General features: G+C 43.7%; 1 protein-coding gene across 1 annotated transcript; it reads left to right on the top strand.

Moving 5' to 3' along the window:
- Positions 1 to 120,678: 120,678 nt before the first annotated feature.
- LOC144783126 (uncharacterized) lies at positions 120,679 to 122,668 on the top strand. Its single transcript, XM_078662268.1, has 2 exons — positions 120,679 to 121,284; positions 121,559 to 122,668. The coding sequence occupies exons 1-2, from the start codon at positions 120,864 to 120,866 to the stop codon at positions 122,539 to 122,541; spliced, it is 1,404 nt and encodes a 467-aa protein (XP_078518394.1). The 5' UTR covers positions 120,679 to 120,863; the 3' UTR covers positions 122,542 to 122,668.
- The last annotated feature ends 21,511 nt before the right edge of the window (positions 122,669 to 144,179 follow it).

Here is a 144,179-nt window from a genome sequence, read left to right as displayed (position 1 = left end):
CCTAAAAATGACAACATAAAGAAGTAATACTATCACAAAATGTGCCAAATTGTGCTGCATAATTTGCCTTTTTCCTGCCACAAAATGTGGTCAACTTTCCCCCATAATTTAGTCCTCCAGTGCTGCATAATTACAGTGGCTGTGGTGATGAGCAATGTTGACATAATCAAAAACAGATCATCAGACTGGTTGGTGGTGCCATATTTTAATAGTATGCAAGAAGATAATCCTACAAAATTTGAAAAACTATACTTAAATTGGGTAAAATGAGCTCGATTCCTGAAATGTTTAAATTAACTTTTCAATAGATGCATTTTTAAAGCAATGAGTTACACTCCATGAGGAGAACTTTGTATGTAAGGACATAAGGACTTGGATGAGCAGATAATGGGGAATGCTTTCATTTTTACTAGATGCGCAGTATTGTCTTCTGCTGGTAGTTATAGTGTGCGGTTAGAGGAGCCTACACGTATACATTCTGACTTCGCATGTTGCTCTCATAAAGTATAGACCCATTGCCGGTTATTCCTAGCTCTCTAATGTTTTGGAGGAAGTGGTGGTCCAGAAACTGCTGATCTTTCCAGGAGCTAAAAAACTTCTTGATCCTCATTATTAAAGATTTTGGTCAAGGCATGGAAGTGAGAATATACTGGTGGCAGTAATGGATGTCATATTGGTCATGCAAAGGAGAAGTCCCTAAATGTACAGCTGATGCTAACACTGTCAGAGAACTTTGATATGCTGGACAATGCAGTTGTGCTGCATTCCTTGTCACAGGCTCAACACCATCTCACCACATGCAAGATGGCGCTGAGATATTGGTTTTCTGCCAATGGGGTTTGCGGAAACGTCCATAGTATGAACTCACTTGTCTGGAAGTATTTTGTGCCTGACATACAGCTGGATTACTTCTGAAAGATCCATTGAGGATGATTACATATGCCAAATCTTTTAGCCTTGAAGAAGTTCTAGAACAGGAACAAACTGCATTGGCTGATTCAATGTATAAGATGTTTTTATTCCGAAGAGTTTCAACCAAAATCTAATTTATAAAGTACCTGCTCAGATTGGACATTGTAGTGAATGACAACTCCATTTGACACTCTACTCATCCACATTCGAAAGACATACTTGCAATTGAATACCTCTTCTAATCTGGAACTGTTTATATTAGGTTTTCATTTGAATGATAACGTGTTGAGTGCATTGCCAGTGAATTACCTATTGGAATACTAAGGGAATATGATGTTCTGTTCATTGCTGTCTATCTATAAATAGGCTTAGTTTCTTTGAATGGTTTAGGTTTCATTGAAAACCAAGAGAAGCAAGTTAAAATAGCTGGCTTTATCCCCTTCCCTGAGAATATAGATAGTTGGATGTCTCCATGTTCCATGATCTCTCCCCTTTGCTAAAAATGTATTCATAAACCTTGTATGGATTTCCTTTGTGCTAAAGTATTGTTACTTCACTTGATAAGAGTTACATTTATTTTTCTCAGCTGTGCTCAGGACGTTTATCTCAAACACTCAGTTTGGTCACCAAGTGTATGAAGGACAATGGCTTGAAACTTAATGGAGTAAACACAGAAGTTAAGATGTTGCTTCCACTTTGTTGTACTGGAAAAATATCAAGAAGGGCCACACCTACCGGTAGCCCAATAACATTATCAAATAACCAGTCAGTTGGCAGTGAAGAAATTGCAATTGTTTATTATCAAGAAACTCTGTGCAGAGGAGCCCCCTCGTCCACACCAAAACCAGTGCGCCGAGAAGACTGACGATTTACACATGAGACAAGTCATTTATACCTCATTACATTACATGAAATAACCATATTTGGCAACCTCCCAATAGGTACAGGATCTTAAGGAAAAACCATATATGGCACACAAAGCCTGCTCAGAAGTCTGTTTCTGCTATTATGGGGAAGGTCTGAAAGAGTAACTCCCTTTCGTCTTGGTACATGGGAGTAACGGCCTGGTGCCGGCAAGAATGTGCTTATCACCTCTGAAGCCAGATGCGACCTTGAGTCTTAGAGCAAAGAAAAGCATCGTGAATTCAGCTGTCCTGTAACTCAACTAATTAGAACTCGCGTAACATGAAAAACAACACGTGATCACTACCCAGGCCCGAGTCGACAAATACAAAATGGCGTTAGTGTGGTTTCTCTAAATGAGGTGTAACTTTAACTATAATAAGAACCAAAGGCTACTCTTCGTTGTTAACACTAAATGGTACATAACTATGAATACATGTGCATGCAGCTACATCAGGCTAACAATGTCATATTAGTAATGACAGAAACGGAATTTCAGTACCACTGGACCGCCCTTTTAACGTGATGTAGCTAAATTAATCTTCAAAGATACCCTCATCTATCTGCATCAAATCTCGAATTTCTTGTTGCATCATCTGAGACTTTTCCTTCTTCGAGGGGGGCGGTACCAAGGCAGAGGACACTTTCCTGGCACAATAGGAACAACAGGCAGGCCCACAGTGTATGCATAAGCAACATGTGAACAGAACACTCACTATACCTACTAATACCATTAATATCTTCCATCCCCAGGCTAACAGTAGGCCACAAAACCAGCCAGAGAGGGACCAATTTCCTGTATCAGTATGTATTTCTGCTGCTAAACGGTGTAATTTCTGAATGGCTAAATGGACAGAAGGGGTGGAGTCAGGAATGTATACACAACAAGAGCTGCCGATGACCCGACAAGCTCCTCCTCGATCTGCTAAGATAACGTCTAGCCCCATCCTATTCTGAAGAGAAACGAGCCTCGTAGCCTGAAGCTCTAGAGTCAAATTTGTTAATATACCAGCTGTGGTATTAATGACTCTTTCCAATACTCTGGATAACCGCCTCACCTCCTTGCTTGTCATTATGGGTCCCCAAATGGGAAACACTCCCTTTACTATATCCACAAAATGCTGTTCTGGGGTATCAGTTTGATCTACTTCTGACATATCCAATTCTCTCTTATCGAGTCTTATTAGTGACCCTTGTCCATTTAACCGATGATCCTTATGATAATTCGAGGGAGCTATATATACGGGAGGATACAGAAAGGACAGATAACAACGGCCCATCCAACCCCGGGGAAGCCACGTATAAGCGTTCTCTCCACAAACAAAATAAACATTTGGGGGTGTTATCAATGGTGGACTACTAAAAGTACGCAATCGATAGGTGTGATTGCACCGACTATCTCCTACCAGGATATATCCTGTTCCTTGTACACAAAAGGCTGAGGTGCTATTTAATATGGGCACGGGGATTAGCTTGTCATTTGTAACATTTCGATCCTGGAAGTATTGAAAATACTGTGTAAAATTAAATTCGGCAAAGTCCAATATCTCTGTTTTCAACCATGTAACATTTTCATATTCGGTATACTTATTCATGCAAGCCTTGGGGTCTAGAGACCCCTCCCCGTCATTTCCTTGTGGGTTACAACCTTGGTGTACTTCTATATAAGTCAAAATCATTTCATAATCCCATTCGGTATACCGAGAGGTATCTACAGGGTAATGCAAGTACATCATACTTAACAATTTAAACCAGGCTTCACAACTTCCTAGGTAGGATAATGGCAATGAGATAAAGAGATTGTGTCGATGCATTACAGAGGGTAGCAGACCGCAAACCCAACAATTGGTCGTAGTGGTAGCACTGTGAGTCTGATGCAACATTTCTACGAATACATTCTTAGCATAGGTCTGACAATGTCTTTCTTTATGAGGAGCTAAGGTGAAGAAATGGTGCTCTATTGGCGGGGTGGGAGTCCCTATCACTGTATGCATGGGGTGATGAAATTCTAAATATAAAAACACACTCATTAATATAATAAACAATATTGCAATGGTTATTACGAAAGCAACCTTCACTCTGGTTGTCCATGATCGAACATAGGTACGTAAATGGGCATATATCGGGAAGCAAGGGGACGCTCCTCCTCAGGGATAAATCGACCAAAAGGGTACATTCTAAAAATGCAGTCCGTCCTGCCAGAGGGTGCTTCTTTCCTGTGTCCGTCTAGAGCAGAGGTCTTCAAACTTTTTCAGGTTGAGCCCCCCCCAGCTCAATCTTTTTAGATGTTGGGCCCCCCCCACCACCTGACATAAATTACTGGAATCTGGTACACTACATAAATGACCGCCATCCACATATCCCAGACCATATCTGGGAATTTCTGTCACCCTGCCTGTTACAGCACAAGCACTGTCCCAAGCCGTAATGCTGCCAATGCCTCTGAGATGTGAGTATGGCTGTTGCGACTACTGAGCTCATGCACACTCAGCAATTAGCATGCTGGGAGGCAGTGCACTGATACTGCAGGTGGCTCCATAGCGTACAAAACATTGCGGTGGCTCCAGCTGCAATGAGCACATTGAGGATAGTAGCATTGCACGCCTGCAGGCTATACTACTCTGGCTATGTAGCACGTGAAAAGTTCACCCTTACTTTTGTTTCTTCTTCCTCACGAGCCCGCACTCCCAAGTTCGAAATGCACTCTTGCAGCTTCCTTGCCTTAACTCGGTCATAAGCCAGCCCCCTGCTACAATTATCCAATGGGAGGCTTAGGCTCAGGCAGTGGCAGGGTGCATCAGACACGAAGAATAGAATGCAAGCCATTCATTGATGATGACTTCTTGGATTCATGACAGGCGTGATGACATCGTCACTAATGTGGTGATACACAATCATGCCTGCCTGGACAGACCCACACCTGCGTATGAAAACCACCAGCCCGTCACCATGCAAGGTATGCTGTTCTTTTTAATTTGAAGTTTGGCAATTACTATTGAGACCACCACCTGCAGGGTCAGAAATCGTAGCCACGGCCCTGTGAAATAAGTGCTGGTGCTGAGTACCGGAAACCACCGGCAAAAATTAAGCACTGCTTGAACCATATCCGCCCACCATCTTGCCAAACACAGAACTGCTAATGTACTATTAAACGTCCGTGAGTGTCCCCAGAGTATTTAAATCATCCTACATGACATGAAACTAAACAAAATACGATACTGCATTACATGCCCCTTCTCAAACCCATAAAAAATTTAAACATGCAAACATTTCTCCTCACCAAATGTTTTGTTTAAAAAACTTAAACATAGACACAGAAACAAAATTGCTTTAAAACTCAAACTGATGATACATTTGTCAGTGTACAATGTGTCTAAATGTTGTCAACTCAGTAAATGTCCACACTATCTTAATGAAATCGTTGCATAATTGAAACTGCAGGGAAAGCCAGCTGAAAGTTATTAACACAGTCAATTAGGTGCACGCTCTACAATTTATGAAGAATTGACATGCCCATACTAATGTAATTTAAAGAGAAACTTCTTTGCCTCCTACTTGTGAAGAACTAACCTTCCCGGGACGATTCATTCCGAGAGCTGAAAAGCTTCATCTGTGGTGGGAGGAGGGAGTCTCCTGTGCTGTTAAACCGAAAGCGACTGCTTTCACGGTTTGCTTTCAAAATGACAAAATTATGGGCAGGTCGTGCCCCATTGATAAGGAAAGTGGGGAACAATGAGATGCTAGGGTGGAGTGCGTGCCCCCCCTGAGATGGTGTCACGCCCCCCGGGGGGCCCGCCCAACAGTTTGAAGAACTCACAGGCAGGCTCCTATCGTTCATCAAAAGAAACAAACTCCTTTGTCGATTATTTTCTCCAACTACAACCTGGGCCCCTTTTGCTTTTGTTTCTCAGTCTTTCTTTCTGAACAGAGCAATACAAAGTTCCAGCTCTCAACGGGTTCAGTCCAGTGTCTCGCTCAGTACCCCCAAGATTCTCCAGCAAGTCCTTACCACTAAAGTCTTTCTGTATCTCCTACAATTATTGGGGGTACCGTGTCGGTTTCTGGGCCGCAGGTTGTATCGAGCCTGACCTGGCAACTCTTGATCACTAAACAAAACAGATGAAGAAGCATCCAAGGTGCCAGATTTTCCATGAACCTTTCGTGCAACAACTGGAGCAACAGATTCAGATGCCAATTCAGCATTTGTTGACGTGGTCTCTCTCATGCCCTCGGCTCCCCTTTCTTGCCCTTCAATTTCTTGGGCGTCAGAAATAGTAACCACGCAAGGAACACTTTCACCTCCCTGGGTCAATATTCCTTCTGGATTCGGACGATCAAAAGGAAGGGGAAGTGGCACCTTTTTAACATGAGCAACATGGATCCAGTGCTTCCGTCCAGTCACCTTCACCGCTGTTCGGGTGGCCAGCAAAACTTGCACCGGTTCCGTCCACCTAGGCTCAAGGCTCGATTTCCGCTGATAGTTTTTCACCATTACCCACTGGCCGGGCTCCAAACGATGTCCCGAACCCTCCGGCAGGGACTGCAATACATCAGATACCTGTTGATGAATAGAACGGAGGTCTTTAGTCAAAGCATACAAATAATCTGTCATCATTGGATAATCTATTTCTCTAAAACGTCTCGGACAAGGAACACCCCATACATTAGCTGGCCATCCAAAAATAACCTCGTACGGGGACAGACCGCAATGAGGGGTCATGCGCAAAGACATCAAAGCCAAGGGCAACGTGTCTGGCCACCGCAACCAGGTACTTTCCTGAATTTTAGCCATTTTCAACTTCAAAATCCCATTGTATTTCTCAACTAACCCAGCGGACTGAGGATGTCGAGCAGCATTACATTTCTGTTTTATGTGTAATCCGTTACAGATATGTCTGATAAGATCAGCACAAAAATGGGTCCCGTTGTTTGACCATATGACCCGAGGGACCCCATATCTTGGGAAATATTCCTTTATTAGGGCTTTAGCAGTTGCTAGTGCAGTATTTTCCTTGGTAGGGTAAGCCTCTACCCACTTACTAAATGCACACACCACTACCAGGACATACTTCAGATTATTCACTCTCTCCAATTGGATATAATCCATTTGGAGCACCTCAAAAGGTAAAGAGGGTGGTGCAAAATTCCCACTAAGGACAGGTTCTCCTCCTCCAGGATTGTATCGAAAGCAAACCATACAATGTTGGACCAGATTTGCTACTTTCCGGGGCAGGGTCAACGCGGTTAACAGTCTTAATATCAAAGGGCCATGTTGTATCCATTGGCCATGGGAAGTAAAGAATCCCCTTTCCGCCCACAGCTTCCCAAAACTATGAGCTACACCAAAGGCATACTGGCTATCTGTATAAATGTTTACCTCTAGTCCCTCACTTAACTCGCATGCCTGTAACAGGGCTATTAGCTCAGCTGCCTGTGCAGAATGATAGGGAACTCGAGACGTTTCAACTACAGTACGCAGGGTGGTGATTGCGTATGCAGCTGTCGTTGTGCCATCTGGTAGTTTAAAACATGAACCATCCACACACAACTCCCCTTGGGGGTCAGATAGGGGCGTGTCTGTGAGGTCCACCCATCCCTTCATTTTTTCTTCTGTCCGAAATATACAATCATGTATGTCATTGTTTGGTTCATCCGAAGGGAGGGGTAGTAACATGGCTGGATTCAGAGTGGCACACCTTTTTATAGTAATATGAGGAGCAAACAAAGTCAATTTGTATCCAGTAAGATGTGCACTCGTAAGGTGCTGTGTCTTCGTTTTATTCAAAAGTGTGTCCACAGCGTGCGGTACCATCACTGTGACGTCAGAATTTAACACGAGTCCTTCCGACTGCCTAATTGCCACCGCCACCGCGGCAGTAGCCCTCAAACAGCTAGGAAGTGCTCTAGCGACATGATCCAATACGGCTGAAAAATAAGCACAAGGTCTTTGCTTACCACCAAATTATTGCGTTAACACTGAAAGCGAACAACCGTCTACCTCGTGCACGTAGAGTACAAAAGGTTTTCGGTAGTCAGGAGTTCCTAAAACAGGTGCAGAACAAAGAGCAGTTTTTAAAGAATCAAAAGCTTTCTGACACTCATCCGTCCAGGGTAAGGGTTCATGCACTTCTTTCGTAATCAGATATAACAGTGGTTTAGTAAGAAGAGAAAAATTAGGAATCCACTTGCGACAGTAAGAGGTTATGCCAAGAAATGCACAAACGTCTCGTTGAGTACGAGGAACAGGCATGTTAAAAATAGTAGACACATGTTCAGGAGTCAACTTCCTTCCCTCTTTTGACAGTAGATGACCAAGGTAGGTCACCTCCTGTCAACAATATTGAAATTTAGAAAGAGATAATTTATTTCCATGGGCTGCGAGATGGGACAAGAGTTTAAACGTAGCTTCTTTGCAACCCTCCTCCGTATCAGACGCCAACAACAGGTCGTCTACATACTGGAGAAGGACGTTTCCTGGGGGTAAAATCAATTCATCCAAAATTACCGTTAAAGCCTGGCTATAAATACTAGGGCTTTCTGTATAGCCTTGAGGAGCACGACAAAATCTAAAGCTACGGCCTGATAACGAGAAGCCGAAAACATGTCTACTCTCAGGGTGTATAGGAATGCTGAAGAAAGCATTCTTTAAATGAATAACTGAGAAACATTTAGCAATAGGGGGAATCATAGTAAGTATCGTTGTGATATCGGAAACTACTGGATATTGTGGTAGCACCACTTTATTAACCTCCCGGAGGTCAATTACAAAGCGGTACGTATCAGCATAATCAAGACTGCTCCCTATAGGAGCCCTCTTTAAAATCAGTAATATGGGGCTATTACATGTGTTAGAAGCTGTCTCTTCCACCACGCCCTTGTCAATCAAATCCTGAATTATCGACATTAACGCTTTCTCTCCTGCTTGGGATATTTTATACCGTGGAATACAAGGCAACCGAGCATTGGGTTTTAACGTGATGGAAACTGGTGGAATATTCAATAAGCCTACATCAGTATCATCAGTTGCCCACAACGTAGGAGGAATGGCCGCCATTTCCGGAGGGAGCTGGTCGTTTTTCATGACATTCTGTTTGGTATATTGTTCTGGTGACTGTACTGTCAAATATACTGCGTCCGGAGAACAATAAATCTTAGCGCGCATCTTTTTTAACAGATCCAATCCCAATAAATTTTCCCCACATTGCGATGTCAACAGAAATGGAGAATCTACTGTAACTGGGCCTATCATAAGTGAGAGTGGCTTCGAAATGGGGCTTATTACTGGAATACCAGAAAATCCAACTGAAACGTTATTATGCCCGGACAGAGCAGCCCCTGGGACCAATGAATGGGCAATCAAACTGTTCATTGCACCCGTGTCCACTTAAAAATTTCTGACACTCCCATTATTTCTCCTTCAACGTAAGGCCCCTTTTGGTCCACAGGTACTGACACTTGGCCCCTTCTCTGTCCGTGGCTGTCCTATGCATAAAAATATCCATTTGATTCATCCATTCCATAATTTTCATTGTGATGCTGCTTCCCATTGGTATTATCAAAATAATTCCCTCTGGACTCACCTCATATCACTTCCCCTCCTTTCAGGTCACCTCGATCAACACCACCCCGTCCTCTTCCTCTACCTCTGCCTCTCACAGCTCCATTCTGCGCTTAAAGGAAAGGACCTGAGCTTGCAAGTACCCGAGCTTGCAAGTACCCTTCCTGTTAACAATAAGCACACTGATTGTGGCCCAAAGCAACAGCTGGACCTCCTCATCGTCCTGTCCCTGCCCCTCTTGGAACAAACCCCCTTCCTCCTCCTTCATTTCTGCCACGTCCCGAGCCACCTGTTGTAAAAATACACGAGTTTTAAGATCTTTAGTCTTTTTATCCGACTTGTCTTTACTCTCATTTTCCCTATGCTCATAATATTGGGCCATACTCAATATAACTGAGGGAGTAGAGGTGGTTACTTTCGGCAGCCTGGAGCCGTGCCAATATTTCCGGTAATAAATTAGTCATGAATCGATTAACAAACAGTCTTACCCCCCTTCTACCGATAAATCCTGTCCACTGAAATCGATAAACACGCCTTCAAATCGAGTAAAGAAATCTGATACACTTTCATCCTTTTTCTGTCTACATGCAGTCAGTTTATCCCAGTCCACTTTTCGGGGTGGAATTAGAGTGTGCATATATGTAATAATTCGACCTGGCAAAGCCAAAATTTCGGCTCTAGGTTTATCCCCGGGTTTCCGTTCCCCATCCCAAGCCTTAAATTGCTCCCACGTCCCCCCTAACTCATTAGCGTGAGGTTGGTTGTGTACCTGTCGCCAGACATCAACTGGAACCAACAATCCAAAGGATAACTCTATATCAGCCAAAGTCATTACAGCTCAAGAAGTTGCTTCAGTAAGCTCCTTATAATAGGCAGTGGGATTTTTACGTGGATCGGGTAAATGGGATTTCAGGGATAAGACTTTGCTTCTTTTCCAAGGAGTATATACCCACTGTTCTTGAAATCGTGCTTGAACTCAAACATGAATAACCTGATTGGCGTTATCCTTAAGTTCCGGAATTTCAGGATGATAAATTGGATGGACTTCTCGCATGGGATGCTGGGAATCCCATATGGGACATTTTTTTAATAATCTTTGCCGATATCGCATAATGGTAACTAAATTTCCATATACATGCTCTGGTCCTAGTTCAAACTTATGGGCCCGGTCCACAATATCGTATAGACCTGCGGTGCTCTCCCATCCTCAAAACATTGCTCCCATAAAGAAATCAACGGATTAGCCATGGTTTCTAAGGTATATTGCTGCATAACCAGTTCATAATCCTTCACGGTTCCCCAAATATCCTCAATATTGTAGATAGCATTGCGCACCCACTGGGACGCCTGATCTATCACCATCTGTTTTTCCTGGCATCCTACAACAGCCCGTGTATATAATCGTCGAACGCCCCCCACTCCGGGAGCATGGGATGGGGTCGAATCCAACCTAGCAGGAGTTGAAGTGGCTGACTGGGAAGGCCAAGCCACCGAGGACGAAGGGGAGATCAATGTCATTGGGGACATGACAGGGGTCAATGAATCACCGGTCAATAGCCATTGCAGGGGTCGAAGGGGGAGGAATAGAAATAGTTCCCATTAACATAGTCGTGGCAGAAGTCAAAGGGGCCGTAGCTAACACAACGGGCGCTCCGGAGGCACTTCTTTGCACAATATAAAAAAAAGGTACATCCTTAGCATCTTACATTTACTAAGTCTTATACAGTACATAATACTCAGTCTAATGACTCTGGTCGAAGTTTTACCCCATCATTTACTCCAACAGATTTGACCCTTGCTCACATCTGTTACCGTCCATTACCACATATCAGCATCCAGTGAGCATGCACATCCACCATCCACAAATCATGATATCTTGCCTATTTGTGTTTTTTGTGTCCTTATGGGGTTCTCTCTTGCTCTCCCGGACTTTAAACTATGTCTACTTCCAGCAGTGGGATCACGGTGGGTGCATTAACAAATACACTTTCAAGGGATTCCATATATCCTTAGGTCTAGAGGCACGAGGGAGGAGCTTTGCATAAGTCATAGTTTGCTCCTGCCAAAATATTAGGTCTTGAACCAAATCTTACATTTAGGTTCTCTGCATCTTTCCCTTTGACAGGCAACCCTTCTTTTAGCTAATTAGAGCCCCAATGCTAGGAATTTCTTATATGCCACCTCAGTTTCCACAGTGTAGCCTAGCAGAGCTGTAACCGGTGATGCCGGAATAGGAGCTCCTATCATGGCTCCTAACGGCCTCAGAACCTACTGCCAGTGTGCCTTTACATAATCACAGTCCCGGGCCAGGTGTAAGAAATCTGCATCTGTCTGTCTGCATCTATCACATTTACGATCTTCCCGTATGTGGAATCTATGCAGCTTAGCCGGTGTATAATATATGCGGTGTAAACATTTATAGTGTATAATGCACAGGCGGGTATTAACCAATATGTTCCCTGTCTGGTCACAGCAATACCTATATTGATGATCTGTGAGAGGTACACCCAGGTCTGTCTTCCATCTTTGTTGTGAGTCAGTGGGAGCCTCTGTCAAGGAGGTCTGTGTCAGGTGATATAGAAGAGATACCCCATGTGCCGGGGTGGGGGTGCTCCGCAATTGTGCTAGCAGCGGGGCAAGAGTGGGCGTTTCCTGGGGGAATGTGGGCATAATTTTTTTTTCTTTTTTCTTTAGAAAGTGTTGTTTAGCGCGAACGTGACCCTTAGGTATCAGAGCGCTTCACAGATACAAATAACATGAGGTAGGTTAGAGATACATCTTACATAGCATAACCATTCGGAGAATGAGGTAGGTAGGTATAGAGCTATGTAGTAAACGTTTCACACTGCTAAGAGGTAGGTTAGGTGTACGTCTATAAGGTAGTATAGCATAAAAGTGTACAATGGCGTGGTATATTTAGGCTAGTAGTTGACATCATCATGTGTATATGTCTATATAATTTCAGTCTCTGTCTGTCTTCCATTTGAACATAAAAGTTATTCTATTTGTCCACTGTACTGTAAATAGTACTACCATAACCATAGATCCAAGTTGTCTTTCTCTGTGCATTTTTCCTCCAGATTTCCGGGTAAGTATAACACTCTGCCGAAGCCTCACATATAGGAAGAGTTCCATTGACATGGGTTCGTCCTCATGGAAAAATTGCTCCCTGCTTTAAAAAAAATCCCATTAGCATAAATATCTCCCCAGGTTTGTACTTTAACCCTCCACAACATTCTGCGGCATCCTTGCTCTTGTGTCAGTTTGCGGTGTGGATATTGTGAGAGATGTAACCTAGGTGAGTAGAGCATGGGCGCCTCTATTCTACGAGCGATTCCCTTACAGGCCGCCGCGGTGCAGTCCACTGTAACATAAAACATAAACATAAACTGCTCAATGGCTAGATGCGGTATGTAGGGAGGAGGGTCGAACCAATAAATTGCATAGTGTGCCTGTGCACACAAATAATACAGTTTCATGTCAGGGGCTTCGAAACCTCCCTGTGAGAAGGCCTGCATCAGGGTTTCCCATTTAAGTCTGGGTTGTTTCTGTCCCCATGCCAGTCTAATCAGTTTGTTTGAAGTGTTTTAAAGAAGTGCCGGCCCGGATTATAGGGTATGTTAAGGAATAAATATAATAATTTAGGAAGGATCACCATTTTCATTAAGGAGATCCTTCCTGCCATCGAGAGGGGCATGGCAATCCATCTTGTTATCATGTCCGTGAGTCAAGTTAAGGCCTGCCCATAGTTGGCCCATCGTAGCTCTGACCTATCCCTGGAGACCATTAACCCCAAATATTTGACCGCCTCTTGACACCAAACAAGGGGGTAATCTAGGGTGTATTACTGGGTCACCTCCATTAGAGGGAATATCTGCATTTTTCCCCAGTTAATGTTGATTCCCAAGATCCCTCCATACGCAGTGATCTCTTGCAGTATGGGGTTTAATCTGATTTGTGGGTCACACACATGGAGTGTTATATCGTCCCTATAAAGGGAGACTAGAATATGTCTACAGGGATATCGCACTGTGTGGTCCGGATGGAGCTTGCGCAGCTTAGCTGCCAGTGGTTCCACTACTAACATAAAGAGCAGGGGTGAAAGTGGACACCCCTGTCTTGTTCCTCGCGACACTTCGAAGGGTACCCCATTAATCAGAACCTTTGCCTGCGGCTGTTGATACAGTAGCCTTACCCATGAGAGAAAGCCAGGCAGCATCCCTATGCATTCCAATACCCTCAAGAGGTACACCATTCCACCGAGTCAAATGCCTTGGTAGCATTTACAAAAAAACACCACCACCTCTAATTCAGGGTCCGCATCCTGCATAAGTGGGAAGAGAGTTCTCAGGTTGTGTGAAGTTGATCTCCCGGGAATGAACCCCACGTGGCCGGGTAGCACTAGGTCCTTCATTAAGGTTCAACCTGTTAGCAAGCACCTTAGCTAATATTTTAACAAAACATTTAATAAAGTAGAGTGGTCTGTATGACTCGCACTTACTCCCGGGCTTCAATAACAAAACTATTGTTGCCCCTCTCATTGTAAGGGTGAGGATACCCTCTTCCTGAGTCAAATTGTCTATGTAAGTCTTATAGAAGTCGACCAGGAGGCCGTCTGACCCGGGGGCTTTGCCAGAACGTAACTGCATCACCGCAGCTTTGATTTCATCCTCTTTGATGTCGGCAGAGAGGAACTCCCTCTTTGCGTCCCCAAGCCATCCCAGCGCTACCTCGTCTAAATATGTTTCTAGTGGGACGGGTTGTGTGTCTATAGTAAAGATGGGTATAATATCTAGTAAATGCACATAGGATATTTTGGGTGTCTTTATGAATGGTATCCCTTCCCTCCTGTACCTCTAATACATAGTTGTAGATGCGGGAGGTGTCGAATTTGCTGTGCAAGTGCATTCCCAGGCCTCGTTCCTTCTCCATATCTGCGAGCCCTAAAGTATTTCCCACAAAAAAGGGATTCCCTCTCTGTCGCATCTCCATATTCAGTCAGTTTATCCCTGATATTCCTTTTTGTTTCTCCAGACGGGGACTCTGAGAGTTTTGCCTCCAGTAGTTTTGATTCTGTTTCCAGGCGGGTAAGGGTGTTCAGTATGTCCGTCAACACACCTCCCCCTTTGCAATACATATGCCATGTATGGTGACCTTAAAGACCTCCCATATTGTGGACATGCGGGGGACCGACTGGGCCTGTCTATGGAAAAAATCCTGTATTTCCTGCCCCAGCTCCTCTCTAAAGGGAGCTTCCAGTAGCGCCATTGGGTGAAGCTGCCAAGTGGCCTGTGGCATGCAGGCTACAGGTGGAACGAGCGTTATACACACAAGGGAGTAGTCTGAAAAGGTGTGCGCTACATGCTGGGCTGGTGCCACCGATGGGCCCATCCCCTTAGAGACAAACCAATAATCCAACCGGGCCCATGAGGAGTGTGCTGCGGGGTAGTGAGTGCCTTCCTCTAACTGGGGATGAATATGCCTCCATGCGTCTATCAGACTATAATCCATGCCTATGTTATGTAATTGCTGCTGCGGAGCTGTGTGGGAGTGAGGTTGAGGGTTTGGTCTGTCCTTATGAGGATCCAGTGTGGTATTGAAACCTCCCTCCAAAATAACATATGTGGAGCCTATATCAAGCATTTTACCCCAAAGGGTATTGTTAAAAGAGGGCTAATTCACGTTTGGGCCATAGCAGCACACTAGAGTGACAGAGTACGTGACTAGCCTCCCCCCACATAATTCTGTATTGTCCCTGTGTGTCTTGCCACGACCCCATAGCTACATTCGGATTGTCTTTTTTAATAAGTATTGCTGTGCCCCAGGCATACATGGAGTAAGTGAAAAGGCATCTATGTCTTGCCCAGCGAGACGCAAACCTCATTCCAGCCCCATCTCCAAAATGGGTCTCTTGTAGCATGGCGATGTGGGTCTCATGCCTCTCTAATCAAGCTAGTATTTGTCTGCATTTTTGCGGGTTCACCAGCCCCCTGATGTTGAATGTAATAGGGTGGAATCCCCTTTATTCCCTGCTGGCTTGCCATAAGTAGGGTGTTTAACTTGCTCCATAGCCTGGAGGTGGGTGTCTTCCCCAGGGGCCATAGCTGAGCCACTCTGTGTATGTCTCTATCCAATACATCCGTACAAGTTAAAGGAGGCACCGTCCCCTTCTCCCTCCACCCTCTCTGACCTACCCAACTCGACGGACAGCAAGTTCCCTTCCCCCACAAACTAGCATCTCTAAAAGGCAGAAGAGAGAATGTACGCCCCCTTACTCCCCCGCCCACAACAACCTCCCCAACTTGTCAGAGAAGAAATACCCTCCCTCCCCATGAACTAGTTTTTCTAATGCCAATATACTTGTGTCTGTCCTAATACCTCACATTATTTACAGTTCAGGATTAGTACACAGATCGAGCGATGGTAACGGTAACCTTAGTAGGTCCTGGATAAAAAATGAGAATAAAAAGTGAAACAGAAAAAAAAGGAAAAAGGTCCTAACCTTTCGATGTAGCTATCTCCAGGGGACACCACAGCCAACCCCCTTCCACATAACTGGATGTGGGGTGCTCGAGTAATGTTACAGTTCTGTCCCATTTAAACCCTAGAGTTTGAGGAAAGAAATATAGGGAGCGATAATGAGAAAAATAGTGCCGTTGCCTATGGTGTGAACTGGCTATGCTTGTTCTGCCTTCATGCCATGGGACACCGTCTGTCGCAGAATAGGTTATAGGATGCTTATGTCACATTTGCTCCATATACCCCACCGGTATTCTGGGACCTTCTCCAAAGTTCTGCCGCAGGGAGGGGTCCTAGTCCTGCTCTCACATCGGCGATCTGGAACTCTGCGAAGAGAGTCGAGTATCGTTGTCTTTTGCAGCTTGGCATGTGCGTTTCAGAAAGACCGCCACTTGCTGGGGATTAGTGCAGAAATTTTGCTTTCCCTGGTGATTGATCCGGAGGCGCGCGGGATATAGCATTGCATAGTCCATTTGAGCCTGTCTCAGCTTTTTTTATGACGGGCAAGAACTGTTTTCCGGCCTCTTGCACCGCAATTGTAAAGTCAGGATAGAGGGCGATGTTGTTCCCCTTGAAGTTGAGTTGTTGTTTCTCCCTGGATAGTCAAAGGGCCACATCTCGGTCCTAGTAATTCAGACTGCGGGCAAAGATTATTCTCGGGTGGGGGGGCAGGGGGGCGCCCTTTCGGTCAACAACTGCATGGAGAAAGTTGTGGCGCCAAAAATGATTGTCAGCATTCACTCTATATCATCCTCCATTCATCCAGTTTTTGTCCTTTCCGGCACTCCCATAATTCACACGTTATTGCGCCGAGAGCCCGCCTCCAAATTCTCATTCTTGGCTGCAATGACCTTTAGGAGGCACTCCATTTGCGATAACTGTTCTTTCCTCCCATCAGATGTGACCTCCAGTTCTGAGATTCTATGATTTGCCTCCTGTATCCTATGATCATGTTTCTCAAGCGTTTGAGCATGGAAATCTACACACGTGCATACAGAGTCCATCTTGGTTTCCATGGACGTCAGGCTCTGCTTCATCGTCAGTAAAAGGGCCGTCACATCTCACTCTGTGAGGTTTGATACAACTAATGGTCGCTCCAACAGCTCCCCCTTTGTATCCCTGGAGTGGAATCTTGCCATTGTACGGGACTCAGTGGATAGCTTAGACTGCATGCCGTCTGTTCAGCCCATCTCCCCACCCACTCGGGCAGTTGTGTCCTCTGCCCACATGCCCTCCGAGTCGTGGGCAACGACTCCTCCGCTGCATGAAGCAGCAATGTAGCTAAGACGGCCTCACATAGAGCGATGGCCAGGTGTGGAACTGTCTGCACGCTCCCCGCCAAAGTATCTGTGGGGCACCTCGCCCCTCTAAGTCTCCCTCTGTCTCCTGTTTCAGTCTTCTTCTGCAAAGTTGGTTTCTGCGTTAACTGCAGGCTGCTCTTGAGTCCTAGGTCGGGTCCTCAATATCTCCTATTATCTCATGCTAGAGACTTTAGGAAGCTGTTCTAGGTTATAGAGTCTCCTCTTTACAGAGGGAGAACTTCACATAATGTCGTTGCCTGTGTTGTCTCATTACGCTCCCTGGTTCTGCTCTTGTGAGGGGAGGAGAGGCGGCCAGTCACTCTTCCAAGCCTGTCCACCCTTTGTCAATGTTCCTGCTGATCGGGGCTTTTAATGTCTTCCCTCGCTGCGTAGTTCCTGACTTTTTAGCCTGTGACTGCTGCTTTCCCTTGTCTCTATCTAGGTGCAGCGGTGTGGCTCTTTTTATGAGGGTTTGCCCCTCAGGGTGCAGCACCCAGTGCTAGGGACGCCCTCCACCGCTATCGGGTTGCGGGAGCTCTCAGTTCTCCCCCAGGATGTCTCACTCCGTCAGGCAAAGACTCTGACTATGAGAAGTGTGATTCTTAGCAGGCTTGACTATTGTAATGCACTGCTACTCAGAGTACCAGAATCTCTACTAAAGAGGTTGCAGTGGGTTCAAGTTTTCAGCAGCAAAGTTAGCTTTGGATAGCTAAGGAGATCATTTGCTCCCAGTGCCCTGAGAGAATTGCAATGGCTTCCAATTAGGCAGAGAATAGTCTTTAAATCCCTGTGCATAGTTTTTAAAGCACTCCATGGAAAGGGTCCACTACTTTTACAAAAAAGACTTGAAAGGTGTCTGCAGTCCACAATGGCAAACATAGGGGCTCATTAGGTTGACGGGCGGACTTTGTCCACCCGCCATCCTGTCGGAATTCGGGACCGCCCGCCATAAGGGCGGGGGTCCCGTGGGCGGTATTAGGATGTGCCCGCCACAGTGGCGGGCACATCCTGCATTTTTAGCATTGTGGCGGGCGGTGCTCTTTGCACCGCCCGCCACAATGCCAAAAATGCATTGATGCATTTGCATAAACAAAGCGGCAGGCACCGCGCGGTGCCTGCCGCTTTGTTAATGCACCCCCCACCTCTCCTTCACTCTGGGGGCCCGCAGGGGGCCCCCAGAGTGAAGACCGCATGCCTTTACGTGGCGGCATCACCACCGCGGAAAGGCACCTAAAGACGCCCATCATAATATGGCTGGCGTTGTCTGATAGACACCGCCACCATATTATTCCTTTTACACCCGGCCGCAAGGCGACCGGGGCGGCAAAGCGGCGGACGGTCTTTCCATCCGCCGAGGTCCCCCCCGCCATGCTAATATGGCGGGGGGAAACGAGTGTGGATGTCGGTGGATTTCCCCCGCCAGGCTGGCGGTGGCTACCGCCAGCCTGGCGTGGGCAATCCGCCCGACATCATAATGGGCCCCCTGATTTATGTTGCAAAATTCTGCCACAAAAGTTAGGGTGGCCGAGCTATCATGATCAGAGCAGCACAACTCCGGAATAAGCTCCCTGCCACTTTAAGCCGCTCTACAAAGTTACTTCAATTTAGAAAGGGCCTGAAAACATGCCTTTTACCGGTCTACAGCTGCCCGCCATGAAAACAGTACGAAAACAGTATGCACTTTGTCGATATATGAGCTTTTCAGCACCAGGATACCTATTAGGTGGCAGTGCGCTTTCTAAATGTTATAAATAACTACATAAATAGATAACTAAGCTGTGGAACAAACTGCCACTCAAAATCTGATCCCTACCTACATTGGCCCAGTTTGTAAATCTTTGAAAAGTTTCTATTTATCCGGGTATAGATATTCTTTGAAATATAGTAGTCTCATTGGGTTTGATTTACAAACTGCATTTTGTAGTATGTAAAGTAGTGCTACAGTAGTACTACTTACTTACTACAAAATTAAGTCCACTAACATACAGGCGGAAAAATCTACCGACACCTTGTCTATATTTTCTATGGGAGATCCTCACATATGCAAATGTACTACTTATTAGTAAATGTGGGAAGGACCAGGGGAGTGGCTGGAAAATGGGTAATATCTACTATTAAATTGGAGGACTTTAGGGAGGATTAAGGAGGGATTTAGGGGGTGTTCAGAAGGGGTTTAAGGAGTGACAGACACTAACCCACAAAATATTAAGGCCATTCCTAATCAAAAGCTTTTCTTCTAAAGTTACTACAGGCAAAACAATACTTGAAACAGTAATAAATGTACTCCAGCCTGGAGTAAGTCCTTCACTGCACATGGCGAACCACTGGTAATCCAACACCTTTCCACAGAAAATAAAGGAGGCAGAGACATCAAATAGAAAACATAGGAGACAATACCAAAAGAAAATATTGTAATACATTTTTTAAACAAATATGCATTCAATTTAATGTAAAATTAAATATAAATAAAGATTACATCTTATTTTATGATTAAGTATTTTATGACCCTTTTTTATGTAATATATGTCCTTTTTAAAAACAAAATTACCTTAATTTGACATAAATAAATATAAACATTTTATTTTAAATTGATTTTTTAAATAAATGATATTCTAACTTAATTTAATAGATTTAAATTCATTAACTATTTTATGCAAAATTAAGGTATAGTGTTCTAGCATTTTTATTAACTTTTTCTGCTGTTAAAATAAATATAAATAATTTATTTACAATAACATTTAACATATTTTTTTATTTTTTTAAGTTTAACACACTTTTTAAATTCTCCCTATACTTTCCCATATGGAAATCCCAGTCCCAGGGGTGGAGAACTCCGCTACTAGAGGTAACTCTACATTTATTAATTGGCGCCACCCTCTTTTTCAGGAATTGGAGACAATAAAATCGTGTAAATTTAGACTACTTGATTTACGTAAATGTACTCCCATGTAAATGTAACTTTGTGAATAGGCTCCATAATTTTTGTTTTAAGTTCCTGCACTTAGAACTGATTTAGTTTGTGACATGTGCTATATAAATGAAAAAAAAAATGCATATCCATGCAAGTGTGTATCTTTTTGTACATATTTGCATCTTACTTTTTCAATACATATTTACAATATTGTATTAAGGATTACATAGCCATTATTTCTGTGCATCATTTGATTCATTGGGTGTTGGGATAAGCAGAGCCATGGCTTGTTAAGTAACTAGGCCTGGAGTATAAGATTAGAAAATGTAAATGGCAGCAGAAAGTGTGCATAGAGGCAACGGAATGGATTATGCAAAACACCCTACAAGATTAGAGATGTTGTCATCTCCCAAGTGCTATTTCAAGTTTATTAAAAGTACATCACTCCGACCCAAATGCCTCCTGACCAAGAAGTGGGTGCAGGTCATGTCAATGAGCCTAGACTATAACGCCTATTGCACATGATCTTGCTTTTCTTGTGTTTTAGTGCACAACATTGAACCCTTAAACAGGCTTGTCCTTTAGTAGGAGTTAGGGCTAGCAATTGATGCTCTTTTATTGCATCTTGCCCCTCAAACAAACTATTTTGCAGCCCTTGTAATACAGCCAAGAATACAACTGATGTACTGGCTAACTATAATTATTTTAAACACTCAACCTTGAGTGGGCCATGGCACACGTTCAAGTTATCTTGAAACATTTTGGCTTTCAAAGCTTTTGTTAAGATTGCCAGAGACTTGGACTTATGTGTTGGCTTCCTAAACTGAGGACCCTCCATGGTGAAGACATTGCCCTCTTTTTGAATCAAGTTTTGGGTTAGGTTTGGAGACCAACGTTCAAGAGTTAGGGAGAGGAGTAGATTCTTGTTGTGATGTGAATTGCTAGTTTGCTGAGATATCTGTAAGTACGGCAACCAAGCATTACATTATGATATTTCCTGCATGGGTAGCCAGAGCAATGACCTTCTGGCAGTGGTTATGTGGTTTCTTCTAACAAGTCCCAGAACTAGTGGAACAGCAGCATTCTGCTCCCACCGGTGTCTATGGATTTGGTATAAAAGGAGGCTGTTATGTCAGGGATTGTCTTTGGAGTGCTTACACCACCATGTTGTTGTGGGTGCTAGTAGAGAAAGATGTCATACTTGATAAGGTAGTGGAAACAGCCACCCACAACCCCTTCAGTCTGGGCATTCAGTTGTGGTCGATCTGAATCAAAGAGTCAGCACAAATTATTTACACTGGAGGTGATTGAGAAATGATGACCGAACATCTCTGGTGTTTAAAGGACAGATTGCCTTTTGTCACCAAAAATAATGAGCTCTGACTTTTTATTGTTTAGATGTAATCTTTTGCCAATTTCAGGTTAGGGTTTTAAGAAGGATATTGTTATGAGCCAGTACACTCAAACTGACCTGAGAAAATGTATAGACTTGCTGGTCATCAGGGAATTACTTTGTCATGACTAGCTGATCTGAAAAGATGCTTACAAAGGTGGCCAGATAATCGTTAAATGGAATACTAGTTAGAAAGGAATTATGTTGGTCTCCTTATAAGGGAAAACAAACTTTCAAAAAGTAAAAACAAATATGGTCACTCTCTTGAAACAATGACCCAGAAATTACAAGAACCAACGAAAGACCTTGGAATCAGCATGGAGGAATGAGGCCCACCTATCTAGTAATATAGATTCATCCACCCTGTCAATTAGTCAACACATTGCAAAGACAATAAAATTAATTCTTGCTTTTGTGCATTGATATCCTTAACATGGAACTATCAATGTAAGTTAATCTTTCTATGGATTGAACAATAGTAGTAGATCTTGAGTATCCATCAATTGCTTATTTTTTGCCATTGAGTTTGTGGGCACCGGCACTCTTTTTATGCGACTGGGGCTTAGTGACAAAGGGAGAAAGCAGGGATAAAAAGAAAGTGCAAGAATGAGATAAAGGGGGGTGGAGTGGAAAGTGCTGGATGAAAGAAGCATGAAGTAGAATCAAGACTAGGTAGCATTGGTACTCATTTACCTTTGAATAAGGCAGTCCAATAGCAGAAAACCTTGGCCTTTGTGTTTTTTGCATAAATTAAGCACTACACCAATCATTACCATAATGACAAGAAGTAGACATGTTCATTATTTCAGAAAGGCATGCCAAACTTTCAGTTATAATTTATTGCACAATGTTAGACTGGCCTTCTTTGCAGGGTCTACCACAAACCTTTTGCTTTTACCTTAAGAGGTTCTGAACTCATTTTTGTTGGCTTTTAGGGCTCTGCGTACTTTACCAATTCTAACTAGTGCTAAAGAACTTTTGCTTTCTCCTCTAAACATGGTAGAATTGGCTTATAATCAATTGGCATATTTCATTAAGTCCTGTAAATTAAAAGCTACCAGTGGGTTGAAGCACTGATTGAGCCACCCACTTAAGTAGTCCTTTAAACATTTCTCTAGTCTGGCATTGAAGCCTGTGTGTGCAGTTTTAAACTGCCATTTAAATCTGGAAAAAGCTAACTTTTGCTAGGCACAACCCTTCATTTTTAATATATAAGTCGCACCTAGGGTGTGACTTGCCCTCTGTCTGTCCAGGGTGCGATGTATTTAAAAAGTGGGACAAGTACTCTTAAGTGTTACATGTCCAGGCAGTGAAAAACTCTTAAATTTGTTTTTCAGTACTTAAGGCCTACCTCTTCCATAGGATAACATTGAAGTTACCTTATTAGATGTAATAAACTGTAACTTCTAAATGGGAACAGGTGACTAGTTCATGTTTGTTGTCTTTGGAATTGCAATGAAAAATCCTCTCTTGTGGTGAAGTTGGATTTTAAAGTACAATTTTGAAAGTACAACTTTTGAAAGTTGCCATTTTTCTGCCTTAGCAATTTAGTGCCTGCAGCCTATATCTGGGTCACATGACTGTGTATAGCTGGCAGTTGGACTTTGTGTGTTCCTCCTAAACAGCCACAGACAGCTAAGAAAGTTCAGGCGGGCCTGGATGGACCATCACTGGCAGGATAGAAGTGTGGACACAGCCCTACTTAAATTTGAATAGCCCGCAAGGAAAGTATCAGTGAATTAGTATGTACCACTAGTAAATCCTTAATCATTACAAGTGGGTGAGCCACTGAACACTTGAGCCAGGCTCCTGTTGGAACCTTGACCCCATAATAAGCCGAGCTTTCATGTGACTTCTGCCTGCTGCCCTCTCACTGCCCAGATGTGGCGTTAAGGCCAGAGCTGCTTTCTTTTTAACTAGGGAACCAGCTTTGAATGTGGGTGTCTGCTCAACATGCTGTCATTCTGGGCAAATCACTTAATCTCCCTGTGCCTATAAAACTGATGTGACTTTATGTAATGTAGCTGGTGTAAAGCCTTAACATTGAAAAGGTAAGACAGAAGATATCCAATAATGGCTCATTTGTACAAAGTGAAACCAGAAAACACTGATAAACCACTGCTTTTCTGCTTAAACTGTGTTATTGAGGGCAAATATTGGATTTCACCTAAACTCCTTTTTCTTCATTATAGCATATGAAAGAACTTTCAAATATGTGAGCTCAGAATACTAGTTCCACAAAAACCTATTGTATTTGACTTAATACACTATAATGTTGCTCTACAATAATCTGGGTGATGCACATGGTTCACCTGACAACTCTCTAGCCTCTTAGTTCACTAATGGTTCCTGTTTAAAAACAATCCCTTTTAAATAATAAGTACTTCTCAGTGCAGTGTTACAATGTGACATATTAATGTCAAAGCTTCCAAATGTTAAAGAAATACACTTTTTGGAATTTTGAACAGACGTTATCACATTTCATGTGATGTTTGCTGTATGATTTACATTGCATATATTTTCAGGGCATATGTTCGAAGAACCAAGCAAAACTCTAGGATTGGATCTGGCTCAGCTGTCCCTGTTAATTTGTTGGTTCGCTCGCCACTCTTCATCATAGGTAAGTTGCCAAGTTACACTCATTGCGGGATATGTTGGACAGAAAAGCCCAAAATACATTATGAATTTAACACCTCTTTTACATTAGGGCTACAGAGCAGAATCTTTCATACCACCATTATATTTCAAACTTTAGATAAAAACAGTTAATGGCAAAATACCTTGCTTAAACTTTTGATAAAAATCTCCAGTGGGGCATATTTATGCACAGATAGCCTTCACATCCACAGAATACCTTAGCTTAACCATATGGGATGACCATCAGCCTTCTGGTAGTTGCTTCTATGGTCTTGTCATTGACCCTTCCTACCATGCTGCAAGTCTGCTACTCATAATGTTGCCATGCTCTGACCATTGAATCATTCATATTCCCAGTGATGGGCACCTTTAGTTGGTACAGTGTTCATCTCATGTTTTAGCCAATGGATCATCCTAAACTTTCCCCCTCAAAGCACTTCCCTCAAATGTCTCTGTAAATTGCTTCACACCCAAAACCACATTAGAGAATTCAGGCCCGCAAGGTCACTAATTGCTCTGAATACCAGTTCACAAATGTGACTTTCCTCACTAGAATGATAACCAAGGACTGCAGAAAATTAACAAAGGCAAATCCCTATAAATCTAATCCAAACAGATTTGTGTCAAATACTGCTGAGAGTTCAAGTATCACCAGCACTGTGCCAATTATCTCATCCACCATGTGGATGTGTTGAAAGGTTCTTTGAAGTTTTTTTTGTAGTTTTAGTACCTGGCTGTTGAAACTATTGGCGCCGAAAACTATCCCATAATCCAACTCATGGAACATGGCAACGACTTGGACTGGAAGCAGTGTATTCCTGATATGGACTTTGGTACCGCCTGGTTAGAGCCCTCAATTTCTGTATATTGATTAAGTTAAGTAACAGGTGATGAGCATTCTTATGAGAATGACAGACAAGGGTTGTATTTTCAAACCTTTATATAATGAATTAATAAGCAGATTGCAGAAACCATGCTAAAGGTACTTTTAGAAGCATGCAAAACCTAGTAGTACAAAGAACTTAATGCATTTGGGGGAAAAGGGTCGCCTACTCATAGAAAGCTCAATGTCCTTTTATAGGACTTTAGACAAAGACATCATACAGTCTACGTGAGTGCACGGTTCCCAAGATATGCACCAATAGGGAACGAGCAAGAAGAAACATTTTACTACCGAATACATTTGAAGTTTCTCTCAGGGTACTCAGGGACATGTTGCGAATTATGGGGGCCTGGGGACAAATATATTTGGGGGCCCCTGTTCGGAACAGTTATACATTTATCTGGTTTCAGCTCTTTAATGCCCTCCCTGGACAGGTCATTGACAGTGCTCAGGCACACTCGTCTAAAATACTAAATGTGTTTACATCTTATATTCAGCAATAGTGACATGCGTATTTAATACTGTAACACTGCAACAGCTCACTAATATTACTGCAAATAATCTCTGTGACAGCCTTCAATTTATTTCTCATATGGGAGGTCCTGTTTTGATCTAAGATAAACTTTGTTTATGGATGTTGCATGAAACATAAACACCACATTTATCTGCAAAAAGTCTGTAACAGACTCTCACACATCACTCACATTAAAAATAAATGAAAGGAAACGTTTTTTTTAAATAATCTGTTTTAGAATTATTCAAGGGCAAGACTCTCTGTGGAATAGAGCTGGCTCTATCAGGGTTCCCCCTGAAAGGGTGGGAGCCTGGTCCAGAGCACACTTTACCCTTGCCTTAAAGGAAAAGGGTATTTATAACAATCTGTTTTAGAATTATTCGAGGGAAAAACTCTCTGTAAAATAGAGCTGGCTCTATCAGTTCCCACCCTGAAAGTATGGGACCCTGGGCCAGAGCCCACTATGCCCTTGTCTTAAAACATCTCTGCGGGTAGTGCTACATTGGATCTGCAGATGTTCTCAAAGTTTATTGAACCAATTAAAGTGATACATTGTATTGCAATAGCCTTGGACAGTAGAAATGTCCTTGGTTAGGTACAGAGGGAGATAACGTCTCTGGGAACATTTCTCAGTTTATTAGTGTGAGTCTCATAATTCTTTATTCAGAACGAGAACAACAACAAAACAACAGTTTGCACATGATGTTTTGCGACGTTTGTGAAAGATGGAGGACATTGAAAACACAACGTAGGATAGCATAACCTCTTATTATGATGTGTTTAATATGCAGGACAAACAGCTCTCACAGAACAAATCGCGGTTTATTTATATGATCCATACTCAAAATTACATTAAAGATTATTTTTTTTAATATGCAATTGTCCTTCATCGGGTCATAGTTTATGTGAGGTCGTTTTCTGTGCTGGTATTGGGGATAGTAGTGAACAAAGGGCTTGTGATTTCATAAGTACTGCACTTATATTTTTTGTACAATGACACAGCTGCCCCCTTCACCACCTGATACCAGAAGATGAAAGGTTGTTCTGTGTCCCTTCACAGTGCTCAATCATGGGTCAAGCATAAGGCAGCTCTGGCTGAAAACTTCTCTGTTCAAATAACATATCACATTTTTCAATGGACTTACCTTCTTTTCCGTCCAAGGTCAATAAAATAGGGATCAGTGAGTTTGGTAACAAGATCCCATATCATTCGCACATTCAAATAGGGAATTCAGTAGTGGAATGATAAAGATGATGAAAGCAATCATAAACTTTCTTTTGTTCTGTCCACAGCATTTTGGCATAACTGACAGCCCATCTTAATATGGCTTGCGGTGTCTATGAGACACCGCCACCATATTAAACATTTTCCACCCCGGCCGCAAGGCGACCGGGGCGGAAAAGCGGCGGACGGTCTTTCCGTCCGCCCCGGTCCCCTCCCGCCATTCCAATATGGCGGGGGAGAATTCTGGTGAGGATGTCGGGCGGATTGCAATTTATAGTGGAATTGCGATCTGACATCAAAAGCTAGAAAACAGATTTTTTTAAATCTATTTTGCGCTCCCAGATGGTCATCTGTGCAAGTTATTTTGGTACATGCACAGAAAACATATTTCATTTGTAAACCAGTGCTTAATTTGAGCCAGTGGTTTCTAGTGCTCGGCACCAGCACTTAATTGTCAATACGGGTACCTATAACAGTATGCCATGTGGTGGCGATGTTTATCTAATTTAGAGATTAGCACAACAACAGTTGTTTATCAATTCAATATGTATCAAAAATGACTAATACTTGTTGCCCAAGTCTTCCATATAGCTTTAGGGCCTGGAATTGTCTAAATAATTGTGTTAGTGACGTCTTTGGCAGTGCCTGCAGGGACAATGGGTGGTGAAAGTGTCAGTGGTCTCCTGACCAGGGTCCTGGCACCTATATTTTTACAAATTAAGCAATGAATGAGCCCAAAAACTGTCTTGCTATTTGTAACGTGACGTTAAAGTCCGTTCCTTTTCTTTTTAATATTTATTTCGACAATGAAAATTCAAGAATACATTTAACAGTTGCTATAGTAAGTATATGAGCCATATAATATGCATATGTATCTGAATTAACACACGTGGATTCGCCATAAGTACTGCAAAATAACGTCAACAAAAGATTATAAAGCAGTTTGAAAAATCCAACTGAGATTTTTTCATCATTTGTGCTGTGTTACAGATCATGGTGTGTATTTTAATTACACAGAGTTCAGCCAGATCTCGCAGTAGTTACCCCATTCTTGCTGATATCACATCTGCAACATGTTGCCTCTGTCCACTAGTCCTTTTCAACCACATAAAATGGAAAGAATGTTGAGAGGCTGAGTCACCAATAGAATAATCAATAGTGGTTCTGTGTCAACATTTCTCATCCATTGGTAGTGAGAGTCAAAGTATATCCTGCTCACTTAGGTTATACAAAGTATGTCCTTTGGAAAGCAACTCTGGTTTACAGGTTGTACAGAAACACCCACTAGTGCCAAGAATGAAGAGAGTGCCCTGTGAATTGCTCACTTTTTAGCACCTGTGCATTCACTGATTGTAAGAAACAGAAAGCTGTGGCCTTTTTTTTAAAATACGTAAGCTCAGGGCATCATAAGTAGCAATAAAGTGGATACCTCTGGTGGTTAATGCACTTGCTAGAAAGGGGTGTGTGCATTAAAATCAAAGGTTCAACTCACCATCAAATTGCACAAAGGATCATTGTGCGTGATGGAAAGCACAGCATGCAACATCTAGTTCACAGATTTGTTTTTGTTTATGGGGATAGCTCAGTTGGCTACTGTTTGTGTTGCATAGATCCTTGTGTCACCTGCAGGTCACAAATTGGCATCCTTGTCATATAGCTTACTGAGTTAAGATCCTGCATCAAGGACCTTCATGCAAACTCAAGGCATACATTTGGAACCTCACTGTTTTTTCCTCAATCTTTTCTTTTCTGAGCTTGGTTTAAAGGCTTAATTTGGTTAGGAATAAACACTTATTAGTAAGCGCTGTATAAACGATTATTAGTGTAATAACTAATGGACAGAAATCGCCGATATTCTAACAATGCATGCAGCATTCTTGCATACAAACTTGCCAAGGTCAAAAATCTAGCCCTGCATCTTATTCTACCTTTAGCACCGGCCCAAACTCTACTCCGAGTCAACTGTTCCTTTTGGTGAGTACCTGCACTTATGTTTTTTTCAGACTTTGCCCAGGGCAAGACAGAAAAAGGCCCCTGCAGGAGTGAGATAAAGAGTCAGAAAGTGCATCGTGGTGAAAGAGGCATGAAATGGAGTTAAGACTGCGCAGCTATGATATTGGGAAACACAGGCGTTTGGATGCGCCAGGTGTGGGCTTGCATGAAGAAACGTGGGCCTTTGGAGCTATATTTTTGTTTACAAATCAAGCACTTGTGGATGGAGGCTTTTCAGATGTGACTGTCTCCCTTTGAAACTTTCATCCGCCCACCAGCCAAGAAATGGATGACCAATTTCGACTTCACAGACAGGTAAGGCCTTGGCACAATTCCCAGGCCTATTTTTCCCTTTACATGCCTGTTACTGTAGCTGTTAATTCTTTCATAAAGGTTTGCTTTGTTACGGCTAACGAAAAAAAATCCTACCATGCTGGTAAAAGAGCGCTTTCAAAACACTGAACACAACAAGCAGGTCTGTGGGTTCGTGATAAGCTCTCGCGTGCTCTAACGGTAGCACCTGTCTCTTGGTGAAATACAAGCATTAACCTTCAGAGAGCGCGCAATATCGGCAGATACGACGCCGCGAGGGGTCAACCACAGACCGTAGCGAGAGGTCCACCGATAATGTTACCCTGCCTGAAGCTGCACCGGGCGTATAATGAAGACGGATCGCCACGCGGGCCCTCCTGGCTGCTGCGTGATGAATGTACTGGACGTGATGAATGTACTGGTCGGTTGGTGTTTACGCCCCAGTGTATGACACAGTGTACTTGTCGCCTCCATAAATCTCACTTTTGCCGAGACATATTCAATGGGACCTCGGCCTCTTCACTACAGACGGGCTAGTCTGTAGTAACTCCTCGCCTTCTGGAGCTCGTGGGCTGAGCCAAGACTGCCTCTCTCTCTTCCCGCCATTTCCGAGTTGCACCTGCGTCTCCTCAGGCTGAAGGGCAGGAGGCGTCCGTGCACTGCGCGCAAGCAAGGAGTAATATCCAGGGTTAAACGCTCGCTCTTTTTTCTGTCTGCCCTTGTGCGTTTTCCATCCTTTGCTTTGAGTCAAAATCAGATAACCGCAGGTACCCAAATATGAGCACAGGTGGGCCACACCTGTAACCACCAGTTCAAATTGAGGACTGGAAGTAGACCATTTTAATTTTCCAAACAATGGACGCCTGTCTCCACTTTCTATTGTATTACTCCTCCTCATTTGTCAATAAAGAAATTCCTGCGACCTTTCTGTCAATACTCTATCGTTCGTGAGCAGGGAAAGGGTCGGAGAGATGTTTGAGGATGGCCACAACGTCTGGAGTGTGTGGGTGCTGCCAAACTTTCCAGGAGAAGCCTCTCACTGAAGGCCCATCCTGATCCTCCTGACACCTTGAGTGGGATTTACTGATACTTGATATCAGGCTATCTTGATACATTATTAGGTGCTTGAGTTAAAGGACTTACGAGTGCACAGTTTTTTGTGAATACATTGTTTATGCGTATCCAGCCATTTACACCAATTGCAGTCTCACACAGCAGGAGGCTCCCATCACGATAACAAAGCCAGGAACGAAAGTGGGGTTGATACCAACGATAGCCAGTATGACCAGGCTACCACCTCCTTATGCAGCATGCTGGGATTGTGTTCATGACATTTATGGCTGGCATGCCTCAAGTGGAGAACACGCACGGGTCTTGCTGCAGAAAAGCAATTTGTTCTGTACAACGCAGTCCACTCCAGTGGATTTGGATGCGAAATATCCACACAAGCCACATAGACACTGTCAGAGCATGCGCATAATGTAAAAGTACCCACTGAACCTTCAACCCCCAAAGTATAGAGGCACCCGACGATCGTCAATCCAGAACAACTAACGCATAAGTAAAGTAAAGTCGCCTTGACAGTGTAATTCTGTGGGCCCGATCTCGGGCAGAACAAATCAAGCTAGTCCTCGGGAGGCCTGCGGCGATACGCCATGCAGATGGTGCCGACAAACATAAGAACCCATAATACATGCGTTCTGCATCTGTGAAGCTCTAAACCCCCTGAGGTGCCGCTGACTGCGGCCAATATTTCGAACTCTGAATGCGAGGTCATGCCGGGCAGCTGGCTTAACTCGCTTAGAAGGAGAATCATGTCAGCTATCGGGCCGTGTTCTTACATTTCTGAAAGCAGCAATTGGTAATGTAAAATTATCATGATTGCTTTTACTTTGGTAGCCTTTTCGCACAGAGCATTTTCACCTCTGGGGTCGCACCCTATTCGCCTATTCGATAAATGAGAATAAGGATAACGTCCTGGTCACTGACAGTCCATTACCTGTTTAAAAGGAGAATAGTGCCACCTACATTGGCGTATTTTATTTTGTAAAAACAATTAAAGCTGCAATTGATAATTTTAAAACGTTTATGATTATGTTTATATTACTCGTCATTTATTTCCACAGAGCACTTCAATTCCTGGGCTGGTACTCAACTAACATGGAGCATTTTTTTTTGTTTTGTCTTTCCCGGAGTTTTATATAGTGCAAACTTGACCCGAAGGTATCAGAGCGCTTTACATGAGCACCAGTTATGTTACACAAGGACACATGTGGAGAAGTGTGGCTCACTGGTTAGAGGAGGCAGACCTGGAAGCAGAGGTCAGCCTGGGACCAGGGTTCAATTCCCGGCTCGGCGGGGTCATGAGTCCTAAAATGTCCATGGGCTCGACAATTCTCGCTCCGGTGCCTACTCAATTCACGGGTTCACACTCTGCGACTCTGGGCAATAGCTTGCTTAATCTCCACAACGGCCCCTCGCGGTGGGATGCCTGGCTTTCACCTTGCGGATACCCTGCCGGGGTTATCTCACAGGGGAATACCAGGAGGGGTTCCCTAAGCAAGCGCTTAGAGACCGCTTGGTGATTTGCGCTATATAAATTCCTGTACATTTACATTTACATTCATTTTTGTTAGACTCGTGGAGAATAAGGGCTAGATGTAGGTAAATAGGATTTACCGATTCTAAAATAACGAATTTTACAGATTCGGTATTTTAGAATCAATAAATCCTAAGTAGCTAATATTTCGGTAAAAATTACCGAATTGTTAAGATTCGGTATTTACCGAATCGGTTCGGTAATTGCCATTCATTCCTATGGACCTGAAGGCCCATTCGGTAAAATAGGGAAAGAGTCAAGGGTGGCAGGGTGTCAATTTTGACACCCTGTTGCACCCCTGAATAGTGCTTGTGTACACATGTGGCACACGTATATGCCCTAAGGGCATGTAAGTCTTTCACATGGCACAGGTGTAAATGCACAGATTTGCATTTACAGAGGTATTCGTTATTTACCACCAACTAATAGTTGGTGGTAAATAATGAATCCTTAAAGCACAGAAGCACTCTTCAAAGTGCTTCCTACATGTCATTTACCGATTCGGTAAATACCGAATCGGTAAATGATGATCCGGTAAATACCGAATCGGTAAATACCGATTCGTTATTTACCGAATCCTCCCCTACATCCCAAATGCCCAATACCGGTCGGTAACGGCCGAAATTCGGTAATTTCGGCCGTTACAGACCGGTTTTGGGCCACCTAGATCTGACCCTAAGTGATTTGCCCAGAATCAGAATTGAGTGACATTGCCAAGACTCAAACCCGGTTCCCCAGATTTGAGATCAACCACCCTAGCCCAATAGTCCACATCCTCTCCCCAACTTTTAATTAGTGATCTCCATGACTAATGTTCTTTGGGAGAAGAAGATGAAAGGGCCATGTCAGACTATAGGGAATGGACCATTTGCAGCTCCAAAAGTGGACTATAAACGTGATACCTTTGTCTTTCCTTCTCAAAACAGGGTTTTACTCATGTTTTATAATTGTTATATGTGTCGAAATGTAATGATTTTAATTAATCCAATTCAGATATAATGATTTTAATTAATCGATCATCAATAAACTTGAAACTTTAACTTCTGGTGGCCTGCACAACTCATGGGTTGTTAGACAAGCCTAGCAAATTTTGCCACAGACCCTGGGCATACAGAAACCAGATACAACTGCAAAGTCCAAGAAATGCCAATTACCTCCTTATTGACATTGACTTCCAGGGGATTGTGGAAGTAAACAGTCAAGGTTTTCTCTTGGAGAATTTAGTGGGGTGGAACATCTAGGTGAGGCTGCATTTATGTTAATTGCAATTAGAAGATTCATCCAGCACTTTAAGACCACTTATGTTTCTTGCGGGTTTGATGTGTGGTTCTGAAAATCTGGACCCTATTGTTATCCCAATATCGAGGTCCAATACCCGTGTCACAAAATATCAACGTACCATGACGAATTTAGTGTCCGTGAACCGATAATGATTAGGACATCATTCCTATGTATTTGCGTGACAATCGAGGGTTGCCAACACCCCTAAATCGTAGTTTCCGTCCCAATCCCTTAGACTCCATTTTGTGAACGGCATCCATCTTACGTCTTGCCCTCATGTTAAGTCAATTAAAGGTCGAGCTTGATCCAAAAGGACACGTCCACCTTCCCTGACTTCCCCCTGACCTGTCCAAACTGACTCCATTGCCTTAAGCCAAACCTGTTTGGGCGGCTCCCCGCCCAGTGGCCGAATACGATACTATCGACACATAACATTCCACAAACCATTCACCCCATACAGAACATGCTTTCTACAAACATGCACCTGCCCATACTTCTTCTTTATGGCCAGTTTTATGGGTGGTACCTGCCTTTATAGGTGTTTCATCGATATCTGATGGGAGTCCCGGATCTTGCTGGGTAATCTGTCACGAACTGGACATCTAAAATGTGGGTTTGCTTACGTGACGCCGCACTTTGTATTATTGCAGAAATATGTTTACAGCCATATCATAAACTCAAGAATTCTTGCTTGAAGCCATTATTTCTGTATAAAAGGAGAAGACTGGTTCTGTAAAAACGAACACGTACAGTCTCCTGAGAATACATGACCCGTGTTTGTCGTGCTTCTAGGACACGTGTTACTTGGTAGCTACCAATAAAAACTTGATCTCTGACTGCGACTAGAAGACTCATTGTTTCTGTGGTCCGGAACAAGGGAGAACTCAGAGGTCTTCGGGTGTTGTCCCCTGGCACCACCGGGTTCCTAAAAACCCGGCACCTCAGTTGGCGCCCAACGTGGGGCGATATCAAGCGGCGACGGTCCAAGCCATATGTTCGTGAGGAGCTTCGTGTGAAAATTCCGGAGGACGGCCAGCCACTTCAGCGACCCCTGTATGTCGACGTGGTTCCGAAGGTCTTTGCTGCGAGGTTCCCCGCGTCCCGACGGCTACGAAGGACTGCTGCCCTGACTATCGCCTTGTTTTGGACCCAGTGATCCTTGGTAGAGCGAAACGATAGACGAGTCTTCTAGCGACGTCACCGATCTTCAAATACTTCAGTTAAGTATAAGTGGAGCGTCTCCCAGTCCTTAGTTTGTCCTTAGTTTTTGGTATCCTGGAGATACGACTTGATTTGGCACTTGCAAGCCCCAAAGCCGAAGGACTCGTGTTTTCACGAGAAATATCATAATAGATAAACCTTTGAAGTTTGAAGCTAGACTAGTGAGCGAAGATGCCTGGTTTTAGCAGACTTGGAAACTTGTTTTGTCTTGGTTATAATAGGGACTCCCGATTAGAGGATTAGTGTCCGGTTCCTCCAATTGGAACTCCAACGTATGAGCTCTATGTAAAACATGGCGTAGGTCCTATCACATATAATGAAGTGTGGATAAAATACACCCGTAAGGATGGTGTTTTAAAATGGCCCCAATATGGTAGTTTCGACTCAGAAATTCTAGATAACCTAGAGGTCAAACTGTTCAAAAAGAAAGCCCGACCGGCGATGTTTGACTCTTTCCGCTTATGGCGTAAAGTGGCCAAACAAAAGGCAATTAAACTAGAAAAGAAGAATAAGAGGGAAAGGGGTATTTCAGTAATACAAGCCGCGATAAAATTTAAAGACAACGAAGAGGATCGAATAAGTGAACAGTTGCACAGGCAACGTAAAATGGCAATAGATAAATGCTATCCTGTTTTACCATCTCTTCAGCAAGAAGCAGTAAAAGAGCGTGAGAAAGATCCATTAATGGCGCATTTGCTGAGTTCGCCACCACCCTATGCGCAAAATGCCACAGCACCTCCGCAACCTTTAGTTGCACCTCTGGTAGCTGTTATACCAGCTCCTCTATAGCACTCACCAGCTACTCTTCAGCTGGCTTCTATTTCTCTAGTGCAGCCTCCTCAAGGCTCACCAGTCACATCTACTTCTCCTACTGTTCCCTCTACAACTTCGCCTAGCGCACCTTCTATTTCTTCCGATACTAGTTCTGCGAACGCTTCTGTTTCTGCTTTGCGTAACTCTGTTCTGACACCAGTTATTCCTCCACTTTCACCTTCCGTCTGGCATAAAACGGCCAGCATTATTACTAACATTCCTTCACCACTTTTTCGGTCGCCTAAAACGACCCCTAATACGGGACTAAGACAGTTACGAAGCCAAATGCCTGATTATCGAGAGAGGGAATGCCTGAATAAGTTAGCACGGAATTGGGCTCTGGATACAGCCAGATATGATGTAGAGTCCGTCATGAACGTTTTCCGTCAATGGGATGAACCGACGCAAAGATATGTTTTTGAACAGATGTGTGTTTTTCTGTGTGAGGATTTGGAAGATAATGGTCAAGAGAGCAACTCTCGAGAGTTGTGTAGTATACGATTTAAATTCGGGGAAGGCATGATTGTAGGTCCCGATGTCGACAAAGCAGTTGAGGTATTATTATCATATCGAAGCACAGGTGGTAACTCTGGGTCATCGTCTGAATGTGGTACGTCTAGTAGGGAAAGAGCGAGACAGTACCCCATGAGAGAGGTTCCTCCTGTTTGGAGGGAAGGTGATGCGAATGCTAATCCACCAATTCTGCCCCATTTCCAGCGTGTATGGGTACATGTCCCATGGTAAAGATCGGAAGTATTAGCACTCAAACAGTCACTACCTGACCCTCGTAAGAACCCAACTGGGTATTATAAGGAGTTATCGCAAACTGCAAGCTCATGTATAATGAATTTAGCAGATGTAGACATGTTATTTGGGAACGTTGTTCCACATCCTTTATGGAGCAAGATACATCATACGGATCACGATCAGGAACTAGGTGACTCATGGGCGAACATTGCGACTACAGATGCTAGACAAGTCGGTGGTTTTAAACCTGAGCCGTTAATAGCTGTACTTCCCGGTAGAATTATAGCGTACATGAAGACAATAATGCCTGAAGTACGCGTAAATTGGGACAAGCTATCAGCATGTAAACAAAAGAAAGATGAGAATGTGTCTGACTTTTTCACGAGATTTGAGGAAACATTCACCGACCACAGTGGCCAAGATATGGCTACAGAGGGTGGCCAAAGATTGTTTGTGGACAAGTTCGTACATAATTTGCTCCCTGAACTATGTAATAAACTAAAAGACTCTGAGAGTGCTTGGGCTGTCTCTACGTCAGCACAGATTTTAGCTACAGCCCAGTACTATGAGAATAGGCGTAAAGACGAGCTAGACAAGGCAGATAAAAGGACGAAAGATTTGAAAACTAAGGTTCTCCTCCAGCAGGCCTATCCGCCTCGCACGGCTAGTCAGCCCGACTATCAACCACGACAGCAGTATTCGAGGAACGCGCAAGGTAATGAGTTTTCCCACCAGCGTCCTACATATGGCCCGAATCAATGTGCGTATTGCAAGGAAGAGGGTCATTTTAAGGATAATTGTCCGGCTCTTGCGCGACGTTTAAACGGTGGTCAAGGTATAAGGGGGAGAGGTGTTCAACATGCCCCTAGAGGTAGAGGCCGTGGAAATTTCACTCAGAATAGAACTTCTTTTCCGCCTCAGAAGTCCATGAATAGCTTTGACCAACAGAATAATTCATCGTCTAAATCAGCTCAGTACTATGCTGACGACTATTACGCTGAACACGAAAATGAGGGTAACGATTGCTAGGACAGCCATGGACAAAGAGAGGGAGTTGTCTCAGTTCCGGTAGATCAGAATGGACCTTATGTCGAGGTAATAGCCTCAGGAGTGTCAGAGCCATTTCTGCTGGATACTGGTGCCACAAAAAGTTCTATCATGCACTCGAAACTTCCTGGCGCACCTTTGTCTGGCGAAATGAATGTCTCAGTAGGTTTCTCTGGCGCCCCTGTAAGAAACCCGATCTCTAGTCCTATGTCTCTTTCTGTTGGCCCATGCGAATTAGAAGCACCCCTCATTTTGACAACAGGTTGTGGTGAAAATTTGCTAGGTTTGGACTTACTAAAAAGGTTATATGCGACCTTGTACTGTTCTCCCTTGGGAGTACAACTTACTTTAGGCAAGAAGGTCATTTCTTCGATGTATTTATCAAAGGAAAATATTCCAACTGAATTATTGTCACTTCCTGATATACTCTGGGCTAATGGTTCTAATGATGTAGGTCGTTTGGAGATAACACCATATGTCATAACGTTGAAAGCCGACGTTAGGTTGCCACGTATTCCCCAATACAAAATATCTAGCGAATGCGAAAAAGCGTTGTTGAAAATTGTTCATGATTTGATTGATAAAGACGTCATCGAAGAAACGACAGGAAATGTCTGTAACAGTCCAGTTTTGCCCGTCTTAAAACGTACTGATCCTTCACAACCCCCTGTGTATAGGTTCGTGATCGACCTCAGAGAAGTAAACAAGATAGTTATCCCACAGTTTCCAGTCGTCCCCGACATTACTGCTTTATTGACAATGGTTCCAGCTTCAGCAAATTGGTTCTCGGTGATTGACCTGAAGAACGCTTTCTTCAGTATCCCGATTGCTGAGGAGAGTAGAGATATTTTCGGATTTAATTTAGGAGGACGAAGCTTCCGCTTCAAGTGCGCTCCTCAAGGCTACTGCGAAAGCCCATCCATATTCAGTCAGGCCCTGAAAACACAACTAGACACGATTGTTCTACAAAGTGGTTCGACTCTGATTCAGTACGTAGACGATCTGCTGATCGCTGCGGACACTGAAGAAATTTGCAAGAAAGCTACGTTATCATTATTGCATCACTTATGTGACATGAAGCACAAAGTCTCCCTTTCCAAACTACAATTTTGCCGACAATAAGTAACCTACTTAGGTCACGTCTTGTCGAAGGAGGGAAGGAGACTGACACCAGAAAGAATACAGGCAATTGCAGAACTAAGTGCCCCAAGGACACAGAGAGAAGTTCGAGCTTTTTTGGGCATTACATCGTACTGTAGACAATGGATACCGAATTTCTCACTGCTAGCTAAACCCTTGCTGGCACTACTCCGTAAAGATACACCCAATCCTATGCCCTGGTCTGAAGATTGTCAGACGAGTTTTCACAAGTTGCGTGATGCATTGTGTTCAGCCCCTGTGTTGGGAAACCCCAACTACAGTAAGCCTTTCACATTATATGTCCATGAGAAGGAAGGCTGTGCATTATCAGTCTTAACACAACATTTTGGGAACAGAAGCGCCCATGCGCATATTTTTCTGCAACTCTGGATCCTGTGGCTAAGGCACTACCAAGTTGTCTGAGGGCTACCGCCGCAGCAGCTGTCTGCATTCGACAATCCGCTGGATTAGTCATGAATAATACTCTGATCGTTATGGTTCCGCAGTAGACATTTTACTAAATAGGACGAAGACACAACACCTTACTAGCGCTCGACTATCCAGTTACGAACTGACGTTGCTAGCAAGCCACATCCACATAAAGAGGTGTGATACACTGAATCCCGCAACGTTATTACCCATTCCGACAGGAACAGACAAGAGTGATAAACATGACTGCTGCTTTAGGACAGAAGAAGAGACAAAAGGGAGAGTAGACTTACAGGACACTCCCCTTCCTGAATGCAATGATACTTTATGGGTTGACGGTTCATGTTTCAAGTTACCGAATGGTGATACGACTGCCGCATATGCTGTAACAACATTACACACCATTATAGAGACCGCACGTATTTCCCACAACTCTGCACAAGCTGCGGAAATTATTGCACTTACCAGAGCATGCGTGTTAGCAAAAGGAAAGCGAGTGAATGTGTACACGGACAGCCAATACGCCTTTGGCGTGGCTCACAGTTTTGGGAGATTATGGCGTGAACGTGGTTTCCTTACCTCACATGGTGCAAAGATACAACATGGTCAGCTAGTTAATGAGCTCCTTGAGTCACTGACCATGCCACTACAAGTTGCCATTATGAAATGCAGTGCACACAAGAAAATTCAAGACAATATTGGCCGCGGGAATGCATTTGCAGACGAGGTTGCGAAAGAGACCGCAAGGGACACGATGAGTCGAATGTATGTTGCGGGTCCCGCTAGATGTACTGCTGATGTGGGAATGTGTGAGGACACCATTGAAAGCGTAAAATGCATACAAGCTGAGGCAACTGAGAATGAGTTGAATGAATGGAGAGAAAGTAAGGGTAGATTGGATGCGAATGGTTGTTGGGTCGAATTATCGGAACACCAGCGATGGCTACTACCTAATGCATACGTACTTGCAGTAGTAACAATGGCTCACGGCATGGCACACATCAGTTCGAAAGGAATATGTAAGCTATTGGCCCCAGTATGGCAGAATAGCAATATCCCAACTTATGCAGAAAATGTGGTCAGAAACTGTATGATATGCCTAAAAAACAATCCCGGTAAAGGAACTCCAACTCCAGCTGGTCATTTTGCGCCTCCTACGTACCCGTTCGAGGTTTTGCAGCTCGATTTCATTCACATGGAAAGGTGCAACAATCCAAAGTATGTGCTCGTTGTTGTTTGCGCTTTTTCAAGGTGGGTGGAAGCGTACCCCCTTAAAGACAATACTGCTATGACAACTGCCAAAGCCCTTGTCAAAGAGTTCTTCCCGAGATTCGGTATGCCTAGAATTGTCTGGAGTGATAATGGAAGTGAATTCATAGGACGAGTGATGAAGAGAGTGTGTGAGTGTCTAGGCATACACCAGAAATTCCACGCTGCAAATCACCCCCAATCAGCTGGATTAGTAGAGTGCTACAATGGCACTTTGAAACTCAAGCTAGCCAAGATCCAAGCCAGTACAGGTCTTAAATGGCCTGACGCCTTGCCCCTAGCACTCTTGTCAACTAGGATGACCGTCCATTCCAGATTAGGTCTTAGCCCCCACGAGATCGTGTTTGGCCGCCCAGCCAACGTCTGGGGCGTGCCAAGACCAAAGAAACTCCGTGAAATAGAGCACCCCGTACTTCTTGACTATTTGTGCGAATTGACAGCTAAATTGCGTGTTTTACACCAACAGGTTCACAGTTCCTCTCCACCAGCCTCTGACGATCCAGGTCACTCCATCACACCCGGAACGTGGGTGTTGGTGCGGAACTTCCAGCACACCAACAACGGACAGCCGAGGTGGACCGGACCTTACCTGGTACTTCTTTCCACGAGATCAGCGGTTCGGGTGGACGGCAAAAAGAACTGGGTGCATGGGACCCATTGCAAACGGGTCCCTCTGCCCCTTCCATAAGACCGGTGGGTCGATAAAGGACTTGCCGACTCTAAGACTGAATCCGTACCTCGTTTCATCCCTTTCAGCGATGCTCGTTTAAAAGAGACTGGTACCGAAAAGGAGAGTGATCGTATTTTGCAAGGACGTGTGTCACCATCTATGCAATTGGACACTACCGAACCTGAGACATTGTTTAAAGACCACACCGTACCTGAGAAGCGACGATACAACCTGAGATCCAGCCCCAGGGACTAATAAAACCTTGATCTAATGTGATTTCCCTTTTCCCCCAAGAACAATTTTTTATCTTCCAGCTCTCTCGTCCCAGGGAACTAGCTCATTTTTTGATTTTCTAACCGCCATCCGGTTCCGCTGCTAGGGTCGCGGTTGAAGTGTAGGGAGTGCAACCAAGGAAGTTTTAGGTCCACGGTTCTGGTTGGTCCGAGGGAGTCACCCCGGACCGAACGGAGCGCGCTCCCTGGCAGAATCAACCTACCACCGCGGGCAGCAAGTAGAGGATGGAGTTTCCAAGGGTAGAGAGACCTGTCAAGCTTACGAACTTTGAAAAACAATTGTGTACTATACTGTCCAAGAAAAGATTTTTAATGACATGTGTTCTAATGCTGTGTAGCACTGTGATGCTTTTGATTGGTTATGCTCTATTCGTATTTCAGGTTTCCCTATTCTCAAATGACACTCTGCCGACGCCTTCTCCCACTCTCTCCCCACATTCTTTTCACCCTCTACCTGAACACGAGTCTGCCAGAAGGCTCGAATTTGTAAATAACTCTTTCATCCAACTCCTACACCAACACCAGTCTATAATGAACACATCAAACTGTTGGATATGCGGACTCATGCCGCACACGACGGATAAGGGTATCCCATACTTCATCCTGCCATTTAGTTATTATGGTTCTCTGTGGGCTTTTCAGACCATGTTCCTATTCGCCCTAGAACCATACCCGACCCGTTCCACTGAAAGCGATTCCAGTAACAAGGCACTAATAGCAGGGATAAGAAATATGAGTAGAGAGTTCGACACATATCTGACTATCCCCAAAGATGAACTGACTCCATACACTCGTTGGAACGTAACCAAACATGGCGTTTACCTGATCAAGAGCCAGGCAGCAAAGAAATCCCGCCCAGTTTGGATAGTGCCCCACCGAGGTCACCTATGTTTACAAGGTATTGGTAGAGATCCCGCTGCACAGTTAGGAAAGAGCATTTGCACAGAAACATATGTGCTCGCCTCCCGAACTTCCCCTATACTCTTAGCAGCCAAAGGCACGTATTTCGTCTGCCACGACCAAGCCTATACATGGTTACCCCCTGACTTCTCAGGCACGTGCTTCATCTCATTTCTGCTGCCTCCTACCTACACGGCCCGAGCAGATTACCATCGGACAAGGACAGCTAGAGGTGTCGTGAGTAAAGACGACACCGCGGGTCAGGAATTCGCTGACTTCGCAAAAGGTTTTCTGCCATTTTGGGGGCCTATGGTAAACAGCAGGAATATTCGCCAGTTAGCAAGGATAGTTGAATCCGCCGTGACTACAACGGCCGGAGCACTTGGCAATTTGACAACCGAGCTTCAGTCGGATCGACTTATGACCCTTCAGAACCGAATTGCCCTTGATATCATACTCGCTGATCGTGGTGGTGTGTGTAGAGTCATCCAATCCAGTTGTTGCATATTCATCCCTGATAATGCACTGACAGTATACCAGGCCATCTCTAAACTACATGAAATATCTGGTTCCCTTCACGTTGAGAAAGGGGATTGGTCCTTGCTAGGGTGGTTCTGGGGACTGCTCGCTGCCTGGGGATGGAAAACGCTAATCTTCATTGGGATGATCTTAACACTTCTGTTTATGTTCTGCCTATGTGTCCAGTGCGCTCCTGCACTCTGTGGCCTCTGTGCTACTTCATGTGTACGGAAGCCTGCGTCAAGGGACGAACTAAGCAACAGGATGATGTTACAGCAGCATCTCCACGAATTCCTTCATACAGATTTGGACTCGGATTAACATGAGTTATTGCCTTACATAAGGGCAAAAGGAGGGTCTGTGGTTCTGAAAATCTGGACCCTATTGTTATCCCAATATCGAGGTCCAATACCCGTGTCACAAAATATCAACGTACCATGACGAATTTAGTGTCCGTGAACCGATAATGATTAGGACATCATTCCTATGTATTTGCGTGACAATCGAGGGTTGCCAACACCCCTAAATCGTAGTTTCCGTCCCAATCCCTTAGACTCCATTTTGTGAACGGCATTCATCTTACGTCTTGCCCTCATGTTAAGTCAATTAAAGGTCGAGCTTGATCCAAAAGGACACGTCCACCTTCCCTGACTTCCCCCTGACCTGTCCAAACTGACTCCATTGCCTTAAGCCAAACCTGTTTGGGCGGCTCCCCGCCCAGTGGCCGAATACGATACTATCGACACATAACATTCCACAAACCATTCACCCCATACAGAACATGCTTTCTACAAACATGCACCTACCCATACTTCTTCTTTATGGCCAGTTTTATGACTGGGTGGTACCTGCCTTTATTGGTGTTTCATCGATATCTGATGGGAGTCCCGGATCTTGCTGGGTAATCTGTCACGAACTGGACATCTAAAATGTGGGTTTGCTTACGTGACGCCGCACTTTGTATTATTGCAGAAATATGTTTACAGCCATATCATAAACTCAAGAATTCTTGCTTGAAGCCATTATTTCTGTATAAAAGGAGAAGACTGGTTCTGTAAAAACGAACACGTACAGTCTCCTGAGAATACATGACCCGTGTTTGTCGTGCTTCTAGGACACGTGTTACTTGGTAGCTACCAATAAAAACTTGATCTCTGACTGCGACTAGAAGACTCATTTTTTCTGTGGTCCGGAACAAGGGAGAACTCAGAGGTCTTCGGGTGTTGTCCCCTGGCACCACCGGGTTCCTAAAAACCCGGCACCTCAGATGGAATACACAACTGTGGGAGGTTTTTCCGGTTTCAGTAAAGTGCTTCTTTTTTGCCTCAGCAATAGTGTGTATCAGTCAACATTCTTCCCTGATGTAGTATCAGTTTGGGACTAAAGATATATGAACTGATGCTTCTGTATTCCGATTAAATATATGTTACATATAATTCTTTATAAGTCATGCACAAACTAAACACCCACTGTTAATAAAATGGAATACAGCTCTCCCTCCTAGGTCACCTGAAGTTACTGCTAGGTCTACACTAGGGCAGGGACATCTTAAGGATTGTGGGGGCCCTGGGCCAAGCATCATTTGGGGGGCCCTGTTAGTAACAGATTTGAATTTATGATCCAATTTCAGCTCTTTAATGCACTCTTTGGCCAAGTCACTGACAGTGCACAGTCACACTCGTCCAAATTCTAAATGTATTTACATCTGATATTCAGGGATAGTAATGTGTGTTTTCAATATTGTAATACAGCACCCGCCCACTAATATTATTGCAAATAATCTCTGTGACACCCTCCCATTTCTTATATGTGAGGTCCTGATTTGATGTAGAAGAAACTTTTTTATAGACATTGCATGAAACATTAAAAGTTAGGGGCATATATTCACAAGCCCCTTGCAACAATTTTGCTCCGCCGTTGCTTCAATTTTTGTGATGCAGCGGTGGCATAAACTATGCGCCACGTTGCTGTCCATTTACAGCGTGACTCATCTAGGGAGATGCGTCACGTTGTAAAGCCCTGCATCACATTACACATGTGTCAGGTATAATGTATGCAGGGTGAGTTTTCCCACGCAAAAAGCCATGTAGAACTGACACAGTAAAATCTACAACATTTCACTGCGTCACACTACGCCTTCATTGCATCAAAATCCCTACACCTGCTAAGATCAAGCGTAAGGAAGGACGCAGGGCTTTTTGAATGGGACTCACCTATCTGTTTGGGCGCAGTGCTGGAGTTGCATAATTTCATGAGAAAATCCAGCAATGCGTAATTTTTGTGCCAAAAGGTAAATCTGAATTTCTGATGCACCTGTGAATCCTTGTGCAGTAATAATGTTCCACTGTCGTGGTATGCTCAGATGGCGGTACACAGCAGCCACTTACTTCTGGTATTAATAAAATGGACCATACGTAAAAATGCTCAGGGTATAATATGCAATTTATTACCATTGTTGGGGGCATCATGGCTGTTCCATTTCAGAGAGCACAATTCTGCAAAGGCTTAATTTAGTAGGTCATTCTGTCAAAACCTTGTGCATCAGATATACCCCCAATTTATCACATTCATTATAATGCATGACAATTATATAGCAACTGCTACGTCATAATATCACAACATTCAAAGGTAAGTATAACAGGTGAATATGGTAATCCATTAGGGTTAAATAGACGATGTTGAAAGTACGTGATGTACTGTTTCTGATATAATTGAAGGTCAATATCATTACCTCAAAAACATTTCTCACAACCATCTTTCATCTTTGGATCTTTGTTGTTGTACTTCTAGTCAGAATTTTAGCAAATAAAAAATATCCAACCTATTCCAGCAGTTATTGATTATTTCCAGTATTAGATGGTAGAGTGCAGAATGTCACCAGATTGGAGCAAAATGACCTTAAAAACTTTGATGTGTATTTCACTGTTTCTTGGAAAATTAAATCCTCTATGCTAGGTGCAAAATTACGGCTGGAACCTAGAGCAACCCGAATACCATGAATTAGCACAGGTCTCTCAATGAACCCCTAGACATTAAAGCCTTCAGTCACATTAATCCTGCCGCTGTCGGTAGTAGGAGTTTCTGCAGGGCGGTGACGTGGGGAGGTGGAGGGGCCGAGTGGGGGGTAGTAATGTCTGGATTATGGAGTTTAACAGGTAAGTAAACATATAAATTAATAAAACGAATTTCGTTGCGTGCACTGCATCACCAAATGCGATGCAGTGCGCACAACAAAATTAGTTTTATTTATTTATATGTTTACTTACCTGTTAAACTCCATAATCCATACATTACTACCCCCACCCTGCCCCTCCCCCTCCCATGTCACCGCCCTGCAGAAACTCCTACTACCGACCGAGGCTGCATTAATCACTACTGCCTCATATGAGACTAAGGGGCACATTTATCATTTTTGATGCAAAAGCTGCATTGCATAGTTTTGCGTCAGAATGAATTGCGCTGTGTTGCATCAGATTCCTGCACAATGGATATATCATATTTGTCATATTGTGCACCATGGTGCAGGGCCCCAAATTGCATCATGCATTGTGACGCAAAGTAGTTTGATATGGCGCAAAGTGCTGTAGTGCAACTACTACCCACATGATTGCAAAGTCAAATTGCGTGTCGTAAAACACCTTTATGTGCCGCTAAGTAGCATTGCCGCTAAGTAGCATTGCATTAGCATAGAAGGATGTCATATGGCAATCTATAGTGGACAAGATCAACAGCGCTGCACAAATAAGGACTGTAGTGGAGTTTAGGAAGATGTGGCACGACTACAAACATAGGACAAAACAAAAGCTGGCTAGGAACCTGAAGGCAGCCAGAAGGACTGGAGGAGGACTTGATGTCCAGGAGGATTTTGACCCCTTATAGGAGCAGGTGGCATCCCTCATTCCAACAGATTTGGTAACCTGAGTGGAAGAACAGGACAGTGCTGACATAGAGGACCAGCACGGAGAACAGGGTGAGTGAAACAAGGTGCCTAGTGTCATAGAGAAGTGTGCAAGGACAGTATGATCAACTTGCAAATAAGGGACAGATACATGGCAATTCCATCTGATTGCAGGGACAACAACCTAGGGGCACATTTATCAATCTTTAGTGTTGCTCTTGTGCCATGCAAGTGTGAGGCAAAACATAAATCTGTGTCATCAAGCCAGACAGGGCCACCTTGTGTGGCCTTGGGTAAAGAACCTTTACAACGAAACTTTTACAACGCACTACCATTACAACGCGGTCATTACAACGCAAACCATTACAACGCATTGCGCTGGGGAGCGCTCTAGGATAGGGAATAGGTTAATTTACAATCCAATAACCTTCCCTAGTGTCCACGGGGACTGGAGTTGGAATAGTAAATTAAACTATTCACTATCCAACACCCAAAAGCACTATGCGTTGTAATGGATTGCGATGTAAAAACCGCGTTGTAAAGGCAGGCGTTTTAATAGCCTGCGTTGTAACGTCATACATCCGTGGCCTTGAGTAGCTTGATGAACTTAGAGTAACACAAGGCAGCGAAAATTATTCCCTTGCATTACTGTGCAGCAGGGAGGTGTGCCATGGGTGGAGTGTGGGTGTTCTTCTCACACACCCACCCATAGGTTATGTCAATTCTCAGATTTTCAAACATTGGTAGACCTAGGAATGAGTCAAAATGCTACGCTTTCCCAGATGAGAGAAATATCTTTAATTCTCCTTGTTGTTTCCTCTTTCTACCTGTGCTGCATTCAGCAACACACAAAGAAAGAGGGAAATGCCTCTCAAGATTGTTTCTGTGATGGAAGGTGTGCCTTCCTGCACAAAAACAATTCTGTCTACAACGCAGGCCCCCTTGCACCATGATGCAAGGCTGCCTGTGTTGGTGCTAGACAGCCAAAAGTGTGCCAGCAATAGGAAAGGATAGGAATGTGCTTTATAATGGAAAATATGGTGCATTCCTGCCCTTTCACGCAGCACAACGCAGCAAGGTGGCTTGCTGAGTTGCGCTGCGTGAAAGATTGAGATATATGCCCCATAGTTAAGAAACTGCCAATGAAGCTGGCATTGACTTGTCAAATAATGTCAATTTGTGTGCTATGACCTGTTAGCCAAACTTAATTCAGTGCAATTGTATCCATGCTGTGAGGCCTACTGGAGCGGTATTGGTTCCTCCTAAATGATTCAGGTGCAAATACATACTATCTGAGATATGCAGACTGCTATCCATGGGACATCTGCTAGGCCACAATACAAGTTCCCTGCCATGAGGACATATAAACTCACAATGCGTGTAAGACTCGCTGAGAGCTTTGTTTCATAGCAATCTTTGTTTCAAATCATTAGCTGCCCTACATCCACCCACCCTCCAGGGCACAAGACATATGGGGCCACTGTCACTCCTTTCTACATCGGTCTGGTATGGACACCTCTGATGGAGAGTCAGACACCCACCCCTGAGACAGAATATCAATACCTATACCACTGGCAAGTGGTAATTGTAAATGAATGACTGGACGTTAGAGAAATGTCCCACACCACTGCACCACCGCATGGTGAAATTTTAATTGTTTTGTTGGGTTGTAATAAACATACGCCCTCAATCAAAGGCGGATGAGTGCTACTAATCTGAAAGGATCTGGATATGGTCACTGGTTACCCGAAACCTGCAACCGATCTCTGCAATTGGTGGTGTATGTAATCACCACTGTGGTATGTCGTTGGGTGGCATCATCATTGGGTTTGGCACCTAGGTACTTGCTTTCCTAGGTGAGTACTGCCTCCTCTTGAGGAAAAGTACTGGTGGGATCCATCTGGTAGTATCTAAAATTACCTCCTCTATTCCAAAGGATTTTTTTTAATGTGGGTGGAGTATACTGGGGTAATGTTAAAAAGAAAAGGTGATATTTTCGAATTTGTTAATTGTCCATAACATCATACATAGGTGGTCAATATGTTTCGGCCTTTAATGCCCCAATACAGCACAGGATCTGGGACTACATCAGCACCTTTTTCAAGTACAACAGGTCCCTTACTGTTTGTTAAACCTTGTTCGATCTTCTTTAGACTCGTAAGTCATTAACTTATGTGTCTTCAAACCAAATTGTTTTTTTCTGAAAGGAATTCTTGGCTTCTTTGAGCCTGAAACTTTTGAGGGATAAAAGGTTTAGTGGACATAGTGGCGCCAGTGTGGTGCACCCAATTCATTTTATCTTATTATTGCAAGAAACGCAATAATGATCTCTAGTAGTTTGTAACCCTTACTATCATGAATTCTTAAAAAGAGAAATATGCTAATTATGTTTGTCTTGGTACAATGCAACTCAATAACCATGTGAGTGGGGAAGTACATTTATAGTGCTCTATATCTAAATCAAAAAAATACTCTGAAGAAGGTGGGGAACAAGGGATATTAAGTTAAGTCCTTTCCTTTTTCAACTTTTTTTCTGGCCGTTTTTAATGTATGTCGTGCGATAATAACTTTTAAGGTTTTTTGATATCAGTTAGAAAAACTGCCACTTTTCCATAAACAATATCCCACACGGAAGATAAACTCAATAGTCTTAAAAAGACATGTACATAGTTTGTATAAATCCTGGTTTATTACCTGATGAAAACGACACAACCTACCGCATGGAATGACACACAAAGAATGATCAACCAACATAAAGGCACAGAACCAACAAGTTGGCACACAAAACATTGTCTGTAAAACAGTTTCCTAGAATGCTTGTCACCCTATGAATTTTAGGTTGCCAAAAGATTTTCCCACCTTGTCTGATACCTATGAGGCAAATTATAAAGGATTTTAGGGTAAACATCACCTCTCCCTTTACCCTTTCCTCAACTTAATATCTCCTGTTCCCCAACCCTTCACAGTATTTGTTCTGAATTAGATACAGGGTACTATAAATGTACTTCCCCACTCACATGGGTATTAAGTTGCATTGTACCAAGGCGAATATAATTTGCATATTTTGTTTCAAGAATTCATGATAATACTGGTTAAAAACGACTTGATCATTATTGGGTTAGTCACAATAATAGGATGAAAAGAATTGGGTGCACCACATGGTACCACTATGTCCACTAAGACTTTTTTCCCTCCAAAGTTTCAGGCTCAAAGAAGCAAAAGAATTCCTTTCATAAAAAACAATTCGGTTTGAAGACACGTAAGTAAATGACTTATGAGTCTAAAGGTGATCTAACAAGGATCAACAAACAGTAAGGGACCTGTTGTTCTTAAACAAGGTACTGTTGAAGGCCCATACTCTGTCCTGTATTGGGGCACTAAAGGCCGAAACATGTTGACCACCTATGTATGATGTTATGGACAATTAATACACCCCAAAACATCACCTTTTCTTTTTAAACTTACCCCTTTATACTCCACTCATATTCAAGATATACTTTGGAATACAGGAGGAAATTTTCGATACTCCTAGATGGATCCTACCAGTACTTTCCTTCAAGAGGAGGCAGTACTCGCCTAGGGAAGCGAGTACGTAAGTCAGCCCTTCCAAGTACCATGCATCAATGGTTAGACTAACATATTTTCATGTGGTGATCTGCATCACCGCACAAAAATGCAAAGTCACTCAATCATAGAGCCTATTGAAGTTGCTAATAACTTTAGCAGGAGATGTGAGTGCCACTATTAGCCCTTATCTGGCAGCTGCAGTGTATGCGACAGAGTGCAATGCTCCGCAGTGGCAGTCCCATGACATGGCATCATGGGACTACAACATTGTGTCCATCAATTGCCGAGAGACAGGAGAACTGAAGTCACTAGTAGTGAGTGGATGGGCCACCCGCGGCGTATCACAGGCTACAGATTGTGCAGAACGCCGCAGCCAGGCTGATCTGTAAAGTCCCCTAGCGCCATTCCATCTCACCCCACTTGAGAAAGTTGCATTGGCTTCCTATCACGGCTCGTATTAAATTCAAGGCACTCGTATTAGTCTTTAGGGCACTGAATGGAAATGGCCCCAGATACCTTAGACATAGACTAAAGCCAGTAAAATCAGCTCTCAACCTCAGATCTAACCACCTCCGGCTCCTACTCCCACCCAGATTCCGTCTTGCAAGGAAGGGAGGCAGAGCTTTTGCAGTGGTGGTTTCCAAATTCTGGAACTCTCTTCCCATCAGCCTCCGCCTTATGGACACCGAATCTCAATTCAGGATCAAATTAAAGACCTTTCTATTCGCTGGATAATAATTCCTTTCCCCCACTGTCTGCAATCCTTAGAGCCGGGACACCCCCGTTGGGGGTAGCTGTGCGCTTAACAAATGTCAGAAATAAATAATAATAATAATAATCTAGCGGTCAGCATAAGTTTAGTTTGGCACCGCTGCCTGTGCCTTTCATCATGCAGATGCTTCCCAGCGACCGGACTGCTGCTGGAGACTCGTTGTCGCTTGGCTCTGGTCACTGACTCTCAGGTCTGTAATATCCAACCTTACAAATATTTAATTTTAGAGCGTCAATCTGAGCAGTTCTCCACTCAGCTGACACATCATGATGCAACAGTAACCACTTACCGCAGGTTGGTGATGAGCGTCGACCACGAGGAACAGACTGAGAATATACCCTTCACCTGTTTGTTCATCTTACAAAGGGCCCAGGCCGCCGAGGCTCCGTGGCATTGCAGTTATCAGCGGCGGGAGGGGCATAGGGCCGAAGGTATTTCTCAAGCAGCGCAAGATGTGAGACTGCAGCCAATTGCTGTTGCATATTTTACCCTGAAAGAAGCTCCTCTGACTGTTCTCTGAGCTGCAGTTGGGTTTAGTTGGACCTAAATGGCAAGCATGTAATAAAAGTTCATTTGTAACTCAAACTAGCATCATGATTTATCACTGCTCTTCTTAGTGCAGCGCTCTGCTCAGCTGACACTTGGACTGGCTAACGGAGACTCGCCGAGGCCGTGGCACACATTTAATCAGGTCTCATTCTTGATATATTTAATTGAAAGCTGAGCGTGCTTTCAGCCTGTTAACATGAAAGTACTATTCCTTTATCTGAGTGCATATTAAAAATATGATATAATTTTAACTAGTGAAAATTTGGCTGAGGCTGGGGTACATGTGAAAGGAGAAAGCCACAGAATTCCCTAGGTTTCCAACGGGAAACATCCTTTACAACGCAACTTTTACCACGCAGTGCCTTTACGACGCAACTATTACAACGCATGTCATTAGAACGCATTGCGCTGGGGGGCGCTCTAGGATAGGGAATGGATTTAATTTACTACCCAACACCTTCCCTACTATCCACGGGGACTGGAGTTGGAATAGTAAATTAAACTATTCACTATCCAGCACCCCTAAGCGCTATGCGTTGTAACAGCATGCGTTGTAAAAACTGCGATGTAAAGGCATGCTTGGTAAAAGCATGCGTTGTAATGTCATACATCATTCCCAACACACATAAAAAGCATGATTTACTTTACAAACCAAACTTCATATCTCAAAATATGGAATACTGATTACTTTTATTGCATAATAAGATAACTTTTGGGAGCGAAGCTAAAGTCCTGCTTAAGATGGCGGCTACACTTAGTTAGTGCCCTATCATTTTTGCTGCTTTGCAGCACTTTAAACACCTTCTTAGAGTTTCTTGTTGTTCAAATCGGTGTAATTTCTGATATTTATATGTTTCCCTCGTCTTCATTTTTCTTGCAAGAAAGTGTCACTCATTGTCGTTGAAATGCCACTCATAATTACAGTGAAATTCTGAAAATGTCACACATAGCAATCTGAAACCCTGACAGCTATGCTACCTGCGAAACCCCATAATGACACCACCCAATGACATTCCACAGTGGTGATTACATAGGCCACCAATGGCAGAGATTGGTTGAGGGTTTCGGGTAAACCGCGAGAATACCTCACAGATCCTTTCAGATTAGTAGCACTCAATCCCCTTTGATTGAGGACGTTATAGGATATGGAAGTAGAGTGAATCCTACATAAAAACGTTTACTCCCCCTCTCATTTTTGATTTATACTGTAATAAAGATACACCAAAAGTTGCAATGCTACTGCCACACTTCATGCATCAATCTGTTGTGCACTGATAGCAGTGTGATGGCTAACCTAGTGCCACTGTGCGTAATGTCTATGCAAAGTGTAGTTTGATATGGTATGCAGATTTGTTACAGAGCTACAACCGTGTTGTCATGACACTTGCTTTCCACATTCGGATCCTTGAAGGGCTCAATTTCCCCTCTTGAGAAAGGTAAATGTCCACCTGTAACACAAATCAAGTAAAATGGCACTAACAATGGAGCATTGTTACACAGTTCAGCTTCTATTCTAAGCACTTGAGTATTCCAGTGTAATGCCACATTTTGCCACCCTCAAATACATAGGGGCATACTTACGAGGGCTTTGCGGCATGCTTGGATCATGTAATGTGGTACATGCATGACGCAAAGCTCCAAGTTGCTGTGTTGCATTACTTTGTGCAAGGGAGGTGTTCCATGGGCATTGTGGTGGGTGTTCCCACGCAAATCCCATGGTTTTTAACACATTCCCAGGCCAAACATGGTATACATGGGAATGTACCAAAAAGATACGCTTCTCCAGGTGATGCGTAACAACAAGAAATATGTTTATTTTTATGTTATGTTATGTTATAAGGGTCTCTTCTATAGCGCGCGGCTACTCCATGCAGTGTCCCGGCGCTTTGGCAAAGAGAGCTGAAGAAAAGTGCGCAACACAACACTGACCGTAGGCCGAAAAAGAAATTACTGGGAGAAAAGCCAAGTCTTCAGTTCCTTTCTAAAGGAAAGCAAACTGTTGGCTTTCTTTAAGGAAATGGGAAGCTCATTCCAGCAACGAGGTGCCAGGTACCGGAAGGAGCGACCTCCAATCCGGGCGCGTCTGATGGTAGGGACAACGCCTTTGGCCAGCAAAGCGGACCTTAGAGTCCTCCTGGGGGCGTAGAAAGCCATACGCATTCCGATGTATTTTGGGCCAATCGAATGGAGGGCCTTAAAGGCAAGGGTCAAGACCTTAAAAGTAATTCTCTTCGAGACTGGGAGCCAATGCAGTCTCTTGAGTAACTCCGCGGCTCTTGCCCTTCGCTGTAGTCCAAAGATGGCCCTGGCAGCCGAATTCTGCACAACCTGCAGGCGAGCCATCAGGTATTTGGGAAGGCCAAGGTAGAGGGCATTCGCGTAATCAAGACGCGAGCCTATCAAGGCCTGGACAATGATTTTTTTATGTTGCAGAGACAGTAGTGGAAGAAATTTCCGCAACATTTTCAGGATGCCAAAACATTTTCCTGTCAGCCCTATAATCTGGGGTCTGAAAGAAAGATCATCGTCACACAAGACACCCAGAATTTTGGCTTTTGACGAGGCAGCATCAGGCGGGAACATATCCCGAGGCCACCATGACTTCCAGCTGGCATCAGGCGGGCAACCGAAAAACAGCAATTCCGATTTGTCGGAGTTGCACTTCAGACTATGCCTCTGAAACCATTCAAAGACAGCGCCTAGGCATTCCTTGATCCGGCCGCCGTCAAAGTCCTCACCCTTATTACACGTAAAAAGAAGCTGGGGGTCGTCAGCATAGGATATGATCCGGGCACCAAAAGATTCCGCCACCGCCGCTAGAGGGGCCATATAGATATTAAAAATGGGTGGGGCTCAGGATGGACCCTTGAGGCTAACCCTACCTCCAGCGGCGGCATTTCGGCAGAAAACAAAGGTACCCAGATCACTTGTCGGCGGTCGGTCAGAAACGACTTAAACCAGTTCCACACCGTCCCACGGAAACCGATCTCCCAGAGTCTTAAAAGGAGACCGTCGTGGGGAACGGTGTCGAAAGCCGCCGACAAATCCAACATGACCAAGATGGCTTTGCCCCCAACGTCCAAAGTCTCTCTTATGGCATCGGTGATCTCAAGAAGGGCTGTCTCCGTGCTAAAATTCGCACGGAAACCCGATTGAGAGTCATGCAAGATATTATTGCTCTCAATAAAGCTGGAAATAGAGAGATGCACATGCTTCTCAATCACCTTAGCCAGAGAGGGAAGGAGGGAGATTGGTCTGTAGTTAGCGTGAATGAGGGGATCTAAAGATGTTTTTTTAAGCAGCGGCAGAATCAAGGCGTGCTTCCAAGCCGGAGGAACCTCTCCCGTTGTCAGGGAAGAGTTGAACAGCGGATTGAGCAGGATGTTAAATGCAGGCGCAACTCTCCCTAGGCATTTCGCTGGACACGGGTCAAGTGGCGAGCCCGATTGAAGCCGAGACAGAAGATCAAGGGAGGAAGCAAGAGGGATAGAAGGGAAAACAGAAAGGAAAGGGCCTTGCTCCTTCAATGATGGTGGTAAAGTGATCAACTGGCAAGCAGCTGGAATAAGGCCGGCATCAGAAAAGGAATCCTGAATGGATTTGATTTTATTGGTAAAGAAATCACTAAGCTGGCGAATCCAAACTTCGGTATGAGAATGGATGGGCGTACTCGAAGAAGGGGAGATAAACTCTTTTACGATCCTGAAAATTCCTTTGCTCGTGTTTTCCGCTGCCTCAATTCTGCGCTCAAGATAGACTTTTTTTCCGTCCACAATATGTTTGTGGTACAGTCAAATAGCATCCCTATATTTAATTTTATCAACACGGTCATACATGCGCCGCCAAGCTCTTTCAGCCCTCTTGCAATCTTGGCGCATCTTGCCTAGAAGAGGAGTGAACCAAGGGGCCGAGGCGTGCCTGCCCGCAGATTTGGCTTTACTCTTTCTATGTGGGCTGCTTTCTGCCACACACATTGAAAGAGGAAAACATCTTTCTGGATTGTTTTTGTGCAGGAAGGTGCCACTTCCTGCATAAAAATAATCCTGCCTACAACACAAGCACCCTTGCACCATGGTGAGAGCCTGGCGGCTGTGTTGGCACTAGGCTGCCGAAATGGCCCCAACAGAGGGGGAAAGGAAAGGAATGCACCACAGTGGTTAAATACAGTGCGTTCCTGCCGTTGCCTGTAAAGCAGGACAGGGCAGCAAGGCAACTTGCGACAGGGCCCTGCAGCATCATTCCCATAAATATGCCCTTCATTAAACGTTTTGAAAAAATGGAACACGGCTAGTCACCTTGTAGGGCAGAGTTGTGTGAAAGGGCAGAAAGGTGTAACATCATATGGCAAATTCCTGATCTTTGGGTGCACTGTTGTACAAACCGCTGCCCTGCACCAACACAGGCACCCTTGCACCATGGAGCAAGGGTGACTGCACTGTAGGCATGATAGCTTTTAATGCAGAAAGGGATACTTTCCTGCACAATAAATTACCCCCAGAGGCATTTTGCTCCATCTAAGTGTGCTGCAGAATGACACACACATAGGAAGAGGAACTAATGAGAAGCAATAATGGTATTTCTCGTTGATGCTCCACTGTTGGGGAGGCATATAGATCAAAGCATTCCCAGGTCTACAAGTGTAGGTAAATCTGGGAATGTATCAGAATCAATGGGTAGATGGGTGGGAACAGTCGCGCTTCACCCATGGCACACATTTCTGTTGCAGAGTAATGCAAAACAGCCTTTTGCGCTCACGTACGTTACTCTAGATGTTTTAACCATGCAGGACAATGCAACGTGGCCTTGCAAAATCTTATCTATGGTTTGTGTCACCCTTACATTACCTAGCATAGTGCAAGGGTGAGCCAAAACCTTGCAAACATTATGTTCAATAATTGCTCCTTATGCACACATAAGTTACATACACTTGAAAATTATAATAATAATAATAAAATTAGTTATAAAGCGCCGAGTTACTTCTACCGAAGTATCCTAGTGCCGACGTCTCACTCCCAAATTCTGAACCAACAGCATGCTAAGAAAAAAAGTTCTAATGAGTCGACCTAAACGACCAGGGCTATAGATTGTTCCGTAACGATAGTTCAGTTTTTTCCCATGTGAGTGAAGGGGGAAGGGCGTTCCAGATATTGGCTGCTAAAAAACTAAAGGAGTGTCCTCCGGTGCCTGCTCTCTTTACGATGGGAATGCAAGCCAATGGAGCGCCTGCTGACCTTAAGTTCCTTTTAGGAGAGTAGGGCCTCACGAAAGGATGCAAATATCGAGGGCCCTTGTTTTGAAGAAACCTATGGCAGTAGCATATTACTTTGAAGGAGATCCTTTTCTTCGCGTGTAACCAGTGAAATTTTGAAAGTGCAGGGCCAATGGGAGACCACATTGGGAGGTTTAGCAGCAACCAGGCTTTCTGTATGCGCTGAAGCTTCATCAGTCAAGACTGTGAGACTCCCACGTACACGACATTGCAGTAGTCCAGCCTGGACGTTACCAGGGCCTGGGCTACTGTCTTTCTGGCAACTTTCAGGAGAAGTCCAAGGTTCTTTTTGAGAGTTTTTAGGATCCCAAGGCACTTGCCCGCTTACGCTGTAATCTGAGAGCCTAGCATCGAACCAGATGACAAGGTTCTTGACTTTAGGCTTTAGGCTTTAGGCTTTGGGCAGGGGCTTTGGGGCAGGGGCTTTGGGGCAGGTAACTGTCCAAGCGAGTCTGGCCACCAGGCGGAGGACCAAATCGAAGGCTGTTTACCTAGGATAAGGACCTCTATTTTCCCAGCATTAAGCCTGAGAGAATTGAGGTTCATTTACTCCACCACCTCAGACAGGCAGGTCCTTAACTGAACAACCGTATCAGCAGAAAAACTAGAGACTGAAAAGGTTTTTGTGCCACCTGAAAGGTGCAGTTCTGCAAGAAATAATAAGCCATCCACAGGAAGGCCATATAACTGATGCCTCAGCTCCAAAGCCGTTCAAGTAGAAAATTGTGGGATACGGTATCAAAAGCCATGCTAAGGTCCAGCATCAGCAGTGCTGCAATGTCACCCCTGTCTACATCTGGACGGTTGAACTCAGAGTCAAGTAGTAGCTCAGACTCAGTGCTATGAAGGGAGGGGAAGCCCGATTGTGTCCTGTGGAGCAGCTCTTTTACCTCAAAAAATGTCGAGAGCTGCTGATTTACATATTCCTCTGGCACATTAGAGAACAAAGATAGCAGTAAGATGGGCCTAAAGGTTTCAGACTTAGAGGGGTCTCAAAGTATTTTTTTATAAGTTGAACTATTATGACATATTTCCAGTGCTAGTGGACTAGGCCTGCCTTATAAGAACTGGCCTCATTTTGGATGTACATTGAGTGGCAGATTTAGGTACATTGTGTCACGCCCAAGTGCCCAGCAAGGACACACAGTGAAATATATTGGACAGATATATTAGCTTTGCCACAAAAACATACCTTGTGCAGCGTGGCTAATTATACATATTGACATCCTAGCCATGGTGTCACTCGGTCTTGCCTTGTGTGGCACAAGGCATCCACACACACTACTGCATTTAGTAAAATAATATTGAAAAATACATTACTTTAAATGAGTACAAGCTGGTAATAAATGGATACATACCTACAGGGCCTGCAACCTCCAACCCTAGTAGGTCAAGCACATCAACCTCATGGGAAACATCCGCCCATCAGTGCTTCAGTTGGTGGATGTGCGTTCCTCCTCCGACATCTTCAACATCTGCATCCGCACATGCTTTCATCTTTGTTGAGCTCCTTGGTAGGGTACCCTTTACTCACACTCCCTCCAGCATCAGGCATACGTATTAGATAGTGCACTATCAGCCAACTAAAGACACCTACCTCCCCCTCATTAAAATTGCAGCCACTCACCTTCCTAGACATGGCCCTATATGGCACAAACCCTGTCCAAAAAACCTACCTACTATCAGACCCCTTAAAACCTTACCTATTAGTAAGAAGTATATACCCTTAAATAGACAGACACCCAACAATACTCAGACACAATGATGTATACATGACAAAACCTAAGCATAAAAAGAAGATAAAGACTATGACACACTAGGACACAGACTCAATTAGATATTCAGCAAAACCACCCCAACACTTTCTCAATTCTCCTTTCAACACTTACACCAACCTCCATCCAGAAACGCAAAGGGAAAGACACATTTACACTTCCTGGTATGCAGCCACACCTATTGCAAAATGTTCTGGGTATAACAGGCAGGTTGTTGTTTTTTGCGTCGAATTTCTGGTGCATTTCGCCGCATCAAGACTTTGCGTGATGCAGTACTCTCTCCCTAATATTGCAAAGACTAACGCTATACCTATCTTCCAACTCAGTGGACAATGTATCACAACACTAAAGACCATGCAATTCATATTTGTCCTTCTCAGTGGGCAATATAGTGCAACGCAAATGGCCACAGGGTTGCCCATGTAGAGCAATGCAAAGGGCCATGCAATGCATGTGCTTCCTATGCAGTGGCCTATATAGCACAATGCAAAAGAGCCTCGCAATTCATATGTTTCCTACACAGTGGCTTATGATGTAGCGCAACACAAAGGGCCATGCAGTGGTCTATATAGAGCAACGCAATGGGCCAAGCAGTGGTGATTGGTGCTACATTGCATCTCTGGCTGTACACGGTATTTCCCCACCGCATTCTTTTGTAAGCGTTCCTTGATGCCGACATTGATGGGCATAACTCGGCCCTCCTGGGGGCAAGCTGGAGCGTAAGGCGGGCTGCGCTTCCCAGTAACACCGGGACTGGTGCGACCAATGGAACTATGACGATGCCCCCTAGGCGGAAACCACAAATGCTACACTGACCGCGGGGCCCGAGCTAGCATGGCCGATGCCCGGTGGACCTGTTTAGGCAACTATAGAGGTGACTGGCTCTGATTTCACCCCCTCAGCCGTCACCTACCCAGCCGGACATTGGACATAGTTTTTCCTCGTCTCTCCGCTGTGTTTCCTTCCGTACCCCGCCTCCTTTCCCCTTACCTGTCTGCCTGACTTGATATGCATTCCTTACCCCTTTTTGCCATTCTCCCTCTCCCTTCCATGCCCCACTGGACGTGTGTCTTGACTATGCTAGGCGCTAACTCATGTTGTTGTTTAATCATTGTTTTTTTCTCTTATGTTATACTTAGCTCATGTAACTGATGTTATTCTTTGTAACTTGTAATTCTCTGATCCTCACGGAAAGCGCTCTGATACCTCCGGGTCTGGCCAGCGCTATATAAAACTCTGCCAATAAAATATATAAACAAAGGGCCACGCAGTGGCCTATATAGCGCAGCACAAAGGGCCATGCAGTGGGCTATATAGAGCAATTCAAAGGGCCACACAATTCATATGTTTCCTACACAGTGTCCCATATAGAACAAAGCAAGTGGCCATGCAGTGGCCTGTATACAGTAACCAAAATGATCATGCACATCATATGTTAATGGTGTCCTATTAACGTACACATGGAAAAAGTAAAAAATATGTGATGGTGGCTTTCAGCAATATAGTTAAGCAATAATATAGCTATCTACTATATACAAGAGCTACATATTGCTGATGCACATGTAACCTAGTACGGTACTACACACAAAGAGCCATAGTTATCACAAATTCATTCAACACAACACAGCAAACCACCTTGCTGCCCTGCTCTGTGTGAAAGGAAAAGAGCATGAATGTACCATATGTATATGTATATACTACATTCCTGTCCTTTCCTAGTACTGTTGCTCTTTTGGCTGCCAAGTGCCCACACAAGCACTCTCCATCATGTTGCAAGGGTGCTTGCATTATAGGCAGGATTGATACAACATTTGAGGGTGTGCCAGGTTATGAAGTCCAATCATATTACTGTGATTTTTCAAAATCTTTATTTATTTTCAATTTTTAATGCATCAGCATCAATAATCACATACACAGCTCAGCCAACGCGTTTCGTTCCAAACAATAGGAACTTCCTCAGGGCTTAAAAACTCAAAGGTATCTTATTTCCCCGCAAGGCAATATTCTTGAACCAGATTAATGAGCCGGATAGTTCGTGCTAGACACAATACCTTGATAAGTATGTTGCTTCCAGCGTTGCCCCAAAAACGGTTATCGGGACAACGCTGGAAGCGACATAAGTTGATTTTGATCCCCTGTGGAAGTTCCTATTGTTTGGCACGAAACGTGTTGGCTGAGCTGTGTATGTCAGTCAGTCAATCAGAATAACTTTATTTCGCCAACACAATGTAAACATAAAAAGTATACTACAGTAAAAAGAAACATTTGCAGTGTTTCACAACATTACAGTATGGTTAAAATATATAAAATAGTAATATAAAATTACAAATTTATAATTATTTACACAATACAATAAAATCAGTTCATTGTTCGGTATATAATTTTAGCAAATTGTACGTCTCTTTTTTAATGCAAATAGCAAAAAGGACGCCAAAGAACAACAAACAAAAGGGTCAGGTAGTGATTGGAGGTAATAAAGGGCTACACGACACTGTCTGAACTTCATTCTACGCATAATGGGGATAATAAATCGCTTCCTTTCATCACAATAAAATTTACAGAAAAACAAAAAAGTGTATGTCTTTCTGAGCAGATTGCTGATCACATGGACAAAATGGAAGGTCAGAGGCAACATAAACATTACGGGGAAAACCCAGCATTAAAGGTGTATAATTCAGACGAAATCTCACCAGAATGTACCTATGCTATATATTAGTGACAAAGGTTAAATATATAGTATTTGTATCCTTTTGCTTTATGCCAGGAGAAGTCAAGTATGTAATTATTGATGCTGATGCATTGAAAATTGAAAACAAATAAAGATTTTGAAAAATCACAGGAATTTGATTGAACGTCATTATCTGGCGCACCCTCATATGTTGTATCAATTAAGGATCTGGGAACCAGAGGCACCCCACAACGGCAGGTGCTGGAATGCTAATGCGCAGGACACCAACATTATACAAACTTAGCGTGAGGTGCAGCTCTATAAGTTCACCGTTGGGTTTCTTTTTTCATTTGACTTATAGGCTGGATTGTTTTTGTGCAGGAAGGGACACCTTCTACCACATACACAATCCTGTGAAGCATCTTACACTTTGTAAGTGTGCTGCTGAATGCAGCACACTTCAAAAGAGGAAAAACGAGGAGAGATTACGTTATTTCTCCTCCTTGCACCTCTGGTGAAGAATCGTACAACTCTTCACATTCCCTGGTCTTCCAATATAGGTAAATATGGGAATGTGGTTAGACAATGATGGGGGTGCACAATTAACAAACTCCAATAGACCAAAAGTGTATGGAAAAAGTCACTTCTATATTAGATCAAATGTTTCACTTATAAAATCAGAGTATCAGCCAACGTGTTTCACTCCCACATTGAGAGCTTCCTCAGGGCTGAAACCAAAGATAAACATACAAATATATAAATAACAAATATAAAAACAACACAGATTGCATATAAACATAAATACAAATGGATAGAAAATGGCACAAGAACACAAGAAAAAAACAACAGAAATCATCACAATATGTTTCGATGTTAACATAAACAGAATATTGTATTGGTTAATACAAAGCAGAAAAGGCACAAAGCACACCAATCTTTAGTCATCAGACATGACAGTAAAATAACAAGAAGTCCAAATGGGCAACAGTTAAATTCAAACTATGGCACTTCGGACACAATTTGTTATCTGATCTTTCGGGGAATATTAGCATCTCTCAAGATTCAGAGCGCCTGCCAGGTCTTTAAAGAAAAAGGGGGACAAAAGATAAACTCTCAAGCAGGGGAACAGATAGAGAGAAGTTTGGGCACGAACAGGAAAAAGTAAAAGACCAGAGAAAGGTCAGGAGGAAAGAAGAAACAGTCAAGAGAAGAAATTTATCAGTGGCAAATTCTTCTAATTCCACCCATAGCGCGGACACAAAACTACATGATCAGTTGACCCAGACCAATAGGGATCATGGCAGACTGCTTACCACAAAAAAAATAGCTGCAATCAGTCCAATTATGGTTCACAGGCAGAAAATATGAATACTGATGTCGCTGATATAATCCTAGGCAGCGTGGTAGGTAATAATGAAGCCTGTCGTTATCCAAGGGATCCTAAAAGGTGTATCATACAAACAACAACAGCTTCCCACACATAATCGTGGGCATCTGCTAGATCCCATATTTGCCAACTGGGAGGATGTCCTGGTTGCACCCCCAGAGCCCCTGCCCTGGACAGATCACTCCTTTGTCCCATTTGTTATTTACCTGCCTAAGCACAAAGTTCATGCTTCTGTCCCGCTCAATTACCCTCGTCGAAGGTGGGCAACATTTTCCCTGCCAGAGTTTAATAAGGCTCTCATTGAGGAAGGGCCTCCAGGAGGCAATGATGTGGCAAATTGCTCAATGACCGCATCATAGCCGCTCTGGATTGCACAGCCCCATTGGGTCGGCCAACAAAAGGTGCCCACAGACAGATAACTGCTCCCTGGTTTGGCGAGACATTGCGCCTCGCCAAAAGGGACTGTAAACGGGCAGAGAGACAATGGAGAGTGGCATATGATGATTCGATGAAAGAAGCCTATCATATCAAGAGACGTATCTATCATAATAAAATCCGTATAGAGAAAGCTACATACTATGCAGACAGAATCCAGAGGGCAGAGAATTCCGCCAAGGAACTGTTTAGCATATATAAGTCTCTAGCCACCCCAAAAAGTGCAAGTCTAGATAAAGATCACTCAGTAGCAGCATGCAACCGCATCGCTACCTATTTCGGAGACAAAGTGTCTAAAATTTACGCTGCTTTCCCCGAAATACCTCCTGCAGCGGAAGAGCCGATAGACCTAGCAGCAGAGGGAGATGATCGAAATCAGCTACTTAACTTTATCACCCCCTCGCCGGATGAGCTAATCAAAATTTGCAGGTCTGTTAAATCTGGCTCTCCCCGAGATCCTGCACCCCCTAAAAGATTGAGTGACAGTTTGGAGACCCTTGAACCGTACATCAGGCATGTGCTAGATGTCTCCTTCCGATCCAGTTCAGTACCTGAGGATTGGAAACAGGCTGTGGTGCTTCCCCTCCGCAAAAAGCCCAACATTAGCTTTGAGAACTTGGACAATCTACGCCCCATCTCCTTGCTGCCTTATCTCTCTAAGGTAGCGGAGAAGGTGGTAAATAAACAGCTAATGACATATGTGGAGGACGGCAACCATCTTCATCCTACCCAATTCGGGTTTCGGCCCCGTCACTCTACGGAGTCCGCCCTTCTGAGGGCCACCGAAGCTCTCAGGCAGGGTGCCGACGAGGGACAAACAATGGCGCTAATTTTATTAGATCTTAGCGCCGCGTTCGACACTGTAGCACATTCCATCTTGCTACAGTGTCTGAACAAGGTTGGGGTGAGAGGGGCAGCGTTGAAATGGATTCATTCATTTCTTACTGGCCGGGGTTTCCAAGTGAGGCAGGGTGACCACTACTCGGAGCGAATTCCTTTGGACCAGGGGGTGCCGCAGGGCTCGTCCCTGAGTCCAACACTTTTCAATCTTTATGTCGCTCCGATTGCCACCTTAGTAGAGAGTCACGGCCTCAGCTTGGTGTCGTATGCCGACGACACGCAGTTGGTTATCTCCCTATCGCGCGCACCCGGTCTTTCGGCGGACATCTTCAGATCATGCATGCAAGACCTTGCTGCCTGGATGTCCGCCAATTGCCTCAAGCTCAACGGAGGCAAGACCGAGGTGCTGGTCGTGGGGGGTTGCCAGTCTGCGTGGACGTCGGCATGGTGGCCACCTTCCCTTGGCCCAACACCCATTCCGTGCCAAAAAGCGAGGAACCTGGGCATTTGGTTTGATGCTGCCCTCACTTTTGGCCCTCAGATCAACCAGGTGGTCGGACTTTGCTTTGGGACCCTTAAAAGCCTCAGGAAGACTCTGAAGTTCTTGCCTGTGAGAGCCCGCCAAACCTTGGTACATGCACTAGTCACATCAAGGATGGACTATGGCAACCTTCTCTATTTAGGCACCCTGGAGAAGAATCTTAGTCGCTTACAGGTCCTACAGAATGCTGCTGCCCGACTAGTGCTCAGACTACCCAGAAGAGCTGCTTCTGCAGCGGCTCTCCGGTCTTTGCACTGGCTCCCGGTCAGAAGTAGGGTAGAATTTAAAGCACTCTGCACGTGCCATCGGATCATTAATGGGAGATCCCCTCTCCCTCTGCAAGGACTTTTGACATCTTATGAGCCTCCCCGATCCTTGAGATCTTCCGGCTCTGGACTCCTGGTTGTCCCTAAGGTGTCCAGAGCACGGATGGGGGGAAGATCTTTCAGATGCCTTGCAGCCGCTAGATGGAACAAGCTGCCCATGGCACTGCGACTAGAGCCATCTGAATCAATTTTTAGAGCTAAGCTTAAAACTGCTCTATTCGCTCAGTAGGTCTGCCGCTTCTGTATATTCCAGTAATAAAAGTTCTCCTCAGCGCGGGGACACGCCGTTGTTGCGTCACCATGCGCTTTATAAAACTCCCTAAATAGAAATAGAAATAGAGAAACACAAAGGGAAGTAACAACAGTGTAACCAGACAGCTTAAGAAGACGCACGAACAACGTGTCCACAGAAAAGCAGTCTACGGATGGACGAACCTTAAAGTTATAAAAAGTCAAGTTATGTTCCTGCAGCTTTAAACAACTGTGGATAGGCTGCAGTCATTGTTACACTGTTCCCACGTTTCTAAAAGGATAAAGAAAACAGATAAAAAACCATACAATTGCCCAGATAGCCGGTTCACACAAGGGGGAAGGATGCAAACAGTATGTCGGAAAGACTTTTATAAGAAGAAAAGGCCATTGCAACATGCAAAGCACGGCTCCCAGGTCTACCCACCTGCGACTCCAACTAAGAACATTCACAGGCACGGATCGGCACCAAAATGATGGTCAAGTTATTCCACTATTTTTCTAAAAGAAACCTCAAAAGGATCTGTAACAAAGAAAAAAGAAAAACAAGAAAGAAAAAGAAAAAGAAAAAAATAGATAATAAATAAACTAAAAATAGAAATACCAAATATACCATCAATAAATAGGAGAGGGAACATGTAATGAGAGGTCCAAAGATTAAAATAGAACTCCCAATCCCTACAGTTGTTTAGGCTGTACCTTGTAGCCACACCAGTTATTCTACGGTAGTGACACTAACCCTCCACAGGGAACAACCCTATGCCACCAGTGAAAAATAGAAAGATAAATTCCATACCTAATGAGTGTGTAACAAATTCAGTCCAAGAAGAAGGCTTACAATAACAAGCCAAAACTTTCGTCCTGTTATAGATGCACGGGAGACAGTAACTAGGGAAGAGAGAAAAACGTAGTCCTAATTGCACTGAAACATATACAAAAAACACACATTCCAAACTGCCTTCTTCAGTCCAAAAAGACAGAAAATGTTATACCCGGACTGAGAACCACAGTTGAAAACTCCGGGTCAGGGGATGCAACTACACGTATAAAATGCTAAGGGGTACTTGTGAACGGGATCCGCATGTATTACATCACATTGTCCATCACCCAAAGCCTGTTAAAACCAAGAAACATCTATGAACCAATATAAGTACTATATATGGATATATACACATCCCACAATCAGAGGCTTTTCCTAAAGTAATGGTAGAAACCCAAACGATCATACGCGCACACTGCATCTAATGTCTCATTGTGATTACCGTATTAGGTAAACCGTTCGAACTACAAGTCCCAGCCTCCCCCTACCCCATAGAGGGTACTGGTTCGGCGTTTAGTACCGAAAATACAGAACACAGCAAAACACCAAAAGGAACAAGTATTCAGCCTAATCTAAAAACACATAATAGACGCCAAATCATTCACTATGTGAGCAGACTAGGACAACAATGTGTACATTGCTTGTTTTAATCATTCAAGTAGTCCCCCGCACTTTTACTCCTCATAAGAAGGGTTATTTAGGTGCAAAAAAGGATTTGCATCGAAGCAAAGAAAAAGAGGGTGGGGAAAATGGGAATGTGTCAAAATCCTTGGGTGGATGAGTGGGAATAGCCACACACAACCCATGGCACTCCTCCCTCCCCCAGAGTAACACAAGGCAGCGTTTTGTGCAACCTTGTGTTACTCTCGCTTATTCAAGCCACTCACGGCCATGCGAGGTGGCCTCGCATGGCTTGAAAAACCTAATTTAGTTTTTGCATCACCCTTGTGTTCCCTTGCGGGAAGCAAGGGTGACCCCAACACATAATAAATATGCCCCAAAGTTTTGATAAACTTTGTGCACAAGTTTATCTATCAGGCACAGGTATGCATGTAGCTGACCATTAACCGATTTATCAGTGTTGATGATGATCAAAATGATATTCTAACCATGTTTGGATATGTGTTATTTTTTACAGTCCACACAGTTAACACTTTTCAAGGGCTTTTTTATCACAGGTGTTAAAGGTTTCACTGCACTTGCACTACATGGTCGTCTTTGGTATTTATTTATTTTTCTCACTGTAAGGTTGGGCATCTGCCTACATCACTTCAAGTGGCACAAGAGGGCCTCACAACATTCACAAAGACCAGGCTTTCGATGTTGAGCACTCACAGATAAGTCCCTTGGCTTTCATGACGTGTCCTAGTTTCACATGTAAATGCACTTATGAAAACGTGTGACATTGACATGTCTCAATGGATTAGTAATCCCACGACTATGTCATGACACAATGGAGAGCCATGTTCAAATGTCATGAGACACATCGTATATTTTGAATGTGTGAAGATTGTTATGAATGACTTAGTTAGCTTCTTCCCATTAAGCATCTAATTCCATTTGGCTCATACATCAATCTTGACCTTTTGTTGTGACTTGCAGTCATGCTGGTGGTAATGTACCTTATGGTGGTATATGTAAGTTCCACACAATTGACATTTTGACAGACCAAATGAGAGGCTGATTTAGGATTGGTATTTAAGTTTCCAAACTTTTTCGTCACCAGATATAGTGCTTGAGACAAAACCTTTTCATTTCAGTATGATTTACCGATTACAGTTGGCATTGATTGTGATTTAGTTTGAACGCACAAAATAAAGTACATGTAACTTTGTACACATACATGTTTTTCTTTTTACAACTTCACTGATTGATTTGACTCTAAAGGTAATGAGTGCTCCACCAATATTGTTAACATTGCACTATACATTGCACTCATAGGTTACTGTGGGCTCCATGACATGATCTCCTTTACCATGCCTATGTATGGATGTCTCCAATTGCATCTACATTACTCATTGCTGTCTATCATAATCTGAGTGAGACATGAACTTCTATGAGTGACACATGTTTGACTGTCCACATGCGGACTTAATATTAACACATGCCATCTTTTGACAAAGTGTTTCTTATTGCACAGTAATCTTGCAGTGTGAAGTTAAATGGTTGAAATGGTACTCGTATGGTAAAGCTTTGACAGCTTATCATGGTGATCAAATGGGATTATATTTAGCTTTCAATAACAATTTCAACAATATCAACATTAAGGGTCATGTATCTATGTAGGCTAATAGATATAGCAAACACAAGGAGATGATGGACGGAGCACTGAAACGTTTCAGACACTCATCCCCAGTCACAGATCTGGGTTTGATCCATCATCATTCCTTGGCTCATTTCGTCACCCCAGTTCAGACCCAGCCATATGCAAATCAGCCTTGACCCTGTTCCTCATGGGAACAGTCCAGCCCGAACTGCCAAGCCAGGTTTTCCCTGGACCAGAAATAATCATCCTCGTACCGGTTTTGGGGAACACCCTTCATCAGCCAGGCTAGCTTGAATCCAGTGGTAAAGTGAGCAAGGGACTTTCAATTGCTTAAATTACAAGCAATTTATGTAGGGTCAGTGACTGTCACTTTATGACTCAGGCATACAATAGCCTTTTTTTCACCTAAGATGTCCTTGCTTGTGTACAGAACTTTTGTGCAGCCTTAGATTTGCTAATACAAGTTTGTATTAGCAGTTCTTTAGTAAATTTAGCCATTAATCAACGTTACTTGGAATTTTCTTGCGGGATTCTTCATACATAAGCCAACGTTTTTTTGCATGGAAATCTGTATTAATGAACTACGAAAGATACAGAGGTATAACAATGTAGTACATTTTTCATATGATGCAGAATGATGGTGAAATAAATAGCATTGATCTACAGACGTGTCCACAACACTTATTGTATATACATATTAGTATGTGATTGGTCCTTGTTAGTGAAAATGTACTTACATGACTTGCTTCTAACATCATTCTTTAACATGAGAAGGTTCTTATTTTAATCGTAAATACACTATGATACCTTACCGTGCTTTTTTAACATAGAATATTTCCTGGTGTCTCACATCTTGATAAGCCTATATATTCATTATGTAAACATTACTTTGGTAAACTGAGAAGCAGTAAATGTAGGCAACTTGAGATAACATTTGAGCTATCTATCACTTTAATGAACGATGTCAATGTAGATTATTATCTATGTGTGTATTTTAAATTTCATTGTTGTGATACAGGAAGTTTGATACCCTTTGCTCTTTCTGTATCACATATGTACCTACAGTGCATTATTTATTTCCTCATTCGATACAACACTGTCAGCGCATAACAGACATTGATTTTTAATGTATACTTTCTTTTTGTCCTCCTAGTACTCTTTTTAGCCTATGTATGCTGCCACATCCAACATATATGCTTAGGATACAAATATGTATTAGACAACATCGCTTTAATTTTGACCATTTCTACTATTACTGACTTGCCACAACATTGCACATGCACACGTCTACAACATTTATATGATGTATCTGTTGTTTTTAGATTACAATTGATCATTGTACGCATTATTTGTCAGTTGATGTCTATGACATTGCAGAAAGTGTGACATGACACAGTACTTCTCACTGGGGGCCTTCTTCTACTTTCATTGGGTCATCAGTAAAGTAATCCCACAATCAGTGGCTATATGTTTGATTGAAATACTGCCACTATGTGTACATGACATGAGATCCAAAAACAAACATAGAGCTATCAATTATGTCATACTTTTAAATTTGAATGATATATTGAATAATCTACTTTCCGTTGCAATGAGTAGGTTATTCACATATCTCCTGTTCTCAAACCTCTTATTGATGATACTGTGCCAAAATATGTGTGCACCATGGGCACTAACAGGATACTCGGCAGGGACATTGATAAACAGTCCACTATTGCCTGGACATTGATAGAGTAATTGTGTTTGCAGTTCTAGAAAAGTGTGCAGTGGGTGCAGGGGGTACACATTGAACGTCTTGCAATCAATAGCACTAAGCACATGAGGGAATCCAGCAATGTTGTAGAGCCTTTGCTTGGTAGGTAAATGTTGTAGGTTGGTTTTTGGAAAGAGAAGATACTGGGGTGCAAGTTTTATGTTGGCATCCAACACAGATGGGAGGAATGCTGAAAATGCTCCCAGAGAAAAGGCAGCCAATATTGCACATTTGCTTTGAAAAGATCCTGAGGCCAACATGTGAAGAACAGACATCATTTCTATGTGTGCTGGGATGGTATTGGCCCTTGCAGTTGCTGGAAGAAGACATGGGGACATCTACTACAAGAATTCCATGCTACTCTATCTCTTCAGTCTGTATAACTGGATGACCTCCTCCTCCCTGAAGTCAATGAGGGATGTACGGTGACGGAATACACGCTCCTTCCTCTTTTTCTGCCTACATGGTTGTCTCCTAACTACTCCTAATTGAAATATGACAACTTCCATGGCATAGTTAAGCTTGCTAAAGTATACTGTGATGGTGAAATTCTTAAACTAAAGAAACAGCATCATTTATTACGCTTGCGTTGGCAATGTGCAGCATTCTGATTGATTTCTATTGTTGCGTTACAATGCATCGTGATGCAGAGAAATGATGATAAATGCCACTTGTTATGTTTTTGTTGGAATTTACACAGGAACGGCTACATTGCATAAATTATTTGCTGCGTGATGCTACCAGATTCAGCACGGCACTTGCAACACGGAATTGCCTGAAAACGACACAGTTGTGTTCTTGCGTCGCTTGATAAATTTGAATTACTGCTTGCATCGCGCTTATGTCACACTGCATGATGCAATACTGACGCAAGCCCTTGATAAATATGGGCCTAAGGTCCTGATTACCAATTGTGGTGCATATTTATCAAGGGTTGTGAATCGCCCTTGTGCCACGCCGTGGGGTGCAGAGCAACGAAAAACCTATATAAGATTTACCAAACCATGCAAGGCCACCTTGCATGGCCCTGCATGGCGGGGTAAATCTGGAGTAAAGCACGGCAGCGCATGTCATTGCCTTGTGTTACTCTGCCCCAGGAAGGTGATCCGTGGGTGGAGCGTGGGTGTTCGCACCATCCACCTATGGATTTTGAAGCATTCCCAGATTTATCAATACTTGTAGACCTGGGAATGCGTCAGAATACTATGCCTTTCCAGGGGAGGCGTAACAAGGAGAAATATCTTTATTTCTCCTTTTATTTTCCTCTTTCTAGGTATGCTACTTACTAGCTGCAGGGGCAGGTCTGCGGGCAGGAGCACAGCCTGACCACTACCTGAATCCTGCAGCAGAACATGGGAGCAGATGATCCTCCCCCAGACAGGCTACCCTTACCAAGACCAACAACCCCCAGCTGCCCTCCTGCTGACACTGTCTGCTTCTTCAGAGCAGGCAGTACTTGTCAATGGTTTTCTCCTCGAAATTGGGGAAAACTTCAATGAAGAGGACCAGGTATCACTAGGTCTGTGAACAAGGGAGAATTTCTTAATCATTACATGTTATATATGAGGCACGTTTTTGGTAGGCAGGACACTCTTCAACTTTTGGCAGATGCCCACAACCATAAAACTACATCTCACTCATAGCTGTTAATTCCTGATCACATCAGGCTTCGATATCTTTGGTCTTTCAACGTCAGAGCCATTAGTCACAGTGAGCGTTGATGACTTGATTAACACAATTTAATGATGGCTTCAGACGCACTAAACGTTAATGCACTGGATCACACTAAAAGTGATGAATAATGCTCACACCTTGGATCACAGTAAGTTTCACTGCCTTGGTTCCCAGTGATCATTAAAGTATTGAATCAAACTCACCGTAAATGCCATGAGTCATGCTCAGAAGTGCCACATTGGATTACGCACGTTGCTTGTCAGAATATTTATCTAGATTCTACTAATTTTGAAGGACTATCTAGGAATAGCTAAAATGGGATTGCGTGGGTTGTATGCACAAATATTTAGTCTTTATGACAACCTACAAAAATTATGATTACAAAATATTTACTTTACTTCCACTAAATAATCAAAGAACATATACATTTAGGGGCCTATTTATGAAAAAGCCACGCACTGCAGCGCAGTGTCACCTTGCTGCACCGTGTGACAGGGAAAGTGCAGGAATGTGCCATATTTTAGGCAATAAGGTGCATTCCTGCATTTTCTTCTTCACTGATGCCCTTTTTCAGCCAAGTGCCAATGCAGGGACCTTTGCACAGTGTAATGGTTTTAATTAACTGCACAATAAACATATTTCTTACTTACAGTGGTGGAAGGGTGCCTGCTTTGCATGCAGGAGTGCTATTGTGCAGGGAAGGATGCCTACCTGCACAAGAAAATCATGAGAGGCATATTTCTCTATCTATGTGTGCTGCAAAATGCATCACACATAGAAAGAGGAAGTAAGAAATAAAGATATGTCTCCTCTTTACACCTCTCCTGGAAAGGTGTATCTTTTTGGTGCACTTGCAGGTTTACCTGTTCTGGTAAATCTGCGAATGCGCCAAAAACCATGGGAGTTGTGTGGAAACATCCACACAACGCTCATTGAATGCTTCCCAGGGCAGAGTAAGGCAAGACTAAGATTTGTGTTGCATGCAAAGTGGCATTGCGTGGCTTCATAAATCTGACTAAAGGTTTGCATTGCTCTTGCACCACGTTGCCTGTTGCAAGAGCGACACAAACCAGCTTGTTAAGAGGCCCCTGACTGTTTTTCACTCACTATCTAGTTTAAAGGTTAAAGTGACGTTAAAGTTAGGTGACAATGTCAGTTACAACTTAAGATTTTCAACTTGAATAAAACACTGAAATTCACCAGTTCTAGGTAACTGAAGTGAATATAACTTGTGTCCTGAACTAGCTATAACCCATGCCCCTGCAATGCACAGTGGTGCCATAAATGATGTCATTTCAGATTCCATCAGTGAATATATCAATGCTATCATTGAAAATGTCAAGAGTGATCTAATATGTAAGGGTATAAGGAGTGCATAGCAAGGGCATGAGTCATAGTTACTTCAGGGTACGAGTTATTGCTACTTCAATTAACTATAACTGACCAATCCCTCAAAATGTCGCTGCATGGAGATAGCAGTTTATTTACAAAACAATGTGACAGACATCTATACTGAATTACAAAATAGCAGGGAAGTCTCCTACACCAGTCCCGAGATATACCCCCCCCCCCCATTGATGGAAGGGACTGATTCTCTGCAGAATTGTCCCCTTATCGCAGGAGAAGCACTCCCAGATTTGTTTGGGAAGGTGAAATCAGGCTCCCCATTAGACCTGGACCCGTCTCACATTCTCTCACAGAGGAGTCAAGAAATATTGCCAATAATCAGGAAATTACTAGACACCCCAATCTCCACAGGCATAGTTCCACTGGAATGGAAACATGCAGTGGTCAAGCCTCATGTAAAAAACCTAAATCTTGACTCCGCCTGTCCAGGGAACTTTAGGCCTATATCTCTGTAGCCGGTGTTAGGGAAATTCTAGAGAAACATATCAACCAGCATCTCTCTAAGCATCTAGAGGATAACTTGCTTCTGGATGACTGTCAAAACAGATTCCGTCCTAAGAATAGCATGGAGTTGGCACTACTGGTAGTCACTGAGAAGGTCAAACAAATCCTAGATAAGGGAGGAGGCAGCCATTATCCTCCTCGACCTGTGTGAAGCACTTGATACGGTCTACGACCAGACACTGGCACTCAGGTTGAGGGAAATTAGCATTGGAAGTACTGCACTAAAATGGCTTTTGTCATTTCTAACAAACATAAATTCCAGATATGGGAACCCCCCCAGTTACTCTGAGGCTGTCCCATTGAAATGTGGGGTCCGGCAGGGTTCCACATTCAGCCCGACTCTTTTTAATGTATATTTCAGACCACTGGCCTCCATTATCAAGGAATTCGGAATGTACATTGTGTCCTATGCTGACGAGAGACAGCTTGTCATCTCCCTCTCCTGAGGGTTCTCAGCCTCAGTTAGGTCCAGGCCTTGAGAAAGTGGCCCACTGATGGCAAGCTGCTCACTGAAATTAATTGGGACAAAACCGATGGGATGGTACCCATTCCGTCTACCCCTATAAAAAGCCTGAGAATGTGGAGGACTGTTCTCTGTTGATGGAAGTCCAAGCCAAAAAACTGACTAGTTCCTGCTTTGCCATGTTGAGGACCCTGAGGAAAATTCTGGCTCTACTGCCTATCTCTGTTACATACCATTGGCCAACGAACGCTGACCACTCTCCCAGTCTCCAACAGCGGAGGACTTAATTGCATGCCACACAGTCTATCAGGCATTGCAGGCAAGCTGGAAACAGGAAAAAACCTGGCTGTCTCCATGTCGCGCAGGGCAAGAAACCACAATTCCCAAAAGCCTGTGTGCCAGCGTCACTCCCGCACAGGAAGTGAATCAAAGAAATCCTCCAGAAGTGTATGCCAGCCTGCAGCGTCGGGAAAGGCGCCGCAGATTATCCTGTTCGGGTTGGCGATTCCAGGACTTCAGAGTCGGATCTGCTTTTGCTTTCTGTGTGGTAAGGGTGTCGTTGACACCACCTCTAAATATATTCTGCCTGGACCTTTTGTTTGAAAAGAACACTCGACCTTTGATTTGCCTACAGACTCGCTTTACCTTACCTCCAAGGAGCCCTGATCTCATTTTCGGAATAGGGCACGGGAACATAAGGGAGATTGTTTTCCTTCTTGGATACTGCCAGTCCAGCTTACTACGAATATACCAGGTGGTAGAGTCAGCTGCAAAATACAGAACTATATAAGTTACTTTCAATAGAGTGTATGCAGCAAAAAACTTATTCATATGTGTGTGACGTAATACGCATTCCATTGGAGTGATACCCAGAGTATTCTTGTATTCATTTATGTTGATGTGTTACATGTGGTGTGATTTGTTGTTCGTCTTCTAGCAGGGGGAAACAGGGAGAGGTGGAAGCTAAGCCTAATCCTTACTCCCTTGTGAAGCTCAAACATACACCACTATTGGTTGGTATGATTTAGATAACAGATAAAGGCATAATTTGTTTATGTGTATACCTATTGGAAAAGCCTGGTAATTCTGGTTTCTGTTCACAGTATAAGCACAGTGATTGGGTCCATACCACTGCGGCTCAGAAAGACAAAAATAAAATAGTGTATTTTGGAAGGTTATGATAAAAGATAATTGTCCTTCCTAAAAGTGAATGCAAACGCATGTTATTTTCCTTTACAGATATATAAAAAAGGTTTTCATATAAATCTCTGTTGTGTTGTTAGATGTGGTATTATGGGTCAGTTGTTCTAAATAAGTCTTTAGTTTTCACAGGTCTCCCTCCCCACTGTTCCCATCCTTTCCTTCCCCCAATTGACTGCCTTAAGCTTCCGTGCTATTATGGCAAACCGGAATTAAGGGTGTCAATAGGTGGACCCATTTGAGCAACGAAGCGATCCTGAGAGGCCTCCGAGGGAATCAAGACAATCTCTTACAGAAGGGTGGTAGTGTAGGCATTGATCTTTTGACTCCTGGACTACAGTAACTCTTAATATCGCTGATCTCCCAAAGCAGACAAAAAAGGCTACAAGTGCTGCAGAACGCTGCAGCCATAACCATCTATAATATACCTAAAGTTTCCTTAGTTAAGAAAGCCACGACTTCATCACACTGGCTCCCGGTGGAGCATAGCATTAAATTCAAAGCACTATGTATGACTCACAGGGCAATAAATGGGAAGGGCCCCCCATATGATTAGAGCCCTACTAACTGCCTACATTCCAAGTAGGACTTTAAGATCGACCAACTCATGTTTTCTAACAGTTCCACACATTCAGAAGGCCAAATGGGGTGGAATATCTTTCTCCTGTCTCTCCCCCAAACTGTGTATCACATTGCCAATCAGAACTGAGTCGGATGAGGCCAAATTCAGAAAACATCGTAAAACTTGGCTATACCCTAATTAAATATGGCCCATGGCAGATTAGTGGGTGCACGTTTTTGACTCACAACGCTGTGAAGCCTTTGGGTAGCTATGCACTTTATAAGTCAAGATAACATAAGATAAGATAACTGGTGAATTTCAGTGGTTTTTTGTTTAGTTTAAAATCTTATGATGTAACTGACATTGTCATAACTATAACATTACTTTAACCTTTGATATTTTCGAATACCTACCTATAACTTTCACTTAACCATTGGTTTTTCAGTGAATTTCTAAAATTTCTTTTAAAAGTAAGTCACTTTTAATATATAAAAGGTACTCCTATTGTTTTTGTCTAGAAGTCAGGACAACATATCCAAGAATGCCAATAAACATTTAAATAAAGCATTTGCAATCAAACAACATTAAACAAGTGTTGGATTCTTTCATTTACACTTCCCATGCCACATAATGAAAACATAAGATCAACCACAAGGAGTCCTGTATTTCCAAAAATGAATAGCAAAAGCTCCAGCACTGGAAACACTTATACATATCACCTTTTCCTGGGGTCATGCTCTACATACCCCAGGAAACACATGGTTACATTTTTATAAAGTATTTCTGGGGGCTGCTGCACTCCCTTCAGTCCCTCACCACCTTAAAAACAAACTAGGTGTGCCCCTGTCCAGATTCAGGCACCACCATGCAGCACAATATATGCAAAAAAGCCCATGAAGGACATTATGGGGTGCTCCTTGCCAGGAACACTGAATAATAAAAGAACGGCCTTGAACGCTCATTTATTATTCTTTCCCTTTTTTATTTATTTTGTTTGTGGGTGTTTCGGTCCCACCCGGGACATTCACAGCTTTCATTGTTGTTGGGGGGTACAGGGAGAGCATCAGGGCCCCACTGGCTTCCTGCAAACAACTCCTTTCTGTGGGGGTGCGCAGAAACTGCTCACGCTTTATGGTGGTTTCTTTTTCACCAGTTGAGTGCCCCGGTCTCATCCAGGGCACCCAACAACATTCCTAAATTTGGAGGCCCTGCGTGGATACCCATGGCCCCAGCAGCCCCACCGGCTTCCTTGCCAGCACCCATCCTGGATGCCCAGTGGGGGCAGTTTTCTCTGCTCTGACAGGGCAGGAGAAATCCTATGTTCCCTGCCTGTAAAAGTGTGGGCAGGAAGAAACATTCCAGCTCCCACCCGACAGGAGAAGACTCCTGCTGAGTGCGAGCACTAAGGTAGTCCCTGCCCACGCACTCAGAAACAGTGTCCTGGGGAATGAGGTCCACAGGACACCACCAGTCAACCAGTCCAGCTAGATAAGCACCCTTACCGGAATATAGCACAGCGGGTCACGTAGAACCACTTGAGATTTCTCTACATGCAGCTGCAGATAAACAAATTTGATTGATACCAAATTTGCTTTTCATTCCTTGTTCACTTTGTAAAGCGCTCTGTTACCGTACATTGGGTCTGGTTCGCGCTATAGAAAACTTTAAAAATAAATAAATAAAATAAGCACCTTTGACTGGTCTGGTTAAGCTTAAACTGTAGACGAATGGCATGGTGTTATTTCTCAGGACAGGGCCAGATAATTGTATGCAGGCTCCTAAATCGAGGGCAGCTTTTTCAGATTTAGCAGGGTAATGTGTTTACGCAATTACGGCTTTGCTGGAGACCCAACAAACAGACTATTTCAATACCCAGAGAAAGCATTTAGAGGTCTGGGTCTCAGAAAGACTGAATTAACAAACTAACTTTTGAGTGTACTTTCAAGCCCCTTCTGTGAAAGGCAGTTTCTCTGCGGGAATGGTGAAACAACTTCTACTATCTATTATAGGAGAAAAGCTATGCTAATAATTTTATGTTGCCCTTATTTCAATTGCTTTTCCCACCTCGACCTGCAATTTACAAAACAAATACTTTCCAAAAGTGAACAGTGACATAAGTGTTTTTTATGGCTTAACATGAAGTACCAGCTTATAGAGGTTATAATGAAGCTTGTCAGACTGGACATTAACTTTGGCTAACTTCAGAAGGTATTATGATGCAGCTGTCTCACACAGAACACCAGGGCATGCTCTTCCAGTCACTAATCAATATTATGTTAACTCCACATTAGTTAAAATGCTGCCAGAGATTAATTTTGAACTTCCAATTTACTGAAATACCAAGACAACCTAAAGCTAGCGAGATCCAAGACTATGAGTGACATAACCAGAAGGCGCAATGCTGTATTTAGACCTTATAAAATACCTGTTGGTGCATGCAAAAGAAGAGGCAATCAAAAGATGGGAAACAGTTGATATGGGATCTATCAAGCACCCCCCTTTTTGGTAAGAATATTTTATGGAAGGTTCCTACAGAAAAGATGCAGAGACCAGGATATCTATTTTCTCCCTTGCTGTCAAAGTGCCACTCTCATTAGAATTCTTTTTATAATCAGTAGATTATTTTTCAAAACCTTTTTCAGCGAAAACTATTTCTAATGATGATTTCTCCAAACTCTCACAAGACGGACGTTCATAAGGCTATCAACGTTGTAGAAATCCAGTATGGGGGTTGTACTACCACCAGCTGTATGATCTGAGATTTGAGAATGTATGTAGGCAAGTCTAAGAGGAGCACGTTTCTTGTGTATCCAGTTTTATTTAATTGTATTTTAATGGTATGCTAATATACCGCAGAAAAAAATTGTCTACCTTTCAAGGTTAAATTAAAGATAAATGTTAGACGAACAATGACAGTATCGGGCACTGGTGCCACGTGATATGGGCATGTGGCTATTTATGGAAGTATTGGATGGAAATCCATAAATATATCTCTGATGTTATAACTGACGCAGTTGGGCCAGAATGTAGTAGAATTGTTACTCAGGAGGAATCTGAGCTATTGGAAAGTTTAATTAAATACGGCATATGATTGATTTATTTGTGCACAGATCGATCATGTAAGTAACTGCAACTGCTGAGGGGGGGTGGAGAATATATAACTTAATATACGCTATTTCGTTGTGAAAGACATTTAAGGCAATTTGGGAACAGTGACATTTATTTTTGTGTGCATTTAAATTCATTAAAAAAACTTTTTAACTTTTACTTCCTGAAATTAAATAAAACATAAGAAAATAAGTGTGGACAATCCAAAAAAGGTAACTGACCCTGCCTCATCCTTCTGTGTCTTTAAGATGGCAAACATCCTGCTGCTCACTATTTATGTTCCTTTCTCATGCCTGGCCTCCAGAGGCTGATTTGGAAAGCACTCTACAGACATTTTTAAGTGGACTCTCATAACTCGCCTTTCAAGGCCGTAAAATTACTCACTTGTGGCCCTAATCATGCCGTCTTTGGTCCAATACAGGACGACTGCAGAAGCCATGTTGGCGGGGCAGGGCCAGGAAATCAGGCAGCTACCTAGGACAGAAGCACTCTAGCGTACACGGTCATAGTCTGAACTCTTTGGTTTGGTTCATTTGGGAGCATGCTGGTATTGGATCCTCTGTTTCCTACACACTTTGGTACTGTTGCAAGAAATTGGGGGGCATATTTACAAGGGCATTGTAGCACCGAAGCATCACTTTTTACGATGATCCGGTGACCCACTGCTCTTTTCCATATTTACAAGGCGGCTCTAAGCCACTATGCATGGCTTAATGCCACCTTGTAAATATCATACACTTTGACGCAGTTTTCTGTGTCAAAGGGCCATGCAATGGGTGTTGCTGTGAGCCTTCCTACACAATACCCATTACTTTTTGACACTGATACAGACTTACAAGCAATGGTAAGTCTGAGTCAGCTCTAAAAACACCATTGAAAGATTGGCATTAGAAACAACACAAGAATGGGAATCAAAGCATAAGTGCGCGCACAAGTCCCAAAATTACTTCTTTAGTAACGTGAAAAAAGGTGCAAACACGGGCTGGAGGCACAATTCCCTATACCCCCAAAAATTGGGAAGCAGGTCAAGACCGGCTTACAGAAGACTTAATACGCAAGTAAGCATGGGCGAATTTTGCGAATTCACGATTCGCGAATTCGTGGATTTGTGAATTCGCAATCCGCAAAATTCGCGAATTTGTGCGAATTTTTATATTTTTGCGTGTTCGCGGGGCGCTTTGCGTGTTCGCGGGGCGTTTTGGCATGTTCGCGGGGCGCTTTGCGTGTTCACGGGGGCGAGACCGTGATGCGCCCTCTGGTTCATCACTGCCACCCTCTCCTTTTTTATGCCCTTCTGCCCTCTGTACCACTCGTTTTTGTGCCTTTCTGCCCTCTGCCCCACTCGTGTTTGTGCCCTTTTGCCCTCTGCCCAACTCGTTTTTGTGGTCTTCTGCCCTCTACCCAACTCGTTTTTGTGGTCTTCTGCCCTCTGCCCCACTCGTTTCTGCCCTCTGTCCCACTCGTTTTTGTGATCTTCTGCCCTCTGCCCAACTCGTTTTTGTGGTCTTCTGCCCTCTGCCCCACTCGTTTCTGCCCTCTGCCCAACTCATTTTTGTGGTCTTCTGCCCTCTGCCCCACTCGTTTCTGCCCTCTGCCCAACTCGTTTTTGTGGTCTTCTGCCCTCTGCCCCACTCGGGGGGGGGGTCTTCTATGCGAGTTCAAGTGCCTCTTGTGTGTATAAATGGTCAGAGACCGATCAGAGCAGCAGATGAAGAGAAAGAAGCTCCTGGTCACAGGAACAGCACGAGGATTGCGCTCGTGAAAGTCAAGGATACAAAGGCCTCTATCCAGCATCACAGCTGATTTTCGACGGTAGATTTGGGAAGAAGGCACACCTGCCCAGCCTCGACGAAACTCACTATTGTTTTTGGGCTGATGAATGAGTCACTGAATTTGAGCTTCAACTAGTTCCAGCGACCATGTGTGTGTTACTATGCAATCGCACCGATGTGCGCAGGGGACCCTTGAGTGAGCTGTCAGCACGAGGATTGCGCTCGTGAAAGTCAAGGATACAAAGGCCTCTATCCAGCATCACAGCTGATTTTCGACGGTAGATTCAGGAAGAAGGCACACCTGCCCAGCCTCGACGACGCTCACGATTGTTTTTGGGCTGATGAATGAGTCACTGAATTTGAGCTTCAACTAGTTCCAGCGACTATGTGTGTATTACTATGCAATCGCGCCCAAGGGTGCAGGGGTCCCTTGAGTGAGCTGTCCATCATAGTGGGTAAATGGCGGGAAGACTGTGCACACCGCGAGTGTGTGGGCAGGGCTTCCATGCGAGTTCACATGCCTCTTGTGTGTATAAAAGGTCAGAGAAAGATCAGAGCAGCAGATGAAGGCCTCTATCCAGCATCACAGCTGATTTTCGACGGTAGATTTGGGAAGGAAGCACACCTGCCCAGCCTCCTCAACGCTCACGATTGTTTTTGGGCTGATAAATGCGTCACTGAATTGAGCTTCAACTAGTTCCAGCGACCATGTGTGTGTTACTATGCAATCGCACCAATGTGCGCAGGGGTCCCTTGAGTGAGCTGTCCATCATCCTGTAACTATTTTAGGATGGCGCCGGCAAGCTTCCAGCGCCATCCTAAAATAGTTACTAAATTAGCTTCATCAGGAAGCACTATAGATAAAATAAAGCAGGTGCTCGAGCACCTGCTTTATTTTATCTATTAGTGCTTCCTGTTGAAGCTAACTTAGTAACTATTTTAGGATGGAGCTGGCAGCTTGCCGGCACCATCCTAAAATAGTTACAACAACTTCAAGCTTGAAGGCTTGAACTTTTGCCCCCCGGATCCGCCGCTCGCGGATTTGCGGATTTTCGGTAAATTCGCGGGAGTTCGCGGATTGCGTATTTACCGAAAATCAGCAAAATTCGCGAGCGGAACGGATTTTGTGCTCATGCTTACACGCAAGATAGCCCAGCACACTTTTATACATGGAATATAACAATGATGTAATAATCAAAGAACAAAATTGTTTCAAAGATGAGTCGATGTTGTATTCAAATTAATCCTTTATTCATTCCTTTTTAAAAGACTTTTGAAACCGCCAACGCGTTTCGTCCCGTCCAGGGACTTCTTCAGGGCTGATAATGTGTAGGAAGACAAGTTCTAAGTTAATTTGTTCATCAGATGTGTAGATGGGTAAGAAGTGTTTGGGTTTTCAAGAAAAAAATTGTTTTCTCCATTGGTTTAAGATTTCCATATTATTGCCCAAGATGCTTCTCATGGAAAGGCAAAGTATCCCAGTTCCGAAGTTCGGATCCGTGCGTGCATCGTAGTGGCGTACTTTGAAAACCCAAACTCTTCTTACCCATCTACACATCTGATGAACAACATAACTTAGAACTTGTCTTCCTACACATTATCAGCCCTGAAGAAGTCCATGGACGGGACGAAACGCGTTGGCGGTTTCAAAAGTCTTTTAACAAGGAATGAATAAAGGATTAATCTGAATACAACATCGACTCATCTTTAAACAATATTGTTCTTTGATTATTACATCATTGTTATATTTCAAAGATTGGCATTAGACTGGCACAATAAAAGTATTTTTCCTATTTTTTGCTCTTTCTATGTGTGCTGCATTCTGCAGCACACATAAAGGAGCAAATCACCATTAACACATTGTTTATGTGCAGGAAGGTGTCCATTCCTACACATAAACAGTCCTCCCTGCAACACAGATACGCTTGCACCATAGTGCAAGGGTGCCTGCACTGGCACTAGGCAGCTTTTTCAACACCGGCACAAGGGAAAACACAGTTGTGCAACATAATTTAGTAACTAGGGCACGTCCCTGCATTTTTTAAATGACACTGTGCAGCGCAGCAGAATTGCTTGCAGCGATGCGCCATTTCTTTGTAAGTATGCCCCTGGGTTACAGGTTGAGGGGGTGAAACCCTTCTCAAGCAGCAACCACAATTCTTCTCCAGTTGAAGCCACAAGCAAAGCCTAAATTAACCTGTGCTCAACCCTAAGGCAGCTTGGCACAGAGCAGGCATGCATAACTCAGAGGCAATGTGTAAAGTATTTTTGCAACACTTCAAAGAGTAACACAGTGAAAACACAACACAAAAGGAGCCAACAAGAGTATGAAAAAAACTGTGTGCTGTTTAATAAGTAAAACTACCAAAATGACAAAAATCCAATTAGTAGAACCAGAGATGTTCATTGTAAATTTTTTTTAGGAAATAGAGCCAAAAGGCGTAAAGCTCCATTTGTGGCTCTCTGGTTGCGTCCAGCCGGAACAAAGTCACAAGTTCATGTACATGATTGAGCGTGGGCCAGCTATAGCAGGGGCCCAGTTAGGCCAGCTGAACAGAGTGCCTTCAATCCTGGTTTGCATAGCATTACATGAATCTTCTTCGAAGATGTGTCGCGCAGCTGATGTGTCGGTTCCGAGATGCAGCGAGGCTGCAGTTCCAGGTTCTGTTGCATCTACGTCGAGGATCCCGTCGATGACGGCTTGCGATATGAAGTCCGGAATCGGGGCTACATTGCGCAGTTGGGGCGATGGGTCTGTTCCTAGGAGCTGCGAGTTTGCGATGCGGAGTCCAGCATCAAGGCTGCTGTTAACAAGAGTTTTAAAGGCCTGCAGTGAGCATATGTCACACAGCAGCGGTCCCGAAGATGATGTGGGCTGCAGCGGAGATGCAAGTCTTTATAATGGGTCCATCTATGCAGCAGCGGAAATCTGTCGGTTCTGCTCAGAGTTGCGCTATGCAGCAGTGAAGATGCGTCAGTTCTCCGGATCCACAGAGGCTGACAAAGCACCTTAAGACCACTTCAAGTGGACGACGTCTGGGGCTGCACCACTTTGCAGGGTAGACTCATGGATCACAGAGTCGAGGTGCATATAAAAGGTTATTGGAAGCCTGTTATGTCCCATAGGCTTTTTATAAAGAAGCCAGACAACAAGCCCTTGGAGTCACTCTGGGTTTTAGTTTAAAGAGATGCTCTCACCCAGACAAGAGGGCAGCAAGCATCATGTCAGCTAAACAGGAGTCCAGCAGAGTGAGGTCAAGTGAGGTCAAGTAGAGTGGTAGTCCTTCAGCAGCACAACAGTCCTTCTCCGTAGCCACAGTCAAGAAGTGTACTGAAGCAGTGGTTTCTGAGGTCCAATATTTGTAGCCAGTTGTACCTTTGAAGTGGGGAAGAAGCTTCTAGAGCTTTCCCTTTGAAGTGCCCAGGCACCCTGCGTTCCATGTCCTAGTTTTAGTCTAACCACAGGGGGTATGCGCCCTTTGTGTGGAGGTAGGACACAGCCTATGATGGTGTAAGTGGGGCTGTGCCCAGCTTCTCCCGCCCATCCTGCCAGTGATAAACCATCCAGGCACACCTGACCAGAGACAGGCTACATGCACTAAAGGGATAAGGTAAGGTAGAAAAATGCCAACTTTATAAAAGTGGAGCTGATGATGACCAATTGTGGTGCAACAGTCCCAAGGTGCACAGCCAATGAGTAGGCCCATAGGCCAATGTGACTCCCACAATGCTTATAATAAACATTTTTGTCCTTTTTTGTCCACTTTTCAACATTGTTATCCATTTTAATCTAAGTTTCATCCAGTTCAAGCACAAGAAACATGATATTCTGATCTTCCACGTTTATTGGTGATGTAAAAAATGCATGATGTTCATTTCTTTACATGTGATGATCCACAATCTCATCTAAAACATAATACGCCCAATGCATTCCAAGAAAATTATCTCTTCAATTTTATTTTTTGGGGGGTGGAACTTTTCACTAAGACTCGGATGGTAATGACACTGAGGGCCCCATTAGGATGGCAGGCGGATTGCCCCCGCCGGACCGGCGTGGGTGAACGCCAGCCCGGCGGGGGCAATCCGCCTGCCAACCCTGTTGAAAAGACCCCCCGGCATATTATTATGGCTGGGGGGGTCTGCGGCGGATGGAAAGACTGTCCACCGCATTTCTGCCCCGTTCTACATGCGACCGGGCGAAAAGGGCTGCAATATGGTGGTGGTGTCTGTTTGACACCACCAGCCATATTACAATGTGCATTTAGGAATGCCTTTCTGTGGCGAAAGGCATGCGGAGTCTGCTAGGGGGGCCAGTTGCAGGCCCCCAAGAACTCCGGTGGGGTGGGGGTGCACATGGACGGTACCTATGGTACCCCCCTGCAGTTCCATGCACAACATGGCAGGCACCGCGCGGTGCCTGCCATGTTGTGCATGGAAGTGCACAACATGCCTCCCTAACATTGTGGCGGGCGGTGCTGAGTGTTAGGGATGCAGGATACGCTCGCCACTGTGGCGGGCGCCTCCTAATAGCACCCACGGGACCCCCGCCCTCATGGTGGGCGGTCCATTTTCACGACGGGATGGCGGGCGGACAAAGTCCGCCCGTCATCCTAATGGAGCCCTGAGTGTTTAAAGAGAACTCCAGATAAGACCATGTACTAAAACTGTATATATACTCTCAAATTTTAAAAGAAAAGATTTGTCAAAAAACCGGTATGAAAAAGTCTGTAACTAATTTAGTTCTCTGCCTTTTCTAAGGCACTTTATGAGTTACAAAATATCCTGGAAAGAAATAATAATTGTCAGTCTAACATGTTTGGAATCTTTTTTGCACACATGTTTGCCTATCTAAAAACAACAACCCAAAGGAGGATTTCTTTTTTTTATCAAAGGAAAAGCTATTGACACCTCACACCATCCCCATTTTGCAAGATAGCTACATTAGAGCAACTACAGTTATGGCCCTATTGCATAGACCTAATTATTACAGTTATCCTCCATAGGGCCTTTCCCAACACGTATCCTATATAGGGCCTTTCCTTACACCTAGGACAACTTCCTGGAGAAAGAAATAGCTGGGATAAAGTTTTAACCTTGTTCAGCGATCTCCTTCGGGATCTAATGGCAATACATGTGGTAGCAATAAATATTATTCATGATACATGTCAATTTTTAACACATGATTATGACTCTATAAATGGAAATGTCAATTGTAAGCTTCTCTGATTTATTTAAAACACTGGTTTTACATGACAGAATATCGACGGACAAAATATTGACCTACAGAAAAATCGACACTGGAATATCGAAGGCAAGAATATCGACATCCTATCTACAACATGGTAAGTACAAAAATATCGAAACCGAAATATCGATGCTAAAAATACGGTAATAAAAAATATCGGGGGGTTTTTGTAATAAAAAAAGTGTAAAATAAAGTAAATAATACTTATAAACCAAATAAACATTGTTAAAAATATTTTGTAATGTTTAAAATTATTAAATAATACACATACAATAATATAACATTAATTAAACGTATACATAAAATATATATTACATACTTATTTAACAATACGTTTGAATAATTATTTTAATAACATCAATTATTTAAAAATATTATAAATTAGAAATACATTACACACATAAAACAATAACATAAATAAAAAGCAAATAATGATATTTAATAAATTTAAAAAATTCAATATACTTTCAATATATTTTAAAATTAATAATATATTACATTATCGAAATAATAAAAAAATATATTAAATAGCTAAATAAATGAAACTATTCAAAGTACAAAAAAAACTACAGTAATGATAACATTGGATAGTGTAACACTTAAAATTACTATTCCAACTTCAGAAAATGCAACAGTAGGGAAAGCGTTGGATAGCTTAGCGGTAAAAAGTACTATTCCAACTCTAGGGGGTGCAACAGTAGGGGAAAGCGTTGGATAGCCTAGGGGTAAGAATTACTATTCCAACTCCAGAGAGTGAAACAGTAGGGAAAGCTTTGGATAGCGTAGGGGTAAAAATGACTATTCCAACTCCAGAGGGAGCTACAGTAGGGAAAGCGTTGGATAGCGTAGGGGTAAAAATTACTATTCCAACTCCAGAGGGGGCAACAGTAGGGAAAGCGTTGGATAGCGTAGGGGTAAAAATTACTATTCCAAAACCAGAGAGTGAAAGAGTAGGGAAAGCTTTGGATAGCGTAGGGGTAAAAATTACTATTCCAACTCCAGAGGGTGCTACAGCAGGAAAGCCTTGGATAGCGTAGGGGTAAAAATTACTATTCAAACTCCAGAGGGGGCACCAGCAGGGAAAGCATTGGATAGTGTAGGGGTAAAAATTCCTATTCCAACTCCAGAGGGAGCTACAGTAGGAAAAGCATTGGATAGCGTAGGGGTAAAAATTACTATTCCAACTCCAGAGGGTGAAACAGTAGGGAAAGTGTTGGATAACATAGGGGTAAAAATTACTATTCCATCTCCAGAGGGTGCAACAGTAGGGAAAGCGTTGGATAGCGTAGAGGTAAAAATTTCTATTCCAACTCCAGAGGGTGCAACAGTAGGGAAAGCTGTGGATAGCATAGGGGTAAAAATTACTATTCCAACTCCAGAGAGTGAAACAGTAGGGAAAACGTTGGATAGCGTAGAATTTAAATATAACCTACTTATAAATAATTTTTGTATTTAAAATAATAAATAATTTAATTTTTAAATAACTCCACAACATTTACAAATACCCATTAATAATTATTAAAAACATAATTACAATTGAATAATGAATTAACAATAAATCAACAATGAATACCAATACATATTAATTAATAAATATTAGTTACCAAATAATAAATATTGAACAATAACGTATTTTACATTACAGAAAAAATCTTAATTATTTAAAATGAATTCACAATTAAAAAATATTAAACAATAAAATTATTTTTCATATCACAAAATACTTTTATAAAACATTGATTAACAATTATTAAACATAATTTCCAATTAATAAAAATTAATTGCCAATTAAAAATAATAATTGCCAACTAACAAAATGAATTACCAATTAAAAAATGAATTACCAATTAAAAAAAGTATTTACCAATTAAAAACAATAATTACCCATAAAAAATGAATTATTAATTACAATAATTAATTGTCAATTAAGAATTAATTAAAAATAAAATAATTATCAATACCAATAAATAAAAATAAATCAATACTTAATTACAATTAAATGACTTCCCACCCAGTTCCCCTATAAATCCACAACCCGCTACAGAAATAAACACAAAAATTAATTAAAATTAATTTATAATTCCTAAAAATTAATAATTAATTTAGTATATTTCAATTACTCCCCACCCTATTCCCCTATAAACCCACAACCCTCTCCTGTACTAAAACATAAAGGCGCCGATTCCGATCCGGTAAAATTCTCGTCCGTACGATTCGCATTCGGAGCCGGTCCGTACGACTCGTACACACACCGTGCAACTCGACGAGTACGATCCAGACCGGGGTATCAGGATGCGATTCGTACGGTCCACGTCAGGTAAGGGCGATTCGTACGGAAAAGTGCACATTCAGATACACACCGTACGGTGCGTACCACCCCATGATCGCAGGGGTACGCACCGTACCCCTGCGATCATGGGGGGTACGCACCGTACACCCAGCGGACATGGGGTACGCACCGTACACCCAGCGTACATGGGGTTCGGTGCGTACACCCCAAGATCGCGGGGTACGGTGCGTACACCCCCTGATCACAGGGGTACGCACCGTACCCCTGCGATCATGGGGGTATGCACCGTACCGGGGGGGGGGGCGTTCCGTACCTGTTTTGGGGCGAACTCTGCTTTTACAGCTGTTTTCAGCTCCCGTAGAAAAAGGCTCGTACGGTGCGTACCCAACACGAATCGTACTTGCCGGTTCGGAAAAAGCAGCCGCGAACCGTACAGATTTCGCGTACAGCGGGTTCCGAGGGAGATTCATACGGGGATTTCGTTTGTGCGGTCCCTGTACGATTCGTACGGAGTCCAGCTCCTGGTACGGATCGTACTTCGTCGTACGTACGGGGGACGTTGCAGGGTACGATTTGTACGGGAAAAACGCTCCGAACGGCAATTCCGAGCGCTTTTTACCGGTTCGGAATCGACCCCCATATGTACTTAAAAATAACATTATTAATATAGAAAAATAGTACACTTATAATTTAAAACAAGTAAAATACTTAACAAAAAACATATTTTACATACATAATAAAATACATAACAATAATACAAATATCGATATTAGTAACATCGAGATTAGTTACATTGATATATATGCTATCAATATTACTAACTTCGATATTACTTACATCAATATAAAAAAATCGATATTACTTACCTTAGGGTCGATATTCTGTCCAACGATATTCTTGACATCGATATTCGGTACCTTCGATATTTCCAACTCTATATTTTTGCAGGTCGATATTTAAAACTCAATATTTAGACTGTGCACCGTGATGAACACCAAAAAAACTTGTATCACCGTCCACTCTAAATCGGTGTAAAGTGTTATATGTAAACCTCCAATGGTCCATACTCCTTTGGGCTTCCAGAGGAGTATGTGAGTGAAGAAGCCAGAGGATATACTTAACCCCTTCCATGCTGATGACGAGCTCAGCTCGTCATCAGCTTTACCTACCCTGTGCGGATGACAAGGTGAACTTGTCACGTAACATGGTATTTATGAAAATGCCGCACACAGCGGGGAAAACGGCCGCACGCAACAGGTTAAACTTTGCCCGCCTGTAAAGCAGGCGCTGGATTGGTGGTTTGGGGGTAGGGTACTCTCCGCCAAGCTCTAAATCAGGCCCTAAATCTTGAGTTGCATCATGCACTAATACTAGGGTGACCAGAATTTTAAATCCAAATAACGGGACATTTCACGAAAATAGAAGAAGGACTACAGTTTTATTTCAAGCGAGCGCACATAATGACAGCGCTCCTCGGAAAGAATTACAGAACAGGCAGCTAGAACATGCAATTTTTAAACCCAGAAGCTTGTCTTTTAATTAGATTGCTTTCTTGAAACAACTGCTAACCATCCCTGCTCTGCAAAACATTCAAAACACTTCCCGCAGTTTTCAGTCGCCCCTCTCTAATAACCGGGACAAGAGCTAAATTTCCTGAAAATTTCGCCCAGACAGCAGGTGAAAAACAGGGACCGTCGAGACGCCTGGTCACCCTAACTAATACCTTCTCTCACACTGACTATGGTCAACTAGGGTCAAACTCGGTGCTCGTGCATTGTGCCACAGGAATGCCCTTTTTACGAGAAGTGAGCTAATTCCCATGAGCTCAGTCAACAGTGTTATTGGCCCTATTGTGCCGTTTCACCCTGAGATTCTGATTGCTGAAAACAGATTACATCTCACTGTAAACTACTGGGAGAGAACACACAGGAATTTCCAAATAACACTCAATTCTCCATGTCATTCCTCCAAAGGTTGTAATTCCTGTTATTTTCTACTTTGGAAATTACCGTGATCCCCAACTACAGTAGGTCCTAGGGGTAAGAGGAAATTCCTGGGACTAAAGCGGGCCACTCATAAGGAGGGCCTTCCTGCTGATGCAGTGTGTTTCACCAATCATCAATTCTTTTTGGTAAAACCAGTCATATATCTCTTTTGTCAATAAGCATTAACGTCCTGGGCCACAAGGCACATTGATTCCTTAAATCAACGTAATAGTCGGGGACTTGGGTCACACTAAACATCCTTAGCTTGTGTCAAGGATAACTGATGCACTTGAACCTGTCTCTGACTTGGATCATACTAAACAAAAATGCACTGCTTCACAATGAGTGCCCATAAGGACCATCAATAAATTGTCATCTAAGTAGCCCTAGTAGTAAAAATAATTTTTAAAAACAGAGTGTTGTCGGCATACCTTGCATTTCCGACTAAGCAACATTCAATCAATCAATCAGGGGTTTATAAAGCGCTGCTAATCACCTTGATGGTCTCAAGGCGCCCGGGGGTGTTGCTGATCCGGCTGGACGCTGGGGTTCAGTCGAAGAGCCAGGTCTTCCAGTGAATTATTGGGCAAATACAACAGTAAATATGTCTCTGCTGGATAGATCCCAGCTTCATACATATCACTGCAGAGTCACAAATCAAAAGAAGGATGCCTACTCAAGGGAACAATGGCAGTAAACATTGATTGAATCACAAAGGTTGCAGCATTTCAAGAAGCCGCTCACGCTAAAAATGCCAAGAATCTAAAAAGTTAATAATGAAAGAACATAAAGACAAAATGCCCCTGTGCAGCACAGGGGAAGGTCAGGGCAGCGATATCACTGATGGAGGCTTTCATTAGACATATCATTTCAATAATTAATTACACTTAGCATTCCATTCTAATGAAATCCTAATTACTAATTTAAAACATACACACTCATAATAGCCTTAAAATGCTCAGAGCGATGCGATGAGTTCTGCATACTCCATCTGATTTAATTACAAACGCAATCATCATTAAGGAAAATATTACAATTAATATATTACATTTTTCAGAGCGCCGTTGACACTCTGACGAAAGTGGTAGGATGTGCCAGTGGTGTCCTATTGATTCAAATGGCCAATTCAGGCATATCTCTGGATTGGCTGTAGCGTTATAATGATAGCTTTAATAAGGAGTCAAATTGCCACTGGTTGTGACACGTGGTTAATCTCAATATAAAAAGCAATAGTGCAAAACAGGGTAACATTGGGGTAACCAAGGGGCACTGATCCTGGTTTATGCACATAGAAGCGTTGCAAAAAAATAGAGCTTGGTTCTGGCACTGGTAGCTATAGGCCCTAACCACAGGCGAGGGTTTACATAGCTGCCAAGGTTTCAGATTGCTATGTGTGACATTTTCATAATTTCAGTGTAATTATGAGTGACATTTCAATGACTATGAGTGATATTTTCTTGCGAGCAAAGGAAACATATGAATATCAGAAATTACACCCATTTGGCCAATGAGCAATTCTAAGAAGATCTTAAAACAGCTGCAAAGGCCCAGAAATGGAAGGGCACTAACCAGAGACAGACTGCGCGACTGCAGTTCTCTGTATCAAGGGCAGGCTGCCACTGGAGCAGTCAGAAGAGGATCTCATTGATCTAATCATTCATGACTGCGCGCATACCTAAAAAGCAAACTGTATAGCAAAGCAAGGGCAACTAGGAGATTATCCCGTCATGGACCCAAATCATGAGTAAGTAACCCCATATAGCCAGGGCTGGCTTCCTGATGACCAAGGAGATCATGAAGCCATTCATACTTCTATATATTCATATGATCAAAGGACATTTAGAGGGGGTTAAAGCAGTTTTTATATCACCTAGTGTGGAAGGGGTATTTCCCATGTTTGAATTAGGGTCCCCTACCTACTATGCCTTGTCACTGTGTTGAATTTCTCAGCATGTCACTGACATGCCACAGGCAGTTCCCCACCTCCCCAAAGAACTCACACACAAGCTACACAATCACCTGAATGCATCAATCCTGTGTGGTTACAACTCAGTGATCACAAGTACCCCGCATCTTCTTTCTCTAGACTACTCCACCGGAGCTCATGGCCCTTCTACCATTCTGCCCAGGATATATTTTACCAGTGAAGACAATAGTGTGAATCAAAACGCCACCTTGAGCTTATCTGATCAACCCCCCCCCCACCCCTCAGGAGTTTATACGTACAGAGAAGGCAACATTCTGGGTTTCGTAAGTCAGTATGTCATCTAGGAAGTTTTGTATTGCATTCGCATCTGTTTCTCAAATATAAATTTAGGAATACATGCATTGGAAAGTAAAATAAAACTCTGAGCTGGGTGAGCAAGAGATCTGAGTCACTGTTGGAATTCCAATAGAATGTAAGGCTTGCTGCCCTCCCGAAAAGAGTGTGCAGTGTTTTGCTTCTGAAATGTCATGGGAGGATGTGCACAGCTTAATTAAGGACTGTGCACTGTTCATATATTAACTGAAAGAAATTCACTAATTTCGCCCTGTGATAATAAAATAATGCATAATATTTTGTACAGTAATGTGTCTCAGTAATGTATCTACTGCAGTCCCTGCCACTATTTTTAAATCCTGGGGCTCACATTCATTGGCTCTGGCAACGAGCCTCAATCTAAATGTTATTCTCACTTAAAATGAAGGTTAACTTCATCAAGATTCGAAAAAAAAATATATATATATACCATCACAAAGCAACCCTGAAACGGACTGTCCTGACATACACCCTATTCGGAGTCAGGGCACCATGATGAAACATGAACGTAATTAAAATACTGCTGCAAGTACTTCCTGTGTGATGTGAGCAAATAATAAAAGTTGGAGCAACGCTTTTGATGAACTTGAGGCAGAAACACTAGAGGCCCGATTCACAGAACTAACTTAAGACAAAATCCTAAATGTACTACCATTTTGGTATTCACAGAAGGCACTTACTCATTTTGGTATTCACAGAAGGCACTTACTCATTTCGGTATTCACAGAAGTTAGGAGTACTAACTTTACTACTCCTAAACTGAGAAAAATCCTAACTTTAAGACTTTCGGTATTCACAGAAGGCATTTAGGAGTCCTAAAGTTAGGAGTCCTTACTTCTGTGAATACTGAAATGAGTAAGTGCCTCTGTGAATACCAAAATGAGTAAGTGCCTTGTGTGACTACCAAAATGGTAGTAAGTTTAGGATTTTGTCTTAAGCTAGTTCTGTGAATCGGGCCCTTAGGCCCTATTGAGGATGTCTGTCGGAAAGCCTCCGACCACAGGTCGGAGGCTTTCAGAACGACATCCTTGGTTTGAATTCCGACTGTCGTATTACGATTACGGCTGTCAGAATTCAAACTGGACCGTCATTCCAGCTGGCTTCTCATGGGTTAAAAGAGACGATCAGGCAGTCAAAACCGCCACCATAATCCCATACGGACATTGTTTCCACTGTCAGGATTAAAATGTTAGTTTCCAACAGACATGGAAAGCCTGTCGGGAAGTGACTTTGTGGGCCCCTATCATGGCACCCCTTCTACAGTGGCCTCTGGTTGGAGGCCGAGGGGGCATCACAGGTGTACCCCTCAAAATCCCTGCACCGTGTGGCAGGCACCTCTACACGGTGAAGGGATTTACAGTGACTCCCATTTTTCTATTGGAGCTTGTGCTGTGGCCGGTTTTCAACTTTCACACAAGCTCCCATAGGGAAGTGGAAGTCTGTGACCGCACCATGTGCGGTTGCATCTTAATTGAGGTTTCGGACACCTACCCAAGGTTGGTCGGTCTCCAAACAGCAGGGATGTCAGTCAGAGGAAACTCCGACTGACATCCTAATCAGCCTCTTAGTGGTTTCTTAACAGGTGGTCATTCTCGTACAAACTCTCTTCGTCTTCCTTTCAAGCCGTCCTGTCACACTGCCACCCGTTCTGAGGGATAATGTCATACAAATTGATTGCACACATTCTAAAAGTCCAAACATTTGGTCACATTAAAAGACATGCAGGGCTCCTTGTCTGCGCAACCTGACATGCTGTTGGTGCTTGTACTTAAATGCAGTGACTCGCAACTTCATCAAGTTGGAGGAGCTCCAATTATGTGTGACTAATATATTTTGATGTGGTGAAGCGGACACCTGCATTAAAATGCGTTAGTCTAACACCTGGTTCATGGTACATGGCAGTGCTGAGCCTATAACGAGAGAGAGGGCCTTGAACAAACTGGTGTGAACCAAGGCAAACAGGCTACAAGGCTATTAGAATGTTGCTCCCGCAGAGGGTAAAATGTTTCCAATTGAAAAGGGAGAAACAGAAAGATAAACATTGGAATATTGTAGACGAATGCTAATAGCAGCCATTATGAGCCCTGAGCTAGTTCATTGTCTGCATTGGAGGTCCCAATGTTCCAGTGTTTTAATATAGCAGAAATAATCTGGTTTGTATGCTGGCAGTTATCCCCAAACATACAAGAGTGAACCTGTAACTGTATTTTCAAATGTAAAATTAAAATATATATACACACATTTGGAAAAGAGAGGAGCTGATGAGTCAATGTGGTCAAATGATTCTCCTGGGCATGTCAGCGGCTTTTGATATGGTGACTCATTCCTTTCTACTCAACCTTCTAACAGCAGCTGGCCTTATAGGGCAGGAAATTTAGCAAACCCAAGGACATGATGGACGGAGTGCTGAAACTTTTCAGACACTCACCCCCTAGTCAAAGATCTGGGTTGAATCCATCATCATTCTTTAGCTCATTTCGCCTCCCCAGTTTGGACCCAGCCAAATCCAAATCAGTCTTGACCCTTTGCCTCATGGGAACAGTCCAGCCCGAACTGCCAGGCAAGGTCCTCCCTGGACCAGAAACAAGCACCCTGGGACCGGTTTTGGGGTAACACCACATATCAACCAGACTAGCTTGAATCCAGTGGCAATGTATGAAAGGGACCCACGTCTGGGCATACATACCCTGCCAACTTAGGGCGAACAAAGCAAGCACAAGAAGATGATGGATGGAGTGCTGAAACTTTTCAGACTCTCACCCCCAGTCACAGATCTGGGTTGAATCCATCATCGTTCTTTAGCCCACTTTGCCACCCCAGTTTGGACCCAGCCATATGCGAATCAGTCTTGACCCTGTGCCTCATGGGAACAGTGCAGCCCGAACTGCCAGGCAAGGTACTCCCTGGACCGGAAACAAGCATCCTGGGACCGGTTTCGGGGTAACACCCCTCATCAGCCAGGCTATCTTGAATCCAGTGGCAAAGTGAGCAAGGGACTCACGTCTGGGCATACCCTGCCAACTTAGGGCAAACACAAGGAGATGATGAACGGAGTGCTGAAACTTAATCAGCTAGAATCTTTTTTAACTTAATATTTCAAAACAGTACATTTGGCCACCTACACCACAAATGATTGCCACTGCCAGAAACATGTGGCGTACATCAGAGATCTGCTCTCTTTCCAAATCTGTTCAATATTTATGCAACAACCTCTGCAAAAGCCTTACAAACAATGAGACATAAAAATATATCTATTCAGATGACCTACAAATGTTATTGCGCAGATCTACAAGGAAGTGCCACTGCGTGACACGCAAGCCCTTTGGCTGCGCCCCGCTGCAGCACTTCTGAAGTACAGGAATGCGACATATTTACAATAATATGTCGCATTCCTGTGCTCCCCCATGCGCTGGCGCAAAAACTGCAGCCATGCGCCAGCACAGGCATCCTTGGACCATGGTGCAAGGATGCCTGTGTCATGGGGAGATTGTTATATATATATATAATCACTATAGGCATTTTACTATTTCAATGCATGCTGTAGAATGCTGTAGAATGCAGCACGCTTTGAACGAGGAAAAAACAAGGAGAAACGAAAACATTTCTCCTTGTTGCGCCTCGCTACGCCTCCTCTGGGGAGGCGTAGCATTGACGCATTTTCCCAGATTTACGATTCCTCATGAATCTGGAAATGTGTCTCGTTCCAAGGGTGTTGCGTGGGAACACCCATAGCAACACCTTATGGAACACACCTTAGATGCAAAGTGCTGCGTGTGAAGGGGCCATATTTACAAGGAGAGAAAAAGTCATGCAGGATGGCTTTTCCTCTCCTTGTAAATATGGAGAAGTGAAATGCTCCTCCAGTACGTCAGTAAAAGTGACGTACTGGTGGTGCAGGGGGCTTGTAAATCTGCCCCATTATGTTTTAGCAATGACCCCTCCCCCATGAGGCTTTCAAACAAATAATGTAATTTGTATAGAGCTGGTCGGGAAGTAATAGTTTGAAGTTAAATGCTGGAAAAACTGAAATGATAATAATCAAAGAGAAAACTGATCGCTGGCATTAGTCTTATAGGGCAAAAAACGTTTTGGTATACAATGCTTTATAAGAAAAAAATGAAATAGAAATAGTTAAGCCACTAAAATAAGAGAAGTAACTGGAAATGGAAGGACAGTGACTACATACCTGCCAGAATGCCGAAGGCCCTAAACATAAACCATTCCCTCTAAAACGATTCTTAAAAACTAAACATGATTTCTGCTTTTTGTAAAAAAAAATGTATCACTAATTTTTATTAGTTTTAACAACTATCAACAATGCCTACCAACAATCCCACAAGACCACCACAATAGGCATCAAATAATGTAGACATAGTACATGCATCATTAATCATCAACATCGTTACACCGTAAGTCCATGATGTATCGACCATCGGCTCGATATCTCATCATGCTTTTGGGGGCATTCCCGTACCTTGTAGGTTGACTTTTCCCGGTGAGCACACCAGTCAGTCCCTCTTCTCCATACTTCCAATGAAGGGGTCTCCGGCAGCTTCCAAGTACTGGAGATATTGGTTTTAGCCACCAGTGTGGCCACGCCGATAAATGTCCTTTTGAGACTCAGACCCCTAGCCTCCTCCAAGAGACCCAACAGGGCCATCTGAGGAAGAAGATCAGCCCGGTGGCCCAGGCCCACAGAGAGATCATGGCCTATCTCTCCCCAAAAGTTGGATAACAACAGGCATAACAAGTCCACTTTCAAAATCAGCTTCGGGTGGGGAGCACCTTGAGCATGTGGCCTGTGCGGTTTGACCTGCACGTTGCAGTCACGAGGGGCTCAGTTATAACATGTGGAGATAGTTATGATGGACCATTCAGAAGCATGAAGAGATTGCCAACTCCCTCAGAGCCATACATGCTTCCCGCCAACCATCTTTGTCCAGCTTTCCCACCCAAGCATGAACCATCAAGGGGAGGTAGATCCTGGAAATGGCACCTATATCCAGTTTCCCGAACAGTAATTTAGCTTTGAGGTGGTGGTATTTGTGAATTTGGAGGTCCGCAGCGACGTGGACAAGTAGGGCGTGACACAATTGGAGGTAATGATATAATTGTGTGCCGGAAAGCTGACAGTTTCTGCAACTCCTGGAACAACGTCGATGCCCCACCACATCTATCTTCTAGACGGGTGATCCCTCTTCTGCCCTAATGTGTAAAGCCCTGAAGACTTGACATGTGTCTTAGCCATGCGCCTGCCACAACGGTGTCATCCCTGTGAGTTAAGGGTCCCAATGAATAAAACGTAGAGCTGCTCTTCAGCAATGTAATGTCACATGGGTACAGTTAGGAAAAGAGTGAGGTATTAGTGCACCATTGAGTAGACCAAGAAGACTATCATGGACCAGGAGATGGAGATCTGTTCAGTAGGTGGGGTCGTCCCATCCCCTATTAAACCAGTCGTTGATCTCTGTGGCTTTTGCAGCAAGGTAATACACATAAAGATCAAACATACTAAGTTCCCCTTCATACGGGAATTTCCCAGCAGAAATGAAAGCCACTCAGTGATGCACTCTCACCCAGAAGAAGGTGGTGAGCTTCGATGTCAGGGTTTGGGACCACTTTCGGGAAATCGGGTGAGGGAAGTTGTTTGTGAGGACATACAGAAAGAGAGAAAGGCACATCATCTTAAATAAAGCTTCTCGCCCCGTAGGGTTGAGAGGCAGGCAGCCCAACTTCCGCAAATCCCTATTCAAGGTTGACATAAGGATCTGAAAATTAAGGTTCCAGGCCAGGTTTGGAAGGCGTAAAATATAGATACCTAAGTATCTGAAGGAGAGATGATGTATCAGTACCACAGGGCACCAAACATAACCACTTGCTTCACCTTCAATCGGTACAAGCAGTGATTTGTTCATGTTGAGCACAGGCGAGATGATTCACTGATTAAGTGAAGAATTTAGAGGCATCTGGGGCCTGAAGCTTGTGGGTCCCCCAGGAATAGTAGAATATTATCTGCATAAAGCTATGCACCCCTCTAGATCACCCTCCTTATGCCATCCCCGAATTTGAGCATCACATCTAACAAGTTGCGTCCAGGGTTTAATTACAAGGGCAAACAACAATGGAGACTGGGCCTGTATGAGGAGCAACCGTCTGCAGGTTGGTTCGCCTTGGATATCATATCACCACAATGGTGTCAGTGTCCAGGTCCTAGGGAAATGAACCATGCTTCATCGCCTCAGTATAGAGGGCCAGTAGGTGACGGAGCAAATTAGTCTGATCACGTTTCAAGAATTTACTGGGGAACCCGTCAGGGCCTGGTGTCTTGCCCAAATTGAGATCTGAAAGGGCTGTGCTTATCTCCTCAGTTTTGAGTGGTTGGTAGAGGTATCAAGCCAGGGAAGGGGGGGTCGAGGGCAGGGAGATATCCTGTAGAGGTGGAGATGTGACTTCCTGTGGGGGCAGAGGGATTGCCACATATAAGTCTTGATAGTAAGCCACAAAAAAGAACTATGCAATCTCGAGTGCACCTTCGTGGAGGGTTCCATGGAAGTCAACGATCTCCGGTACTACTCTATTCAAGGTGTAGTAAGTCGCCTGCCAATATAGAAGTTTGCTGGATTTATTCCCATATTCATAGATCCATTGGGTCGATGAACTCCAGCACTACCTCGTCTCTTCTAGGGAATCCTGTGTCAGCATAGACCTTGCTAATGCCAGCTGGGGCTCAGTGTCACCCAAGGCCTGGCCATGGGCCCGCAATCCAGATCACGGGTCTGGACCTCCAGGTTGGTCCCTTGTGCCAATTGGTGCGCCTCCTTCTTCCTCACATAGCCTTTGATCAGACCCCTCAGGGTGGACTTACTGGTAGTCCATAGTGATCCGTATGGATTGTAGAGAAAGGAGGTCTCTGACTAAGGGCCATATGTAGGTAAATATCATTTACCGATTCTAAAATACCGAATTTTACCGATTCGGTATTTTAGAACCGGTAATTTTATGTAGGTATTCATTCGGTAATTTTTACCGAATCGGTAAAATTTGGTAAATAACTATTCAGTATTTACCGATTCGATATTCCCTGTTCATTCCTACGGGCCTGGAAGCCCTTAGGAATGAATGAGAATTACTGAATCGGTAAATACCGAAACGGTAAGAGGGGGAAGACTTACAAGGGTGGCAGGGTGTCACATTGACACCCTGTTGCACCCCTGAATAGTGCATGGGTGCACATGTGGCATGTATGGCTGCCAAATGGCACTGTTAAAAATGCACAAAATTGCTTTTTTAACGGTTTTCGTTATTTACCACCAACTTGTAGATGGTGGTAAATAATGAATCCTTAAAAGCGAAAAGCACTCACTTGAGTGCTTCCTACATTAAGGATTCGGTAATTTACCAAATCGGTATTTAAGAATTTGGTAATTTACCGATTCCTTAAATTACCGAATCCTTACATTAGGCCCCTACATCTCAAATGCCTAATACCGGTCGGTAACGGCCGAAATTCAGTAATTTCGGCCGTTACAGATCCGTATTGGGCTACCTACATCGGGCCCTAAGAGCCTAATATAATCTATTCTGGAGCCTGTTTAAGGTGCCTTAGAAACATGAGGTTCCATGATCACCATGCATCAACCAGGACCATCAAGGCTTCCCATAATATAGGTTAAAAAGGAGCAAGCAGTCTGGCCCGGTTTAGAGAGTTCAGAATTATCTTGTATGAGGTCTGGGATCGCATTATCATCCCCTATCAGGGTAGTCCCTGGGGGAAGGGCCACAAGATCTTGAAGTGCTTGTATCATTGAGTGTAACATCGGCTGAGGGTCAATAGAGAATAGAAGTTGTAGTGTCTAGCTTCCAGACTGCCTTCTTTTCCCACATATCTCCCCAGTGGATCAAGGAGGATACCGCCTTTGGGAAGGCCTTGTGCAACTGGATCACGACCCCCAGTATACCTCTAGAGAAGCCAGTGTGAAATACTGGATCATAACCAAACCTGCAGAGAAACGATCGGTGGGAGCCTAAAATATGTGCCTCTTGGGGCATGACCACATCCAGACGAAACTGCTTTATACAGCGCAGTTGCACCAATCTTTTTATACGGTCAAGTTCCAGGAAATCACCTTGACCAGTGAGGGCAGGGCTAGAAATTGGCAGATTAGCTCCTTTCCACATGGTCCCCAGAGGGAGGAGTTTGGCTGTGGCATCAAGTCTAGTGTGTGTAGGTGGTGGTAGGTAACAACAAAACAAACATTAACCCCTCCCCCCAACTTCCAACCCTACGCCATCTGTCACCCAATATGTTAACATAATGTAACTAATAGGGGGCTCGAATTTAGTCCACGGTACCCAGTCGCCCATTAGAAGGATTATAGGGCCAGATGTATAACCATTACGTTTAGCGAGTCGCGAATTGCGCCAAATTGCAACACGCTAAACTTAAAGGGGTCGCATATTGCATGCCTCATGAATATAATATATATAATATTAGGCTGTCACAATTTGCGACCCTGTTGGGAATGGCTAGCACTCCCAGGGATGGTGGCCTGCTGGGGTCAGCAGCCCACCATGTCCGGGACTGCTTTTTTCATAAAGCAGTTTTCTTTTTTTAAATGCAGCCCATTTCTCCTTAAAGGAAAATGGGATGCATTTAATAAAGAAAAAATATGTACTCAGCCATTCACAAAGGGGAAGGGGTCGGGGTCCCCTAGGGACCCCTTCCTGTTTGTGAGAGGTTTACCACCTACTTGAAGTAGGTGGTAAACTGCAAGCATTTTGCGGCCGCAAATACTGTCGCAAAACAACAGTACATGGCATGGTGACTCGCTATTAGGGAGAGATGCCCCTTCCTAATAGCGGGAGTCGCAAATGCTATTTTGCGAGTCAGTGACTCGCAAAATTGTATTTGTACATGCCTGGAAAATTTTTTGCGGTCGCAAACTGAACGATCTCCCATTTACGCCCACAAAAAGGGGTTGTACATGCGGCCACAGTGCCTGACAACAAAGTCTGAGTATCACAGGGAACCAACGTAAGAAAATGCAGAGTCCCAGAAGAACACCCTTTCCACCCCCTCCCTCTCAATCCCCAAACCGATCATCTGTCTTCATTGTGTAGTGTGTCTGCAGTGAAGTCCGAGTCACTATGACCAGGTCATTCTGCACTTCTTTGCCTGCCAGGGCTCAAGTGAGTGGTTCAGTTTCACCATCCTGAGTCTGAAAGAGAGTTGGGGTATCAGAGAGGGACACCCCAGGGTCCAGGGCACACTGAGCCTTTCCCACATGAGAAGGCTCTGATATCCCTTTTTTCTGCATTGGTTAGTTTGGATTGAGAGTGGGTTCTCTTCCTCTGGTGTGCCTAAGAGGAGGGGCTCATGTGGAACCCAGCCGCACCCAAAAACCACTCCCATAATTGTTTGGGAGTGTCAAAAAATTGGTGGGATATGTCGAAAATTACTTTTAGGTGAGCTAAGAAGATAAGCATATATTGGATCTTGAGTGCCCAGAATTTCTGTTTAACATCCTCAAACAAGCATCGCGCTTCTGGACCACCCCGGTGTAGTCCAGAAAGATCATGATATTGGTGTTGAGGAAGCGCAGATCCTGGCGTCTCTGAGCCTTTTACAGAATGACATCCCGGTGATTGAGGATGCGAGCTATCATGGGGTGAGGGAAAGTTTGGCTTACAAGTGCATTCTGGACATTAATCTTTCAACTTCACGACGTCTGACGTCACAACGTGCCGCCATCTTGCTTGTGAATCGGAAAGCAACTTTCACGAAGCTGTTTTTTTTTGTCATATCTTCATCATTTTCACTCGTTTTTTCACCGGATTTACTGGTTAGTAGTCTACTAACCACAAGGTATTACAATCTTTACTTTATTTTATTTTTTTATTTTTTTTCAATTTCAGTCAATTTTATTTACAAAATACAACAAGCATGTCCAATATCTCTGCTCCACCTCACTTCTTGCAAACAGCGGGTGATCCCAATATTGAATGGGATTTATGGCACCCTATGTTCTTAGCCTACGTTGATGTTCTAGAAAAAGATGGGTGTTCTGCTAAACGCAAGTTAGCTCTTCTTAGACACTGCCTTGGTGGAGCTGGCATTAAAGAGTTTGACAATCTTCCATCAATTGATGATGCAGGAGACTTGGATGTTTTCGAGAAGGCTTGTGCACAAATGAAAATTCGCTTTGGAAGAAAGATAAATACTGTTATGGAACGCTTCAAATTTTATTCCCGTGTTCAAAAACAGGATGAATCCATCGAAGATTATGTCTCTGCTTTACGTTCCCTAGCTTGTTCATGTGCCTTTGAAACAATTTCTTACGAACAAGTTCTCAGAGATCAGATAATGATGCGCACCAAAAGCAAGAAAATTCAGGAGAGACTTTGGTAGGGCACAGAATCTTCCTTGAGCTCTGTCATCAATATCGCTAAAGACATTGAGCAATCCGAATTGTTTGTTTCGGAAATCAGAGGTCAAACCTCCAAATCTCAAGTTCCTGAAACTGAAGTTTCTTTAGTGAAGAGTCAAAACACGAATTCTAATTTTAATAGGTTACCTCCTAGAAAGGACAATGAAAAGAAAGTTCCTGAAAATAAGAATATTGTTGAAAACAAGTTTTCCTACAGGAAAAATGTTTATTGTTACAGATGTGGTAGCTCTAATCATTTGGGAAATTATAGAGGATGTCCGGCTTGGGATAGAGTTTGTGTTAAATGTAAAAGGAAAGGACATTTTGCCAATGTTTGTCGTTCTTCCCAAAGGGTCAATTACATTTCACAGGAAGAGGAGGAAGTTTTACAAAGCTTCAATTGTATTCTATCTGTGGATGATTCTGAATAGAAAGAGTTTCCCTCTTACACCATTTTAGTTGATAACCAGCCCATTCTCTTAATGATGGATTCATGTTCATGGTATTCCATCATTGGTTTGAATCTTTTCAAAAACCTCTGGGGAGACAGAAAGCTTCTGACCTCTGACATTTCTCCAGGTGGTTACACTGGAAAAAAAATAAACATGGAAGGTTTCTTTTGGGCTGATATTCAAGTTGCTGATAGATTTACCAAAGGGAAAGTTTATGTTGCCACCAAAGGTGTCGCTATCTTGAGTTGGCCACATCAACGTTTACTTGGCATTAAACTTGATCCCAATGCCAATCCCCCTGTTTATTTAGGCGAACCTTATGTTTTGAGTATCTGTGATGTGGAAGACAATTCTCTGTTTGTAGAGTACACAAAAAAAAATGTTCCCTGATGTTTTCAGGGACACTTTAGATAAATTTGTTGATTTTCAACACAAGATAATCCTGAATGATAATGCCTTTCCAGTCAAACACAGAGTCAGGAATGTTCCATTGGCCTATCGGGAGAAGCTAAAGGACATTTTGAGTGATCTTGTATCTAAACAAATCATTGAACCTATAGAATCCTCTCCTTGGGTTTCTCCCATTGTTTTATCGCTCAAAAGTTCTGGGGAACTCCGTCTGTGTGTGGATCTCCGCAGTTTAAACAAGGAGATTTGGGTAGATAAACATCCTCTCCCTAACATCCATGAACTAATTTCTTCTCTCACAGGTGCAACTGTCTTTTCAACCATTGATTTGGCTAGCGCCTACCATCAGGTTGAGCTGCACGATGATTCCAAAAGACTTACAGCTTTTGTGACTCCTGAAGGCATGTTCCAGTATTTGCGTATGCCTTTTGGACTCGCTAGTGCTGCTTCTGTGTTCCAACGCCTGATGAAAGAGGTGCTTCTTGACTGTAAAGGAGCCATCGCGTTCCAAGATGACATCCTGATTTTTGGGGCAGATGTCAAGGAACATGATCAGAATTTACATTGTGTGTTGTCTAATGTGCAAAAAAAGGGTCTTACTTTAAAGTTTAACAAATGCAAATTTAGGCAACCCAAAGTTGAATACTTGGGACATGAGATCTCTAAAGATGGCATAAAACCTAAACTAAACCATGTAAAAAGTATTACTGATGCTCCCATTCCTTCCTCAAAGGAACAATTGTTGTCTTTCTTAGGACTCACTGAATTTTATGGGAAATTTGTAAAAGACTACTCTACTATTGTACACCCTTTGCGGTCTTTGCTAAAAAAACAAGCCAAATTTGTTTGGGGTACAGAACAGCAAACTTCTTTTGATTCTTTAAAAAGCAAAATTGTCAATGCTCCCTTTCTTAAACCTTTCTCTGTCCACAAAAACTGCATTGTTTGCGTAGATGCCAGTAATGTAGGGCTTGGCGCCGTACTTATGCAAAAGGATCGCTTTGGGGAATATGTTGTGTCCTATGCTTCTCGGACTTTACGAGACGCCGAATTTAATTACTCTACCATAGAGAAGGAGCTCCTTGCTTGCACTTGGGCTACTCAGCATTTTCGACAATTCCTTTGGGGCACGAAATTTATTTTGAGGACCGACCATAAGCCTCTTGTTAACATGTTGTCTGCTGGTGGTGGTCGAACCCTCACTGCTCGCCTGGCTCGTCTTGCTGCTAAGTTACAGGAGTACCGGTGTGAAGTTGTCTATGTCCCTGGACGACTGAATGTACATGCTGACTGTATGTCACGTCTTCCTGTTTGTGATACTTCTAACACAGTTCCTTCTGATGAATGTGATGTCGCTTTCTCTCTTAGTGATGTTAATCTAATTGGTGGTAAGGATTTAGGAAATTCCATTACTGAAAGCGTTTGGTCTGATGCTATGGATCACGATGAAGTTCTCGCTAAAGTTAAAACCTTCTTGAGCGCTGGTTTGCCTGAAGAGAGGAAGTTGTGTGGTGATTTAGCCTCTTTTTTCAAAGTTAAAGACGAATTGTCAGTAATTGATGATATGGTTTACAGAGATGACAAAATTGTTCCTCCCCTCAAAGTCCGTGAATCCATTTGCATGCTAGCTCATGAAGGTCACATGGGGATGTCCACTACTAAAAGGAGAATCAGAGAGTACTATTGGTGGCCTAGTATGGACGCGATGGTTGACAGGTGGGTAAGGAACTGCTCTCCTTGTTCTTTGAGCGACAAATCTGTTAAACCTATTTCTTCTGGGTTCTCTCCTGTTGAATTTGTGTGTGGACCTTGGAGGAAGTTAGGAATCGACATCATCGGTCCTTTCAATTACCAGTCAGGAAAAGATATGTTTGCCGTGGTACTCGTAGATTATTTCTCCAAGTGGCCCGAGCTAAAAATTGTTGAAAAAGTCAATTCTGAAGTTGTTGTTGAATTTTTAAATGAAGTTTTTTGTAGAGAGGGTTTACCAGAAGAAATTGTCTCCGACAATGGACCGCAATTTCTAAGCGAAGTTTTTTCTGCTTTTCTAGAAACTTGTGGAATTCTTCACAAAAGGGTTTCGAATTATTCTCCACAATCCAATGGCCAAGTAGAACGTTTTAACAGAGTGATTAAGGAGTCCTGCCAGTTGGCCCTACGGAGTGGTTTGAAGTGGAAAAAAGCTCTACAGGCCACTTTGTTCACCTATCGTATGTCCCCCAACTCGGTTACTGGTTTGTCCCCCTTTGAAATGTTGCGTTGCAGGAAACCTGGCACCAAGATCTTTCCTTGGTGGCTGAAGACGAAAGATCCTGGGTATTTAGAGTTGGATATGAATAGAATTAGAGACCGTGTTGGTAAATACCAAGACAAAATGGTTAAGAACTCTTCCCCTAAATTTGTTGCGCCCAAAATTTCTGTTGGTGATTTGGTCAGGGTGAAATTTGGCGGTATCATTCCTAAAGGCATATCTAGGTGGTCTTCACCTGTCAAAGTTACAGAAGTCTTCAGCAAAGCTGTTAGAGTTGAGGGTGGTAAGATCTGGAACTTCAGGCGTATTTCAGCTTGCAGGTCAAATGTTATAGATGAGAAGCTTGTCCATTTAGATCCTAGTTCCTCTGATTCTGGTTTTCATGGTTCTCATGAAGCTTTTGATCATCTGCATTCTTCTCAAGTACCTCTGCCTCGAATTTGTTCTAACAATTTTCCTTTTCAGGTTGTTCCGTCTAATGCTCATCATGTTGTTCCTCAAAATACTGTGCCTCATGATGTTGTTTCTCAAAATGTTGTTTCTCAGGCGTGCTCTTCCCAGCCTGTCAGTTTACGCAGTAGTTCTCGTGTAAAACATGTTCCTGTAAAGCTTAAGGATTATGTTTGCTCTTAATGGTTTTTTTTTCTCTTTTCTTTTCCTTTTCTTTTAGGGCTTATCGTTTTTTTTTTGTTTTTCGGTGGGAGGTGTGTTGTATTCCTATTTGATGTCATTTGTAGAACTTATGATGTCATGTAGAATCCTGCGGGTGAGGCTCTCATTCTGCTGTGGGTTTCTCTTGCGTTAACTGCTCTATGCTACCTGTGGATGTCAAGTTGTCATTCCTGGAATAAAAGCTGTTTCTATCAAACCTACGTTTGGACCTCTTCTCTACAATGTTGTAGGTCATTATTGATAGGAGGTGGTGTCTCTCTAGTCCCCCAGGTTTCTACAGTAGGTTTGTTGTACTGGTCCATTTTGGTTTGGGCTGGCTTTGGGAGCGAGGCCTATCACACCCCATCTCCAGCTGCGGAGCCACTATCGTTCCGGGAGAGCAAAGGCCCATCCAGCAGATCAGCTTGCCACAGGGCAGCATGAGCAGCCAGCGACGGTTGTCACAAGGTGGGTCATGGAGAGGTGTTGCCACAGAACTGAGCTCCAAGCAGGTACAGTGCAGGATTGAAGTGGGTGTAGGTCATTTGCTCGATCAAGGGAGATGTCCATGATCAAGTATAGACTCAGATATCACCTAGAGATGAGAGACAGTCCAAAAATAACTGGGTGAGGGCAAGAGCCAATGCACCCTCAGGGACCTAGCAGAGAGAGAGCCATGGGCTTTACAGAACGTCCCAGGAGTCGGGCCACAGGCCACTCAACTCCAGGGGTGCAGGAAATCAGCGGTCAAGGTCTGCATATTAACCCCGGCCATGTGTCTGGGGGGAGGTGCGTCGAGAGCGCCAGCCTACAGCAACCCAGCAAAGAACAGGTTTTATAGTAGAACTTTATCTCCACTTACAACACACCCGGTCTAGACCCGTGATTGATTTCTCCACAATCTGTACGGTCCCTCCGGCAACTGGATCAAATGGGAGAACCACTAGAATAGTGGGGCCTGCTCAGGGTCGATTGCCAGCCCCACCCCCGGGCAACACAGTCCCTGATATGCCCCCACATCACAACAGCGCTTCATCTGCACAAGGAACAGTCCAGCAGGCAGCGCAATGCCGGATCCCCTTGTAGCAAACAACCATGTGTCAGCACCATGAGGGGAAAGACAGCCTCCACAACCGCTTCCTAATAAGGCAGCATCTGATTGTGTGTAAGTGGCGAGGGGGTGTGAGGTAGCCCCGGATCACCTCTAAAAGGAAGAATCTGACTGGGGAAGTCACATCTCAATACCAGTGCCTGCACCCACACCCCACTCCCTGCCATACACCCCAGAGGCCAGCCACCATTCTTGGAATCGTTGACAGTAGTAGGGGTGCTCCATGCTCTGGCCCCGGGGTCGCGGCAACGATGCAGGCAGCTCAACCCAGCAGGACCCTGCAGATGTATCAGCACGGGGTCCACAGGTTACAAGGACCACAGTCTCCAGCGGCCATATGCCGCCACTCTGCCCTCTGAGGCATGGACGACCGCCATCTTGTAGTCGGCTCTCCTATGCCAAGAACACTCCACCAGGCCTCAGCTCCCTCACTTCAGCCACGCCAGGCGTCCATCAAACCCGAAATGTCTCCTCACAACAGGGTGAACTCAGGGCAGGGGCCGCTGCAAGCCTGAGCAGTCACTGTGCTGCAACTCCGCTCACGGATGTGAGGCGGCTGCCATTTTGTCCTTGGCCCTCTCCTACAAACCCCGCACAGCGGACCCCAGTATCGCTGCCCCATCTGGAGCCAGCAAAGCTCCAGGCCGTTTTGGGAGGGGGTGTGTAAGGACGGCGGAATCACCAAAAACGATGTTAGGCAGGAAGGGTGTCAGTTAATAAATCGGGTTGCGGGACCTGGTCTAAAGCTCGACCGCCATCTTGGCTGTCCAGGCCCTGCCCTACTTTTTGTAAAATTATGACAGAATGTTGGAAGGTGACAATAAGAAGAATATATTCTTTTACAAGCGTTCCACTTTAGGTCTTTAATTTCTTCAGTCCCCGGGCTTTGCACAATACATCGTAGTGAATATGGTGCTGCAAACGGTGTGCAATTAAGAATGCTAATACCTGCCATTATTCACATGAGTATAAATGCTTCACACTGCCAATGGTGCGCGATTAAGAATGCTGATTCTTGCCATTATTTACATGAGTGTAAACTCTTCACACTACCCACCACTGAGCATTAGTATCTGCTCCTTTTGGTGCCATCAGTGTATCATCAGTGCATATCCCTCACAATACAAACCAGTGCCAAGTTCTCACACAATCTTCCAGTGTGAGCTCTCATACTAATAATACCAGCTATTTATTATATCCTACTGCCGGCATCTGTGCCATTTTCTTAAAATGCTCAGCAGATGGCACTTATCACCCTCCCCCCAAGTACCAGATTATTAAAGTGCCAAGCACTATGAAGAATGCAGACTGGCAATAAATTCTTAAGCTTTGCACTGTGCCAGATTCTTACCCTGACCATCAGTGTTAAATGTTTTCAACGCTTGCAGGGCTAATATATCATGCAGTCCATCACTGAGAGCTTTGTGCATAATATGTCTCTGCAGGCCCATCATACTGCCAGGGCCCACTCCTCACACTGTCAACCAGTAACAGCTCCTTGCACTGATCACCACAGCCAGCTCTGCATTCTATTCACTATTGTCGAATTGTTACACTCCACACTGGTCAATCGCCATACACTGGCCACTTGTGCCTATCCTTTGCAAACTATCAGAGTCTGTTTCGTACACTGCCCATCAGTTCCATCTACACACACTTACCAGTAGTGCCACTTTTTCACCCTTTAGTTTGTTTAAGTAGTGTACGTCTTTAACCACCGATCAACACTGAGTTGAGAGTAGCAAAAATAAGTATTTTATACGTTGGTGGGCCATCCACCAGTCCTGAGTTAATAGGATGTTCTGGCTGCTGCTCCTACGTCAGAGGACTGATTACCACATTTAGAAATTCCTGTCTGTTCTGTCTGTCTGGAGGAGATCTCTGCAACAAATGTACAGTCAGGGCCGGCCCTATATCGGATTGACTGATACAGCGCCCTGGGCAGAAAGAGCATTCGATGTTTGTTGTGTGGGCGGGGAGTCATTGCGTTGTGATGGCAGGAGATGTGAGGAAGATGGGAGGAGGGCACGGGCTGATGGAGTGCTAACAATTACGCTGAGGTACATTAAGGGCTGATTAAAAACTCTGTAACGAGACCCAATTGAGACACAGGGGGATGGACGAGCTGCTGTTTGCATAACATAGAGTCAGGGACCTCCCTGCTGCGCCCTTCGGAACATTGGCTCCCCTGGCCTAGGCCCTGCTCGTCCATGCCCAAGGCCTGTTCTGTGTACAGTAGATGGACTTTTATCTACGCCTATGCTGAGAAGGATGCCATGTTTTTTCACCCCATTAGGCATTTATTTTCTTTTTCAGAAGAAACCTCCAAAGAGGAGAAGGGACAATTTCCAAAAAAGAAAAACGTAATGGCCCGGATACACTGTGAGTTTTCTCTCTGTGCATGGGGGGCTCTGATTGTTTTCTTTGCTTTCGTCTGCTATGCTCAGCATGATGGACATGGGCAGAGAAAACTAGAGTTAGTTGCCCACTGTAGCAGGGCAGAGTGGCTGTCGGTGTGACCTAGCGACCTAGTGAGGCATGGACTGTGATGTCAAGGGTTTGTGACGGTCAGCCAGCTCAGAATCCAATAGAAATCCACAGGTTCCCTCCACCTCTAATTAAACGGAGTATCCCTGAAAATAGCAGAAGCAGGTATCCACAAAAAAAGGATGCCCTGCATCCAACAACCATAAATTCCCTCTCGAGGTATCTGTTTCATTACTGAATGAAGGGTATCAGGGTGTGATTGTTTTGAATTATAATCAGAAAGAGGGAGTTAGAAGATTGTATAGTGGATTGGCTCCACTTCCATTTCTCACACACACTGGAGGACACACACTCAACCCTATCTTCGCCTGGGGCAACAACATTGGCTGCAGCCACACCATGGAGCTGCTCTAGACAGACCACCACTGCATCCATTTCTCCTTCTTGAAACCCTCCGCACACAAGTGCATGCCCCGCCTCCCATGCAGAAACTGGAAAAAAGTCTCTGAAAAACTCCTTACCTCCACCCTCAGCTGCACTCTTCCCCCACTACAACAGACACCAACTAAGCAGCGAGCAACCACCGCAAATGGATTGACAACTGCCCCAACACTTTTTACCCCCTCCAGAACACCTCGAGACGACACAATACGAAAGCCACCAGGTTCACCGCGGACACTAATCGCTCTGGCCGATGACTGGAGAAAACATGGATAAACAGCAAAACCCCGGAAGCATGCACCGCTTACAAGGCGGCCACCAAGACTCGGATGTATGACATTACAACGCATGCTTTTACATCGCATGCTTTTACAACGCGGTTTTTACATCGCATACCATTACAACGCATAATGCTTTTGGGTGTTGGATAGTGAATAGTTTAATTTACTATTCCAACTCCAGTCCCCGTGGATAGTAGGGAAGGTTATTGGATAGTAAATTAACCTATTCCCTATCCTAGAGCGCCCCCCAGCGCAATGCGTTGTAATGGTATGCGTTGTAACAGTTGCGATGTAAAGGCACTGCGTGGTAAAAGTTGCGTTGTAAGTGATGTTTCCCCCAAGACTCACCACCAACTCATCAAATCAACTAAGAGAAACTTCATCCAAGACTGAATCCTCTCCAACTCCCACAATTTCAAGGAACTCTTCGGCATCATGCAAGAATTTGCCAGACTCAACAGCGAAACAACCGATGTCCCTCCCTCCCAAGACCTCTGCAACAGACTCATCTCCTTCTTCCACCTCAAGATCAAGAGGCTCTACGACAACTTCGACGACCAAGACCACAGCACCACCTCACACCCCCCACCCAGCAATGCCATCCAACAGACAGTTCTCACCTGGACCCGTCTTACCATAGAAGACGCAGCTATACCGGTTCTCCTACTGACCCTTGGCTGCCGAACATCTTCCACAGGGTCATCACCACCATCGCACCTGATCTATGCAGAACCATCAACGACTCCCTCAAGACCGCAACATTCCCCGACAACTGGAAATGCACCAAAGTCAAGCCCCGCCTTAAAACCAGGGAGAGAAGTTGGCCTAGCAGCTAGGGTGGTCGACCTTAAATCTGCTGAACCGGGTTTGAGTCTCTGCAATGCCGCGCAACGTCCTGTGATTCTGGGCAAATCACTTAATCTCCCCGTGCCTAACAAAAATGAATAATTCCTCATGTAATGCAACTGGTGAACGTTTTAACGCTCTCTGATACCCGATACCTTCGGATCAAGTTTGCGCTATATAAAACTCTGTAAAATAAAAAATAAATAAATAAGAAGCTCTCTGCAGACCAGACGAATCTCAAGAACTTCAGGCCCATCTCACTACTCCCTTTGGCCACCAAAGTCACAGAGAAAGACGTCAAAGCCCAGCTAGCACACTTCATAGAAACCAACAGCATCCTAGACATCTCTCAATCCGGTCTCTGCTGCAATCACAGCATGAGACCGCCCTCAAAGCCGCCAATGACGACATCTGTGCCCTCTTCGACCAAGGCCATACAGCAGCGCTCATCCTCTTGGACCTTTCAGCAGCCATCGACACTGTCTCCCACCGCACACTAGCCACTAGACTCGACAACGCTGACATCCAGGGAACAACCCTAGACTGGATTAGATCTTTCCTCTCAGGCAGAACACAAAGAATAAGACTCCCGACCTTCCCCTCCCAACCAACATAGATCAGATGTAGAGTACCCACGGATCCTCCCTCAGCACCACGCTCTTCAACGTCTTCATTGCCCTCCTCGTCAGAAAACACGGACTCAACATAGTCTCATACGCCGATTACACCCAGCTCATCCTCTCCCTCACAAAAGAACCTGACATCACCAGGGGCAGTTTCCAAGAAGGGATGAAAGACATCGCAAACTGGATGAGAGCTGCCTGAAGCTCAACTCTGAGAAAACAGAAGTCCTCATCCTCAGCTCCACTCTCTCCGGATGGTAAAACACCTGGTGGCCCCTGCCCTCAGAAACCATCCATACTCGACTCTTCACTCACCATGAACCGCTAGATCAATGCAGTACCTCCACTTGCTTCACCACCCTCTGTATTCTTCGCAAAAGCTTCAAATGGTTCCTCCCCCGATGCCGGAAGCGCCCTCTATGCTGGAATCAACAAAAAACTCCTCCGCAAACTCTAGACCGTCCAGAAAGCTGCAGCCAGACTTTTCCTCAACGTCTCACGACGTGACCACATAGCCCAACACCTTTGCGACCTTCACTGGCTCCCTGTCATAAAAAGAATAACCGTCAAACTGCTCACACACAGCTACAAAGCCCTCCACAACACCGGACAGCAATACCTCAACGAACGAATCTCCTTCTACGCCCCCAAGAGACACCTCCGCTCTGCCGACCTCTCCCTAGCCATGGTCCCCACAGGGCAGAGCAGGTGGCAGATCCTTCTCCTACTTGGCAGCCAAGACCTGGAACGAACTCCCCCACTGCATCCAACGAAGCCCGTCACTGCACCAATTCAGAAAGGACCTGGTTCTTCAAATGATCTACGGAGCTACAGAGCTACAGAGCTGCTCGCACCCCTCCCCCCCAGCACCTTGAGGCACTTACGTGTTAGTAGCACACTTCAAATCCCCCGATTGATTGATATGCAGTTTATCAAAAGCGAGAGTGCACACTCAAAATTGACTTTGGTGCCTCCTAACCACCTAGGACATCCTTTTTTGTTTTTTAAAGGACTCTCATCCACCAGGGTTTCTAGTGGCATGCTTCATCATCGAGTCCTCGCACAGATACTGTCCATATCTGGACGAGCTTAACCTTGACCATCTACTGTTCTGGTGATAGAGGTCTCAGGGCGCTTGGCAAAAAGAGAGGCAACAACCTTAAGGGATGAGAAAAATGGTCAAGAAACGGGAGAATTAATTAGGAAAGAGCCAAGTTTTCAGACTCCTGCGGAACGCTTGGTAGTTGAAAAGAGACAACAAATGAGAGGGCAGATTGTTCCACAGTTGCTGTGCCATGTAAGAGAATGCCCTGCGTCCATTTCTGGAGGTTCGGGCCCTAGGCTGGGACAGAAGGGATTTCGAGCTGGAACGCAATGTTCTGGACGGTCTATACCAAACTGGTTTTTTTGCAAGGTAAGACGGACCTGTGCCGTAGAGGAGTTTATGTGTAAGAGTTAGAATCTTAAATTGACATCTCTGGCGCACAGGGAGCCAGTGTAATTTTTTAAGAATAGGTGTAGAAGCAGACCTCGGCGGTAGACCCAGTACCAGTCTAGCGGCCGTGTTTTGGAGGATTTGCAGTTTATTAAGCAGACACTCATTGATCGAAGCGAGCATGGCATTTCCATAATCTAAACAGCTTATAATAAGCCCCTGAACCAGAGGCTTTCTTGCCTCTAAGGGAAGCCATTTAAAGGTTTTGCGCAATTGTCTCAGTATGGTCTCAGTATTCCGTAGCAGGTACCCGATACTTGGTTGACATGTGCTTTCATTGAGAGAGTACTGTCTAGCATGATGCCAAGGACCTAATGCGTACGGCCACCAATCCTGGGACCAGATGGTTTTGGCCATGCCGAATAGCAAAATTTCCGTTTTGCCATAATTGAGTTGCAGCTTATTATCACTCATCCATTTACTAATATGAACCATGCACTGTTTGAATCTTACACAAGTGTCAGGGATCTGAGAACTGCAGGTGATTAACACCTGAGTATCGTCTGCGTACGACACGGTGGAGAAGCCATATTATTTTATAATATTGGCCAGAGGGGTCAAATACAGGTTAAACAGAAGGGGGCTGAGAATCGACCCCTGTGGCACCCCCACAGTGAGAGGTATGTTCCTAGATACAAGGGTGTTCATCGTGAGATAGGTATAGTGGTCGGCTAGATAGTCTTCAAACCAGGCTAAGGCATTGCCCCTGACACCAATCTCCCACAGCCGGTGTTTCAAAATGCTGTGGGAGATGGTGTCAAAGGCCGCCAATAGATCCAACAGGACCAGAATGGCAGACTCCCCTCTATCCAGGGAGAGTCGGATGTTATCGACTATCTCAATCACTGCGGTCTCTGTACCATGAGCGGAACGAAATCCTGACTGCCAGGGATTGAACAGTGCATGCGTTTCAATATAGGTGGAGACTCGTTTATTTACTAGATGTTCAAGTACTTTTCCAAAGTAAGGTAAGAGAGATATCAGCCTATAGTTGGATGGGGTGGAAGGGTCGCTATTTGTTTTTTTAAGAGTGGGCTTAACCTGGGCTAGCTTCCAACTGCTAGGAAAAGAAGCACTCTCAAAGGAATTATTAAAGATGGTGGTCAGCGTGCTAGCCAGAAGAGGAAGTATAGCGCTGCATTTACGTGGGGACAGTGAATCGGTGGGGGAACCCGATTTAATTTTCTTGAGGGCTTCTAACACTTCATCTGAGGTAGTGGGCTCGAATTCAATTAAGGACGGGATAACAGTGGTTACAATGGGAACCACAATACCCTGGGATACTGTGCCTGGCAGGGGTGCATCCTGATTGGGAGTTGGAAACGAAGAGTAAATGTGTTTGATTTTGTTATCAAAATAAGAAGACAATGAGTTCACCCACTCTGTGGTGGGGATAAATGCAGAACGCTCCACCTGAGGGTTGGTGAACTCTTTCAAGATTTTATACAGTTCTTTACTCGAGTTGGCTGCCTTTTTTATTCTCTGCAAAAGGTAAAGTGTTTTAGTTTTCTTTATATTTTTCAGATAATTGGAATGAATGAATGAGTTTATAGCTATCACGATTTTCTGGCGTTCTGTTTTTCCGCCAACGCCTTTCAGCAGATCTGCTACTAGCTTTCTCACGCTTCAAGTCCTCAGTAAACCAGCGTGAGGCGACACTCTTAACATTGACTGAAGTTACAGGAATAATTTTATCAAGAGTGTTTTTGATGGATACTTCCAATTGGGTTACCATTAGTTCAATATTATCACAATTGTTGTTGGGAGGTACGAAATATGCCAAAAATGCCTCGGGTGTTAGTTTATGCCAGGGTCGTATAGAAGCTGTTTCTTTCAGGCTTATTGACCTCAGAGGATTAGGGAATTGAAATTAACTAAAAAATGATCCATCCAGATCATAGGCATGGGTGATTCACAAGTCAAATTTGCCATGTTGGTGAAGATTAGATCAAGGGAGTGGCCAGCCTGATGAGTCGGGCCGAGTACCTTTTGTGTAAGGCCCAAAGTTTGCAAGGCAGTCATTAAATTACAAGAGTCAGTGTTGTGTGTTAACTCTGTATGATGATTGAAATCCCCTAGTAGGATAAAATGATCAGTAGCCAATACATGAGGTGCTAGTATGTCTAAGAGATTGTTGGCAAATTTTGATTTCACTCCCGGGGTCTATATACCAGGGCGGTCCTTTCAAAGGAGTTAGTGTTAAGTTTCATATTGATTATTAGGATTTTGGGCCTTTCATTCGCGAGTGACTCAAGCTTGATGATTTCAATGGGGGCTTTTGCTGCAATAGCAATGCCTCCCCCTCTCTTTCCTACTCTATCATGCCTGATAATCTGGTATTCGTTGGGGAAAGCAGTTGCTATGTCAGGTGAAGCCTGGCTGTGGAGCCAGGTTTCAGTGAGGAAACAGATATCGGGTTTTTTATTATCCAGTAGGCTCCAGAGCTCGAGAACATGCTTCGGAATAGATCTGGTATTAATGTAGAGTGCTGCGAAGGTGTTACTATCTACATTCGCGCTGGTGTTGCTCATTATTTGAGGATTGACAGGTGCTCTCGCATGCGGTCCACTCGATGATGTATTAGTAGCTACCATTGGGGGTACCGTAGTTGGGTGGATTACCTTGTCATAATCTAATTGATTGGTTAACACTTTGCACGGGTTAAGAGATAGGAGTTCTTTCCGACTGTAACAAATCATAATTGCTGTGCCAAAAACATCAACCCGATAACGAAAAATGCAAAATAAATGTTTCCAGGGGTTAAGGCGGGAGGCGGTGTCCAGTCGCGGACGGGCGCAGACGGGCTTGCCTTTGGCGCACCTTCGGCGCGCCGCGGCGCGCGTCCGCACTAGGTACGGGAATATGTAGGGAAAGAGGGCGGGGCAGCTCTGATGACGCTCAAGGTGTACCGCTGCTTCCTGTCCTTCCGCACAAGCGGCACAAGCCGTGGCGGAACGGGGACCAGCAGTGAAATGAGCAGTCAGGTGAGTTGTTGCAGTAGTTAGTCACCGCAAACACAGTTTAAAAAACACAAGTGAGAAACGCTGCTTTTAAAAATGACACAGCTAATTTAAAACAGATGAACAGCCCAACAAGTTTCATTCAAAGTTGCCAGCGGGTATTTTAATTCCCAAGTTCCACCTCACGCTCGGGAGCTGTTCTAAACACCACAGCAAGGGTGCCAATCTCGCTGCGCGCGTCCGCGCTAGTGACAGGAATATGTAGGGAAAGAGGGTGGGGCAGCTCTGATGACGCTGCAGGTGTACCGCTGCTTCCTGTTCCTCCGCACAAGCGGCACAAGCCGTGGCGGAACGGGGACCAGCAGTGAAATGAGCAGTCAGGTGAGTTGTTGCAGTAGTTAATCACCGCAAACACAGTTTCAAAAACACAAGTGAGAAACGCTGCTTTTAAAAATGACACAGCTAATTTCAAACGTATGTATGTTAAATTGACTAGGGGTACCCTATGCCTGCTACTCCTAATAATTATTCCAGGATCCACTGGCAAACAGTGCAAATACAGTTTCAAATAATAACTGCGTGAGTTCTAATCAAGGTCTACATGTTGCAGCCAATGTGATTAAATGTAATCTTGGCCTTCCTCATGATCTACAGGACCTGCATTTGCACTGTTTCTTTATTTGGTGACCAATAGACAATGAATAAAGGTTTTTTCTATTGTTAACCAATTTTAACTTGCACATCACTATTCACAGTTTTGCACTACGCCCACCACTCTCAGAAATCTTTTCTCTTCACATCTGTTTGATTGTAGGAAATCCTTGATTAATTCATCTCATTTGAAAACATCTCTGAGCTCCTCCCTCTTAGATAGGGGTTGTAGCCCTTGGTTGCACTAGGTTGCAACCAAAAGGAGATCCCAGATGATGAAGCATGTCACTACGGTGAGTGATGGTATTCCGTCCTTTTAAAAGGATTTCCACTGACTACACTGACTCGAAGGTCTTTCTTTTGTGCCAGTTGCTTTCAGAGCGCTCTTTAGGGTCAAACAGACCCATTGATTTTCTTGTTGTTTGTTATACCCATGATCTCCAGGAGTAAATCCAAGGTTCCAGAAGTTGATCTCCTGTTTGAGCTACAGGTACAAACCAAGCTTTGAGAGGCATCTCCTCCTTTCCAGCTGACCAGACCAAACTGTACTTCAACAGTTCCCTCTGCTGGTCTCTGAGAATGAGTCCTAACCTTCCAAGTGCTGTCCTTCAGATCCTGAACCATTAGTTGGCGTCAGAGTGTTTTCCTCCCTGTCGCAGGATTTGACACAATGAAGTGCAGGTCCTCGCATCGTGGCACTCACAGATCCAGTGGCACCACGGGAACTGACACAACATGGTGCAGACCGACGCGGGACCTCACATCTCAGCGCGTCGCAGATCCTGATCTGCAGCTTCACTGGAACTGACACAGTATGGTTCAGACTGATGCAGGACCTCACATCGCAGCACCTCTTAACCCCAAATCAGTGACTACTTCTGCGCTGGTGGGGCACAGACCGCCACATGATCTCACATTGCGGCATTTAACAACTGCTGATCAGTAGCTTCACCAGAACTGAAGCAGTATGACGCAGAGTAACGCACTGAGGAAAAAAGGTACAACTCCAAGTGCTCTGCAATTAGCACTGTATGCTGCCCGTGGTCCAATCGCAGTCGGCTTGAACTTGTGACTTTATTCTGGCCCGGTGTGACCAGATACCCACTGCGCCTCTTTTTGGTGCTATTTGTCCTTTAACTTTAATAAAACTCCTATTAATTAGAGTTTTGCAGTTTTGGTGCCACTGTATTTATTAAAATGAACTCTATGTTTCTAAAATGGTTTGGGATTTTTCTTATGTTGTGTTTCCACTTTATTCCTGTTCAACTACTACAAAAATACTTTAGACTTTGTCTTTAAGTTAGAGTGCTTTTGTGCCAAGCTACCAGAGGGTTAAGTACAGGTTTATTTAGTGACTTTTGATGTATTGTGGTTAGTACTTTGAGTGGGGGTTCACACCCCACAGAACTAATAACCCAATGTTTTACAGTTGTCATGTGATGTCAAATAGTTTGTATCAATTCAAGTCTCTATCAACATTAGGCCCGGCCATAATTATGCGCCGTTCACAATAAACATTTAGTGCAGGAACATGGAACAAATTTGGATAACAGAATGCAAGCAGCAGTTGTTTGCAGTGCTCATGTTTTTTGCTCTATTTTTTGGTGCATTATGCATTCTTGCATCCAAATTGACTCAAGGACGGATTGTGTGCTACAATATAGCGCCAGCTGCCAGTTTTGCATACATTTTCCAAAAATTTCATTTAATCATAAAAAAATAAATTATAAGAATTCTGCACATTCCCAGTGAACATGTTTACCATGTCCTACAATTAAGTCAATGCAGTAATGCATATATGGCCAGTTTGGAGGTAGGCAAACATTTAAGTATGACAGATAGCTTGAGTAAGTGAAGTCATAGCAAGCGTGACCTTCAAGTGTCATAACAGTCAGTGATGATGGTAGCTGGGCCTATAAGGATAACATTTGCATAGGACAGGGATGGTTGCTTTCTTCAATCTGTTGATTTCTTCAATCTGTAACCACTTTGTTTTTTTTTGTTTTTTTTATTGTTTTTTATTGACAGCACATGCAATCATTCATTACAGAAGTATAACATTGTCAAAAAAGATTATAGTACACAGAATACCTTAAAAGCTTTATCTAGTAGCAGTAAACAAGGAATATACCATAGGTCACAAAAAAAATTACATCATTTTCATTTTAAAGAATTATCGAGTGTGCTAATAGCTAGCTACAAAACCAAAAAAAGGCATTCAACTGAATAGGGGTACCCCGATATTATTAGCCAAGCTCATTGTTTTCCTAGCCGAGAGAAGACCTTGGTCGGCAATTATCACCCATCAGATTTACTAAGCAGCATAATCAGTTTACTACCAAACAATTGAAAAAAACAACACCAAAATGTTCATTCGTTATAAGGAAACAAAATATCCCATGTTTTGTTCACTTTCTTCAGTGATCGTTTCCCACGAACTTTTGCAGAGGAAAATTCCATATCGTGTATCACATTTATCAAAAGCCACCATTCACTTACCAATGGTGGTTTATCTGAAATCCAAGCCCTAGCAATTATCAATCTATCACAGGAAATTAAAATAAACATTAAGTCTTTGTGGGCGGTGATATTTGGTTGTATTCCCAAAAAAATCATCTCAGTAGTTAGTTTATCGAAGATCACTTTTTTCAGTTTCAACACATTTTCTACGTCATCCCAAAATTTCTGCAACACCGGGCATGAAAAAATTATATGTACTAAATCAGCAGCTAGTAAGTCACATTTTGGGCATTTTGTGCGTTCAGAAAATGTGTTATTCCCAGACCATTTGTAAAAATGGAGTGGCGTATAGTATAGCTGACATACTGTTTTATACGATTGAAGTTTTAAGCTAGAAGAGTGGGTTAGAGAGTTACTGTTATGAAAAAAAGTAGATATGTTATGCGAGGAGATAAGCGTACCCAAATTGGTAGTCCATTTTTGTGCAAGTTTAATACAGTCATCAGGTTTATGTTGACATAAACATTTATACCCCAAGCTAATTATATCTTTAGTTGTTTCTCCGTAAATGCAGGTCCATAATTCTGAATCGAAAATTTCCTTTAATTTCATTTTGTTCACGAAATATTCACGTATCTGTATATACTTAAATAAAGCATTTTCGGGAAGTTTATAGAGTATTCTTAGGGTATCAAATGTTAAAAAACCTGATGCGCCGTATAAGTCACGGAGGTGATTTATACCGTGATTAGCCCATATTCTAACTGTTGGGTCGCTAAAAATCTCAGGTAGGCCCGGGTTGTTCCACATGTTAAGCTTAGGGTGGAAAAACGTAGTTTTATTGATTGCCAGAATGATATTCCATATATGAACCGCGTCTTTAGCGGTCTTGAACTTGACTCGTTTGAAATAATTCGGGTCATTGCTTCTAGCTAGAAATTGTACAAAGTTTGCCCCAAGCATGAATTGGTGAAAAAAATAAGGATAGTTCGAAGAAAAAAGGCTGGGTATCCGACCCAAAAAAGAAGCCTAAAAGTAAAGTCTGAAATCAGGGAATTCAAGGCCACCCTTGCTAGCTGCTAATTTAAGTAAAGAAAGAGCTCTTCGGTTTTTCTTGTAGCCCCAGATATAACTGCCTAGAATACCATCCAGTTTTTTAAAGAATAGGGGCCCGATGTAGGTAAAACGCATTTACCGATTTTAAAATACCGATCCGTACCGAATCGGTATTTCAAAATCGGAAAATGATATGTAGGAAATAATCATCGGAAAAATACCGAATCGGTAGCATTCGGTATCGAGAGTCGATACGTACCGATTCGCCAACTACCGAATCGGTATAGGCCGGGTCGGACAAGTCCGAATCGGAAAAAAAAAAATGCGGAACCAACCGATTCGGTAAACGCCGATTCGGAATAATAAATACGCCCCATGGGCCGAAAGGCCAATAGGAAGGCATTATACATTCCGAATCGGTATTTACCGAACACATTCGGAAAATACCGAATCGGAAAATACCGATTCGGAGAATGCCGTTTTGCCGAGCTGGTTGAGTGACACTGAAGACATCAGCCAATGAGCTGTAAGCACCCTCCCCCACAGGGTGTGGCAACCCAGGCAGGTGCAACTCATCAGAACATTCTGGAAAGCTGCATGAGTTGAGCAGACACAGAGAGAGCAGCATTGTGAGCAGGATCCCTGAGAGACATGGACACCAGCACAGAGAGCCAGAAGGCAGGGCGGAAGCGCAATCCTAAATTCAGCACCATGGAGCTACAAACTTTGGTGGAGGAGGTGGTGAGGGTGCACACCCAGCTATATGGCAGGCAGTCCCTGACTGTCCCGGAGAGCACCAAGAGGAGGCTGTGGCTCGACATCGGGGAGAAAGTCAATGCAGTTGGTGTCACCCACAGGAGCCTAGACGACCTCAAGAAGAGGTTTTATGACATCCGTGGCGTGACCAAGCGCAAACTGGCCGACCTGCACAAGCAGGCTGGACTCACTGGAGGAGGAACAAACCGTGCGCCACCCCTCACTCAGCTGGAGGAACTAGTGGCGACGACCATCGAGAGGGCCAGTGTCGTGGGCATTGGGGACCTGGATAGCTCATCCCGAGCTACAGCTACAGGTAAGAAGCATGCGCAACTTGACACACCATACCAGACACCTCCCCTACAGACCCAATGCACAGCCAAACCCCAGGCCAGTACAGCTAGCAACAGACATGAGCAATGCATCGTGCTAAATGTACTCAGCAAAAGTTACCAATAATGCCACAGCAGAAGCATGAGATAAATAACTGTAATACAGCATCAACGTGTTTGTAATGAGATGTGCAATGCTTTAATAGTTGTGACTGGAACACATTAGCACCCACTTGACAAATGCTTCTTTGTACCTAGGGGCACCATCAGGCGGGGGAGCAGCATCAGCTCCAGCACCAACAGCCAGTGCGGCAGTGGCAAGCACCAGTGCAGCAGCACAGGAGGAGGAGGACAACAGCTGTGCCCTGGCAAATGAGGAGGACACAGGACATTCCCTCACAACTCCACACTCCCCCCGACTGTCTCAGTCTCAGTCGCCCTCATTGGTATTCTCCCCGGACAACACACCACCACAGAGCCACCCTGCACCTGCCACTTCCCCGGCCCGGAGGAGAATAGTGGCTCCATTAGTCATCATGGAGGGGGCAGCGGGTCAGGCTCCTGCACAAGACCCCGTGACACCAGCGACACCAGAGCACACACAGCAGGGCAGCAGGATTCCACGTAGGCCACGTGCTACCAGCAGCCCAATACCAGCACCGGGAGGCAGCGTCTTCGCAGGGCTGGAGACCAGCATGGTCACAATTCAGAGGATGCAGGCGAAATCCATCCTGGCCTGCCATCGCCAGTTGCGCCTGCACAACCTGCAGATGGGTGAGATGACACAGGGCTTCAAGACCTTCGTTGACAGCAACAAGGACATAGCAACATCAATTGGCCGAATGACCACTGCCATCACCCAGCTCTGCACCAGGTTGGATGACCATGAGCTGAGTCGTCGCAGGGATGCAAGAGTCACGAACAGGTCACTCACCCGCCTTGCGGCTGCGACTGCCCAGTCATGCCAACGTGGGGCAAACATGGAGGCCAGCCTCACACAGTCCATGTCCGAGGTCACTAGGGGCATGGGCCGTATAACAACAGCCATGGAGACACTACTCATCTCCAACACCGCAGTGAATCCCGTCCTGGGCGAGGCTGGGGACAGCAGCAGCCGCAGCAGCCCGGCCAGCACTGCGTCAGAGCCGCGCCGGAGCACCAGACGCTCAGCTGAGGCTGCAGGGCATTCTGAAGGGGGTGAGGTTCATCCCAGTGGGCCTGCTAAGCGCAGCAAAAAATAGGACTGCCACTGCGGGTGAGGCAACCCGGACATTGGACATTCCTACCCCTTGTTGTTTAACTTTTCTTTTGTTGCACATCAGTGCAGTAACGTTGATGCAACATTATTAAATTTAATTTCTGAACACATACATTGACCTGTTTGTGCATCTGTACTCACTCAGAAATAGTTGTCTGTGATCTCCTGACGCCTGTATCTGCCGTCAGATGGTGCAGAGACTCCAGCAGGTAGTGGTAGTGGGACAGCATTGTCATCATCAGGGTCCTCGTAGTCGGATAACTCTACCTCAGTGCCTTTCCTGACTGCAAGGTTGTGCAACATTGCACACACAGCAATAATCTTGCAGCAGGTGATGGGGGTGTATTGTCTTGCACCTCCGCTCTTGTGCAGACATCTGAACCTGCTCTTCCAGATGCCAAAGGTCCTTTCCACTACGTTCCTCGTGCTTTTGTGTGCACGGTTGTACCTCCTTTGGCTGGGTGTTGAGGGGTTGAGGTAAGGTGTGAGAATGAACGAGCGTAGGGCATATGCACTGTCGCCTGGAAGGAGAAGGGGTAACATTACTCACATGCATACATGTATTACACACTGCAATTTTGGTAATGGGGGTCTGACACTGTGTCTTACCTAGGAGGTATCCTTCGCCAAATTCCCCTGCCATCAGCCGTGCATAAATCCCGCTACTCTGGAAGATATAGGAGTCATGGGTACTCCCCGGAAACTTTGCAACCAGGTCAGTGATCACACACTTGGCATTGCATATCACTTGCACATTTATGGTGTGCCGTGACTTCCGATTGCGGTATACGTATTCGGTGTCAGCAGGGGGGCAAATCGGTATGTGTGTGCCATCTATGCAGCCAATGATGTGGGGGAATCTTGCCATCTGATAGAATTCAGCTTTTGTCTGTGCCAGTTCTGCATGGGTGGAAGGGAAGGAGATGTAGTGGGCCATCCTCTGGATCATGGCATCAAGGAACTTGTGGAAGAACCTTGACAGGCTGCTCTGGGTCACCCCTCCTGCCACAGCAACTACACTTTGATAGCTGCCAGACGCCAGAAGATGTAGGCAGCATAGCACCTGCACCTGCACAGGGATTGCATGTGCCCTTGGGGTGGGGTGCTGCAACAGGGGTTGGAGGTCCCTGATGAGGTCTCTGATGGTGTCTGCCTCCAGCCTGTACCTCTGTAGGATCTCTGGATCTGTCAGCATGCACAGGGTCACCCTCTGCCTGTACACCTGCTCCTGTCTCAGCCATTCCCTCTCACCTTCCTGCTGTAGCCGTAGCCGTCTAGCTATGACATAGAAAGCTGCCATGTTGCAAGTAGAACTGCATTTTGGGTCTTTTTTTATAGGTTGCACCTGGTTACCACCTGATTCAAATCCATGGTAATTTCCGAGTCAGAAATACCGATTTTAGAGCAAAATCGGTATTTCTGTGCTTACCTACATCTCAATCTTAGGGTTTTCGCATGGAATCGGATTTTCACCGATTCGGAATATATACCAATTCGGCGATTTTACCGATTCGGAAAGTCACCGAGTCGGTCGGATTCCGAATCGGGAAAAAGTAGTAATCGGAATAAATCTCCGATTCGGTAGATTACCTAATCGGAGATTTTTTCCGATTCCTACATTTTTCCGATTCGGAATCCGACCGACTCGGTGATTTTCCGATTCGGTAAAATCGCCGATTTCGCAGGATTTCGGCCTCCTACATCCCGTTGTCTGTATTCCGATCGGTAACGGCCGAAAATACCGATTTTCGGCCGTTACCGACCGACCTACATCGGGCCCTAAGTTATTAATAAAAAGAGGGATGGACCTGAATTAATACAAAAATTTAGGCATGATATTCATTTTTATAAGGTTAATACGGCCTTGGAGATGTAATGGAACCGTATGCCATTTTTTAAGAAGCCTAGTTGTATCTTTCAATAATGTAGCATAGTTTAGAGTCATTATTTCTTTTAAATTAGATGTTATTTTAATACCTAAATAGTTTGCTGTATGACATACCCCCGAGACTGGGGTTGGCAGTTTGTAGTTAACAATGATTTGCGTTTTATTCAAATTTAGTTTGTATCCTGAAACCAAACCAAATTCGTCAGCTTCCTTAACAATACCAGCCATAGCTTCCGCTACATCAGTTGAATAAATTGCCAGATCATCTGCGTAAGCAGTAATCTTAAGAGAGTTATTACCATAAATAAATGGTTTAATACAATCTTGAGTTAGTATCGCATTAATGAAAGGCTCCATTGAAAGAGCAAGCAAAAGGGGTGATAAGGGACACCCTTGGCGTGTACCTCTTAAAACCGGAAAAGTGTTAGAAATTAAATTGGCATATCCTATTTTTGCATTGGGGGAATCGTAAAGTGCTTGAATCCTGGTTAAAAACTGTTTCCCAAAGCCCATCCTCCTTAGTATAGCCCAGAGATAATCCCACCCCACTCGGTCGAATGCTTTTTCTGCATCTAATAACACCATACCGAGTGGAGAGGAATTAATGGTGGCAACGTCAAATGAAGTAATAGCAGTGTTAACATGTGCTGTTGTGTCTCTGCCGGTTATAAAACCATGTTGGTGTTGACTTACTAATTTAGGCATTAGCGGGGCCAATCTCATGGCTAGTAACTTGGAGTAAACCTTGGCATCGGTGTTTATCAAAGAGATGGGCCTATAAGACCCACACTCTGTAGGTAATTTATCCTTTTTTTAAAAAAAGATAATTTTAGCAGTTTTCCAGGAGTTGGGGGCTTTGCCTGTATCTCCAATTTGATTTATCACTGAGCAAAGTGTAGGTAACAATTCCTCACTATAACATTTATAAATTTCAATTGGAAGTGTATCATCACCGGCGGATTTCCCCGATGGAAGAGAAGAGATAGCCAATTGTAGTTCGGAAACTGAAAAATGTCTTTCAAGAGGTGCCATTAAGTCTAGTTCCCTATCTGATGTCCAATTCTTGATTAAATAATGTTGTATGTTTTCTTCGGTAGGGGTAGATTCGGGTGTATAAAGGTTACCATAATATTTTACAAATTGATGTAGTATCTGTTCCGGTTGGTAATAGCTAACCACATCTGCCATTTTAATGTTTTTAATAAAAAGAATTGGCCTTATCGTCAGCAACTTTATAAGCTAGAATCTTACCAACTCGGTCGCCGCTTTCATATTGCGACTGTTTATATTTATGTAATTTCAAACTAACTTTCTCTCTTAAGAATGATTTAGTTTTGGATCGAAGGGTGTTCAATTTAAGTTCCAGTAAAGGTTTGTTTTTTGAAATACGTCCCCCTAAGTTTTCTTGTCTCATAGCCTCGGCCAAATATTCTTCTAGCGACCGTATTCTAGAAGTCATTTCCAAAATTTCATTTTTTCTTTCTTAATTTTGTCTTATAATGTATTGCTGTGCAATCCCTCTAATACTAGCTTTGCATGCATCCCATACATAAGTGGAGTGAGCTGAATCTACATTAAATTCTAAGAATTCTTTAATATGTTTCTTCAATTGAGAAACAAATAAAGTGTCTGTTACCAAATATCTTGGGAAAGAAAATAACCTAGTAGCCAGATTAGTAGATAGTATATGAAACCGTAATATAATGGGATTGTGGTCCGAGGTTATTTTTGGACAGATCTCCACTTTACAACCATCCAAGACATGATCTGTCGTCCATGCCATGTCAATGCGGGAGCTCATTTGGGGGGAACAGAGTAATATGTATATCCTGCAAGTTTCGGGTATAGATTCCTCCAGACATCTTTTAAGTTATGAATGCGTGATAGCTCTAAAATAGCTGCCCTAGTTTTGCGCATGCGTTGTGAAGGATTCATCTTTGTCGTATCCTTGGCATAGTTCATAACACAATTAAAGTCACCCATCATTATTATGTCGCCTTCCCAATCCAAAAGTTCAACGTTAAGACGGTCAAAAACACACGCATCATCGATGTTTGATCCGTACAAGGCACATAGTATGTATTTTGAATTCATTAAACTAATTTGTGCTAATGCCCATCTACCGGCTTTGTCTACAGCAGTTCTAAGTACCTCAACCTTAAAAGTTTTCCTCTTAAGAATAGCCACCCCTCTAATTGGTACATTCAAGGCAGTGCAAGTGATTAGTTTGAATCACCCTTGTTCCATCATTTTACGGTCCTGAAAACGAATATTGGTAATGTAGGAGGAAAGGTGGCGGACTGAAGCCACAGCAGTGAGGCGGCTCCATCGAGATCTCCCCCTGAGATGTCAGGAATGACCCATTAAACTTGACCCAGTTAGACCCCGATTGCAAATTAATACAAAACGGAGAAGGAAAAGCGGCTACCTACCGATGTTTTTTGTGGCTCACGGTTCGCGGTTCTCGGCTGGCGGCTGATGCGGACCGGTGGAGACCGACAGGAGACGGAGACGGAGATCCTCAGCTTTTACTTGTCCGGACCGCTTGCGTGCTTGTTTGGCGTTCACCACCGCTCGGCTCGGCTTTGCTGTGCTCAGCTGGACGGACTGCAGTGAGGGCGTTTTCCAGGCGGTTCCCAGGCGAGTTGAGGCGTGGGAGAGGAGCGAGAAGCGAGGAGCGGAGCGGCTGAGAGCGGCTGGGAGCGGCGGAGAGCAGCACGGCTCGGGTTCCCATGTGGTCCCCGTGGAGGCTTGGGCATTACTGTTCAATAAAGTTTTTCTCTGCTTTTTACACAGAGCTGCTCCTGCTACTGCAGTGAAAAAGTTATTTTTACTACTTGGCAACGAGAAATGCAATAACTATATCAGGTCTACCTAATACAAGGAGCTTCGTTTTGCATCATTTGCACTTGCATTCTGCGACGAATTTAGCAGTATAGGCTTGTGCTCATCTACTGCCAACGCACAGGTTTAAAACAAGCGTGAAAGACTATTCTTATGGCTCTCATGGGTCCCAAAAATACGAGGCTTAACAAGGCTTTGCTGAAAGGCACCCCCTTGAAGGATGGGTCAGAAGAGCAGAGAAGAGGGGCGGACGATGGGAAAATACAGCCTCTCAGACCTATCTCACCTGCAGTGGTTGCCCGAACATTCCGCTTCAGTCAACCTGCGGACCAAGCCGGTAAGCCACAGCTTAATTTCCCCCCTAATCTCCCCTCTAATAATCAATATGCAAAGGAGAAAGTAACTTTGTCGAAATTAAAAGTTACAATCAAAGAAGGTGACCTTTCTGCTGATAAGGCTGCTCAGAAAAGCAAGAAGAACACTAATTCTACTAATAAAACTAATTTGCCAGGGGGTCTAAATAATGACGAGACAACGAGAGGGGAGATAGATTTTACTTTACCCGCGGAGAACAATCTAAATAAAGGGGTGGACGTGGGAGCAGAGGTGCGACACATGCCGAATACTATAACTGAGTAGGCGGCTCCGAACAGAGTGGTTGAGTCAGAGGTACAGACACAAGCTCAAGCCCACGTCCAGGTTCTGATGCCGCCATCAAATTCAACTCTGGCAGAGATATGCTCCGATATTGATATAATGAACACTGAGACTAACTTTGAGGCTAATTTATCACAGGAAAATAACTCTAATGATGAGTATGAGGAATATGTGGAAGAAGTTGAGGAAGGGGAAGATTCTGAGATTGCCCGAGTTCAAAGTAGAAGGGAGAAATCCTCTGCTATCAAGAGAAGGGGGAAAGGAAAAGTTAGAGCTAAGAAGGGGAAGGGCAAAGACAGTAACACTGCTTACAACTCTAATATCAACAGCTACAGGAGCTACAGGAGGGAACATAATAAAAGATCAAAGCCCCTTACTTAAGTGGATGCAGGTTAAAGGGGGCTCACAAAAGCTTTCTATCGCTTTACCAAGAAACCACTCCCTAGAGGCTAATAAACTACATGACTATACCTCAGAGACCTCACCTAGTAAAGGGGGTGTTTCAAGTTTAGATCTAACTCTTGGCCCAATATCCAACTCTGCTTCTGCTATTGTGGACTCACCGGATCGTACTCCTGTTAGGCTCCACGTTGGATTAGATAGATGTGCCACACCTAGCCAGAGAGACATTCTCTTTATACCCACATCTACTACCTCTTGTAAAGTGGCAATGGCTCTACCGGATATATCACCGACATTGGTTACACCCGCTAAATCTCTCATTTTCTCTCCTACCCCAACTGAAACTTCTTCTTCCTCTCTGGACCTAATCATGAAAACACTAATGGTACATCACGAAGAGTCTCAGCAGCACTTTCGCCAATTAAAGGAAGACAACTGCAAGCTACATAACTGTTTACAGGAAGTCACCAGTAAGTTAAGCGGAGTCACTAAAGATATTGAAGAGCTACAGAAAAGGGTAGTTGATGTTGAAGAAACACTGGCCACTACTACGGCCTCAACAGAAGAACATAAAGAAGATATAGAGATCTTGAAGAACAAAGTCGAGGACCTTGAGAACCGACAGCGACGCCAGAATTTGAGAATTTTCGGAATCACCGAAGGGTCAGAAGGCTCTGACGCAAGGACCTATCTGGTCCGATTATTTCAAAAGGCTTTTCCGGACCTTGGGGATTGGGACTGGGATTGCCAGCTTCAACAGGTACATAGACTACCGATCATTTCTAAAAATAGAGTTAGTAAATACCCTCGACCTATTCTTGCTTATTTTGGCAACTACCTGCTAAGGCAGGCAATCTCTATTAAAGCCAGACCGAATACACCTGTGACCTGTGATAATGTAACTTTTTTTGCTAAATCAGATCTCAGTAAGGCCACCATGGACAAAAGATGGGGACTGCGGAAACTAATTGACTCTTTCAAGTCCAGGGGGGCCATAGCATATCTTCAAGAACCTGCCCGCCTCAAAGTTATAAATGCAGGGCATACCTATATTATTAACAATGTTACCGAAGCAGAGCAACTTTTGGCGAAAATGGACTTTAAAACTTAGGTAGTTAACCCTACAGAAATTTAGAATTGGTATCTTATGAATAACTCCCTTTTTTTTCTTCCAGGTTAATTATAAAAGTTTATTATTTGCGTTGGGTGGGTTTGGGATCTTATATATGAGTTTAATACAAAGGGGGAGATCTCGGGGAGACCTCTCTGGCTAACTGCCCTTACAGCGGCTGTAGAAGATAGAGGGAGGCTTCTGGGTAGGTACTTGGGGTGGGACCTTTAGAGCAAGGGGAGTAGCTCAAAGGGGAAAGGATGGGGCGGGAAGGGTAGGAGGAAATGAGGGAGAAACTGACAGCACAAGCATATGTACAGACTTATATAATGATTTAATGAATAAACGTAATGAGAACTGCTTACAGAGTTTAAAATTGATTAATTGTATCAAATAAACTGCCTAGCATGGAACGTTTCCGGGCTTAGCAATAGAATTAAAAGACAATTAGTTTTTGAAGAGCTGAAAATGTATAACCCTCATTTTGTATTTTTAAATCTGTAACCACTTTGTGTAATGTCCTGAAACACAAAGATGACCCTTATAGAAACGCTGTTGTTCAATGTTTAACTGTGAAATGTATCACATTCATTGCCACTGTATTAAATGTAGAAAACGATGTCATACACTGATGGTCCTTTCTGTTTTATTTGACCTGTGCCAGACAAGAAAGATATCCACTGTAGGGTGTGCAGAAGAAGGAGGAGGAGTGAATAGACTTACTCTCAATTTGAAAGGGAACCTTACTGGAGATGTACCTGTTTATCCACAAAATATCTTTGAGATGAGGGCACACAGGAGGAAGATGTGGCAGTCCTGGACACCACTACAAGGCAGGTGAACAGCATAGAAGGTTGGCCACCTGGTCATGAACAACTTATAGTGTTTGAAGACGAATGTCCACCACCATCACAGACAGAGACCACCTTTTCTTGGCTCTCATCCTCCTCAAGTACTCATCCAACTCTCCATAAGCAGTTGGCATGCGTTTTGTCCCACACACCCCTGAGCCTTCCTAGGCTCCTCGATTCCTCTCCTAACTGAAGATGTGCAAGGTGCTAATACAGGAGCTGGTGAGACAGTTGGTCGATAGGCAAGATGCCACCATTCAGGCATTCGCAAAGTATTTTTTAATGATCAAGCAGGAGGGCAGGGACCAGCATGATGCACAGGCTTCCCACCATGGAGAGAAAACTGACTGCTTATCCTTCTGGGTTACCTCCTTGTCCTCCCCTAGCCTTCGCCATTTCTTCCCTCCTGTTGTTTTTGTTAGTTCAACCCATCCTTCAAGCCTTTGCCTTGCACCAGTAACTGTCCCCCCTTGGGAGGTGTCAGGTCCTGTTGGCCCAATGGAATTGCCTCCACCTCACGGGATGCTATCTTTCACCTTGTAGCTGGACAGCAATATGGATGGCAAGGAATTTATTTGCTGTTAAACTTATGTTTATACCTACCTGTAATATAACATTTCCTTCGATGTTCAACTTAATTGCTTAATAAAGTCTTTCTTCAAGTGTGAGGACCGCTGCCACCCTTTATTAGGACGAGAAAACGCAATACGAAAACAGAGCAACATAAAAAAAATAAGCAAACAAATAAATAAATAAGCAAACCAACGAAAATATAAATAAAACAGTAGGATAACACCAGCTCTAGACTAGGGATCTGTGTTGACTTTGAATTTCCTGTTCGCCATATGTACATTTGCCTTTGGACATTTTCTTTTGGAGGTTTGCAGTTAACTATTCGCATTTTGACACCAGTTTGCAGATGTGTTTTTGAGCGGACAGTTTCCTTTGATTTCCTATCCCTCTCAAATTTGATGATTAATCTTGATCCCAGAAAGCAGTTTTTTAATAGGCATTTATTCACTTCCCATGACCATTATAACCCACATCTCTACATATTTGCCTCTGTGTCCTCCCACCTCCCACACAATTTTTCACAATAATTTTACAATTTAACTTGTTTGAACTTTGTATTAGCCTAGTCATCCATTGTGAGAATGCATTTGGATTTTGTAACAATGTTAGTCAACTTCCTTTGCATATGTCCATACATTTGCCACACATTTCACCTCTTACTCCACATAGTTCTGTGTCCACATGTAAGGGCATAAACGATGAAGAAGAACACATTGGTTTGTGCAAAGGCTATGCTGGTTGCTGGTTGCTGCTTGATGGGGACTGCAGGACCCAGAGTCCACCCTGCCAATATAGGACTGAGGAGTAGGAGCTCACAATTAGAACACATTTGCTCTGAACTGATTGAATTTGACCAGGGCCAGCATAACCGTCGTGGAAATGGGGAAACATAAAATCGGAGCCAATCCATTAATCCAAAGCAAATGTGTGACAATACATAGGTTTTTGAGGCAAGTAGTGGGAGTGATTAGGAAAGGGCTTGATTTGGCAGAAAGGCGTCTTTCACTTACTTCAGAAACAATGGAACACCTTGTTGCTGTTGCTCCACACTGCTCGCCACCACTTGTGGGGGAAGCCTCTACTGCTAGCCTTATTCTGGGCGTCATGCGTGGCATTATTCATACTCCTGACTCTGTCATTGTGCCTAACTTGACTTTTTCAATTGATATAGGCCCTCCAGTAAACTAGTGAAATAATCCCCCTTTAATCAGGACTAAGGGAAAACAGCTGTCCAGTGTGCCTGTCCAACATGTCTTCAGAGGATGTATTTCCTTGGGTCTGTCTACCCTTGAAGAATCTATACGCGCTCAATGGACTGCCATCTTACATTCAAGCCTTTGCCCCATTTATGAGCGGCTAAGGGATATAGAGGCCCAATTGTCTAAATTGCTTCAACCCGTTGCATTGCTGTTGCACCGCATAATTTAGTTCCATACATTCTAGAGGCAGCATGCAGTGGAGTAACTATAGCCCCAGCAGTGCAGGGGATCCCGAGCTCCAGGGGGACCCCTCCTGCACTCTGCATAGGCAGCTGACCCCTGGCCTGAAAGCTCATGACTGGGTCCAGAACAAGGGGGTCCCATCCATGTGATCTGTGGGCCCCCCCTCAATTTTCCTTATGCCACTGGCAGCACATCTTAACTCCATTAGAGCTAAGAACTCACAAGCAGGGGTAGCAGGGGGTGGGGGGAGGCTGATCTGACTTGCAATAACCCACTTGATACTTGCATACCAACGAGCTGCTCCAGGAGAGTGAGAGGGGGAGGGAACTTGATGGAGTTGCTGTTGCAGATCAATGGAAAGGCAATTTACAAGAATACATCTTCCTTCAGCTGCTTGTCCTTATGTTGTGGTTCTGGCACATATTCCCTCCCAGCCCACAATGTAACTGAGCCATTCAACCAACTAAAAAATAAGGTTCTACACTGGCTCCATTCAGATTTTTCTTTGGCAGCCGCACACACTATTTTAATGATTTGTAGAGTTGCTTGGGTGGGTCCATTGACCAAAAGGTTTAGTGGTGATTGTGTTATTATTAATTTTCAGTCTGCTCGTATTGCCAAAGGCGTATTGTTCCACAATGTATGGATTCCTGCCTATTCTGGTACAATCAAGCCTTCTCCCATTGGGCTATATTTATCATCATCTAAATGCCAGGGCCTCTGAGGTTGGTACCTGCCTCGTGTTGTTTTGTTTCTCCTTTTTTCAACTCTACTGCAAATTGATTTTCAGCATTTGCCCAACATTCTTACAATGGCTGACTTTCACCTGTCTTCTTAACCCCATTCTCTCCATTCCACAACACCTGGGAATGTGCTTACCCCACCAGCAGCAGAGGTCAGTGACCCCACAAGTGCCCACAAAATGAATTAATAGGTGGTACCATCACAATTGACCACAGAGCCTCATTCATCTCATGCTCCTCTTGTAAATCCCATATAAATTCTGAGCTGGAATGTTACAGGGATACAATCAAAACTAGGGGACAGTGAGTGGGGTCATTCCGTTGATGGGCATAAAAACTGCATTTTTCAGGAATCCTGTGCCAAGGATATGCTTATAAATGTGGTTTTCAGAGCATCCATATCCCAGCAGTATTGTATTGTATTGTATTGTATAAGCTCTTGTATAGCGCATGGCTACCCTAGGGCATCCCAGCGCTGTGGATTTGCGGAGGAGCAGGAGAGGTATTTACGGGAATTTAGCAAGAAGAGTGGCAGGTGGATTGTTAGTGTGACTCAAAATATCTCTGCTGTGCACTGTTGTAGAGCTGAATACTGCATCTGCAGATATCCAGGATTTAATGTTCACCCTGGCTTCAGGTACGCCTGTTGTTTTAATAAACATTTATAATAAAAGTGTCCGCTTTCAGAAAGAATCTCCTACTTTACACTTATGAAATAAAATATTGATTTCTTGCAGTAACTACCATTATGGGATTATAGTAGGGACCTGAATCTAACCTTCAAGGCTTTTGGCATGACTTGAGATTTAGCTGCGGATGAGGATTTTTTTGAAGCATCCCAGAGCTAAGTGTTCCACCAAGAAAACATTGTTGAGGTTGGCACTGCAAATGTCCAGTATTTCTCTCTCGCATGGCCTTTGCGACTGTAATGGTTGCTCTTCGTCTGACAGCAGCGCTGTTCTGACCTTTCGGTGGGGGTTTACTCCAGTATTGATTGCATCCTCCTTGACTTTAGGAGTTGGAGAGCAATGAAGGACATGAAGGTTACACTGCGAGTTCAGAGTGACCATGATCAACTGACTCTCATTGTCCAGGGCTTGTTATCCTCTATCCGGCCCCCACAACCGTCCACCTGAAAATATATTCTGTTACTAAGCAATAATCAAAGAAATGTTAGGTTGAATGCCATCTTCACTACTCCTGATTTTATCCCAAAAACGTATTACATAGTGGCATACCCACCTGAGGAAGGTCATCGAAAACCGGGGACACCCCAATGCAATACTTGAGGCACATTATTTTTCAAATTGAAAGATTGTTGCCAAAAGGATCTTAGAAAAGCAAACAGGTCACAGGTCACCTAAAACACAGATTGATTTACTCCAGCTTTTACGCTAGCCAAGGAAGCTCCCCTACCTGGAAGGAGATAGGCTCAAGATCAGGGAAGCTAGAGCTCTTTGCAGGAAAACTTAAGTTATGCTAATTGCCCCTGGGAAAAAGGAATTTGAGAAGTCCTTCTTGAAGCTGCTAAAAACAAAGCGGCATATTTATGAGAGGAGTTGTGTTGCTCTTACACAACGCAAGTCTAAAATGCAATTTATGGCTTCACAAATCTAGAGTAACGCAGCGCAGTGCAAATAGCTGCATTGCGTTATTCAATCTGGGAAGGCATTCCATGGGCGCTGCATGGTGTTCCGATGCAACTCTCATGGTTTCCTACGCATTCTCAGATTTACCAAAAGTAGTAGACCTGGGAATGTGCCAAAGAGATATGCCTTCTCAGGGGAGGTGTAACAAGGAGAAATATCTTTATTTCGTCTTGTTACTTCTTTCTATGCGTGCTGCATTCTGCACACCTAGGAACAGAAATATGCCTATCAGGATTGTTTTTGTGCAGAAAGTTGCCCCTTCCTGCTCAAAAACAATCCTGCATGCAACACAGGCCCCCTTTCACCATGGTGCAAGGGTGCCTGTGTTGGCGCTAGGCAGTCACAATGCAACAGCGCAGGGACAAAGGCAGGAATGCACCTTATTGTTTTAAATGAGCACATTCCTGTCCTTTCCCTGTCACTTACCGCAGCCTATTAGAGTGAGTTGCTGTGCTGCACTGCATGAAGTTCTCATGAATATACCACAAAAATCCTAAATCCTTTTGACATATTGTCAGCCAGGGTGGTAAACATGTAGGCAAGCCTTCCAAGGTACATATACAGCCGAGTGAATGAATAGTCAATTTTGAACCACTCTATTGCTTTCCATATATGTGTGCACCTGGCCCGTTCCTGCACGGCACCTTGAATTGGCCAGTTGCAAATACTTGTTTCCCCCAGGATCACGCTTTCACTTGCTGATATGAATGCGGCTGTTATGTTTCAAAGCCTGGGTAGGGATCCCGGGCAGGACAAGGTCCCTGCTCATATGTTCACACTGGCCTTACTATCTGGGTTCCCAAAGCCCTGACCTGGACGAAAGCCAAGATAAATCAGGTCTTTAAAAAAAGGTGTTGTAATCTCCCCAGTGACTATCGCCCTGTGATCCTTTAGGACATCCTCCAAAATATTTTTTGTAAACAGGTGCTCATGAAGCTATCAGAGTGGGTTGTGGAGATGATGTTTTAACTCATTTCAAGTGGGCTTTAGATCGAATACTGGATCCATGGACTAAGTCTTGTGCTTCTTGTTGACCAAGTTAAAGATTGTGGATATCAGTGGGGGAGACCTTTTTGTCGCCTTCATTGATCTTCGTGTTGTTTTTGATCTGGTCCCTAGTGTTCAACTTTGAGAAGTACTGGCTAGTATGGGTATCCTAAGTAGTCTTCCTCACATCATAAGGCGCCTTCAGAAGCGAAATTATGACAGGATACTGTGGAGATCTAGTGGCAAACTCACAGAGAATATTAATATAAAGAATGGAGTTTGCAAGGTTATGTTTTTGCCCTGACTCTCAACCTCTTACTCATATACAGCTGTACAGCCTTTAGATGGATTGTGCTAACAATTCCCCAGTTCTAGCTGACCAAAATGTAACCGTGTTACTTTTTACAAATTACACTTTCCTTATCTCAAAGACTGCTATCAGCTTGCTAACCTTCTTCACTAGATTTTCATTATTTTACAAGCACCATAAGCTAGAAATGGTTCACCTGAAAACTAAATACATGGCCTATAATAAACGAAATAGCTTGATGGGCAAATACATCTGAGGAACTAACATTCTGGTGAGACTGAAAGAATTTGATAACCTAGGGATCAGGTTGTCCGACTCATGGATGTCCCAAATTTCCAAGAGCTGTTTGTTGATTGATCATAGGGCTTTTATGTTAGTCAAGTTTGCTAAAAGGGCTTCTTTTTTATCCTATTTTGAAGCAACAGAAAACGATAACACCCAAGTTAGAAGTGCTGCACTATATGGTGTAAATTTGTGGGGCCATTGTAATACGATAAGCCTGGTGGTAGAGGAGAATAATTTTATGAGGTCCCTTTTGAAACTTGGTCAAGACACGTCCTTATTGCCTCTGAGATTAAACTTCGCTTAAAGCCGATGTCGGAGCGTGCTATGTTGTGCCCTATGTCATACTAGATTCGAGGATAGAGCACTAATTCATAGAAACGGTATAGAGATGCCCTTACAGAAATTATTAGTTGCCACAACACCCCTTTGTTTTCTTATGTCAAGCAGTCCCCGCTTGATCTAGGACTTGGAGATTGTTGGCAAAATACCAATTTGTGCATCTATGATAGTTGTTGTTAAGCACAGGTTTTTGGCAAAGTATATTGAACAAAGTGAACTATCCATCAGCATGGTCAGCCAGTCCATTTTCTTTCATCTTTACCAATGTATTTGGGGCTCAGGAATTTTTGGACTATATCTATCCCATGGTTGCGAAACTGTATTTTTTGAAGTTCCGATAAAGGATTTTGCTGATTTCAGTTTTTTCTTCAATTTACTCATCCTCCGTGACTAAATCCAAGTTGTGTCTGGTATGTAAATACCCTGAGGAGACAGCTGAGCACTTGTTGTTCTGCCGGCTTACTCTAAACGTAGATCTCAATTGATTTTATCTATGTGTTGATTAGTGGGGTTAACAAACCGGGCAATCGCACAAATAATTAGAAAAATGGACTCAAGTATGCTTGTGGTAATTGCTGTATGGAAATTCTTGTGTGCAACATGGCCGATTAGATTGTGTATGTTGACCTCTCCCTCCATCTTGCCCGGTTCATAGTTTTAGAATCAATCGTCTGGTGTGGATAGATTAAAAAAAAATATTTTTTTATTGTTCAACTTTTATGACTATGGTCTTATATGTGATGTTATCTTGATTTAAAATTCTGTATATAATGATTGAGGTTTTTTCATGCCAATGTATTGTATTGCTCATTTCGTAGTGATATTGTATTGTCATTTGTTTTCATTATTTGTGTGTACGTGTCGATTAATTTTACATTCGATCCGATGATAAATTGAAATTATATTTGGTTTGTGCATATAAATTATTCGTGAGAATGAGCGCAGGAAGTTTACTTAGGTACATCTTTCTAAAAGGTGCACATACAAGAAGGGGTGTGATGTGTGTTAAAAGTGCTGATTGTGAGTGAATCGACGTCCACAAGGATCATCCTAAACTCCAGCTGTACAATATTATGCATGCTGGACAAATTTTACTGATTCATGATTGATCCTTTTACGTCACCAGGAAAAGCAGCTGCCACCTGTATTTTGTCAAACTTAACAACCTGTCTCCTCCCATCCTGTCATTATTTCTTGATGTCCCCACAATGGGTGCTTCTGCCTTCAATGCATTCACCTTATTGGTGACATCCTGCCCCATGGCCATTCTCTCCATTGAGAGTGTGTGAAGGCAGACTAAGTAGGTACAAAATTGACTACCATGCCTGTCTCCTCCTCAGGGATGTTTCTCTTTCTCTTTCACTTTAGTGAGTTGATCCGCATGTTGCTTGTTGTGGCAGGGTTATAGCTATAAACACACAACAATTTGCAACATGCCCAGATAGTTCTATGTTGGTTAAATGTGAACTGAAAATGTTACCTATTTACAGAAATACACCAGCAGATGGACTGGCTGGTAATTCAGACCATGTTCACCTCAAGGTTGTCTGCTTGACATAAAAAAAATTAATTAAGGCTCCTGCATCTAACTATTGGACTAAATTAATTGCATGTCAGCCCTGTTTGACGATCCTTCTCTCCAGCAATGACCCTAAAATGTTAGCAGCTAGACACACTGGAGAAAAATCAGGTGGTGAGCCTCTTAAAGTTGTTTTGCCTAAGGTGTGAAGTTCCTAGCCAAAAAGTGTTCTCTTTTGTAAAAAAATCTAGATTGAAGATTTATTTAATTTCAAAGTGAACGTTGATCATATGTTTTTAGCTGGTTTTGATTCTGTGCATTTATTGCATATAGTCAAAACATGCTATATAGTTCAACACATTTGTGTTTTTTGTTGTACTGTATCTCACGTTTCAAATGCATCTCATGTTTTTGGTTTGTACATGCATTTTTATTAGAAAGCTAGTGTTGTTATTTGTATTTTTAGACTTTGATGTTTGCCACAGTTTGCATTGTTGCGCTTCATAAATAATAAACTAAAACTAAAGGAAAGTAAACTAGATTTAACTCGAGATTGGTCATTTCTGTGGGAGTGAGCAGAACAGCCACCATAGCTTTACACATAGATTGGGTTAACCTTTGACCAAAGAACTGGTTCAGCCCTCTGAAAATCTGAGGGATAAATCAAATTAATATTCACAAAGTGAGTTACCAAGTGGAAAGATATCCTAGAGTATAACATCAATATTTTACACATGTTTTCTGGAAATGATGAAAATATTATCAGCTTTAGTGCTCTTGTTATGGGACAAGCCACCTTGTTAAATAAGTATGGTGTTTTGTTACAGAGGCTTGATAACAAGATTTCAGAAACGAATATGCAGGACAATGTTGGATTAAAAATGTAGGCCTGGATTGAGTAAACTTTCACGCAGGTTAGGAAGGGAGCTTGCTTTGCTGTGTTGCGAGAAAGGTAGAGAGCAAACATATGATATATTTGCAAAGAGATGCTGTACTACTGCTCTCTCCTTGTGCTACCCCACTAGTGGCAGCATAGCACCAATGCAGGCACCCTTGTGTCATGTCGCAAGGGTGCCTGTGTTGTGGTGAGAATAGTTTTTGTGCAAGATGGTATACCTTCCTACAAAGAAGTAGTTCTCTTTGTATGTGTGCTGCAGAATGTGTTTTATTTATTTTGTAGTACTAAGGGCAAACCTTTATTCATATGTTCAGAAAGAGGGTCATTAATCCTCTTTTTAATATTTTTAAGTCTGCATATTGACTTACATGACTCCAGGGGCTCTACCATGACATGTTGTATGTTCACAAGTTTCTCTTTAAACTGAGGACGAATATTTGATACTTTAAAAATGCCAATACGATAATACTTCAGAGTGAAGATAACTAACTTAGTAGTAACACTTTACACTACAAACTGGAATGAGTGAGTGAATGTACTTTTAAGCGCATGCTCACCCAAAGGCATCTTGAAACTAGAACTGACAAAAAAACTGTTGAGGCTCCACTGGTGTAAACACTGTGCTTCTCCCAAATCTAAATGGAGAGGATGATGAACTGCAACTTTAGTGGGGCCAGAGTATGCTGGTTTACGTTGATCCTTCCATTATGTCAAACTCCATTTGAGGAGCAAAGAGAGGAGTTGGCCTAACGGCTAAGGTGCTCGACCTGGGATCTGGGTTCGAGTCTCGGTAACGACGCCAAAACCTCCTGTGATTCTGGGCAAATCACTTAATCTCCCCGTGCCTAAAAATGAAAGTGTGTGTCCTCATGTAAAAAAATACATAACTTGTGCTAGCGCTCCGATACCTGATTCGGTTCGGGTCTAGTTTGCGCTATATAAAACTCTAAAAAAAAAAAAAGACTTCAAATTAGTTGAAGGAAGAAATGGAGCTAGTTCCAGAACTATGTGGCTCTAACAGAAAATGGCCTTCCACTTGAAGCTCCTATCTGGTTGGAAATCTTCAACAGAATTTAGGATTTGGAAGGAAATTACATAATGGGACATAGTAGGCTGGTCTTAATTGTGTTCCTCTACATACTGCACATTTCAAGATCAGCTGAAAACAAGTGCAATAATACCAAGTGTTAGCATACCAACATTATTTCTAAGGGGGCATACATTGCAGATGCACTTGCTGTTCTATTGGCAATTCCATTAATATATCTTTTAAGGTGCTATAATTTTCTGGTTTGACATACCCTTTAGAGGCCAGTTCCATTTCCTTGCCACGTACCAAAGCTAAAAGGCTATTGTGGCTATGACAGGTATCCTCCATTTATCTAAACATCATATGGCAATGTACGGTGTATTTAATTGTAGGTGTTGAACCTCAGTTCCGTATTCTAGTTGTACATACAGAGTGGTATCTCAGTGTGTCTTCCAATTTTGTATGTATTTCAGCCTAGTTAAGCTTCTACATTCATTACATTGAAGTGATAAAACCAATATAAGGGTAGGTAGGGTAGCAAATTGGTAATGGTGGTCTGAGAGAAGTGAGCAGGAAGGGGAAACTAGAAGAGAACTGTTGGCCCAGAAAGGGAAGCTGATAACATTGGTATTGAATAGTGCTACTCTCTGTTGCTTGAAATCTCATCTATGGTCCAACCACTATGTGTACAAAAGACTATAGGAGAGGGTGATGGACCTTTATTTAGATTATTTTTCCTTCCAGTCTAAACATCATTAACAACTGTAATGATGTGATTAAGGCAAATCTCACCTCAGAAATTTGTGTTTTGAAATTATGGATGTATTATCCTTGTGTGTGGTCCCCTCACGTGGATGCTATGTGATTTTTGGCTTTGAAGTTGACTTTTGTGACTGGACAGCAGAAATCATCAAAGATACCTCCTGAAAGAATGTTGGGTTCCATATTTCGGACAAGTAGACACATAGCTGATTCCTTCACCAAATTTAGTATATTGGCTGCAACTTTCAGACTGATTGTTAATGGGCAAATTACAGGTGGTGAGTTTGCTTTCCATTCTTTTGCAAACCTTTGTGACTTATCCTATCAAAAAGATATTTTTGTGACTCTGATGGACATCATTAAGGTCAGCCTGTCTTTCTCCTCTATTCTTCCCGGTATTCAGAAGGAATTTTCATAATTGTACTGGCTTTTGGTATCACTAAAGCGGAATATGATGTGGTAAGTTTGAGATTTTGTTGCCACAATGGCAGAGATGTGCCATTGTGGCAACAAAATCTCAAACTTACCACATCATATTGGTTAATATAAATTTTGCAATACAATACCATGTGCCAAGCAATCTTTCCCCATTCTTCGAATTAAGGGGCCGATTATGATTGTGGATAATCCGCATCCTCCGGGCCGGCGGAATCCACCGCCGGCCCGGAGGATGCGGATTATCCGTTGCGGACTGGAAAAAGACCCCCGCCAGATTAGGATGGCTGGGGGATCTTTTTTCCGTCCGCCACTTTTCCGCCGCGGTCGCCTTCCGACCACGGCGGAAAAGCTCTAACATGGCTGGCGGTGTCTCTCAGACACCGCCAGGCATATTAGGATGGCTGCGGTTGTATGCCTTTCCACAGCGGCATTTCCGCCGTGGAAAGGCATACGGTCCTTTGTTAGGGGGCACGTTGCGGGCCCCCAGGGGTGAAGGGGGGGTGGGGGTTGCACATGGGGGGTACCTATGGTACCCCCTGCCTTTGCATGCACGAAGCGGCAGGCACCACGCGGTGCCTGCCGCTTCGTGCATGCAAAGGTAAACATGCATTTTTTAACATTGCGGCGGGTGCTGCTTGAAGCAGCATCCGCCGCAAAGTAAAAAATACAGGATGTGACCGCCAGGGTGGCGGTCACATCCTAATTGCCATGAGGGACCGCCGCTGCCCAATGCGGACGGTCCCTCTTCCTCGGGGGTGGCCATCATAATAGGCACCTAAATTTGTTGAAATGAGGCATTTTGCCAACCTTACCAGATAATATTTATATCCACAGGACCCTAGCAATGGCATTCAGCTTTAACATCAATAATTACACATTTCGGTTGGAATATGCATGCCTTTTTGAGGGAATTTTTGTTTGTGTTCTTGTTGGACACATCCCTAGACAGAAACACACTCTTGAAGTAGTGCCAGCCTGCAATTTGAATTTTGGATTTTCATCTGGAGTTAGCAGGCCATTTTCATCATCTCTTTCCAGAAAATGTATGTACTTTTTTGCCTGGGTGTCTGCTCTTTTTCAGCATAAAAGACATATCTTATTTCCTCACTTCAATTAATCTTGGGGTATACTCCGGAATCATCGTTGAGAAATTTGCTTCTGGCAACGTAGGGTGATCTTAGAACCTTTTCCTAAAAACGACACTGCATTTGATGATTCCCTAATTTTGGTTAAGCAATTGTAGTGTAGACAGATTTGGCTATTTATTATGGAAGGCAGTGATTATTTTCTGTTAAATTATGGTAGAAGTGAGATTGATCTAAATTTTTAGATTGATTTTGATAATTCAACACTCATTTGCCGGAGTTTTCTAAGTGTTTATTTACATCTGCCGCACTGAGATTGACGGACCGGATGTCAATAAAAACTGACCACATAAAAGGAGATAATCGTACCATGTTGCGAAAACCTAATCATGCATTTCTATTGCTGTAATGGGAATGTTCCTTGGCACATGTATTTCACAATGTATAATAAAATAAATTTTTAATCAAATTGGATGTCGTTTTTGTATTAATCTGAATTGCCCTGTAGACTCAGACGACCTGCTCAATTGTATGATTCTTGTTGGCCGAGAAGCCATTATATGCGAGGTAGGACATTTGCACATTTTCCAGATCTTGAAGTAAAGTGATGCCTCGCTTTTAATGTTATACAAATGTTATGCAACATAATGATGTACTGAGATGCGGCCCAAGTAATTACCAGTGCGTGAGATTAATTCAAGCATTCCATCCATCACTTTGTTGCATACTTAACCGCTTGCGTGCGGCAGGAATTCCAGCCCTGTGCTGGACATTCCAATCGTGGTCGTGACGGAACCATTCCGTCATCAGCACAGCCCAACCGTGACTAATGATGGAATGGTTCCGTCACGAGCATGGAAGGGGTTAAGGGTGGCAGTCTAAGTAGGACCGGTACGCCCAGACATCGGTTCTGTGCATACTGCACACTTGGAGCCAAACTATACCTGACTGATGAGGCCGATTAAAGGTGAAACCGGTCTTGAGTTGCTTGTGTTCCAAAGCAGGGAGGTACAGATCTGGCAAGTTGGGCTGGACTGTTCCCATTGGAGCAGGGTCAAGACTGATTTGGATATAGCTGGCCTAAACTGAAGTGGCACAGTGTGCAAAATAACGATGGACTGGCATGCGGACTGAATAATTGCTAATGTCTGATATTAATTCACTATTCCATCCATCCTTTTTTTGTATACTTCAGTGGGATGGGTATCCCAAGACATGCGTCCTGTGCACTTTGCCACTGAATCAAGGTACTGATAAACTCTAATAATGGCAAAACCAGTCTTGGATTGCTTGTTGTCCAGTTCAGGGAGGACCTGGTCTGCCAATTTAGGCTGGACTGTTTCTATTGGAGCAGGGTCAAAAATGATTTGCATAAGGCTTGGTCGAAACAGAGAGGCATGGTGTGCAAAATAATGATGGACTGGGATGCAGCTCAAAAGATTACTATATCAAGTCAAGGATTCCGGTCATCACTTTTTTTGTATACATCAGTGCTTTCAATGTTAGCAAGCATGATTTTAGGAAATGAATGTATTCAGCAGTAATGTCTCACATTTTATCCAAGGGAAGTTCCTGCCACCTGCTCAAAAATATTTTTTTCTGCAGTAATACATTTCTGTCATGCGCTAAAGTTCCATAGACTTATATTGGGGAGAAACAACTGTTCAAAATGGCTTGCATTTTAGCATTAGATGCTCCAAGTGGCCTTTTTGGGGGAGAGCGTTGGTTGAAATGACTGTGGACTCCTGATTATATGCTGTGTGGCTTGCCATTACTGCATTAAATGCATGTTAGACTTTTAGCTTCCT

This window comes from Lissotriton helveticus, chromosome 9 (genome assembly GCF_964261635.1).
Source record: "Lissotriton helveticus chromosome 9, aLisHel1.1, whole genome shotgun sequence".
Taxonomy (NCBI): Eukaryota; Metazoa; Chordata; class Amphibia; order Caudata; family Salamandridae; genus Lissotriton; species Lissotriton helveticus.
This window is presented reverse-complemented; position numbering and strand designations above follow the sequence as displayed.

What these genes read in the sequence shown, in the direction of transcription:
- LOC144783126 (XM_078662268.1), top strand. Translation starts at nt 120,864, where the DNA reads ATGGACACCAGCACAGAGAGCCAGAAGGCAGGGCGGAAGCGCAATCCT. An exon ending in ATCCCGAGCTACAGCTACAG is followed by an intron (nt 121,285 to 121,558) that starts GTAAGAAGCATG and finishes CTTTGTACCTAG; the next exon opens with GGGCACCATCAGGCGGGGGA.